This window comes from Callospermophilus lateralis, unplaced genomic scaffold (genome assembly GCF_048772815.1).
Source record: "Callospermophilus lateralis isolate mCalLat2 unplaced genomic scaffold, mCalLat2.hap1 Scaffold_63, whole genome shotgun sequence".
NCBI lineage: Eukaryota > Metazoa > Chordata > Mammalia > Rodentia > Sciuridae > Callospermophilus > Callospermophilus lateralis.
This window is the reverse complement of record NW_027514713.1, coordinates 3,433,397-3,557,500: the sequence shown is the minus strand read 5'-3', so window position 1 is coordinate 3,557,500 and position 124,104 is coordinate 3,433,397. Positions and strand designations below refer to the sequence as shown.

Sequence of the window (124,104 nt, the reverse complement as noted above, 5' to 3'; positions counted from 1 at the left end):
CCTTCCATTGCTTTTCAAAACTATCTTTGGGGCACATTTAATCTTCATCTTTTACAATACTTATTTTGTACAGTTACTTATCAAATGAAATCTAGGAAATCAGGACTTCCCTGAGGATCATGCTGGTTCAACATTCAGATAACTCTTCACCTATTTGTCCAAGGGTGTCTTCTGTGGCTGGGGACACTGTGAGTGGTGGAGGTTGCTTCCAGTACAGTGGTCAGGGCAGAGTTTCAGAGCAGCAAGCCTAGAGCAGCAAGGGACTGGCTCATAGTCTGTGTGTGTACATAGCCTAGCTGCTCACTACCAAGAAATAACTTAAAATTTTTTTCTTTTAAATTGTTCAAATTCTTCCAAGCAGGGAGTAGACTCCCTTGTAAATCCTGTTGACATTTTAGTCTGTTCCATTTTATATTCATCTGAGCTGCTTTCTGGATTAATTGGAGTTATTTCACCAGTACTGTCTGCTCTTTTAAAATACCTTTAAAAATTTCCAGATTATCAAAAGTGAATATTTCCTGTTACCTCCTTCTTTTTACTCTGTTTTGCCTGATGCATTTAAAATATTTGTTGTGTATTTGCATTTTGGTTTACAATTTTTTTAAGTGACCTTCCTTGGGAACACTCAAAGTTTAAAGTTTTATTTTATTTCAAAACAGCATTTTCTCACTATTACCATTTGGGGTGGATAGTTCTTTGTTTTGGAGAACTGTCCTGTGTATTGTAGGATGTTTATTAACATCTCAGACCAGTTGTACACCCTCCCCCCAGTCATGAAAATCAAAGCTGTCTTTAGCCTTTGCCAAATGTCTCCTGGGGTGGGGGTGGGGCAAAATCACTTATTTGAGCTCTACGGGTCTAAAGAAAGGTCTTGTCTGTTTATTCTAATGTTATCACTGATTTTTAAATCAAATTCCTAGAAGAAAACTTGAAGGCAGAGAACAAACTGAAAGAGTAATAACTGCTTTGGCCTCACTTGGTATATGTGGGTTCATTTACCTGCTAATGGAATATTTAGATCATATTATTATTATTTTTAGATCATATTATTAAACCATGACTTGTGTGTACTTACAGAATTCAGCAAAGCCATTGATGACCTTTTAAGGTTTATTACAGAAAGACTGAATGGTTGATTATATAATATATTCTTATCAAAATAAGAAGAAATGTACTCATCTATACTCTGTCATGTTCAAGTAATGCCAGGAGGAAAAGTAAGCCTCTAGATTCCAAATGGAAAGAAATGGAAATATTTGATGTTTGCTCAGTTTTCATTAATGCACTTTGACTCCAAAAATGTAAATTTTAGTACTTGCATTTTCTTTCTCTCCTTTTCAGCAGAGATCTTTGATTTCTAATTAGAAAGGAATTATCCGTATTTAGTTTTTGTGGATGAAATTGCCCCAATATTACCAGTACAAGTCCCCCTATCAAAAGCCTGCTCTCCCTGAGTCGATCTTTATCTCTGAGAATCCAGCAGTCTAGCTACCCAGTGTAAAAGGTTGCTAAATTGGTTTTTTAAAATTATTTCTGTTAAGTAAAAACTTAACATATACCAGCTGCTAAGGGATTATAAAAACTTTGTTTTTTTCAATAATTGGAAACCTTGTTTACAGAGGACTCACAATATTCTCTAAATGCCTTTGTGTTTCCTATGAAAAAACTTGTGTTTATCTAGGCAATGATAATCTGACTATAAAGAAAACTCATTTAAGGATTATACATCCAGGCTCTCACTATGCAGCTGTCACTCCACTGTTCTTTCAAACTTTGCAAATGCTGGGAATTCTTCCTTAAAATTAAAAGAATGCATTGGGAAATAAACCAGGTAGTTTGGAAATATATATAATTCTAAAGCAGAGAGAAATATTTAAGAGATCCATAAATACCACCACTTCCAGGGAAATTTATTCAAAGTTCTCAGTTGCTAACATGTGTGTGTGTGTGTGTGTGTGTGTGTGTGTGTGTGTGTGTGTGTGTAAGCATGTGCTGTGATGGTGCTAAGGATCATACCCAGGCCTCACACATGCTAGGCAAGCACTCTACCCCTGAGCTATATCCCAACCCTGTCCTTAGCTAATGTATTGATGGAATTCAGATAATTTGAAAGAGATTTTAAGGTGTTCTATCGTGTCAAAGAGAAGTTAAAATCATTCAGATAATCAAATATTTAGCTAAACTGTGGATTTTGAGTAATAGCTCAACATTGATTAGTGTCTACTGGAGAAGCAATGTAGTGCCGGGGTTAAGGGTACCCTGTCTGGCTGGGCCTAGCCACTTACTACCTCTGTGGCCTCTAGCTAGCTATTTAGTGATTCTGTGTAAAAATAACAGCCCTCACTTACCTCATGGGGTTATTTGGAAACTTAAGAGACATTTCTTGGCAGAGTAGCCACTCAATCAATGTTGAACTATTACCACAGTGTTCCAAGTCTCAGAGTTTTTTACAGGCAATATCTCGTCTAATCTCTGAAACAGCCTTATTAAAATAGCACATTTGAAAATTGAAGAAAATGATCTGCAAAGAAGTTTAATAACCTACCCAGGGTTGCATAGCAGTTGGATTGATGCTGAGCAAGGACCTGCATCCACATTCTTTGCCTCATTCTGCAAACTTTTAATGTGCACCAACATCCTTTGCTCTATGAACACTCACTATCTGAATATTTGCTATAATGACTAAAAGTTCTAGCCAAAAAATCCTATCCAGGTTAAAAGACTGCTATACCAAGTTCTCATGTGTAAGAACTCATGGCAGCTTCTCAGATTTTAATGTGCATGCGATGCCCCTTTGATGTGCAGATTCAAGCTCCATGGTGATGTCAATGCAGCTAGTCGCCAGGTCACACTTTGAGCAGCAGGGCATGGGACTGTGAGGGTGGGATTCTTTTGTGGCTCAGTGTCCTCTAATTGGTCTTGAGTTTAAACATACTACACAATTTCTTTACCTTTCCCCTGAGGCATGAGTCCCCCAGCATTTGTTTAGACCAGGCACCTGAGGGCACTCCCAACTCAGGCCCAATTAGAGAGTAACTTTCTAATCTTGGGCATTATTATTTCATTGTTTGTTTTTATTATAGTACAGTGTCGAAGGATAATGAAACTCCCTTCTGTTTTGCTGCACACTGAACATAAGCATACATACTCATTACTCCACTAAGTATTAAATAATTAAGTAATCAGTCTTTAAATATTTTATACCATGCAAAAATCTATACGGTTAGATAGTTATTTATACATTTTAGTGATATTTATAAAATTGATTTTGGGATGCTCGAAAATGGTTATTTTTTTTTCTCTGTGAAGTCATGAAATATAGGGCTATTGTTTGAAACTCGGCTGCCCAACACATTTTGTAGGAATGTGTTAGGTTGAGATAATGAGTCTGCCTCTGCACACTCTGGGGCAGACATAAGGAGACATCCTGAGAACATAATGATGATGCAAAACAAAACTGATGTCTCAGAAAACTCACAGAAAGTGGGCATAATGGTGAGTGTCTGTAGTTCTGACCACTCAGAAGGCTGAAGTAGGAGGATCACTTGAGCCCAAGAGAACAAGGTCAACCTGGGCAACACAGAGACCTATTCTCAAAAACAAAACAAAACCTTATAAAATAGTTAGAGAAGAAACGGGCAATCATATATTTAAAAATCAGTGAGGTGATGTTTTCTAATGGAGACAGGTAAAAGCTATTCTGAGAACACAGGGAAGAATGGCACTGGCTCTTCCTTTGACACAAAGGGGATCTTTGCTGGATACCAGAAGCTGGTATTCATTGAACACCTCTGTGTTCCAGGCACTGTTGCAGAACATGCTATACTTAATTAACTATTACAACAACACAATGAGTTTTATTAACAGTCTGTTTTAAAGGTGAGGGAACTGAGAGAAGGAGAGAGGAAAATAGTAACCTGCTTAAAGACACGTAGATTGGGCATTAATACTAGGCAGTTTGAGTCCAGACCCTGCTCCTCAACCATCATGCCCTCTGCCCTTCTGAAAGATAATTCAGGACCTTAAAACAAGAACATATGAAAAGTGATGGGTGTATTGGCATGACTACACATATGAATTGCAGTTAATTCAGTTCAGCTGGGGTCTAGGATGGACCATGGGGCAGGGATGCCAGAGGTGGAAGCCGGGACATCTGTGTTGGATTCACATGCGTGGAACATACGTGTGGATTGTATGGACAGGATTGGAAAGGACCCAAATCATCCTAAGCAGTCATGGTGTTGGTAAATAACTTTATTTGAGATGTGACAATAAAGTCATGAAGTAGATCTTATTATAATATACAGAGTCACTCTTAAGTGTCCTCATTATATTGTACCAGGATCCCCCATCAGATATCAAAGTCCACATGCTCAAATCCCTTATATAAAATGGCATAGAATTGGCACATCTTCTGCAGACAGCCTCCCAAACACTTTAAATCATATCTACATTACTTATAGCACCTAATACTATGCCTACTTCTCTCTTCATTCACATGGACTCAGCATAGCACTTGGCATGCAGAAAATCCACGTTTTGCTTTTTGGGACTTTCTGGAATTTTTTCCCCAAAATATTCCAATTGGTTGAATCTGGGGATGAGTAACTCAAGGATATGGAAGGTCGACTGTGATACCTGAGCATGATACACTTCTGGCAGTCAGGTTGGAAAGCTTTCTTTTATTTCCACCAAATTCCCATTGTTCAGAGAGTATTAGGAATCGCTCTTGAAAATACCTCCAGAACAAGTCACAGTGAAAATTTTGTGAACCTGCCTTATTTTTGTGTCAAATGAATTCCTAATGTGATCATTCACCCCACTTATGGGAATGCCTCTGAATAACTTAGGCCTGTTTGCTGAAATAACATCCTTTATCAAACTCATTCTCAAAAACCAAATATATATATATTCTCTATATTAGTAATTCTGACTTTGTTATATGCTTTGAAATCATGTAGGGGGATCTGATTAAATAACATATCACATTTCCACCTTCAGCAGGCTCAGCTGGCCCAAAGTGGGGACCAAGAACCTGCAATGTTAAACAAGTATGCCAAAATTTCTGGTTGGAATGACCAGACAACTTTGAGAAGTGCAGCTGAAAGAATGTTCAAGAAAAGCAATAGTGCATTCAAGGCAATTCCAAGCATGATTTAACCAACAGGGACAATAAGGCATGTACTACCTGCTTTGATGCACTAGTTTCCTGTAGATGATGCTTTTTTAGAATAAAATGCTCAGTTACATTTTTAAAAAGAATAAGTCAGAGAGTCTTGCCCACATTCTGCGCCGACATTGGAAATAGGTTCCCCTTGGTGGAGTGGGCTGGCTATGGAATAAAAGCTAAGAAAAATAGAATGATGAAAAAAACCACAGGACATAGAAAATATTTTCAGAAAGCGGGGGCAGGAAAGGCTAGCTGATCATATGGATAGAGCTTCTATACCCTGGCAAAATGGAGCCAGCACTTGCTTTATTTATATTGGAACATCAAAGGCACAGAGAAGGTTTCAAGGGTGGAGTCTTGCTTGTGTTGTCTTGCAGTTAGTAAGTTGATTGACATCTCAGCAGCTCACACCCATCTCAGGTGCTATGTGGGTCACAGCAGAGCAGAAAAGAGATTCACATTGTCCTTGGGCAATTAACCAGAGGCATTGTCCACTGGCCATTCCCAGACACCAATGTCTCTATCCATGAGGCTTCCATGTGTGGTGAGCCATATACATTCCATGGGCGGTTCATAACAAGAGCGGGCACAATGGCACATGCCTGTAATCCCAGAGACTCCGAAGGCTGAAGCAGGAGTATTGCAGGTTTGAGGCCAGCCTCAGCAACTTAGTAAGACCCTCTCTCAAAATAAAAATAAAAAGGGCTGGGAGTGGTAAAATGCCCCTGGGTTCAATCCCCAGTACCAAAAGAAAAAAAAAAGTCAGCTTCCATTCTGCCTGATCATATCCTGTTTACTAGATGCCCTGTTCCTTAAGAAGGATCTATTCCATGTCTTTGCTCACTCAGGTAAACCTGGACTTGGTCTTTTTTTTTTTTTTTTTTGGTGAGGTTTGTCCCAGGAATTTAACTCAGTGGCACTCAACCACTGAGCCACATCCCCAGTCCAAAAATGGATATTTATATTTATAGACAGGGTCTCACTGACTTGCTTAGTGCCTCACTTTTGCTGAGGCTGGCTTTGAACACACAATCCTCCTGCCTTAGTTTCCTAAGCCCCTGGGATTACAGATGTACACCAGTGTGCCCAGCTGGACTTGGCCTTCCTTAAGGAGGGGTGTCCTCTGTGAACCAGAAAAATCATCTTAGGACAGCATTAGAGGATCTAGTAATTTTTCTGCACATTATTACTTTTCCCCTTTTTCTTAAAAAATGGGGGTTTGTCCCACTCCATGGAGTTGGCTCACTAATTTCCAAGAGCAGGCAGGCAGAGCTGACATCCATCAGTCTTATGAAATGGCTCAGCTCACCAAGGTGGCTCCAGCTGCTGTAATAGGATAGTCACAGGGGCCAGGAAGCTCCAGAATCAGCCTTTATTCATGTCATGATACACTACATTTATTGCACCTTCCTGAATCTGTCCTTTCCTAAGGTAGTCCTTAATTTTGTATCAAGTCACTGGATTTTAACAAACATGATTCTCAATGAGAATGTAAGAATTCTAGGTTGCCTGACTTCTTATCACACTGTCCTCAAGGTGAGTCTCTCACCCTCACTGAAGAGACTCCTACACACCCAGGAGCTGAAATTCAGTGCTAAGCTTCTTTCTTGTGTCTCCTTTTGGCTGCAAATGCTGGACACCCTGCACTCCCTGTAGCTTTCCTCCCTGCATCTGCAAGGTCGTCACTTCAGGAACAGTGACAGGGCTGAGCAGAGAGCCCTGAACCTAATGCTGTATATTTTTATGATTGATGAAAGAACTGAAAGCAATTTGTTGTCTTGTTAAAAGTCAATCAAATTCGACATTTGCTAATCACATACCTGCATGTCAGGAGTTAGTAGTAGGCTCTGTCTACCATGCTGTCTATGGGAAGTTAGATTAATTACTCCTTCCCTTTTGGAAAAATGAGAGGGTAGAGGAAGGGAGCAGAGTGAGGAGCTACCTCTGGATTTGGGGAATTTGTGTTTTGGCTTATCTAAGAAGATGGGAATAAAAATTATCTTTCTATAGAGGGAATCATTTAAAATTTTGGAATATTACCTCTCCAAAAATGGAGAGAGATTTTGCCATTATATATTGTCCATTTCCATCAGGTTTTCTAGTTCTAAATTGTTTCTGTGGCCAGGTGTAGTGGAGCATGCCTGTAATCCCAGAAACTCCCAAGGCTGAGGCAGGAGGATTTCAAATTCAAGGCCCGCCACAGCAACCTAGGAAGTTCCTAAGCTACTTAGAAAGACCCTGTTTCAAAACAAAATATATAAAAGGGCTGGAGATGTGGCTAGTGGTAAAGTACCCCTGGGTTCAATCCCCAGTACCAAATAAAAATGTTTCTGGGGCAGGCACATGGATGTTGCAATCACATATCAATCATAAAAATAAAAAAGAACTTTGAAAGCCAGTGGAATAATATAAATGTCAAACTCACATTAAAAAGCTTGCTAGTATGTAGAGTAATTCTACACATCATTTACAGAAAGGCCATCAGATAATACAGTGCCTTTGCACACACTTTGTGCTTCTGTTAATGATGTTAATTAAATCTTCCTTCATGAAGACATGAAGCAGGCTTCAAACCTTGAAGATTAGGAGTTATGAATGCCCCTCTTAGTTGAGTGCTTTTCAGGTATAAAATGCACAGAAGAGTGAACACATATTTAGAGATGTCTAGATGATTAGTTTAGTGCCAGCTAGGATTGTCCTTGGCAGAATTGTAATCATGGTCCTCAGAGCCTCACCTCCCCTTTTTGCTTCTCCTTGGTCTGTGGCATCCTCCTGCCTACTCAGATCCTCTGCATCCTTTGGAGGATGGAGGTAGATCAGGAAACTTCCCAGCACTTGAAATATCACCACTGTGCCTGTTTATGAGCCCTGCTGAGAAAACAGCCCATTTGATTGTAAGTGGAAATAACTGTAGACAAAATAGCTGTGAGGCCCATACTCAACTCCAATGAATAAACATAAACCTGCTGTCATATGTACAACCATCGATAAAAATCCAAAACTTAATGTGCTTCAACTACATTTCCAGTGTTCCTGGAGTTAGAGTAGAGCAAAAGCCAAACATGAGAATTCATGTCAATTTTTCACCAACTCCAACACTATAACATAGGAAAGTACCTATGAATGGGGATTACCCATATATGGGGTCAAAATTCAATATGATAACCCTATGACTAAAGCCGTGATCAAAATGTCTTTTCTGGAAGTTTGATATTTTTAAAGGTGTAAATCTTGTCCTCTGTATCCTGTACCTCTGGTGTCAAAGGAATTTCAGCTCATTAGCCATTTGTTAAAAAAAAAAATGAGAATGTTGGAATATTGATGTTATTTGGAAAGAGACCAAATTAAGCTTCTTTACTTTTTAATCCAGGTGAATTCCAGGTGAATTCCTTGTTTTTTTTTTTTTAATAAATGCATAATGAAATAAATGAAGTTTTATTCATGATAGAAACATTTGTTTTGCCTGTTAAGATGAAACCTTATAATATCTTTATAAATTCCTTAATATTAAGAAAACATCACTCTTTCCTCTGAAATATCTTTTATTGGTGATTACGTTTGGGAAGGAAATGAGTCTAATGAGTAGAGAAATGTAATAAATCTGGATCATTCTTACCCCCAAGATAGTGGAATGTGTTGATTAACTCCATAGCTTTGTGGATTTCTGATTTGGGGAATAAAATCTGTAACAAAATTACTTCTGGGACTCCCATTCTGTTTATTTGAATAGCATTTTCATCTAGCTGATTTGAATTCAAATACATTATTAATATTTTTCTTCTTTTTAATATAGGTGGAAAACAGACCAAAATATTATGGAAGAGAGTTTGTATCACACTATTCTTTGTTTTAATAATTTAATAAGTAGTCGCTTCATGTGTCTTTTAAATATTAAATATTAAAAATTCTCTAATATATGATCTTCATCACATGTCCATTGCACATGAGTTTCATAATAAGAATAAATGCAATCAGACTCCATAGCTTTGAATTGAATCTTCTTTATAACACTCAGGTACTTGGTTTCCATTAAGGTAGGAGGGAAAGCGTCTCACGCTGCCATTCTCTTCACAAAAGCAGCTTTCGAGTGCCTGGCGAGTACTTGAAATGTAAGGCAGCATTTTTCATAATTGAGGCTCTCTGTTAGGGTTTTATTCACTGTCTACCTGGATACAATATAAACATTTGGGGTGTCAAAGACCATACACTGCAGCTGAATTCTTTGCTTTCGTGTCCCTTATGAATGCAGTGGTCAGAAAAGGTACCCCATTTCCCTGCAGGCTCGTAAAAACCAAAGTAGTGATTGCTCCCCACTTGGATTTATTAACCAGATTGCTTCAACACCATCATTTTCTCCCTCCTTTTTTTCTTCCTTTTTTATTCTAACTCTTGTTTCACTTTCTCGAAAACAAATATGCAAACAAATTTGTAGAAGAAGCAAAGCCAGTATGCATGACCATAAAAATAATTTGCGATCTAGGACTGTGATGGGTCAAATACCTAATAGGGAGAGGGTGTTGGGGAGAAGAGATGCACAGGTTACTTTTCTTCCCATTTTCAACCTGGAGGCATGATACAGTGAGGTTTCTTTCAAGTTCACCTCCCAAGCTCTCGCAGCCCATCCAAGACCTTTCCCCTGTTATTCCCCCATCTATCAAAGCCTCATCTTCATGATTAATGACCCTATTAGTGACCCCAGCCCAATGTTCCTTCCTAATTGCCACAGCTGCATTTCAGTATTTTCCTTGCCAAACTTTGGGAATTAGGCCAGCCTCTCCCAAAATACCTGCTCAGGAACGCACATCCACCCCTAAATCCCTAACATCCAGTCTATGTTGTAGCATGACTATCTTTCTCAATATAGGGATTTGTGTTTTGCTTGAAAATAGAATAATTAATTTTAAGAAGGAGAAAATGAAACCCTACCATGCACAATTTTGCACATGAATTCCAAAAGGTAGTCAATTGGGAATTTTCTTTTTTGCATCAAAGTTTGGTTGAATAACCCTTTAGCTCTCATGTTCAAACCCAAGTACATTAAAATCTATAAAGAGAGGAGACCTAAGAACCATTTCCTTAACCATAAAAAGGAACGTTTTGTATTAGAGGAGAATTAACCTAAAACCTTCTTTGCTTGTTTTTTTTTTTCTCTTATCTTCCACTCAGAAATTAATAGATGCTGTATTCAGGAAATGCCTGTGCATATCTCTTGTGAATGAAATCACAAGAAATTCTTAACAATGGATACTTTTAGGGAAAGAGAATCCTCGATTCAGTCCTGTTATTTCTTTTGTACATTTTGACATTTGTGCCTTTCAACATTTGAATGTTTAATTTTTCCAATTATGCACAGGTATTACTTTTTTAAAAAAAATTAATACGTTAATATTTTGGAAAATTAAACAATAGGAAAATCTCAGATCTCTTTGCCCCTGTTCATGCCTCACCACAAGCTTTGCAGGGTCCAGTGTCCTTGTTCACAATCAAAGTCCCAAACACCTCTGCTCTGGGATCCCCTTTAATCTGACCTGCTAGCTCCATTTCCATCCATACTGTGCAGGGCCTGCCTAGATCCCCATGAGCTTGGCTCTGTAAAAACTTTCGCCTCTCCCTGCCTCAAAGACTAGGGACATTGGTCTCCTTTTGGGCAGGAGGGTCCCTCTTAATGTCACAGCACTTTTATTCTCACTTCAGAAAACACTGCTCCCAGACCTCCAGGCTCTGACTCTTGAGATTTAAAAGCAGAATTTAGGAAGCCAGTAAACCCCTTTCCCTCAAACTAACACTGCATTAGACATAAGAGCCACTTTGGGAACTTAGAGCCATAGCCTCCTCTGGCCTTGCTCCCCAGGACAAAGGTGTAAACTTAGAAGATCTACTTTGAAAGAATAGAGGCAATTAGGAAATGTATACTGTGGCAGGCATCCCCCTCACCAACACCAAAAAAAAAAAAAAGATGCTGTCCTACTACATTGTCCTGTTACTTGATCTTTGCATTTCTGGAGGAGTAGAAACAAAGCGCGTCTAGCTGACTTTCCCTTTCCCCTCTCCTTTACAAGAATGTATGGATGATTTTCTTGGTTCAGAAAATTCTTTCTCTGATTTATTCCTCAATTCTCCAAGATTAGTTAATCCTAGAAAGAGATGTTTGTCCCTCTCCCAGGAGCCTGGAGTCGCTGGGCCTTGTCCTTACCCCTCACTCCAGCCCACCTTCCTCTAAAACATAGATTGATCCGAGGAATAGGGGTGAACAGCTTTCTCTGCTTAAAGGCAGCAAGGAAAGGGTCCGGTACCTGAGCCTACCCCCACCTCACCCCCTCCCTCCCTGACTGCTGTCCATTCTCAGACAATAGCCTCCAAGATCCACACAGTCATTGACCAAGCCCCAAATCCTCCTGGATAACCCACATTTTCTACACGCGTTTTTATTATTTTTTTAAATGGTAGAAAAAGAAGATGAATGTTACCTTAAAAAAATTAAAAAGGTGCATTTTCCAAACACATCCCTAAGCGATTTACTCTCAAAATTCAAAGGACCAAAGGACTGGAAAGATGTTGATTATAGCCAGCACATCTTTCCAGAAAATAAGCCTCTAGAATTAGCAATGCCCAGCACCTGAAGCAAGCAGATTGCTTGCAATAAGTGTTCATTTGCAATCAGGATAACACATAGTTCTCTGTGTTTGAGCTGAGAGCTAAATTGGTAATTGCTCTTTTGTTATTCCCTATGGTTAAAAAGAGAGCTCTAACCTGGCTTTTTTGTTTCAACTTTTAGTTTCAGCTTATGATCAAAGAAAATAGCAGAAATCCAGGTGGACTGGCTGCCCTTCCTTGCTTGCCTCCTTGAATACTTATTACCTGTTTGAGGCAGGCTGGGGGGTGAGTCCTAGTGGGTCTTCCAGATGTGCACTAGCCACGCCCCTCTCCATCCAGTGGGAGTTGTAGATTCTGGGTGGCCTTCACATCTTTTTTAGCTTAACTCTGGGTCTGTACTTAGCACTTGGTGGTCTTGTTCCCCCAGGTTTCACAGGATCATCTCCTGGGAGCAGGCGGATGAGCTCCTCGAAGGCGTGGAGGGTGCCTACATCCTCCAAGAAAGCCAACGGCAGCCAGGATGCTACACGTTGGCTCCAAGGTGAGCTGTGCTTCACTCATTGTTCATGTGGTCTCATAAATGGTTTTACTTATGATTTTCCCATTTTTAAAAATTCTGGTAAAATATGCATGACATAGAATTGATCACTTGCCATTTTTACTTTTTATAAGACTACAGTTCAGTAGCATTAAGTACTTTCTCAACATTGTTCAACCAAATCCCCACCATCCACTTCCAGAATTTTTCTGTTATCCCAAGCAGAATTTCAGTTCCCATAGACAGTCATTCCCTCTCTACCATTTACTTTTTATTTTTACTTTGTTACAAAGCAACAGCGATATATCAAAGGAATTTGTGTAAATTTTCTTGGCCACAGGTGTCATCAAGTTATCAGGTATGAACACAGGGGCTCTGTTTATGGACACAGAGTACTCTAGAGAATTATCTGGAAAATTAGTGTTCCTACAGCTACTTCTACCTGAGTCATTGAGCTAGTTGACAGAGGAAGGTCTCAGTTCCCAGAAGCCCTTGTTTAACCATTTGCATGCCTGATAAGACCTGCTGGGTCTTGTTTGTACACAGTGCTCTCTCAGGGATCACCTTGACTCCAAAAGTCATCATGAGGCAGTCCCGAAACTGCATGCCAACACACCAGCAGAGCAGGGTTCTCCTGAGACTTTTACATTATTAGTATTGAAAGGCAACATTTATTTATTGCCTCTCCATAACTTGATCAAATATTTTATCCATTTAATCCTCACCACAATCCTGGTGAGTTTGGGGGAGGTGTCCAATTCCAGAATCATATTGTCTTCCATAAGTTCAACCTGAACTCTTTGGGATTGGAAGACCTTTCTCATAGAAGGAATAGGAGCAGTGGACATACATCCCAGGCCAGTCCACAAATGGGTGTGTATTCAGGGCACCACCTCAATATCGTGGAAAGAAACTATCCAAGTCACAACTGGACATGTCTGGAACACATCTGAAGTGAGGTAATGGTGAAGAGAACTTCAAAAGCTATCAGGTGCTCTAGGTATGCCATGTACTTTCCCATCTTCCAGCACCTGAGCAGCAAGAGCTGGCAGTCCCAGTGGGGAACCCAGCAGGAGCTGTGAGATGAAGGATTAGGTCCTTAAGTAACAGCCAGGGATAAAGGCAGGGGACCCCATGGGTGAGGTTGCTGGGATGCCAGTAATGGTTGTACTCTAAGCTCACCCTGGTATCTCTCTTCTCCTGCACTAACTGTGGGCGCTGTGCTGGTGGTGGTCAAAGATGTAATAATAAGTGAACATCAGGGTGAATGGTGATGGCATTCCTTGCGGAGGTAATTGTCAATTCCCATTAAAGTATTTTATAGGTAAGATATCTGTAAATTAGGTGCCACCCTTGACTTTTACAGATGAGAATGCTTTGACTTAATGGCCTTGTGACTTTTAGGAAAAATGACCCCAAATGACTATGTGGGGTTAAATCCAACCTCCACCTTACCCCAGACATGAAAGAAACCTCCAGCCAGTAACCCCAACTTTTTAGGCCTCAGTTACCTCTGCTGCCAAGTAGGGACAGAAACTGAACCCACCTGGAAGGGTCTCTGAGATCATTAAATGTGAAGTGCTTAGGCCTGTGCTGAGGCTGTTGTCACTGTTCCTCACTGTTCCTGTCCTCTCACTGCTGTGATTCCTTGTTCTCTTGGGGCAGGTTTGGAAACCAGACTTTAAAATACTGGCTCTTCGATGATGGGAAGCACTTTGTGGGTGAGAAAAAGTTTGAGTCCATTCATGACCTGGTGACAGATGGCCTGATAACACTGTACATAGAAACAAAAGCTGCCGAATACATTTCCAAGATGACCACAAATCCCATCTACAAACACATCGGGTATGCCACTCTACTCAGAGAAAAAGTGTCCAGAAGGCTGAGCAGGTCTAAAAATGAATCAAGAAAAACGAACGTCATGAAGGAAGAGCATACGCCAGTGGAAAAGGTGAGCTGTGTGTGAAAGAAGCAGCCTTTCTGTTCTTGGTTTGTGCTGAATAAGAAAGTGGTTCATGGTAGATGTGATTTGCCAAAATGTTGGAGGATACCCAGCTCCACCCAAAGACCTCTAGAATTCTTGCTCCAAAGGGACCTTAGACATCTTCCAGCTCAACCTCCTCATTTTCCAGGTGAGGAAACCAAGACCAAGAAATGTTAAATGATTTGCTCACACATACAGTCAGAGCCAGGACTTGGACACACAATTGTTTTTTAATTTATTTGGTGTTTGAAAGTAAAAAATAATGTTTAATGATGAACCATCAGGATGAAACATGTTTCTAGTTGCCATTTGAGATATCACTGGTTCCATCTCTAGCTCTGCCCAGCAAGCCAAATGCATAGTTGTGTTTGCCTCTCTTAGAACTGGATGACCATCCATGAGCCTTGAGTTAAGGGTGTAGCTCCGTGGTAGAGCATTTGACTAGCATGTGTGAGGTTCTGGATTCATTCCCTAAAACTGCAAAATGAAAAATGCCAACCAATCCTGGCCCATTAGCAGTTACAATAGCTCCCTGAGAGGCTTAGAAAGACAGGCTGTCCCCCACCACAGATGAGCATTATCATGCTCAGCTAGGGATTGTAAAAGCCCTGAGTGGATGACAGTGTGAACTGGGAGTGTCATACATAGCAGGACATGGTGGAGGTCTGACTTTCATCATCAGTAAGTTGCTATTTGAAAGCATCACCACAGTTTGCTTGCAGATTCTTGGGATGTACCCCTTTGGGGACCATCTGCTTTGACTGAATGAAAGTGTCAGCCAGCCACACCCTCACCCCCACTGAGTCTTTGCTGAGCCCTGCTTCTACAGCAAGGTAGGACTGGTACAGAGATAAATAAGCCAGGCAAAATGGTGAGCACTGCTACTTCTGGTGGTTGCTAATTGTTAATTAAAACAGAACTGGCCCCCTGTTGTCCAGGGTTGGTGGAAGGTAAAGAAACCTCAGGTTGACTGACTAGGCATCTGCATCATCCTTGGAGATTCACCAGAAAGCCCTGAGATGGAGAGGGCAGAGGGAGGCAGCAGTGGACCTGTTGGCAGAGAGGGATGATGTTAATTGATTTACTAATTGTGCTTCAGAAGAGAGCCTTCACCAGAATCACATCAGCTGAGCAGCTGGCCCATGAAAAAATAATTTGCCATTTTCTTTTTATAACCCCAGTGTCTCTGCAGCACCTGTGTATTCTTTAGTTTAAAAAAAAAAAGATCTGGGAAATTGTTTGCATTTAAACCAGAGAGGAGAAACTTGAGTCCCCAACTTTCTGAGTTTATTCTGGTACAGACAAGAGCCATTCCTTGGTCTGCTGCAAAATCTGTTCAAAAGTAATTTCGAATAGAAAATCTGGAAGCTGACCTTCCTGGCCATGACAAAGCAGAAGATGAATTATAAAATAAATCTCTGAAGTGGTGTTTGTATTTCTGATTCAGAGAGCAGTGCCACCAGGAAAAACAATCTATTACAAATGGCAGGTTGTGCAACAGAACTCATCAAGGAAAAGAGATGAGGAGAGAGGCCACCCCTTCCATGTTGGGGATGGAAGCTTAGATCCTGGATGTTGGAACTGATCCTTCTAGATCATTGTCCTACCCTGAGAGGAACGTTTGCTTCATAGAAGCTGATATTTCTGATACTGCTACTGTGAAATTAGTACCATGAAACATACTCTTTTCTATAGATATTTTGTCTTCATTTTTAAAAAGTGGAGGAGATGAATAATCAGATTCATAATCGTGTTGAATGAGTTACCCAGTATACTTTCATTTTGGGGGAAAATTCAGGCAAATAAAGAAAATATGGCAAGAAGAAGTTCAAATTCAGCAAGTGCTTTGATGGACAGGTGCCATCAGTGTAGATTTTCTTGGACACTAATGATATGATATCTGGCTTTCCTGGGGAATACTCTGGACACTGGGTCTGGTCACTTGCTGGCAGCCACTCATTTTGTTAGTAGTTTGTTAAGTAACTTGGTAGAAATCCCATCTGTTTCTCTCTGACTGGTACTGACAAGTGGAATTATTAAAAGTCCCAGTCTTGCCAGAAATTGTGTGTCCCTTAAGGGCAGGTCAATGGCTTGTTGCCGTGAAGGCAGGGACTAGAGAAGAGCTACTGGAAACTTGAATGGATTGACTGAGAGGAGCCTGGAGTACTTATCTGCTTCAGTGATGGTGCGTCTTGAAAGTTAATGAGTAAAATGGGTAGATTTCTCAATATTTCTTAAATGCAAAACACACCATTTCTGTTTCCAGATTCCTCAAATATTCCCCCATTTATTTTATTGACCATTTCCAAATGAATCCAGAGAGACTGTTATCGGTGAATCCAAGAACATTAACAGTGCTAATTGGCACAAAGATGTTACTTACTCCATCAGATTTGAGTGGTTTCCAGATTTATCTGCTGTCAAGAGTGTTAGCAGGGAACTTGATTTTAATAACTGTGGATGAGATGGGGACATGGGGAAGATGCGAAAAAAATTAGCAATGGTTAGCCAATCACAGTTGGTTTCCTTTCTGATTCTCTTTTTAATTGGTTTTTAAAACATTATGATGTGTAAAAACCACTATTTGGTGTATTTAATTAAAATGCTTGTGTCTGGTACAATTTCCTATATGCCAAGTATTTAGAATTTATTCTAAAGCTGGATTATCTACTGACCTTCAGAAATTGCTGTGAGCAATGTAAGAGTAACAACAGGATTTAACATTGGTTCAGACATTTATAGTTTATAAACAGATTTCATATATGTGAAATAATTACCCATTTTATCCTTGGAAATTCTTAGCTAGGTTCATAGGCGGGAAACACCAGCTCCATTTCATTAAAGTGTTCACAGAGGCAGGATGAGGAATCAAACCCAGGCTTTCTAATTCCAAGTTTGGAGCGTCTTAAATCTACTGAGCAGCTGGGTCTCATTCAGTCCTGATTGTCTTTATTGCGTTAAGTAAATATCCTTGGTTTTGGCCATCCTACATCCACCATGCTAAAAATCACTCAGTCTTTACATGATCTGTGTTTGAAAACACACTGCCATTTCCAGGCATATGAACTAACCTTTCTTTTTAAACTATCCTACTGAGCCAAACATGTGACAAATAATGTTTTCAACAGCACACTTATATTAATTAAATATGGTTTCCATATTAAAGTGCATTTATGTTTTACTGGGAAAAAATCTGTACCTTTGATATAATAAAATGCATTTAAAAATATATGAATTGAATATCCTTTATCCAAAATAGTATTTCAGATTTTGGAGCCTTTTAGATTTCAGAATCCTTACATAAACTATATCAATTGCCCAGCCACAATCTGAAAATCTGAAATCCAAAGGCAAGATGAGGAACCTGACCCACATTGGATTTTGAAGCATTTTGGATATCAGATTTTTGGATTAGGATTGCTCAATTTGTATCATATTGTATCCATTCACTTCACTATGTTTTACAGCAGCCAAAGTTAGAAAACAATCTAAATACCCATCAACTCAGGGCTCTTCAATGAATTATGGCACCTTCCAGTAACAGAATGCCTTGCAACACTTGGAAAAGAATGAGAATCCTGACATAGGCTGAAACAGAAAGGTCCCCTGGCCAGAAAATAAAAAAAAAGCAACTTGTGATATCATATGTATGTACAGTATGTATATTTTGTGTAAATTAGGAGAAAAATCTATTGTATATATGTCCTTTCCTGGAAGATCATAAAACTTCCTTTGAAGAACACAAGAATTAGGGTCATTGGTTGACTATATGAAGAGGCAGAGGGTATTTGAAAGGGGTAAGTGTGGAAAGGAAAATTTTCCCTGATCCTATTTGATACTTTTTGAATTTTGCATCATGATACCTGTAGTATCTACTCAAAAAATTAGAAAAGAAAAAAAGAATTTATTATATCTTAAATCAAATATGTTAAAGTAAACTTTTTGTCCCCTCTCTTCCCCCCACCACCCTAGATCAGTTTCAGCACTCTGCAACCAGGCTGGTTTTCCCATCCCTCTCAAATAGTTTGTGTTTAGAGACTTTTACTAAAGGTTAGGAGCTGGAAGAGGGTAATTATAGCACAGGGCGGAAATGGCCACATAAAAAAGAATGTGGCACAACTGTCCCTTGAGTTGTGTTGGCTGCGGCTGCCTCCCTGGAACTCCCACTGCCCACCCAGACTCCTCACTATGCTCCCCCAGGACACTCTCAGCCCACCTCCCACTTCCCCTCCCCTCCAGCATGCCCCAGCTGCTGTCTGACCAATACCCAGGTCCCTCTTGCTTTCTTATAGCAAGCAGCAAAGCCCTCTTAGGTTTCCACTCTTCTACTGCAAACCAAGGTGAGCTACCTTTTCTGGCTACAGAATCTTTCCAACTCTTCAGAGTGTCCTCCTTTACAGAGCAGTGACCTTTGTATCTAGAGTAATCCTTTCATTGCTTATTTCCCAGTTCCCACCATATGATCCAGTTGACCCATTCAGATATCTTTGTGTAGAGTGATACTACATTTTCCTGCACTGCCCTTGAACCGGTGGCAATGGCCATGCTCAGGAATGAATGCCCAGCCTGGTTGGTCAGTGGAATACTCAGATCATCCTGAGTTATATTCCCCAATCCCATGATGGAACTTAATGGCTCTTTGTTCAGGAGGTGACTCTTTGCTCAGGAGAGTGTTTCAGTGTTGTTTTAATCTTGGCAAAATGCTGATTTGCTTTGTCTACAGAACAAAGTTCAGAGTCCTCAGCATGATATTTTCAGCCTGTCTGAGTCTGGGTCCCTTGGAAAGTAGAGCATGAGAGTAGGGCCTGGCGTAGAAGTTAATGTGGGAAGGTATGCCCTAAGCAAGAGGGAAGGGTCAAGGTCAGGGTAAGTCAAACAGCTAAACTGAGAGGAGAGAATGATTGTGCATCAAGTTGTCAAGATGGTCTTCTTGTAAGGGGCCATGAAGAACAGGTCTTGGGAGGAACTGAAGGGGCGGTGCTTAGCTGTCACCTCTTTTCTGTATTGCTGAGAGGATGCCCTGTGCTGTCAAGCCCCTCCCATTTCCAGGGTGCACAGGGGAATCTGGAGAATCTAGTGGGCTCCCGCATCTATTCCTGGCAGAAAAAATGCTTCAAAAACAGGTTCCCCCAAGAGAATCCCAGAGCCTCAGGCCTGAGGTAGACAGATAGTGGTTAGGAGGTGGTGAGGGGCATCCCTTCTCAATTCAGCCCCATCTTTCCCAGCATTTCTCCTGCAGTTCTTCCCTTTCTGTCCCTTGCTTCCCCTCGCTCTGTGCCACCTGCCTGAAATGCATCCTCCTACTGTGATTTGTAGATACCGGTTTGCCCTTTGAAGGCCAGCACAGCTACTTCTCTCTTTAATACAATCTGTGGGGGCCCAGACCCATCTAACAAACACCCCACCCAACATTTAGCACATAATCTTTATGATCCTTTAGCATGTTTTGTCCAAGTAACTGTTTAAATCATTGGCTAAAGTGTTGGCCTCAGGGACCTTCAGCATGTGAGATGCTGGTTAGAAATGCACGTCTCAGATCCCATCCCGGAGCTACTGGATCAGGCCCCTGCCAGCCTGTGTTTTCACAAGCCTCAGGTGGTACTTTGCATGCAGTTTGAGAACCTGAGGTTTGGATATTTTTTCTCCTCCACTAGAGGTTGACCAATTACAGGCAGAGGCAACTGCTTAGAGGCAGCAGTTCAGCTCCATGTCTGCAAAGACCCCAGCACTCTGTTCTGATCCTAAAGAACTCAAAGGACTCGGGGAAGAGGGTTTGGACATTTTATTACTCATGTGCTCCGTGGTGGCAGACCAGGATAAATGGAGGGCTGAACTCATCTACAGGCAGGGAAAATATATAAAGATAGGTTGCATGCCAACTGCTCCTATGAGTTTCTTCAGATGTTTTATGAATATGTGATTTTACTTCACACTGCTGTCCTTCTGCTTTGATCTCCACCTAAAGACTGGAGGTGAGGGAAGTGGCCAGACCCCACCACACACACAAACACATTCTTGGGCATTTGTCTTGGTTCACCTTCAGAAACGATGGGCCTTCTAGACACTAATGTGTCTTTGCCTCAGCACCAGCACATCAAGAGTGCACCTGTAAATACTTTTTGGCTAATGAACCATGGAAAACTTAAAAATGTGATCAGTTGCTCCAAGTTCACCTTAGAGGACAGTGTATCTCAGATTCACCTGGAGGGTATGTCATTGTCTCCCACCCTTTCTCTTGGGGCAAGCTCTTTCCTCCACTGGCTGAAATCTGGCCAAGAATGCACTGTAGCATCATGGGAAGTCAGAGCCTGGAAGACAAAGGGAATCTTAAGATCCTCTTAAACAATCCCTTTTGTGTTATAGGACAATTGAGATATCTGGTTCAGTAGCATAAAAAATATTTCAAGGACATCTAGGAGGTTCAAATGGAAGGAAAAAAATTGTGACTGCAAACTCAGAAGTTATCTGAAAGATCTCTGAGCTTTCAAGTTATACCTGCATGACTCCTGTATGAATCACTGGGAAGTAAAAAATGAATTCAGACAGCAGTTTTCTGGAAGGTGTTCCAGCAGGAAATGCAAGGCACATTCAGCTGGGATTTTAAAGATTATTTGTTTAAGCTCTCAAGGGAGCTTCCCTAGGGGCCTGCACCATTAGAAGTGGCCACCACCCCTGTGTTTCAGGAAGAGGAAAGGCAAGAAGGTTATCAGAGTTTCAGGAAAGCTAGAGGAAGCCCTCCACAGTCCTGAACTCCTGCACCACCTTAGAGGGAAACCATCAGCCTGGCCCCTATTGAAGAGAAACTGACTTAATTTCTCTCCTCCTACCCTTTAATCTGCCTGTGCCTCCATTGGTCAATTTCAGCAGAAACCAGAGAGCTAAGGAGCTGGTGTGCAGTCTACAGGTGACAGCCTCCCTGTTCCAGAATGAAGGCAGGACAGAGAATGAATTTAAGAGGGCAGATGAAGCAGAGGATACTAGTGCAAGGTGTGGTTAGAACACAGCCTGGGTACCTATAAGTTGTCCTACTCTGTTAGCATTGCTCTCATCACCTATGTGAAGTTAACCAACTTTGAAAGCCAGATGGGTATTCTTTCACAATGATAGCGTAGCTCATTTTTTGGGGTGGATCCCACAACTATGTTGCTGTGGAGGGGACTGGGTCTTGGATAATGGAAGGGCTTTGTGTCTTCATTAAAATTCACACATGGTGCTGGCAAATGCCCTCTACCAGGCAGAGGTGCTGCATTCATTTCCCAAAGAAAGAGACTGAATTGTTAATGTAATTGAAGAGGTGAATAAGATACACTGATATTACAGGGTCTGGAAAACCTGTAGATTTTCTCTGCAGGAGGTCCTTTGGAAATAATATGTAACTGACATAACCAGTCTTTTCTCAGGAGTCAAGGATAAATGAAGATGAGCATAACTTAGCTAGTAAAAGTGACAAGTACAGTAATGACAGCAGCCATCCATCTTCCTACCCTCACATATACACAGTCATAAAATAGAATGGGATAGAACCCTGTAAGAATGGATTTGAACTTAGATTACATTTGCTCATGAAACCAGGTTTTGCCAAGCATTATTTTACATCCAAAACCTCTAATGATGTGGGATTTATCATCCAGGCTGAGCTGTAGCTGATTTGATTGTTGGTTGTTCTCAAACTGGCTGCAGGTTAGAATCACTTGGGAGCTTATGAAATAGACCCATGTCCAGCCCCTCCTGACCTAAGGCATCTAGGTCCCCACTGGTGAACTTCAAGTATCTGCATTTTTAAGGCTCGCCAGGTGATTTGATCAGGGTCTGTGGACCTGGGTTAGATTAAAAGTGAGATGAGGAGGTGAAGGTTATCAGACATTCAGGGGACATTGATTTCTTGCAGAGTGTAGCTCTCAACTTACCCATGCTTGTGATATTTCTGAGACTCTCATATACTAGCTTAGACTGGCACTAGGAGTGCCTCTTCATATGAGTTCAAACCCCTACATGAGAACATGTTTCAGATAGTAACTCTGGTGGTTATGGATATCTGAGTTCCTGCAGAACATGCTTGGCTCCTTTCCCCAAATTATTGGCTATTTTTTAAATGATGGGAAATAGTTAACTGGAGCAAGGATTTAGAGAATTCACTGAAGGAACAAGGAAAAGTCATTGTCCTTTCAACAGGGGCCAGGCTGGTGGTTTCTTAGTGACAAAGTTTATACGACTGTAACTCTTACTCTTGGCTGCACACTGGAATTCATGGAGGAGTTTAAAAAACAAATAGAAATCATTCCTGGGCCTGTGCTCAGAAAACTACTTGGTACAAGGCTTGGATATCTGGATTTTAGATGCTACTAGTGATTCCAATGTATAGTCAAAATTGAGACCACCCCCCCTACTCTATGAGAAAAACTATAAATATTAGTTAGGTCATCTGCCACAGTCTCTGGCTGGGCACAAATCACGAGTCTCCACACAGCTTGTAGATTCAAACAGCAATTCTTTATTCCCGAACTCACACCGGCCGTCTACAAACACGTTCTGGGGGAATCCACGTTCTCTGCCCAAATCCACTTCTCCCAAATCCACTCTCTGCCCAAATCCACTACTCCTGGGCTTCTCTCTCCCAAAATATACTGTCTGACCCTAAGAACTCAAGAGGAACTCAGCAGCAGGATACGCCCTATTCTAAAGGGGGAACACCCTAATCTCCTATTATGCTAAACTGCCCTATTCTAAAGGGGGAACACCCTAATCTCCTATTATGCTAAACCGCCCTGGTCCTTGAGCAAGGTCACCTTTCAGAAGTCCTTCCACTAGACAGCATGGGAGTAAGCTGGCAAGGAGATTGTCATACCTACTTGGCTGATGACTCCCAGCAGTCATCTTTTCCAGTAGATTACATTAGAAAGCAACTTTGTTCACCAATCTCTCACTATTAGTGTCCTCACCATTTTATGGGAACAAAAGGAAAGTTATTCTATTATGTTCAATGTGTGTTGATGTAAAATGGGCCAAACTCTCTTTATCCAAATCTACAGGAACAGCTAGCCCTGCTATTTTGTGTGCAACATTGCCATCTTGTGGCCTAGAGGAAAGTTACACACTGGTGATAGTCTCAAAGGACCAAATCTAACAGATGTGGGAATAATGAGTAAGAACAAATTTTCAGCAAAGAACTCATTGAATCGTCCCCATTTCCTCAGGTTTTATAGTACAGATTAGGCTATGCAATAGGTGGGGGGTGTCTGTTCTGGCATCTTGTGCTCATTCTCTGTGAAAAGTGAGCAATTCTGCAAGCCTGTGACACTTAAATGTTCCTCCCAAGACCTGTTCTTCATGGCCCCTTACAAGAAGACCATCTTGACAACTTGATGCACAATGTTCCTCTGACTCACTGGGACTCTAGTCCAGAGATGCTCAAATCTTCTCCTCAGGGCCACTTTATGCTCTTTAAACTTACTCAGGACCTCAAAGGGCTTTTGTTTATGTGAACTAAATCTATATTTGCCATATTAGAAAGCAAAGCTGATAAAATATTTATAAGTTCTTTAAAAAGGAGCAAGCCCATAACATGAGCAACAAATGACCATTGTGTGTTCAATAACATACTTTGTGGGAAAAAAAAACATGTTTTCAAAAATGAAAAAGCAGTCAGAATATTGGCATTGTTTTTACATTTTTCTGTAAATCTCCTTAGTCTCTGACTTAATAGGTGACAGCTGGATTCACACATCTGCTCCTATATTCAACCTATAATGATATATTGTTTGGTTGGAAGTGTGGGAAGTAGCTCTGGCCTTAGATATGGAATTGCAAAAGAGACGAATGTTTCTAGTCTATTTTGTTATACTATATTTTAAAAAATATAGTAGAACAAAATCTACAAGCAGAAGTTTCTTAAAAGATTAGTTTTCATTTCAATTACTAAAAAAAAGTCAACTAATAAAATTAGTTTGAACATCATGGTCTCTGTGAAGGTGTCTTGGGTTCCTCTGGACACTGGTGGGCCCTCACTTTGAGAACCACTGTTCCAGGCAGACTCAATGAAAGAAGAGCCCACCCTTTAGAGAACTCTGTGCATGTGCATCTCCAGGGCATGTTGGAGAAAAATAGCCCTGTCATTTTTATCACCTCTGACTGCAGGAGGCAAATGATGCTGAAATCTAGGACAGCTGCCCAGCTCTAGAGACTGGGTAGAGTGGGGAGTAAATTCTATTCTGGATCCAACTCTGAGGGTTTGCCCTGTGTATGACCTCAAAGTTCTTTTCAGTGGCTCTGGGCAGCAGGTAGGCAACAAAACTGAGCCTGGGCCTCTCATTTGAAAACAACTTGCCAGGTAATTCTGATGTATACAGTTTTCCTTTCGTATCCACACAGGATTGGATCCAGGACCCCCACAGATACCAAACTCTATGGATGTTCCCTTATATTAAGTGGTATGATATTTGCATATAACCTATACACACCCTACTGTGTACTTTAAATTATCACTAGGTTACTGGTGATACCTAATGCAATGTAAGTGCTTTGTAAATAGTTGCCACACTGTGGGGAAGAAATACTGTGTACATGTTCAGTACAGATGCAAGATTTTAAAATTATTTTTAGTTGTTGGATCTTATTTACTCATATGCGATGCTGAGAATCAAACCCAGTATCTCATGCATGCTAGGCAAGCGCTCTGCCACTGAGCCACAACCCCAGCCCCAGGTATTTTTTTCCTCATATTTTCAATCTTGGGTTGGCAGAATCCATGGATTCAGAACCCACCAACACAGAGGGCTGACTGCCCAAGGAAAAGCCACCAGACAGGTCTCACTTTCTTCCCTGTATATATGAGGAACAGGCCTAAAGCTCAGGGTGACATTAAACTTGGTAGATGAGACACCATTTTAATGACTCCTGGTATTTTCTTCCTTTACCTTAGCACATGTGCCACCCTCTTGCTGGTTCTGCAGCACTTCTTCTGCCACCATCTTTACTTATGTAATCAGGACACATTAGTCTTACCTCCACCCCACAGTGAATAGCTGTCATTTTTACCCCCCAGAGCCTAAGCACTGTTTTATGGAGATTGTACCTAGAGCCACTTCTCTCCCACTTACAGTTTAAGAACTTCTGGCAGAAGAAAATGTGCTGGGTTCATTGTGATTCAATGCTGGTTGGTTCAAGTCAGAGTGAATGAAACACTTTAGACTGTCATTGCCAGTTTCAGAAGACCTTTCACCCTCCCGCTGCTTGGCTGGACTTGACTGGAAGTACAGCCTGTGTTGCTGAAGCTTTCCTACCACCCTGTAGAGCCAGAAGATGGAAGCATGAGAGAGAAACTAAGTTCTGAGATCCAGAGCTAAGCCTCTACTAGAGCTGCTCCTGCAAGCCTGCGCCCTCTGCTGGATGTTTCAGGTCATTCCTGGTTCACCTTTGAGCTGGGCCAGGAAACGCTTGTGTTGCACTTGAGTTGACTGCACTGTCTTCCTAACCAGAACTGTGACTCATCTGTCAGCTCCCACCACCCTCTTCTGTCCTGTATATCCTGTTCACTTGATTTGAGAAATCTCAGGTATTCCAATTCATATTCATTTTTAGTTTAATCAAATAATCCACATTATCCTTCTTGAAAATGGTGCTATTAAATCAGACAAGGGGACATCTAGTGTTTACTGAAATAGGTAGGACAGACATGGAAATAATCCCAAAACAACATCTGGAATACCTCCTCCCTATTGTTTGCCTCCAGCTCTGTAGAATTATATTTGTAGACCTCTTAATAATTAAATGCTCTTAAATAAGATTAAGGCAAATAAGCTAAAGAGTCCTAGTCAACTCTGATGAACTGAATTCTTATCAACTTGTTATTTTCAGTAAATATTTTTTAAAATGCGAAGAAACGTGGCTCCATCTGCAGCAGAGGTCTCTGTTGGACATGGGACCTACCAGGTCATCAGTAGAAGAGATGATAGAAGCTAGAAACCTGCAGACCTCAAAGAAGGGCCAAAAGGCCAAAAGTCCCTCTGTAGCCTATGAATTAAAGGCTTGGCCTACAAGAATTTCTGGGAATTTTTTTTTTTTCAAATCAAATGTGGGGAAGAAGAGGGGTTTTGTTTCCTGAGTAATTTCCACAGACATTAACAGGAATGACACTATCAAGGCCACATTTGAGGCTATTTGTTTCCATTGCCTCAAACAGGTTGCAGAACTGATGTTACTCATTTTTCAATAATGACATGTCTGGCTGGGTTTTCCTGTGAGTTTAAATATGTGCTCATTGATTTTTGTCTCTCCTTATACATAATCACTTTGAAGTTTCTAGGGGGTTAATATTTCACTTTGTTCCAAGTTCCTATTTATGAACCTAATGAAGTCCAGCCATCAGAAGAATAAGTTAAAGTTTACACATGCAACTTTTATTGTTCTGGTATGAGTTAGAAAATTATCTAAGAAGTCCAGTCACCATCATTTGCAACAGATTCTTCTTTAATACTCAAGTTGTGAGTCAGAAATAAGACAGCATTCTAGGTTAAGTATGTCCCAGAATTAACAGAGTAAAGGCAGGCAGTTATGTTTTACCACAGTATATATATAAATTCCATTTTTTAAAAAAAATATGATATAAGATATTTCTGTTGTGTTTAACACCGAATAATTTTAGGAAACATATAATTATTCCCATGAAAAAAACTTTACATTTACCCAGTATCTCATAGTTTTTAATCCATTATAAACTACATTGTTTCATTCAGTCTCACAACAACCTTTAAATTTAGATTTTTCTCTTTACCAGTGAAGGAGTGAGAGAGATGAATCTTAGGGAAGCCTTGGGTCATGTAGCTAGTAACTGGCAAGTCATGCTGTCCTTTCTGTTACACCACATTGACAAAGGAAACTTATTGGGTTTTTTTGTTTCTCGTTTTAAAGCTTCTAAACAAAGCATTATATTGGGAATTATTTCCCTCCTCAAATATCAGCATTCATTGTCTCTGTGGCCTGATTCTAAGCTTCCATTCTTGACTAATTTGTTCTTATGAATGAATACATATGGCTAAGGGAATTCTTTAAGAAATGTTCAATCTGGAGAAAGATGCCTACCTCTGTGATTCCTAAAAGAATATCCCTGTGTGCATTTTTAGCCTTGAGCTATATGAATTTTAAAAGGGTTCAGCAATTTTGTAAAGCTCTTATACCTTCACCACATCCCAAAGTGACAAGTGTGAGATGCCTGTCTTACACAACAAGCATGCTCCTCACTTCTTCCAATCATGATGGAACAAATGGGGATGAGAAGACATTGCAGCCATACTAACACTGCTGAACGTTAGGCAGTAAGTCCTGATCCAGTTCTCCCTTTCCTTGGCTTTGAATCACCCGGTGAACTCTGGGACTGTACAATTATACACGAGGAGTTTTCAATTTACTGAATTTTTTTTTCCCCTCTGGTAAGTCAAATGTAAAAATTAACCAGGTCACAAGGAAAGGAAGAAACACTAATGTTCATTGGGTGTCTATCACATGCCAGGTTCAGTGGGGTAAGGTTTTTGGTTGGTTGTGCTCTCTGCCCTCCCATCAGCTCAGAGAGGGAGGAATCAGAGTGGCTGAAGTAATATGTTCATAACCACCCTGCTGGCAGGTGACTGGAACCCAAACCCCTGGCCATCCTTAGTCGAGAGCCTCTTCAGTAGCTCCCATCTGAGAATGAGCTCTCAGTGTGGCCCACAATGACCTTGTTCCTGTCACCCTGCACACACATGCACACTGATTCACTCTCATCTATAGTACTTCCCCTCCCCAACTGCATCCAAGAGGCCACATGTGACCAATGGAGGTTTTGTGAGCCTAGCCCTGGGGTTTGATGTCCCCTGACCCCCTCCCCCCCCCCCACACACAGCCTCCTCCAACTCATTGCAGTGCTCCTCCCCCACCTCTTACCCAGCCCCCTGTCCTCATTTGAGTAATTCCTACCTGTCATTGCAGACCAAACCCCAGCCATTCCCTCCCTCAAGTCTTCCCTAACCTGCCCAGGCCTTCCTTCAAGGTCCCATCCTTGGGCTGCCACCTGTGGCTTAAAGCTCTCCTTGCCCTTAGTACACTCTACCGGGAGGGTTTGCTCATGAATTCATTCATGCTTAATTATCAATAATAAATGGTAATAACAATTAACTATTTATTGAGCACCTAATCTGTGCCAAGTACTGTTCTCTGGAGATATAGGCCAACTGTACTTAGAGCAACCAGCTCAGGATGGGCCAGAGGCAGAACACAGTCAGCCAGCCCCTGGGTTTTTGCCTGGACTTGCCCAAGCATGGTGGGAGAGTGGCCATGTGGCCAAAACTTGTCCAGTCTGGCTGAGAACAAAGCCACAGGAGGAGGCAGGACCAAGAGCAGTTTCATCCTTGGTTTTATAGGCCAACCCATTTCGCTTTGTTTTTGACCCAGCACTAACTTGTGTGGAATTTCTGTTTCCTGTAGCCAGAGGAGCCCTAATGGGGTCCTTAAAGAAAGCAGACCATATCCTCAGAAAAGGCCCCTCTAGAGTAGGGAGTAGTGTGGATGAACCTGGGTGGTGGGCTGCTGAACGGAAGACCAGGCAGGCAAGAGCAAAGGCTGCTGAAATGGGTGAGCATGAGAAAGCCACAGAAAGCAAGCTGAAGTTGGAGTGGCAGAAGACTGGGCATGGTAGGGGGTAGAAGTAGTGATAAAATGAGACTTCTCCATGTTGTGTTTTAAAAGCCAGTAGCCATGGGCAGATTTTTAAATAATGACAGTATGACCAAAGCCAATCATCCTTTTCCATTTTTAAACCATAAGTGTATGCTAAAGTTTATTATCTCCTCATCATCCTAACTTTGAAGGCTTAAGTTTGCTGAATTGTTTTTCACAAGTTTTACTAGCTTTGGGTCGGGATGGGAGAGAACCCAATGCACGTGCTCTGCTCTTGTGGATGAACAGAGCCCCACAGAGCTGCCCTAGCTCAAAGGGCTCATCTGTTCTCTTTTCCAAAGCCACATCCCTCAGACCCAGACTCAAATAAGTGCTCATTAAATGAGTTAGTGTGTGCTCCTCCTTTTTCTACCTCCCACCTGCAAAGGAAAAATACAGCACATACCTTTCTTAGAAGAGCTGTGAGCTTTAAAATTATCTGTGTTGAATTTGGTAATGAAATAAAAAAAAAACTCATTAACCTGGGCTTCCCAAATCCTAACCTTTAATATCTATGAAAATGTTATTCACTAATTAAAATGGTTTAAATAATATTGAAATGAAACAGAACTTAAGAGTACAAAGGTTTTCCTTCAAGTTGATGAAAGTATACACTTAAAATGGAATAAAAAGAGGTCAGCAATCACTGCAGCTGATCAATCTTCCTTAGTCTGGTGGTTCTCACATTTTAGTGTACCTGACAAATCACCTGAAAGTCTTGTTAATATCCACATTTCCAGACCCTTCCCCACCATTGCTGCTACAGTAGTTCTGGGTGGTTTTTGAAACTACAGTCAGCTAATATGATTAAGTGTATATAGAAACTCTAGAACTAGGGCAAAAATAGTTGATGGTATGTAATATATAATTTTACATATGTGTATGTGTATGTTACGTGTGCTTCTATGTATGTGTGTGCATACATACATACATTTTAGCATTCTTTATGTTTACTTTCCTAGAATATAAGCCAACTGCATCATAAATGTTCCATAAATGTTTATTGTTTTCATATAGCATGAATCTTGCCAATGGCCACTGAAGAGCTTCTCCTTGCAGAGGTGATGTACAGGATGGCTAAGTGCAGGGTCCAGTGCCAGAGGCTGTGGGGCCCTTGATAGCCACTTGAACTCCCTGAGTGTCAGTTGCCTCATGTGATTATAATCAGACCTGTCTCCCTGGAGATTGCTGGTGACCAAGTTAAAGCAGATGAAGCTCCAGGACCAGTCTTGACCCATGATGGGCACTCTGTGAGTGTGGCTGTGGCCCCTACATCCTCACCCTGACTTCGAGGGATCCCGGTGACCCTACGGATTGTAACTCACTGTGTGCACCACAGTCAGAAATGGTTTCCACCCCCCTGCCCTTGCCCACACCCACCAGCCCCGCCAGCCCTGACAGAGAGAGATCCCAGGCTGCCTTGGCCCTCTGACACCCTAGGGTGCCAGCATGGAGCAAGCTGGCCACCACCAGAGGAGAAACTCCCAGCCCTTTCTGGAGCTGCCCTGGCTTTATCCTCCTTCCTTTGTGTTCCTGGGAGGCCTCACCTTTGCCTTCTTCCCAGCAGACCCCCTGCGGGAATCCTACTCTGCTGCTCTTCCCTGCTGGGTTCTCAGACACTCAGGGTCAAGGGCTGTGTCCTGCTCAATTCCACAGCAGTTCCTGCAGAAGAAAGACATACTTAGGAGATACTTAATGCTAATTGAAGGATGCAGGGAGGGAAGGAAGGAAGGAAAGAAGGGAAGGAGTCAGGCAGGGGAAAATTTTTACCTTGTATATTTTTTTGCCACTGTAAAAATAAAAGTTTAACAATTTCAATCTAGAGGAGCAAGTGGGCCCAACACCTTTTTCATATTTTCAGTGAAGGTCAAGGTGGGTGCTCTTCTCCCACATGTTACTGTTGTTCTGCCAGTCACTAGAGGGTGGGCAAAACCAGCCTGTGGAGGACCCACCGCAGAGTCCTCCCTGTTGGGGTTGGTTCAGATCTTCAGTGTGTTCAGGGGAGACTCCCCTTCGTGCATTTGGGCTGATTTACCACTTCTGAGGAGTGTCACCAGGGAAAAGGCTCCAGAAGGGAGTAAAATTCAAGGCAGAGCTGGTAAAGGTTGTGTACAAAGAGAAAGTTGAGGTATAAAATCATTGAGTTTCAAGTACTTCTGCTCCTGCCATGCTAACCCCACCAGAGAGAAGTGATAATTGGGGACAACCAAACTGCACCAACTTCAGCTCTAGTTCCTTATCTCCAAAGTGGAGGGTGACTTTCTTGAGCAGGAGCATTCAACCTCAGAGAAGGTGAGCTGACAATTAAGAATGGCTATTTGAGGAGAAAGCAGAAGGGAGCAGGACTCATCCATGTATATGCATAGAGCACACGTGTAAGTACATGTGAAGAAAGCTACATGCCTGTGAGCCTAAATTTCTTGGAGGTGCTGGCCCATTTTTGTAGGAAACCTCTCACCCTTGCCATGACCACGCAAAAAAGAAAAAAAAAGAAAGATATTGAAACATCAGTGTTCTGGTCTTTGTCTCAAAGGGAAATAGCTGAGGGACATAGGAAGCAGGCAGAACTATCAACTAAAATGTCACCAAATACCAAAACTTCAGTCACAGGTTTGGTGACTATAAACAGGTAAACTACCAAATGTGGGTCTGTGTTTTTATGTCACATATGAACATAAAATTTCCTATCATCATGCAAATCATGTAACATTGTCTTTTGCAATATAGTTTTCTCCAAATCAACAAGTATTAAAGGTCAGAGTTCATATAATATTTGTGTTCGTTTCCCAAGTGACAGATTTTTAAGTGACATTCTTGGGGAGGGGTCATACTCATCAGTTTTATTTTAAGTGTGATTTTATCATTTCTTTGGTATGAGAATAACATGAGGGTTTGGGATGGAACATTGCCGTTAAGAGCCGGGCTGAGAGTCACACTATCCAGGTTCCACCATACCTTCTGTCTTAGGGAACTGGGGTGCATCATTTGACCTCTCTCAGCCTGAGCAGCCCCTTGAGTGACACTATAGATGTAAAAGCATCCATGGCTGCAGAAGCTGGCCCCTGCCTGATGTGCTACACTTTCTAGCCACCAGTATACTACTTGTTTAGAAGACAGTTCTAGAATCTTAGTAGATAAAAAATCTCCAATTGACTCTGCCATTTCCTATATGGTTAAGGTCTAATTTTAAAAGCTATTTCCACATGTAATAGACAGCCCTTCTCTGGCTCTTGCTATAATGTGACTGACTCTTCATTGCTGGAAAAGTAGACTCAGCCAAGATTCTCCCCCCGAATCTCCATGGATTTAAAAACACGTTCCAAGAAGAGCGGGATACTCCACATCATTGCTATGTCTTCAAAAAGGAATATTCACTTAGAAAAGTAAAAACAAATCCGTGAGCTGCTTGTTGATATGCACAAGCCAAGCCCTTTGAAATCATGTAGCCTTTCCAGGAGTTGTCAAGGCCCTCACCTTGGTCCAGGAAATGTGCATTTCACAAAGCTACAGACCTTTTCAGGTCTTCTCAGTGGGCTAGCATACACCTGCAGTCTCCAAAAGGGGCTAGAGTATGAGTGGTTCCTGCCTTTATCTTTCCATGGAACCCTTTCCATGTCAAGCATCACTTGAAACTCGTATTCTGAAGTGGGATAAAAGCAAATGTAAAATAAAGGAAATGTTTCTACATGGAAGGGTCCATTTATTTAGTTATTTAACTAACTTATAATTTTATGGTTCCTTTTCCCATATTTGCCTTGGTGCTTCTGCTACCACCTTCAGGCTGCTCTAGGGCACATTCTTGACTTGGGCCATACACCACCTCAGCTATTCAAGAAGTATATGAATGTTACAGAAAAGATATTTGCTACTGAAATAGGGATACCAAGGAAATGCCTTAAGTTCCCAGAGTCATAGAATGTCAGCACCCTGCATGGAGGGGGCAGGAAAATACACTGGCATTTGTTATTTGGTAAATAACAACCCATGATGGCTATGCTGTGTGAAGTTGGTTAAAAATTATTGAGTTTCTCACTTGATAATCAGTGGGCATCGTGACGTGCTGCCCACCATCTGCTTTGTCCAAAGCTGACATCCAGTGGCTGGGATATAAAGAACAGTACCAAAGCTCAGTTCCTTTGCCTCAAATCAGGACAACTTTACAGGATCAGTCCTGCTTCCACAGGGGCCACCTGAGGCTCTTTGGAATCTGCCTCTCCATCTTCTCCTACCCATCTTTTTGCTTCTAGCACCTTCTGTGGGCCTGGGAGTCTACTTCTCAGAAAACCTAGTCTGCCACAATCCTGTGGGGAGTATGAAATCTCAGGCTAAAACTGGAAGTGGAAAGTAGCCACTCTACTTTCTTTTTAATTGAATTGAATTTGTTTCTCAGATTTTACTCTGACTAATAGTTGTATCTCTGTCAATTCTGAGGAAATCCAGTTAATTCAGGGATTTACCCTCCCTTATTTTCTCTGAAGTTTATCTCCTTTCTGTGGAACCTCAAGTGTTGTCAGATCTCAGTGCCAGCATCCATTCAGACACTATACCTGTATGCTCTCAGGTTTGTGGTCCACGCCCCATCTGCAGCTGGATCTTCTGGGGTGAACTGCTAGGTCTCTCAAGTGCCACAGCTTTGCCACTCAGCTGCATGGGAAGGGCCTTTCTGCTGCTTCCCACTGGCACCCGTGTTTCAGCCATCTTTTTTTTTTTTTTTTGTCATTGCGACTGAAAGACGTGACAAGAATAATGTAGAGAAGAAAAAGTTTATTTTGGCTCACAGATTCAGAGGGTCAGTCTATGGTCAGCCAACTCCATAGCTTTGGGCCCAAGATGAGGCAGAACATCATGGTATGAGGGTGTGACAGAAGAAAGTAGCTCGGGACATGACAACCCCCAAGCAGAAATAGAACTCCACTGACTAGGGACAAAAATAGAAACCCCAGAGATACACCCTACCAGCCTATAGTTACTGTCCAGTTAATCCTTATCAGTGGATTAATCCACTGATTATGTAAGGACTCTCATATCTAATCATTTAACCTCTGAAAACTCTTGCAGGGTCCCATACATGATCTTTTGGGGGACATCTCAGATCTAAATCATAACAATTAGGCTATTTTGGGACTGTGTGAAGCTATCTAACTTGCCACTTTGAAAATTACATTTATTGTACAAAATCCCACCATATAATTAAAATTATAGTTCTATTGATCAGCACTGAAAATTCTGCTCAAAATAAGCAATTTGGATTTGTATAGAATTTCCTGAAGAAATCATTTTTCTGCATCCCTGAGTGAGAATAAAAGCCATCATACATGTTCTGCTTCTGCAGAAATAGGTTTGAATTAATTCCATGCAATTTCACACATTGCTTTAACACGTTTATGGATAAACTTCCATTTGCCAGTATTTGTTTAAAATTGTTATTCTGTGGATCTGAAGTGTCTCCCCAAAGCTTCTGTGTTAATGCAGGAATGATCATGGGTGAAATGATTGCACTGTGAGAGCTGTAACTGAATCAGTTCATCCTAGTTTGAATGGACAGGGCGGTAACTGTAGGCAGTTACCTACCTGGCTGAAGGAGGTGAGTCACTGAAGGCATGTCCTGGAAGGGTGCATCTTCCCTGTGGCCCCTTCCCTGTGACACACCTGCAGCCTAGTTGCCACAAAGTGAGAAGATTTCCTCTGCCACACTGTACAGCCAGGATGCCCTGCTTCACGATGACTCTAGAGCCATGGAGTCAGCCTTCTGTGGACTGAAACCTCTGAAACTATGAGCCCCCAAATAAACTTCCCTTACTCTAAGTTGCTCTTGTCAGGTACTTTTGTCACAGTGGTGAAAAAAAAATCTATCTCCCTCTGTAGAATCTTCTTGATAGGAGTTTGGCACCTATAAAACTCGAACATCTTCAGCAGTCATTTCTATCTCAAGATCCACCAATACTTCATAGTTTTGTGAGACCACACATTCAGTGATCCTCCCCAGGGGACATCAACGTTACCTCAGGGGTTGGTGTTTTAACTGATGACTATAAGTAGTCAGCAACTAAACGTTCTCTACAAATTGTAATCTACAGGCCACATCTGGCTGACAGGCATGTTTTGACTAATTTATACATTTTTTAAAAAAATAGTTTCAATTTTGGAGATTTTGCAAACTTGGATTTCTAGCTCTTAAAACAAAACATTTCTGGTTGTCCAAGACTCACATAGCAACAGATATACTGAGAATGAACCTCCCACCCATGCCTGCAGATGGGGCAGATGCTTTATAACTCAACACAGTTTGCTTACCCAGCAGTTTTCCTCATCTACTTTGCCCACCTGGTCATTGGAGGCCTGTTCCTGGAGGATTTTACCTTTATGTTAACCAAGTTTGGCAAACCCAAATCCCAGGCTTATTATATTGGCTCCACATAATATTTTATTTACCTCATCATGCATTGGCATGGTTTCCCTCATCACTGAGAGGTTTGGTAATGATCACAGGAGACTCCTCACTATTGATTGTGATGTGGTGCACTGAATCACACCCCTTACAATGTTCTGCATGGTAAACATTAGTGGTGTTCATGAGATTTTGTTTATGCAATGATAGCATTATGATCTGGCCTATTTGTGGTATTAAATGACTCTTCTGACTATTGAAGTATAACCAGGAATGATGTGGTATCATTTTCAGCCCAGGGCACTATCCACCTGACCAAGACCCTCCATCCAGAGGCCTCTTCTCTTCCTGCTGAGGAATACCTTTGTTGATAGAAGTCACAACGTATATTCAGATACTGTAGCACACCCTAGTAGTTACATTGAGTGGTTCAGTCCATAAATGAGTCTTCTGTAAGTGTCCCAGGAACATTCTTCTCAGATATTGTTCTTCACTTATCTTATGGGTCCTAAGGATTCCCAGACTCACTAACAGAAGTGTAGGACCTTGTGATATTGAGTGGATGCTCTGTCTTTTCTTCTAGCTTAATATAATATTTTCTGCTTCTGATCTTACTGTAAACAGACTATTTTTTAAAAAGGATAATATTTCAAATTAAATAAATGATAACATTGGTATTGTTTACTTTCAAACACATGTATATGTCTCCTTTGAAAGAAATTAGTTTGTTCTGATGTAATAAATAAATAAATAAATAAATAAATAAATAAATAAATAAATAAATAAAAATCCCAAGAATCTGCAGGATGCATTTTTCAAGATCTGGACTTGAGTATGGTGGTTAGCTTTTGGAACTTTCTAGTGCATGTATTAAAGAGTAGATTATGAGAGAGGTTAATGGATTACAGGACTTCAAATTTTTAAGTAAAAATGTTGCTTTTAAGTAAATTATTTTACTTTTTCTGTGGCTCTTATCATAATAAACTCTTATGAATTTCTAGCTTAAGGCTGTCAGTGATGGATTAGAAATATTTATAAGGAAATATGTGGTTTGGGTTTCCTCTATTTGTTCATTTTAATCATGTAGGGGAAATTACTGGTACTTAGGGTAATTTGCCATTAGTGATCAGGGATAGGGAAATAAAAGCAAAGGCATTCTTGCTTAGGCAAGTGTCCTGGGACAGATACTTTCTCTCTGGACTCCCCTTGGATTCAGGAACCAAGACTACGTACATCCTGTGGCAGTGTCTTTCTCTAAAGCACTAGGTCTTTAATGAGGACGCTGGGAATTCTGAGACCATTTCTTACCATTTCCACACAAACCTCCCTTTTCCAGCTGTGTAACTGTGAATTTTTTTCATATTCTTTCACCAAAACCACATACCAGGTGGAATACAGAAGCAGATATAAGAACCTTTTTTTTCTATAAGTTAGGTATAAAGAGATTTCCAAAAATGTAAAACAAAGCCACTTTGTAACTTTTGTTTTTTTGTTTGGGCATACATGGTTAATTTTCATAAAAATATACTATTTGTATTAGCATATAGGGCTTATTATATTTTATTGTTTAAGAAATTAATATTCTAAAATTTTCTTTAAAAATAGCAATAGATTTAATAAGAAGAAACAAAAGTTTGGGAGGGTTAATAAATAAAGAGCATAAAGAGGCTCTGGGCCCCAATGTTGGAGATCCAGTGACATAGATGCCAGGAGATTTTTCCATTCAGCCAACAAAAGAGTCTGGAAGATCATGTCAGAGAGGTTTCCAAGGGCCAGCCTTGGAAGTATCATATGATTTCCACTCATATTTCATTAGCTGGAACTTGTGCACATGGCCACACCAAGCTTAGGGGAGGTGGGGAATATCACTGGCGATTGCTCAAGAAAAAATGGAAATTGGTGTGGAATCCATTTCACAGTCTTTTAAAAAAAATTTTATTATTAGTTGCTCAAAACATTACATAGTTCTTGACATATCATATTTCATACATTTGATTCAAGTGGGTTATGAACTGCCATTTTTCCCCCATATACAGATTGCAGAATCACATCGGTTACACATCCACTGTTTTACATAATGCCATACTAGTGTCTGTTGTATTCTGCTGCCTTTCCTATCCTCTACTATTCCCCCTCCCCTCCCCTCCCCTCCCATCTTCTCTTTCTACCCCATCTAATGTAATTCATTTCGCTCCCTTGTTTTTTCCCCCTTTCCCCTCACTTCCTCTTATATGTAATTTTGTATAACAATGAGGGTCTCCTTCCATTTCCATGCAATTTCCCTTCTCTCTCCCTTTCCCTCCCACCTCTCATCCCTGTTTAATGTTAATCTTCTTCTCATGCTCTTCCTCCCTGCTCTGTTCTTAGTTGTTCTCCTTATATCAATGAAGACATTTGGCATTTGTTTTTTAGGGATTGGCTAGCTTCACTTAGCATAATCAGCTTTAATGCCGTCCATTTCCCTGCAAATTCCATGATTTTGTCATTTTTTAGTGCAGAGTAATACTCCATTGTGTATAAATGACACGTTTTTTTATCCATTCATCTATTCAGGGGCATCTAGGTTGGTTCCAAGTCTAGCTATTGTGAATTGTGCTGCTATGAACATTGATGTAGCAGTATCCCTATAGTACGCTCTTTTAAGGTCTTTAGGGAATAGACTGAGAAGGGGAATAGCTGGATCAAATGGTGGTTCCATTCTCAGATTTCCAAGGAATCTCCATACTTCTTTCCAAATTGGCCGCACCAATTTGCAGTCCCACCAGCAATGTTCAAGAGTACCCTTTTCCCCACATCCTTGCCAGCACTTGTTGTTGTTTGACTTCATAATGGCTGCCAATCTTACTGGAGTGAGATGGTATCTTAGGGTGGTTTTGATTTGAATTTCTCTGACTGTTAGAGATGGTGAGCATTTTTTCATGTACTTGTTGATTGATTGTATGTCCTCCTCTGAGAAATAGTATGTCCTCCTATTTCAGTCTTTACCAGAGGTGACTATTGTTGTGGTTTCCTGAATCTTTCCTTTAGTATAGCTCATGTGTCTTGTTTAGTAATAATATTTGGCTAAATATACTCAGACAACTTAAAAAAATTCAGAATTATAACATGAACCCACTTCTTGCCTCAGCAGTTTGAGAGTTGCAGAGATTTATCTGCAATGGCTGTGCATGTAGCCCAAGAAGTAAAAGAGGAGCTACCCACCTCTTCAGAATCAGATGATTTAACAGTAGCAGTGAAATGTTCTGTACACATTTCTGATCCCCTTTGAAACTGACAGAGATGGCTGAAGCTAACCTCAGAGACACTTCTGTTTTGTCTTATTTAGTTGTTTTGTTTTGTCTGGTTTTACTTTGGTTTTAGTTTTGCTTGGACATACCACCAGGTAAAATCTGCTTCATAAGTTGAGAAATTGATGATCTTTGCAAGCTACATTGCTGGTCACCACCTTTCACTTGCAGGATAAAACACAAGTCACACAAACACACATGCAGACACTGGTACCTCAGGGTTCATTTGCCTTGAGTGTGTGTGTTATTTTGATAGTGCTAAGGGATTGGCAGCAAGACTTGGGTGGGTATTAGTGTAGACTCAGACAAAATTACATAAGATGAAAATTTTATTTTTAAATTTGTTGAGACTAGATTAATTTCAGATGTTTATATTGCTTATAAATTTTTATCTAACAGTATGATATGCTTTTGTGCTTTACATGGCTTTATTACATATGAAGAACCCTTGCATCATTAACATGTTGCGTAAAGATTCATAGCTGTGTCTTTGTTTTCACGTGTTGGTGTTATAATGGATCGAAGGTCTAAGACGTGGGTTAAAGAATGTAAGTACACTGAGCCTAGGAGAAAATAAATCCATTTTAGAATTCTCACCTTTCTGGAAGATGCTTTCACTGTGCTTTAAAAGAAGTTTTGCATAAGGATACAGTTAAATATGCTCTTAGTGTTCCAAGGTAGCAATTTTTTGTTGAGTAGCAGAGTCCAGCTAAGATTCAATCCTGGGACTTTGTTTCCTTAACAGAAAGACCAAGATGAGTGGCATTATAGTTTGGATCTGGAATGTCCCCCAAAGGCCAATGCAGCAATACTCAGAGGTGGGGCTTTGGGGTGGTGATTGGATAATGAGAGCTCTAACCTCTTTGGTGAATTCATCCATTTATTAATTCACAATTTGAAGGCATTATAAAGAGGTGATGGACACCGTAGGACGTCGCATCTAGTTGGAGGAAATGGTCACTAGTATCACACCCCAGAATGGTGTATCTTGTACCTGGCCTGTTCATTCCTCAAGTTCTCTCTCTTCTTCCTGCACACTCTTCTACTGTGATGTTCTTCCCTCCACAGACCCAGAAACAGTGGAACCAGCCAAACATGGACTGAAACCTCTGAGACCAGGAGCCCAAATAAATCTTTCCTCCTTTGAGTTGTTTTTCTCAGTTGTTTTGTCACAGTGGTTAAAAGCTGACTAACACAGTTGGCTTTAGGGGGTGTTGGGGCCAATGGCTTGATCAGGGACCCAGACTCATTTCATTGCCCTCTGCTAGCTTGACAATATGGCCTGTCCCTTGACTCATTTGAGAAATGCACAAGATTAAGAATAGCAGAGCAGAGGAAAGGGACTGGGGGAGAGGAGAGGGAAGGGGGAAGGGCTGGGGTCTGAAATAATTTTTAAATAAAATTTCACAATCTCACACTTTTACCAGGCCAATAGTGGTGAAGTGGGACTGCCAACTTTTGTTTGGGGCCAACTTAACAATGCCCAGCTTCCTCCAGGGCCTCTTTCCCTCAGCTCCTGCTCGCCCAGCTGCCTCCTTCTCAACCCTCCATTCAAGTTCCTTAACCTTCTAAATGATTCTGAAAGCCCGAATCTCAACAACTCCTAGACTGCCCTATTGCTGCTCACCCTATTTCTGGTCCATAGGCAATGCTTTGTATTTTGGCCCTGAGTTGGGTGGGATTGCTGCTCTTTCTCTGATGGAAACTTCTCATCCCATCCCGCAGGCCCACAGCTGTAGTACCTCACCCTGACATTGTTCAGGCTGCGTCAACATCCGTCTAACACCCCTCCATTTTTCTGCAGAATTTGGGGGTTTGGGGGCTCCAGCTGAGCTGATCAAAAGAATGTCCTCATGAGCCCTTTTTCAATGTTTGTAATCTTCCCTGTTCTAATCCTGAGGGCACGATTTGGGGTATAAGAGCTGTGAAATGGTTTTACCTGGTTCCTTTGACTCTGCTGTGAGCTTGTGGGAAATTCCACATCTATTCCTAAGCAGAAGCCCTCAGTTGACCCAGATGCATGAACTGTATGTTTTGCTAAATACTGTGGTGTCCCAAAAGGCACTTGGAGTTCCATAAGGCTGCAAAGTCCCTCACCAAATTGCCCTACACCTGTAAAGCTCTTCATCCTTTGCTGTTCTCTTCCTGATCTCATCACTGTACACACCTAACCAATTCATTGCCTCTAGTTCCCTGGTCAGGGCGATGCAGAAAGAAGTGAATTTTTTTGAAGTTGGCCAATTAAAATATCCTAACTCAGAAAGCTACATTTTACTTCCCTGTTCAGTCAAAAGTATGGTATACCTTTTCCCTTAGGGAGTGTCACCTCCTGCTTTTTTCTTTTTGCTCTGGATGGATGAAATTTTTGAACTCAGAGATATAATCATATGATACTTTACCCAAAATACAAACAGATCAGCAAGAATTTCACTAATCTCCTTGTATATTTAAACATGGAGTGGTGAAATCATCCTGCTTCCTTAATTGGGGAGTCCACCCAAGGGAATGGTGGGGCTATCTGTGTGAGTGTTGGGTATATGTATGTACCAGAAAGAACCAACATTATTAGTAAATACTTATGAAATTAGGATACATTGAAGTATACCTGTCAATCAACCAGACATATAATTCTTAAATATTTTTAAATGAAGAACAGAAGACAAAAAAAAAAAAAACATGAAATCATTTTATGATAGTCCCTGGAATAATTTGGATTTGCTATGCACCATGGGTAATCCTGGTTTATCTCCTGTTGTTGTTGCTGTTTTGTTCATAGACGGGTATTTTCAGCAGCTATCCTTGGCCTTTTGCAATATAATTATGTTTTTTTCTTGAGCTATAATTTGGCTGCTACAACCAGAAAAAGGTTTATGTGGAATCAGAGCTGACAAGTGGGAGGCTATACCTCTGACATTCCTCTGTTGGCTGACAGTTCTGTAACTCTGAGTGTATAAGAGGCATTCCAGAAAATAGTTACCAGAAAGAATCGCAACCCTTGTGCAGGTATAGTTTTTCCATCAGAGGAATCAGCTCTTACTGGCAGGCCATGCTTTATTTAGGGCTGTTTCTTCTTTTCACTTTTTAAGTCAGCAAATATTTATTATGTAGCTATAAAACTGTATGCATAGTTTGCTGTGTGCTGTGGGGGTGGATTTTTTTTAAACTACACTTGGCAAGAAGTCATATGTACACAAAGAAGTACCCAGGGTCGTAGTTCCCTTATGGTCTGTTGTGATATGGTCTAGAAACCCAAGAAGGATCTGTGGGGTGCCAAGGAAAGTCTTGCGAGTAAAATGAGATTTGAAAGATGTGTAGCATTGGGAAAAATGGGGCTAAAGGGAGTTGCAGGAACTGAAGTCACGGTGGAGGTGGGAAGTACCCGGCTGTTGACATTGTCCTGACCGTACATGATCATTCATATTGACGTGACTGTTTACTGTGTACAAACTTTTCAAGGGAAAGTGAGATATAATTTACAGGATGGAACAGAAAGTGTCCTGGACTAACCTGGATGTAGAGTTGCCTAATTTAGAAGGAGCCTTGATGCTCTACCAAACAAACCAAAAAAAGACCACATCAACTCAAACGGGAGAAAGGGGAGGAGGACCTGAGTGTGCAGCTACCTTGGCTCATTATTGAGAGCCTCCTCTCTTGTCCACCTTTTCTCTTTTTTTCAAATCCATGCTCATTTCCCTGGTAAAATGAAGAGATTCAGTAGCTAGAGCTTTGTATCTGAAAAGCCCCTCTACGTGCAATTTCACCTTTCCCTTGAAGTATCCTCCTGCTGTGCCTCCTGTCACCCAGCTAAATGCTAATAATGGTGTTCCAGTTATCTTGGATCAGCATCTCAGGGCTAGTGTCTGCAACCTACTTCCTCTGCCCTGGGAAACACAAAGGCCCTGTTATGGCAGCTGAGGCTAAGGCCACCATAACAGGTGCCCCGAACGGGGTGGTTTACAACAATAGGAATGCGTTGCTCTCAGTTCCAGAGGCTGGAAGACTGGAATCAAGGTGTTTTAAAGGCCATGCTCTGTCTGAGGCTCTAGGGGTGGATAATTCCTTGCCTCTTCCTAGTTCCTAGGAATTCTGCTTTTTGCCCCCATTGCCATATGTTGCCATTCTCCCATGTGTCTCCATGTCCAAATTTCTTGTGGAGATCGAACGTGCATTTTTTGTGGGTACAAAATTCAGCCTACAATAAGCCCAAGGCAAAGTCCTTGCCTTCAAGAAACTTTCCATTTACAGTATTTGGAAAATATAAAAACAGACCCTAAAGAAAGAATAAACAATAGATCATAGAAAATATATCCTTCCATGGTCCATCTGTCTGTCAATTTTTAAAAAGGGTCCAAAGGAGAGAAATCAAAATGAATGCTCTAGGAGAGAAAAGAGATTTCCAAAGGATGGTCTGGAGACCTACAGCACCCCCATTGCCTGGGAACCTGTTGGGAATGCAGATGCTTGGACCCCACTTCAGACCTACTGAGTCAGATACTTGGGATGGTGCCCAGCAACTAGTATTTCCAAAAGCCCTCCCTGATGCAGGCTGAAAGTTAAGAATCACTAGTTCCAAAATTCAAAAGGTACTTTCCTCAGTCTTGAATGGGAAAGACTTCCAGCAGCACCCAAGGATGTCAATAAGCTGAGAGAACATTCATGCATACTTCTTTACCTTCTGTACATCTTAAATACAGTCTTTCTTTCTTTTTTCTTTTTTTTTCTCATGATCTGCACCATAGTGAGGGTTGGCAGCTGGCTTGATTAATTCTAAGATAGAGTTCAGCAGTTCAGGATATTAAATGACGTAAGGAATGAAGTGGTCTTCTCTCACTAGTTCTGCTTGCTCTCAATAGGTAGCATCTATACTGCAAAAATAAATAGTGTGCCTGTCCAGCTCTGGAATAAGTCCTGAGTTGGACATCACGGGATACCTGGGAGGGGCCTGAACCTTCATACTCCACTGGTCCTGGTTGTGTCCTGAAAGGACAGATTCTGATTAAGCGGGTCTGAGATCTAAGATCTGCATCTCTAGCTCCCCTGGATGCTAGGTTGCTGATCCAGGAACTGCACTTTAAACAGTGAAACCAGGCAGCACGTCACAAACCCCAGTATTTATCCACACTTTTTAAAAAATGAGTGAATTAGCTTTCATATGCCTGTACTTATATCTGAATATTTTATTGCAATATTGAGTATGATACTTGAATATGGAACATTTGAATATTATGTTAAAAGATGTTAAGTTCTAACCACACAGCAAACATTGGTAAAGGTAGAGTTTTGACCTCAGAGTTTCACAGTGTCCCCAGCTTCGCTCTATGAAAGGCACCCTGAACCTGGTGTAAGAGGCAGTCCTATTTTGGACATTTGATAGTATTTGGTCTCAAATACCATCCCAAGAGATGTGCCTAGAAACACCCCCAAGGAAGTTCTGAATTCTCCAGAAAGGAGTTCTAAAGCACATTTGTCCCCCAAATTATTATATCCATATAAAACAACAAACTTCTAAGGCTTCTGACTCTCTTTTCAGTGGGCAGAGATGGGGGGTATTTGAATATTTCATTTCCAATCTGACACACAATAAAATAAGCTCCTATGTATTCGACTTTTAAAATGCATTCCCAGGGCTTCACACTTTTTAATCTCAAATAATTACAACTGTTTTTTTTTAAAAAAACTAAACTTTGATTTCAGGTATTTGCTTTTCAAAATAACTTGCAATAAATATAATGAAACTTACTCTTTAATCCAATTGTGACACATTATTATATGCTCATTGAATCATAAGAAGAAGATACAGGTAATCAAAAAAAATAATAAGGGTTTTTATGATCTACCCCACAGCTAGGATTTCCTTCCAATGTCTACATATATGTAAGCATGTATGTAAACATATTTAAATTAAATTTTAAGTATTTTTAGTGCCTTCTGTTTTTACAAAAATAATCTAAATATTATATCTTTATTGTAAGCAAATTAGAAAATTTAGTTTTAAAAAAAAAATATTTGTTAATCATTCATAACCTGGTATTGTAGAGATATCCATGGGGTGTATCTACCCAGCATTTAAGACATTTAAACACCATAACAGACCCCATGGCTTCTTTCTACTAAGGCCCTTAGCATAATTTCTCTCCTGATTGAGTAAACTTTGTTTATGGAAAAATAAACCTTCATCAATCATTTATAAAAGAGAAATCCTTCAGGGCATCTTCAGAAAAATAATGAGGTAAAATTAAAAGCTACCTTATTCAGTGAGAAAGCCAAGACCCTTAAGACCAAGGTGTCTAACATGCCATCATGAGGAAATGGCTAGGTGGAGCTATGACCAAGCTGCCTCTCCACATTTCATCCACCCTTGTGCCTTAGTCCTCAGGAGAATTGCAGCTCACACAGATTTTAGAGTGGATGGTGTGGGGAATGAAGGAGTAATGCTGATGTCTAACACTCACAGTTCTTGAAGGGGTGAGACCCAGAGCAGGGTGCAATTCTAGCAAAGGGAAGCAGATCCCCTGTAAATGTGTCCCACACCAACCCCAGTGCTCAGAAGTACCTGAGAGTTGTCGGGGTGTCTTACTCATTGAAATCAATACCATTCAGATTCAGGATACTCATTATTTTACTTAAACTGAACAATTAATCCTCCCTTGTCATTATCTGCAGACTCAAAGACTGCTTTTTCTCTCTTAGCAATTTATTATGAACATTATTCTAGACCACAAAATAATATTTAAAATTGTCATTTTTGATGGCTGCATAGCAATCCATTGGATGAATGACCTATAATTAACTGTCCCCTGTGTTTAAATGTTAATGCTCATTCATTTTTTTCCATATTATAAACAATATATTTCATATTAGAAACAGCTCTGCAAATGAGCATTCTTGTAGATGAATTTTTCAAAATGTGTTAAAGTATTTCAGGTACTTAGTTCACCTTTTTGCAACCACATTAAGATGGATAGCAAATATAACTATTTTCTTTACACTGTTTTGAAAGCCTTTTTCCTCTCTTCTTATGCTAGCCAAATTATGTAGTCTGTCCTTTTTTGTGGGGGTTGTTTTTGTTTTTATTTGGGGGGAAATATACCTTCATCTTTTGTATCTCCCCTTGGAACATTGTATTAGATGCCTATCACTGGTTGATTAAACAACCTTTGTTGGAAGTAATTCTAGAAACAGACAATTGTACATTGTGGAAGAAAATGTCTAGAACTATCCAAAATATTCCATTGAATTGGAACCCTCAAATGTTGGAGAGGAACAGAGAGTATTTTAGTATAATTGCATTTTTAAGTTGGTTCACTGACTGGTCTATTACCAGAGATGCCTATTGACCCCATGTCAGAGAGCTCATGGATGGGGCCCCTGCCTCATTCATCTAACATTAGTCATAAAAAATCTTATTTCTTGAAAGCCTGTCAGGCATATTCAAAGTTTTTTGCCTGTATTGAATTTCAGTGAACCAAAAGACTTCTCTACTAGCTGTACAGAAACCCCAGCAAGAAAGTCTTGGTGGTGACCTTGCCAATACACATGCGTAGTTGTCATTGGAACAGCATGCATTCATATGGAATGGTGGGTACTAAACAACATGCAGGTGGAAAACCACAATTCAAACAGACTTTTAACAGAAAACAAATTTTTTTCATCTTGGCCTTTCGGATCTTTAGGATTGGGATTTTTGCCTGGTATAAATTCACCAATGAAATCATCAGTCAATGAAATATTTGAACTAAACATCACTGGTGTGTATCTTTCTGTTCCTCAACTCTGCCGTGCCTCTTCCACCTTAGAATGGCTTTGCATATCATGTCTGGTTTTCTCTGCCTGGAGTCTTCTTCCCCATAAGTTTCCTATCCCTGCTCATTCTTGTCCTTCAGGTCTGGGCTCCAGTGTCACCTTTAAGAAGCTCTTTACCAGTGGATATTCACTCAGGCCTCTTTACTCACATCTCCTAAGTGACTCTTCACCATCTGACACCAACTTCTTCAGTGCTTGGCTTCTCGTTTATCTCCTGCTTCTGCTCAGTAAAGGAGCAGAGTTCTTGTGCCTCTTGGACACATTGGGACATTCCCTAATGTCTGGAATTGTGCCTGGGACATACTCAGAAGTATTTCTTAATTGAGTAAATGACTTAATTATAATGTAAAGAAATTAACCACTGCCGATGTGGAATTAAAGTCACACTAATAGTAACTCACATGTGTTTAGAACTTTATAAAGTGTATACATTGTCTCATTTGGTTCTCACAACTCTGGGGGGTGGATTTCATTTATCTTCTTCATTTTACAGATGGGGAAACTGAGGCTCAGAGAGGTTAATTAACTTTTTCAAGTTCTACCTAGAAATGGAAGGACTTGAACCAGACTTGAAGTTTGACTTTAAGCCACATGCTGGTGACATACCATAATGAAATTGCCATCTTTTAAAGAAAGCAAATGTTTAGGAATTTAAATCTTTTCTAAAAATTTAATGCAACTTCAAATTCTGAAAAGCAGCATTATTTATTGTAACCTAGTCTAATAAGGTTTATTTTTTTTCTTGGTTACACCATAAAATGGTGGTTTATCTGCACTAAGTGTGCTCCTTTGTTACTACAATGTGATATGTACCTAAAACCACAATCAGAAACATATATTCATATGATAAAAAGTATCTGCACAATTCAACTTTTATCCAATGGCAAAAAGCAAAGCTAAAAGTAAAATCAATGAAAACAGTAAATAGTATATTTCAGAGGGCTCAAATTAATACAAGATTATCATCACTGTAAGGAGGAGAAAAGCAGCTGGAAGAAATATGCCATGCAGAGACTACTCAGCTGCCTCCCAGGTGAGTCATCTCCAAACCCATCTTCAAAACCAAGAGAAAGTCCACACAACTGCGGCCACTTGATTTTTGACTAGAGTGCCAGAAGCATTCCATGAGAACAGAATGCTCTCAACAAATGGTGCTGGGACACCTGGATGCACTCACACAGAAGAATGAAGTTGAACTGCTTTACACCATGTACGAGAAGGAATTTTAAAAAGATCAGCAACCTAAATAGGAGCTAAAACCTTAGAGGTAAGCTTTTTTCTTAGAAGAAATACACATAAACTTTTATTACCTTGCATCTAGCAGCAGATTTATAGATAGGACTTGAACAACAAAGAAAAAAAAAACAGATAAATCTGACTTTCTCGGAATTCTGAAATTTTGCATATCAAAACATATCATCCATAAAGTAAAAGGAACGTCTGCAGAATAGAAGCAAATGCTTGCAAATCATATCCCTGATAAGGGTCTCATATCCAGAATATATAAAGCATTCTGGCAATTTAACAAAAAGTAAATCAATTTTAAAAAAATGGATAAGGGACCTGAAAAGATATTTCTCCAAATAAAATATACAAATAGCCAGTAAGCCCAGGGAAAGAAGCCCAACACCATTCGTTATTAAGGAGATACAATCAAAATCAAAATATAACCTCACACAATTTGGATGACTATAATTTTTTAAAAAGAATAATAAATGTAAATGAAGATGTAGAAATTAGAACTCTCATAGATTACTCATGGAAATGTAAAATGGTACAGCTTTTGTGGAAAACAGTTTAGTAGTGCCTTAAAAAAATTAAATAGAATTACCCTATGACCCAGCAATTCTACATCTAAGTGTATACCCTAAAGAATTGAAGACAGGTATTCAAACAATCACTGACACACAAATGTTCATAAGAGGACAATTCACAGTAGCCAAATGTAGGAAGTAACCCAAATGTCAATCAATAGATGAATTGATAAACAAATTATAGTGTATAATATACATACAATGGAATATTGTTCAACCATGAAAAGGAATGAAATTCTGAACACACTACAACATGATGACTCTTGAAAAATTGTATACTTTAAAATTGTTAAATCTTATGTTATGTGAATTTCACCTCAATTGCAATTTTTTAAGGGGGTTCTGGGAATTGAACTCAGAGGCACTCAACCACCATCAAAACCCCACCCCTGTTTTTGTATTTTATTCAGAGACAGGGTTTCACTGAGTTGCTTAGCACCTTGCCATTGCTGAGGTTGGCTTTGATCCTCCTGCCTCATTCTCCCATTTTTTTTTGAAAGGAAAGAAAAATCTCAGAAGCAAAAGCAGGGGCATTACATGTAACTCCCACTGAGTCCAATTTTCATGACTTTCATGAGCACATCTCAAGTTAGAATTACTTATAAAGTTATATTGGTATGTGTCGGAGGGAGGGTGGGTATGTACCAGCCAAATAGGATTATCCTGTTCTGTGCTGGGTTGATTACAACCAGATCTGTAAACTATGGATACCATGTGTTTGTTACAAAGGAGACTTGCCTCTGTTTAGCTATCCCTGCTTAGCAACATTTGAATGGCTCTTTCAGTTCCAACCTGTATATCAAAGAATAGTTGATAACTGAGCCATCCCATTGAGAGTTCAAAGGATTTATCTCCAATGCCCCACAACCCACAGCCAGTTCTTGCTGAGTACACAGCCTGGCCCTGTGGTTTCTGCTATTGAACTGTTTCATTTTTCCCAATGTAAGAGTGGCAGATGCATGTATTGTGTCTTTGTTCATCTGTAAATTTATCTTGGGCATGTATCCATACACATTCTCTTAGTTACTCCTGGAGTAAGCAGTGTTATCACTGATAGTACATACATACCAGATCATTTTAAAATAGCAAGATAATTTTTCAGCAATTAGGACCTAAATGCTTCACTACCTAAGTTTTTTCCCATTTTATTCCAGTTCTTATGATTCTCTCCAATGAATCCCCTGTTGCTTTCAATTTTTACTGAATTGCTAACTAAAATAAAGCTGAATGAAGTAGAGATTGTCCTGGCCATTTGATGTATAAATTAAGAAGTAATGAAGTAGGAAAATATAAACATATATACACATATATATTTATAGGCACATACATATACATACATGTGAGTTGACAATGTACAGCTGTATCCAACCCATGAAGTACATGTGAAAAATAGATCTTTATTGTCATGTAAGTCATAACAACAAAGTCAATCCTCTGTTGGTTCTGCATCAGCAGATCTAACCAACTTGGATGGAAAGTATCAAATTGCATCTGTACCGAATGTATGCAGTCTTTTTTCTTTTCTTGTTGCTAAATGATATATTATAGCAACCATTTGCAAATCTTATGCATTGTACTAGATAGATAAGCAACTGAGAGATGATTTAAAGTGCACGAGAGAATGTGACTAATTTATATGAAAATGCTGGGTGGGCCATTTGATATGGGGACTCAAGCATCCTAGGATTTTAGTGGGGAATGCTGGAATCAACCCCTTCTGAATTCTGGGGTTCCACTGTCAGGATAGGTGCTGTTACTCTGTAATTACAATCTGAAAGCCTCAGTGCCTTACAAGACAACAAAGATTTATTTCTCATATGTCCTTCCTGGGGTGGCAATAGCTCTACTTCATAGTGTCATCACTATCTCAAGACCCATGCTGAAGGAACAGCCCTTATCTGCAGTATGCTGGCCTTGGGAAGCAGGGAGGGAAGAGATAGGAAAGCCACACAAAGACTCTCACAGCTCCATCTCAGTAGGGGCCATTGTCACTTCCACTCATTTGATTGGTCCAAGCAAGTCATATCCATGTGAACAAATACCCTGCCTTGATGAGGGGCAGGAATCCTTAGTTCTCAGATAAGAGTTCCATAGGTTTTGCTTCAGTGAAGATGCACACACATGGGCTTTGTTTAAGAAGCAACTTTTTAAGCTTCCCGTATTTAAAATTGTGAAAGAAAACTATCATTATTATGCATTTTATTTGATGCTATAGGGGAAAATTTGTGAAACTTGATTTCTTATTAAAAACAAGTGGATTAACTGTAAATAGTTGAAGTCTATATACTTATGCATTTTGTAATGTCAGTTCAGAAAAAAGGCTTATTTCAGTCCTCTGTAGATAACATTGGTAAATTCTATTACCTGCTTGTTTCAGTTACCAACGGCTATATTATAAATTATCCCAAAAATGCAGTGCCTTAAAATACCAAGAAATATTTACTTATTGATGATTCTGCCTGTTGGTCAGGACTTTGGAAAGATGGTTTGCCTCTGGCCTCTGTTCCACATGACTGTCTGGGGCAGTTCCACTGGGTCTGGGAATCAGCAGTGACTTTGCTCACATAATTGGCATCTGAGCTGTTGTGGTTGGGATGGCTGGGGACTGGCCGGGCCCCTCTTCCTAATCCCCCAGGGTCTTGTGCCTTCTCTGTCTCTACCTAACTTCTCTTTCCAGCAAAGTAGTTCAACTTGTCTACAAAGTGGTTCAGGTCCTCTGAAGGCCTACAGCATCCCTTCTGCCATATCCTATTGGCCAATGCCTAAAGCTAGTCACAGGATCAGCCCAGATTAAGGCAGGGAAACTGGATTCCACCACTTCATGGAGGAGCAACTTGCACTTGAGGAGATGGAAGGAATTGTGAGTAGCCATCTGTGCAGACAATCTACTGCACTCCTTGGACAGTTGGCCCACTCACAACCTTAGACCAAAAAAAATTATGGTGCCACATCCATTTTGCACATTTCAGAGTTGTTCATTTCTAGGGAGTCACTCAAGGATCTGGGTACTTTCAAAGACTTTCAAAGACACTTTGAAAGGCTGCCCCAAACTCTCCCATGTTGTTCTGATGGCACCAGCTACTCTGGTTCATCATTTCCTTCCCACACTTTCCATGTTAGTTCAGTTAATATATTTGCAGTGCCAACCTCTGGAAAATTGTGAAATGAACTAAATCTGGCAACTAACATGCATTAATAATGTGTAAACTTTTATTACCATCATTTGAATTAATTACACATAATCCAGCTTTGTCGTTACTATGTTCTTAAAGCTTAGTGCTTTAAACTAACTGTGAATAAATTAAGCAATGAATGATAAACAGCCCTGTTGTAAGAACATTCAAGAACTATCTGGAATTTTTTTTTAAGTTTAGATATTTACCCTATTATTGGTTTTGTAGTTATTGTATTATAGTCACTGTGACAGTCAACCCAGGTTTGTATTATTGTTTTTAGGATTTAGGGGAGGTTTTTTTTTTTTTTACCCAAAGGCTAAATATTTATTGATCCCCAAGGAGTTAGATAGATAGAATGAAATTCTAGAGTTTTCCCCTTTATTTAAATAGATTGATCATCAAATGTGTGGGATGGATTTCAGTTCAATCATCATTGTAGTACCAAAGGCAAAGAAAATGTGGTCTTTGATTACAGAACCTTAATTATCTGCAAACTGTGGTCCAGTTTCAAACTGTCCAGTGCGCATTTAATTGGAGGCCCCAAGAGATGACACAGAAGAGGAGGACAGAAAAATATGCTAAGATATAGTGCCCAAAAGTTTTTCAAGTGTGTGTAACTATAAATCAAGAAATCTAAGAATCTCAACAAACCCCAGACTTTAAAACTACACTCAGGCACATCATAATCAGATTGCTCAAAACCAGTGGCAGGAGGGAGAGGTTACAAAGGAGCTCACGGAAACTTTCCAGAGTGTTGAACATATTTATTTTCTTGAATGTGGTGGTAGTTTTACAGGTGTGTGTGTGCATGTACACACATACTTAGGAAGTGATAAGTGAAAATGTTTCATTGTACACTTTAAATATGTGCAGTTGATTGTATGTCAATTACAGCCCAATAAACATGATCTACTAATAATTGTTCTCTCTGATAAGTAGATGCTAATCCATAACAGGGAGAGAGAAGGCATGGGGAAAATGGAGGACCTTTGATTGGGCAAAGGGGAGGGAGGGTAAGGAGGGTGCATGGGGGCAGGAAAGATGGTGGGATGAGATGGACATCATTACCCTAGGTACATGTGTGACTGCACGAATGGTAGGACGCTACATCGTGTACAACCATCACAATGTAAATTTGTACTGCAATGGTGGACAGGGACTCAAAATGCATTCTGCTGTCATATAACATAATTAGAATAAATAAATATATTTTTTAAAAAAGTAAAGTGAAAAAAAATGATCTACTTAAACAAAACAAGCAATCACCCAATTCTGGGTTTACATCAGGATCACCTGAGAGCTTTGGAAAAATGTTCTGATTCAGTAAGTCTACGATGAGATCCAAGGGTTCACAATTTTTAAAGCTTAGCAGACAATCCTTTTAGCTATGTTTTTTTTTTTGTTGTGGTGGTGGTAGTGGTTGTGGTTGTTGTGGTTGTTATTATTTGGGTTTTGTTTGTTTTCTAAGTATTACTGCAAAAGGAAAAAATGCAGAAACTTCCTACATTATCCTGATTAGTGGCGAATAACCTTTATTCAGAATGAGTAGCTTTGTATTTCAGGGATATGGTCCCTTCAAATACAATGTTAATATATGAGTTCTGAGTTTTTTGTGTCTAGTCTTTATTGTTAGGCATATAAGACCTTATTTTATTAAGGGATAAAATTCTGTTTTAATTTAAAACTTAGGATTTATACACCTGCCAAGTCATTTCCCTGCTGAAAGTCATCCTTCACCCGATCCCAAGCTTTTAGAAGAAATTCAGTCTCCATAACAGATCCTACCTCCCCACATGCCTGCCTCACTGAATCACCTCTCACTTCTTGGCCTCCATTTTCCAGCGATATCTAGCTTCTGTTTCTGCATTAGCTCCCTGCCCCCAGCTCTCCCCCAAAACCTTTGCAACTTCTGCTCTCTTTTTTTGAAACACCCTCCCAACTCCTCACTGCTTTCTCCTCCTCATCCTTCCAGTCTCAGAGGAGCTCTTCTTAGTATTGGGGGAGTCAGGGAAGGCTCTGTTCTCCCAGTGTCCCCTGGTGTTCCTCCACCTGAGCAGTTTTGCTCTGCATTATATCTTATATTACCCCCCACCTTGACTATTAATACCTCAAGGACAGAAACCTTCCCCAGGGTCCAGCCCCTGGCCTGGTCCACAGCAAATGCTTAGTGAATGTGGGCTGAACTGGACATCATGTGAAATGCTGCCCAGCACTTCACCAGATCTAGCATTTCTGATTTACGTATCACCAGTCCAGATCCAGCAAGTTAACACTGAAATTGAACCATTGGACCTTCAAAACAAAGACTTGGATAACTTTACAATTTTTTTTTCTTCTGGTAACTTAAGCTTTATACCATACTGTGTACCTAGAGGGAAAACCCTCCCCCAATTAAAGTTTTATTAGCATTCTATAAACCCAGGCAGTACCTGCAAAAATATTTCATGTCCCAGGACATCCAGTTTGAAGAGGTAATAATGTAAAGCAAAGCTGAAGTTGTCCTTAAATCAGTTGAAATACTTCAAATTCATGGGGTGGGGGAATAAATATCTGTCCTCCAATTCTAGTACAGGGGTAAATAAGCTTTGTTTTTGTAATAAACTTTTATTGGAACACAGCTATGCCCATTTATTTAAGTACAGACTATGGGTATTTTCATACTATAATGGCAGAGTTGATGGGATGAAGACCATGACCCTCAAATCCCAAAATTGTTTGCCCTCTACAACTGCAAATTCAACCAATCTCACACAGAAAATATTTGAAAAAATATACTTTGTCTGTACTGAACAATACATGCTTTTATTACTGTTATTCCCTAAAAAATAAAAGTTATTGAAAAGCTAATTCACCTATTTGAATAATGATAGAATGTGCCTGAATTTCTCCTTTTTGCTATTATTGATGAATAGAGACACACAAAACTTCAGTAAAGAGATACAAAAGTCACCAAAGCATCCTCTGGCTCCCTTTATGAACCAGTGAGCCTCGACAGTGAAAGTGGCACTTCTCTAAAAACATCTGTAATTGCTCACATTATATCAAAGAAGACATTTGGCATTTGTTTTTTAGGGATTGGCTAGCTTCACTTAGCATAATCTGCTCTAGTGCCATCCATTTTCCTGAAAATTCCATGATTTTGTCATTTTTTAGTGCTGTGTAATACTCCATCGTGTATAAATGCCACATTTTTTTATTCATTCATCTATTGAAGGGCATCTGGGTTGGTTCCAAGTCTAGATACTGTGAATTGTGCTGCTATGAACATCGATGTGGCAGTATCCCTGTAGTATTCTCTTTTAAGGTCTTTAGGGAATAGTCTGAGAAGGGCAATAGCTGGGTCAAATGCTGGTTCCATTCCCTGCTTTCCCAGGAATCTCCATACTTCTTTCCAAATTGGCCACACCAATTTGCAGTCCCACCAGCAATGTACAAGAGTACCCTTTTCCCCACATCCTCGCCAGCACTTGTTGCTGTTTGACTTCATAATGGCTGCCAATCTTACTGGAGTGAGATGGTATCTTAGGGTGGTTTTGATTTGCATTTCTCTGACTGCTAGAGATGGTGAGCATTTTTTCATGTACTTGTTAATTGATTGTATGACCTCCTCTGAGAAGTGTCTGTTCAGGTCCTTGGCCCATTTGTTGATTGGGTTATTTGTTATCTTATTGTTTAATTTTTTGAGTTCTTTGTATACTCTGGATTTTAGGGCTCTATCTGAAGTGTGAGGAGTAAAAATTTGTTCCCAGGATGTAGGTTCCCTATTTAACTCTCTTATTGTTTCTCTTGCTGAGAAAATACTTTTTAGTTTAAGTAAGTCCCATTTGTTGATTCTAGTTATTAACTCTTGTGCTATGGGTGTCCTATTGAGGAATTTGGAACCCGACCCAACAATATGTAGATCGAAGCCAACTTTTTCTTCTATCAGACGCAGAGTCTCTGATTTGATATCAAGCTCCTTGATCCATTTTGAGTTAACTTTTGTGCATGGCGAGAGAAAGGGATTCAGTTTCATTTGGTTGCATATGGATTTCCAGTTTTCCCAGCACCATTTGTTGAAGATGATATCCTTCCTCCATTGCATGGTTTTAGCCCCTTTATCAAATATAAGATAGTTGTAACTTTGTGGATTAGTCTCTGTGTCCTCTATTCTGTATCATTGTTCCATCGGCCTGTTTTGGTACCAGTACCATGCTGTTTTTGTTACTATTGCTCTGTAGTATAGTTTGAAGTCTGGTATCGCTATACCTCCTGATTCACACTTCCTGCTTAGAATTGCTTTTGCTATTCTGGGTCTTTTATTTTTCCATATGAATTTCATGATTGCTTTATCTATTTCTACAAGAAATGCCGTTGGGATTTTGATTGATATTGCATTATACCTATAGAGAACTTTGGGTAATATCATCATTTTGATGATGTTAGTTCTGCCTATCCATGAACAGGGTATATAAATTTAAAGCTAGACAGGGCCTTGGAGATCATCTAGTCACTTAAAAGTTGAGGAAGCCCAGAAACATAAAACCTATGCCCAAAGTCACCCAGCTACCCCTGAGTTGGCAGCACTAGAACCAGAACCCATTTTCCCTGCTTTTCTACTTAATGTCAGTGTGTGGTTTTCCCCACGACTGCAGGAACTGTGAAGTTCACGTTTTTTTAATCACACCACTGTTCCCATCCCACTTTCTGATATTCATCTTACAAGCATTGTTTTGCAAAGTTCAAAACATTCAGTTAAACAGTACCTGTGGTGACCAAGGGGTGGGAGCTGGGCTGGGCTGGGGTGCCAGGTGTTATTGAATCCAAACATTACATTTCACCCTGGAGGGAACAGAGGAGAACCTGACACCTCCCTAAGGATGGTGGGTCACCCCAACCCATGGAAGCCCATTTTCCTGGGTCGCTGGGTTGGCCAGGTAGTGCTCCAGACTTTCACTGCCCACACTCAAATCACCCCACATTAGAAGAGGAGCAGAAACAGCCATGTGCTCAGAGCCCATCAGCAAGCATTTTCCAATCTCCACTCAACTTTGGGGTATCTGAGAATAGTCCTCAGGAGATGGAGTCCATTCCACAGGTCTGAGGATAGAGTTTAAAAACCCGTAACTCTGTCATAATAATACTACTGGGGGCCAACTCAGACTTGTCCCCAAATATGTTTCAAACTTGTGTGACTTGGTTGTCTAATGCTTTTTCCTTCTTTCTCAACACAACAAACATCCTTGCTCTTCTTTCAATGCCCATATCAAGGTCACTTCTTTAAAAATTGATTACCTTCCATTGGCCTCTCTGAATTTATTGCTTCTTCTTTTCTGCTCCCAGAACACTCTGCACCAGCCTTTACCATGCCCAGAGCACAGAGTATTTTGTGATTAATTGTTCAGATGTCTATCTCCTCAACTAAGGCAAATATTTGCTCCTTGAAGTGAGGGCCCATGTATTAGTCACCCTTAGTTTTCTGCACCCACCACAGTGCCTAGTTTTTTTTTTTCATGTGGCCTGGGTAGGCAGGAAGGGGACAGAGAAAGATACAGGGAGAGAGAAAGGACCATTTTATATTTACAGTGAAGTCTAGGAGAAGTGAAGTTCCCCTGAGTCTGTTCATGCCCTGAGTGACCAAATGACTGTAAGCTCCAGGGTAAAATAAGCCTCAAGCTTACTGAGCATGGAGATCACCAGATTTTTAAACAAATATCTCCCTATTTATTTAAATATGGAGAGTCCTGCCTCCCCTCCCCCTCCCATCATTTTGATTTCTACGCCTATGACAGGATGCACAAACCTGTTTTCACAGGTGCTCCACCTGATATTCTAACCCAGGTGGTCTGCAAGATCCTTTTAAGAATCCCTGGCCCCCTGGTTCCAAGCACGCTTCAGGTACAGGGCCCAAGGGGAAGGCACAGACTCCAGGCTCACGCCATTCCCCACATAGGCCACAAAGGGCACTCTGCAGCTGCCTGATTCTCCACAAGGCACTAGAAGCTAGGAGACCCTGGGAGCATCAACCTCATCTCAATACATAGGGCCCAGACCCCCTCCCAGCTCACCCCAGCTACAGGCAAACAGAAGCATAGCAGTATACCTCTTTCTCCAGAATTTTACTTGATAGATTTTTACTGGTCAGTTAGTTGTTTACTGTGGGCTGTGGAGTAACCACACAGTCCCAGCTCTGGTGATGGCCTGTGACTCAGAAACACAGAATGTGGTCCTGGGCTCAGAAATCTCTAGCAAATGTGGTAACCAGGGCCAGAGCCACTGTCGGAACAGTTCCCAGCTAAACTTAGGCCTCCTCTAGATTGCTCACCTTGCACCGGCCTCACCAATAACCTCACTATGTCTTTTAGTCAGGTCACATACTCCCCCAAAGCTGCCATATGAACAGCATAGTCACCTGTGTCCTCCTAGCTGAAGAAGAAGAACAGGATCATGACCTACTTTGAAAGGGTCTGTTCTGGCCTTGTTCTCATTCTCTGGGGCTTCTCCACAAGCCCCATACAGTGACACTCAGAACTAAATTCTAGAACCAACCTGGCTCGTGTGAACAGTGTCTGTCATACTCACTCACATAACAAAGTACATTTGCTTCCCAGAAGATGATCATTTTCTATTCCTGTTCATTCCATTACTATAATTATACTCACATGGGGTCTAATTGATTTTATTTTCACTCTGAGGTTGCTCCAGGTTACAATGGTGAGTCTCTAGCCTTAGAGAACTCCTCCTTTTTTTTAGCATTTAAATGAGTATCCAGAGGGCAACAGGAGAAGTAATTATGGGGAGAAATCCAGTGTGGAAAAGGGGCAGGTTCTGAAGGGCTTGGGCATCCTGACCCTGCCATGCTTGATTCCAATTCAATACAAAGGAAGTAAGAGAGGTCCCTGGGGAGCAAGGTGCACTGGCATTGAGGAATTGTGCAGCTCTACAGGGACCAAGCCTTTTGCTTAGTGATGAAGCTATTTCAATGTAATGCTTGCCCATGACTCTGTAGCCTTTGTGATTTAGCATTTGTTTTTCAAGTCTTACTCATTACTCTACTTGAAGTTTACAAATAAATGGCAGTTACATTACAATTTCAATTGCCCACTCCTTTTTAAAACACTTTCAGTATGTTATTATCTTGGGTTTTAACTTTGTCCTATTACACTTTTTTTTCATTCCTACTTTGTTTCAAACTGTCTCCCTGGAATGTAAATCCAGACAGCTGTTTTCCTTGTGACTTGGGGGTATATACTGTGTCATTGAGCATAGATCTCTGTTTATTTACAAGTGGTGAAGATTCTAGAAAAAGTGGCATATACTGATGCCATTTGAATCTCTAAACCATGAGGCAAGTTTCCCAATAGTTGATTTTTCTAAAAGAGTATGACAGTATCCACATAACAAGTTGGTGTGTGCACATGCACACACACCCATCACAGGTATAGACTGCCCCACTCTGTTCTCCCATGGCTCTCATATAATATATAATTATCTGGTTGTCTCGGTCCTGCCCTGACTTTGTACTTCTCAAGGGCATCTGTATCTTCAGTACAGCAGCTAGCAATTGCTGGACGTTTGAAAATGCAAAGCCGTCTCCCTAAGCCTTCATCTTGGGAGTGAGGAAATGGAGGCCCAAATACATCAAATTCTATAACCAAGATCACAATGATGGGGCCAATTGCATGTGTCACAAAAGACTTTACAGTCAAATCAATGTATTTATCAAATGTCCCCCCTCAAACTTCTCAGTATCTCACAATAATCTGGCTGCATGAAAGGGTTTTTTTGGGGGGTGGTACTGAGAATTGAACTCAGGAGCACTCAGCCACTGAGCCACATCTCCAGCCCTATTTTGTTTTTGTAGTTGTTGTTGTTGTTTTGTTTTGTTTTACACACAGGGACTCATTGAGTTGCTCAAATTCTTGCTTTTTTGCTGAGGCTGGCTTTGTGAACTCAGGATCCTCTTCTCTCAGCCTCCTGAGTCTCTGGGATTACAGGCGTGCACCACCACGCCCAGCAAGATGGGGCTTTTAATATGGCAAATACAGAGCAGGAGATAAGACAGTTGGCTTGGCTTTGCCCTGTGCCTATCTCATCTGCAAAGCTCTTTTTGTATCTATCCAGTAATGAGGCTAAATATCAGAATTCAGGAACAGACAGACGCAATTCCAAGATGAAACTCAACCAGTCAAGAATGCTTGTTGTCTTGAATTTGAACCTTGATTTTTTTTTCACAAAGAAATCTCCCTACTTTTTAATTAAGTTACACTGAACTGGAAGGCACTGGTTCCTGGTTCCCTTTTATATAGTTTCAGGTTTTCTCAGGAATTCCTTGGTACTCTGTTTCTAGCAATGCCCCTTGCTAGGAGCACAGTAGGTCAGGGGTCAGATGCCCCACTTCTGAAGGTTTAGATCTGCACAGCTTAATTTTTTTAATGTTATTCTCAAATGTCTTTTCAAAGACTTGTAGGTTTGGGGAAGAATCATCATGTCTCTCTGTCCTGTGTTCTCAGGTTTCACCTGCCACTGATTCTTTCTCTCGCTGTCCTTTCCCCTCCTCTGGTTTCCCATGTCATTTGGTATTTTCTTTCTGCATTGAAAGGGACATGCAGCCCTAGAGAAATCAGGGGAAGTCGGTGCTCTCTATAACTTTGAAACTTTCCCAACTCATCTCCCCTGCAGGTTGGTGAGGTGAGATCTCCATGAACCCATGGATACAGGCCCCAAGTGTCACAAGACATAACATGTGGTAATTGTGCATGGTGAAAGTAACATAAAATTCCTTTCTGAGGTCCATCAGCAATTTCAGGGAATCAACCATCCCCCAGAGCAGCACACAGCATTGGAAACTCTGCTGGGAGAGCTACATACACTCAGGCCAACTGGGACATCAGCCGTAGCAAAGCAGGGCACCATGTCCCCCTCCACCCCCCATATGCTAGGCTCAGAGAAGCAGAAATGAACATCCATTAGACCTACAAGTGGTAAGAGAAGCCTCTAGAAACCTATATATTCTTAGAAGACACAGAGGAGGAGAGGAAATAGCAGCAGGAGAGGGAGTCATCAGAACAATAGAATACACTGGGCAAGTCACATGTTAGCCATTGTCTTCCCACCTCCTCCCCCTCTGTCATGAAGGCAAATCGGGCACAGCTGCCCTTTCCCAGGCCAGCAGCCACAATTTCACTGCGATCCTTACTGTTCTACTTGAATATATTTCCCTTAGCACATATGCATTGGAATAGCCTGAGTATCTTTTTTAAAATATTGATGCCAAGCTTCTGCCCACAGATATTCTTATTTATTGATTTGGGGTGCCAAGTATATTGCTGGACTTTTAAAGCTTCCTGGGTGATTCTAATGTGCAGCAAAATTTTCCAACTACCTCATTATGGCGAGGTAATTCCCAGAGTTCATGCCGTAACCACCCTCAACAGAGATCTTGTCTCTTCCTAGGGGTCCCTGGACCCATCAGACCCATCACACTTTTGTAACAATAGAAATTTGGGGACGAATTCAAATGTATCAAGTATTTATTGAGCACTGACTGCATGCTGTGCCCCATGCTGGCACCTTTCTGTGAGTTCCTAGCTTGGCTCAGCAGGGGTTCTTGGAACACATTCTAAATGCAAATGCTATCTTCTGATTTAAGTGCAAGCAGTCTGGTTATGTTCTATAGCTTTCTGCTTCTAAGATTCTCCTCAGATAAAAGGTGTTTCACAGGTGCCCAGAGAAGATGGTTTTAAAAAGCCAGGTTCACAAAGGCTGTGGGAGAAGGCAAGGATCTGAGGGGCTCGTCCCATCTACATTGAACTAAAACAGTGTCTTAAAAACTTTGTAGCTGCTTTTTTTAAAAAAAAAATGAATAGTGCAAAAAGCATATAAAGGTTAAAGATAGAGGCTCATAAGTCAATCAAATCTTGGTCTCAAAACTAGCTGTGTTCCTTATTAACAGTGGGACTGGGCACATTATTTATCCTCTTGAACCTCAGTTTCCCCTTCTCCAATACATATTCCGTGGAATATTCTGAGGATAAAATGAGGTGATACATGTAATAAGCAAAGCACAGTGTTCTGATCACTGTGGGGTGTTTTCTGAGGTGTTGGGTGTTGAAAACCAAGGATCTGCCACATGTAAGGCAAGTACTCTGCTACTGCGCTGTATCCCCAGCTCCACGGTGACCTTTGTTTTAATAATCATCTTATTATCATTGTAGTCTTTAGCTCCATCATTAGTACTATGGCTGACAGCTTAAGGATAATGTTGAAAATGGTTCTCAGCTTTTCAGCCTTATGCATAAGATCCATTTATGCCTTTCCTCTAATCCCTGTGTGTTCCTCTTCCACAGCTCAGAAGGTTAGTTTTGTCTAATGAGTTGTAACAATTCTTTTAATTATGAAGTTTTTTTTTTCTACAAGGAAAACAGCTTTGCTCTGGCTTGGCCCTGCCCAGCCACACTTAAGATTTGTGCTGAGCAGTGTGCCTCCTGTGGGGAGCACTGGAGATGTTAACTTGGACCACAGCATCTCAAACTGTCAGGTCTGTGAGATGCTTTTGCTATGCTCTCTTCATGTTTGCAGGTCTGTGGGTGACAATCTGAAGCTCTGGGCAGAGAGCCTGTAGTTCCAAACGTCACAGTTTGATTCTTTTTTTTTGAGGTCAATAATGATTTGCTCAAAATCATCTTAGCTGCAGGACATTTTGTTAGAGTATTCATAATTCTCAGATTCTGAAATCCTCCTGGGAAGGACATCCTGAGTCAGGGTGGACCTGACCATGTAGCAAATGGCTACAAATGGCAGGAGCAGGGCAAAATCCTGTCTGGGCAGCAAAGACATGACAAAGCAGAAGGAACTCAGGGTTGGGATTCTAAAAGCCTTTCTTCAGGGCACTACTTTGCTTCCAACATGCTTGGGGACCTCGGACAAACTACGCAGCTTCTCAGGGCTCAGTTTCCTTACCTGTGAGATGAGAGGGTGCAGAGACAGCTACTTGCCTAAAACAGTAACTGGTCTCATCCTGTGGTGTTATTCCATTTTACAGCAGTCATTGACTTTACTTTGCACTGTTGAGTAAACGATTAGCATTTGATTCTGTTCTCATGTCAGAAACTAAATCCATGTTACTCCCTCTATAATCCTAGCCAAAGTTACAAATTTCAAAAGAAAAAAAATTAAAGCAGCCTATCAAATATATGTATTTCCCACCATTCAGCCCCTAGTTTATTCATTTATCTACTTATGTATACAAAGATATTGTTGCTGTGTAGCAACCTGTCAGGCAGTGTGCGAAAAGACAGGGATGTAGTGACAAGTAAGAAAGACACAGCCACATAGAACTTAGAGTTAACTGCATGAAGACTGCCAGTCAGCCAGTCAGGCACAAGGGAAAGCTTTAGGGAGAAAGTAGTTGGGGCCCCTTGGCAGGGGAGTGGGGGAGGATGGAAAGATGACCAGGAGTGAGTCACATGAACAAAGAAGAGAGAAGATGAGATGAAGTATATTCTGAGGAGTTCCTAGTTCACAGTTGCTGTGTTAGTCAGCTTTACGTAACTGTGATCAAAAACTCCCTTGATGGGAGGTAGGTAAAGAGTTTTACAGTCATTTTTAAAAATCCTCACCCTTAAGGGTTGAAAACTGAAGCCTATAATTCCTATGGAGGGCAAACTTATCTTAATTAATTTCATCCCCCTTTGGGCCTCATTTTCATTGATGTTTATCATTCACATTTGGTGAGAAAGCAGATCTCTAGCCTCCCCATCATGGCTGGAATGTGCTGGAAACATGGTGGCAAGAAAACTCTTACCTCCTTTCCTGAATTCAGTACTTGTCATGGATCATGTCAATTTTGAGAAGGGAACCCTTGGCACTTTTTGGACCAGTGGCAGGGAACCTTCCTAGTGTTCTGAACATTGACAGAACCCAGGTTCTGTTCAGGGCAAAGCAAGTGGGCACAGAATAACAGGCCACATCTGGTTAAGCATACCCCAAACTGTAACCTGCACCCAACTTCTGTCTCCCCCACAGCACTCTTCCTTCTTAGGATCTTGTCCATTGGCCTTTCTGCTTCATGAGAATGCAATAGTTTTCTGGAAAGACTCAAGAGCCAGGGAGAAAGCAACAGTTTCCTGTGCATTCATATTGTTTGAGACAGGTTGTTGAATTTCCTGTGAGAGATTCTTTTTAGCCTCATCAGGAGTCTTTAGAAAATAAGGTGGGTGGGTGCCAGGACTTTGGCTCAGGGTTCAGAGATCTTGGGACTTGAGACTCACTGGCACTGGGACTTGAAGAGGTAAATGTGGCATACAGGCCCGAGTATCCTGTAAGCTGTCAACTGTGGCCAGTAATCCTGTGCTTACCTGGATTCATGTCACCTTGTCCATTGGCCCCAAATGAATTGTCATGTAAGAGAAAAAGGATGTGACAACCATCTCCACTCACATAGGGTCACTCAGGAGCAGCTGGCAGATCCAGTTTAGTCTTCTTTTGTGTTTGTTGCTCAGGATATAGCAGGACATTTAGCTAAGCTTCATTCTAATCACTCTTCCTTTATTGAGCCCCAATTATGTTTTTCAAATTAGAAACTACGGGCATTCTCTGTTTTAATCAACATAACAATCCTGAACTTAAGTATCAAGTATCCCAAACACAAGTACTGCTAAATATTCATTGGATCTACATGGTGACAGATAAGTTTGGAAAATGCTGATAGTCTAAACAGTGATACAAATGGTGATTCTCCAAAAAAGGAATCTATGTAGAATTTTCCAACCTTACTTAGTCATAGAGCAACCTGGAGTAACTGGTATTTTAAGGAACATAAATTTGAAGCTTGAGCAGATGGTATAGGAGAGAATCAACAGAAAATACGGTGAACTATGAGGAGTGGTCTAAGAAGCATTTGGACATAGGTAGAGTTTAAGCCATCATGGTTGAACTTTGCCATTGTCTTTGAAAATGGACACTCATAATATACTCGGAATGACCATTGACTCCTGAAGGTAATTATGGCTTATTCTTAGAAGTGTGGCATTTATATTAAAACTCTTCGAAGAAATCATAGGAGCAAGAAGCATCATCTGTTTTTCACTTCCAGAATGTGGAAGGCTCTTTCCATGCAGCAGCACATGGATCCCAGGACCAAAGCCACTAGGTATATTGACATCCCAGGACCCATTCAAACTGCAACCTAACCCTCACTCTGGTTTTCCTTTTCTCCTTCTGATATCATCAAAATATTTCAATCTGTTTTTTCAGCATTGATACATTGGTTTTAGCAGCATTCATACATCTTTAATACAACTTCCTATTCATCCACCAATGCCTTTAAAGAACTCCCATTTCACATCTTCTTAACTCTCTAGTGATTCAGATCAGATTAAAATCACCATGTGTTTAGGAATTCTGACAGGTCAGTAAGGAAATTTCATAACATATAAAGCAAAGGTAGCCTTAGTTAAACTCAATACTTTCTAAAACCAGGCCTTATTTTGAAAATGATGTAATCAGGAAAGTTAGTTAATTCATTAAATTATATATGCATGAACATTTGCGGGATGGTGGCAAACACAAGTCTAGAGTAACATCTGACTTATAACTTAAGTTGGACCTTTAGTCCACCCTGAGGGGCCTACTGCTGCCCACATTTCACATTTGTAAGAATGAGGCACAAGGAGGTTAAAGTAGGAATTTTAGCTCAGAAACCCTGGTGGCCAGAGTCTTCAGTGTTAAGGAATTCCCAACAAACAAAATGTGTTACCATTGTTAGAGATCGATTGCATTTCTATGACCATGGGCTTGATAAGCACACAGCAGTTTCAACTAAAATAGTACATAACCTACTATAAGGCTGCCTTCTTACCAACTCTTCAGAAGATCCTTGGAAACATTTTGCTAAGGACAAATATTATTATTTACTTTATTTTTTTTCAGTTGTTGATTGACCTTTATTTATTTACTCCTATGTGGTGCTAGAATTGAAACCCAGTGCCTCACATATGCTAGGCAAGCACTCTACCAATGAGCCATGACCCTAGCCCTGGACAAAAATACTTAATGGAGCCATGTTATTATGAGACTAAAATTTTTTTAAATGAAGTATAAAACTTGAAGTTATTTAAAATGCTTCCAACCCAAGTCATTATTGAAATGCTACAAAAACTAAAATTCTCTTAACTATATTTTACAGATCAACAGCAATTTTCTGGATAAATTTAATTGGAGAAAATCTATGTTATAATCTATGATATAGAAAATCTATGTTATAAAATCTATGTTATAATAATACTCATTCTTTTATCTCCTGTTACAATTAACATATGGTTAAAACACCATGACAGAGTGTTTTTATTTTAAAACTTTTTTGGTTTGGGGCTCAAGAGGAAAAAGGGCAAACTATTAAAATGACCCAAGGGATATGATTTTTTTTAAAGGCATCAATTTCTGACCACCAAAGGGAAGGGCAAGAAGAAGTTGCCAGAGCAGCTCTGGGAGTCCCAGAGTGCAGAGATGAAGGGACTGAAGGTGCACCAAGCCTCTTGCCCTAACCTGAGCATTTCTTACTTTTTGTGTGCACTTCACTTTACAAAATTCAAAGATAAGAGCAATTCCTCATGGGTGCACTATGTTTTCATGTAAGTAGCATCCCTGACATTTCTTAGCTCCTCTCCCCAAATCTCACAAGTTCTCTCTCCATGACTTTTAGCTTTAACTACGAGGAGCTTTGGGGTGGGCAGGCTGCATGGCATGTAGTGGAGCACCCAGCCACTGCTTCAGGCAGGCCTGCCCCTGCCCATTGGCCCACCTCTCCCTTCCCTGCATATGGGTTTATGGAGATGAAGCCATTGGACACTCTGGAGTCTTCAGTGCTTTGCCAGAGTGTCTTCAACAGCTGCAATCCAGCCTCCCCACACACTTCATGGAGGGGCCTGAAGGCCAGAAAAAAGATTCCTCTGGCCAAGGAGACCAGCTCAAAGTGAATCAAGTCTACGCTGGCTCAAGGGAAGAAACTCCATCTACCCTAGGTCAAGAAGAGCAAGTCTCCATTTACATTGATTCACGACAAGTGAATTCTCATCTACACTGGCTCAAGGTGAGGGAGTATCCACAGGAATTGGGAAAGGAGGGCACAGTGGTCCAGGCCTTGGAGAGGATGGTGGCTGGGCTCTGACCTTTGCCCTGAGACCTCCTACTTAAAAACAAAAAAACACTGCCATTTTTTAATCTTTTAAACAGCAATTCTATTATACAATTTGTGAAAAACAGAAATTGAAAACAATTTCTCCCAAAGCATGGGAGAAAGGACAAAGAGAGGGGCAGGAGAAGTGTCCCAGGGAAGAGTCTCTATGAGATGTCTTCACAGGTGGGGGCAGAGGAGACTCCTGGTGGATACAGAGGCTCCTGCCTGGAATCCAAGGGGAGAAGTCTGAGCCAGTCGGTGCTCCTCAGGGTCTGCTGGCTGTCCCTTGGTTCTGTGGGCCTTGGCTCAGCATTTCCACTGGAGTCACTCTGTCCCTCACTGCTGACCCAACAAAGCAGGGTACACAGCAGAGCTGACGAAGGCAGGTGGTGATCTTCCTCCTCATCCTCTTGCCACCCCTGATGTGGTCCTGGGATTGCCCTGTGGAGGTACCTCAGGAGGATGAGTTGCTGTCTTCTGCAACCCTTATGGGGTCTGGCCTGCTGGATACAGGGTCATGCTGGGAGATTAGCCTGGGAGGGGGTGGGTCCACATGGAAAAAGTGGAGACAAATGGCAGGCACGCTGGCACTGCCACCACGCTTCTGCTGGGTCTTCTTGGCCTCCTCAGGCTGCTGCTGCTCACAGGGCAAGGGAAGGGCAGGCTCACTGGAACACTTCTTGGGGTGGACCCTGGGAGGATCCACAGAGCACAGGGGAGGCCCAACCACCCTATGATGCATCAGCAAATTCATGACAACTATAAAACCTAGTGCTGCTGTTGTTTTCTCCAGATGAGAGAACAATGTATCAAAATACCCCAATTTAATTATATTGTATTGAGTAAATAATGTATACAACATGTTACATCAGTAATTGACGAGGTGGGGTTGGAGCAACTGCATTTGTACATTATTGAAATCATATTGCTATAGATTTGCATCAGAGAGGCATTTCTTTCTCATGTTGAATGGAACCCCCATGGGAACTTCAAAGAAATACCCAATATGAGAGGTAAGGGAATTAAATGTTTCACTACAACCATGAACTAAATAGTAGGGAAGATAATCATGTAATGAAGCAAGTCACACGGAATCAAAGCTTGTGTTGCCCTTTTTATAGGCACACAAACCACACTGGATCATGGGCCCTGCCCTGATCTCCATATAAGGACACAATGCACGCTGAACCAAGGTTTCTAACTTGATCTTTCTATAAGGACATAAAATGCACTAAACCATGAGCTTACCCTAGTATTTTATGACACCACCTCAAGTAATTACACCATAATAATTCCATTTCTGAAAAAAAAAGGTATTAATTATATGTGTGCAGTTATAACCTAAATATATCTTTGGGGTGATAGGATTTAATCTATAGTATTCCCTATGCCTATTGTTGTGAGAGTTTTTATCAATAGGTGTTGAATTTGTCATGTGATTTTTCTCCATTAATCCATATAATCATATGACTTCCTTGGGTTATCAATAAAGTACATTATATAGGGATATTTATGGCTATATTCTTGATTCATTTTGGTCTGAAAATTTTAGCTTTCTTTTGGCACCATCTTTTTGGTTTAATTATCTATTTTCATATTAGAAACATTATTTCTTTAATGGTCCTTGAACATCTAAATGGTTATGGTCTTGTGGTAGTCCATGCTTTTCCAGAAATTGGTCATTTTCATCTACATTGTAGAGTTTATACATTGTCATTGATTTTACTCCTTATCTTTTTTTCCTTGTGCTAGTTTTAGGTTTATTTCAATCATCATTTTTAATTTCTGTAAGTGGAAATTTAGATTATTAAGAACTTTCTTCTTAGCTAATAAGTATTTAATGCTATAAATCTGTCTCTAAGCATATTTTTGTTGCATCCACAAATTTTGATATGTTGTATTTTCATTTTTGTTTAGTTCTAGATATATTTTATCAACTTTTTTTTTCAATAGCCACAATGTATCAGAAAGAACTCCAAAAGAGAAAAATATCCTCTTAATTTACCCATATAGTTGGTATTTTCTTGCTTTCTATGTATCCCTAATACCCAATTTTCCTTCCAGTATCATTTTCTTTCTATCTGAAGGACCAGCAATTCTTTTTTTGAACATGTATGCTGGCTCCTGGCTTTTCTTTATATGAAAATATATTTTGCTTTTCTTCCTGAAGAATTTTTTTCTAATTATAAAATCTTGCTTTTACTATGCTTTTTCTTCATTCACTTTAAAAATATTATTTCACTTCCTTCTTATTAAAATATTCAGTGATCTAAAAAAAGATCTAAAAATGTATTAAAGGATAAAAGGCCATTTTGATGAAAAAATAGAAATATTTAAAAGAAACCAATCAGAGTTCCTGGAAATGAAAGACACAATGAGAAATTTAAAATTCCCTTGAAAGCATCACCAACAGATTAGATTGCCTAGAAAATAGAACATCAGCCCTTGAAAAAAGAACTTTAGGGCTGGAAGACAGGGCACACAAACCGACTACACAGTTTTCAATAGTGAGAAAAACTAATAAAGCATAATCAAAAAACACAAGAACTCTGGGACAAAATTGTGAGTCATTGGTATAGAAGAGAATATGGAGATACAGACTAAAGGCATTAAGAACAATTTCACTCTGATAGTAAGAGAAAACTTTCCCTCTATCAGAAATGAGATAGACATTCACATGCAGGATGCATACAAGACCCCAAACAGATCAGAAAAGAAGTTCTCCAAGACACAGTACAATCAAAATGCCTAACATAGTAAATAAGGAAAGAATATTAAAAGTGAGAAGCATCATGTCTCACATAGAGGCAACCAGTAAGTCTCACCTATGACCTCTAAACTCAGATCAAGGAGGACCTGAAATGAAATACTCTAAGCTCTAAAAGAAAACAATTGCCAAACAAGATTGCTATACCCAGCAAAACTCTCTTTCAATTTAATGGAGAAATAAAAATTTTCCATGACAAGAAAAAACTAAAAGAATTCATGACCATCAATCCAGACTACAAAGAATATTCATAGATAAACTGCACACAGAGGAACTCAAAGACAAATCTCAAAGCTCCAAAATAGATGAAGATCAATAGAAGAGTAATCAACCAAATGAGAATCAAGACAGAATTAAGTGTAATGAAAAATAAAAATGGCAGGAAACCACAATCCCATATTCATAATAGTGCTGAATATAAATGGTCTCTCCAATTAAAATATATAGACTCGCAGAGTGAATCGGAAAAGATCCAACTATAAGTTGTTTGCAAGACACTCACAGGCTGAAGGTAAAGGAATAGAAAAAAAAATTTATGAAATGGAGTCTGAAAACAAGCAGGGTAACTATTCTCATATCTGACAAAGCATATTTCAAGCAAAAATTAATCAGAAGAGACAAAGAAGGTCACTACATCCTGGTAAAGGGGATATACACCACAATGTCAGTGTACCTATTCATTAAAAAAATTCCTTGATATTAAAACTCAGATACATACCAATACAATAATACTGGGTGATTTCAACAAACTCTTATCAACAATAGACAAGTCATAAAAGCAAAAAATCAATAAAGATATTTCCAACCTTACCAGAAATGATGGCATACACATACCTTAATCCCAGTGGCTCAGGTGGCTGAGGCAGGAGGATTGTGAGTTCAGAGCCAGTCTCAGCAACTTAATCCCCTAGAAACTGAGCAAGACCCTTTTCTAAATAAAATATTTAAAAGGATAGAGATATGGCTCAGTGGTAAAGTACCCCTGGGTTCATTCCCTGGTATAAAAAAAAAAGATATTTTCAATCTAAATAACACTATAAATCAAATGGACCTAACAGACACCTACAAGTAGACCATATTCTAGGTCATAATGTAAGTCTTAGCAAATACAAAAAATTGATATAATCCCATGTCCTATCAGATCAAAAGGAAATGAAACTAGAAAACAACATCAAGAAACATGATAGAAATCACATATATGCATGGAGATTAAAAAATACTCTTAAATGAAGAATGTATCATAGGAAAAATGAGAGAAGAAATCAAGAAATTCTTAGAACCAGGTAAGAACAACGACTCAACATATCAAAATCCTTGGGACAGTATGAAAGCAGTTCTAAAAGGAAAATTTATAGCATTGAGTACCCACATTAAAAAAAGATCCCAAAGAAATAAGCATATACTTCATGTCAAGGCCTTAGAAAACTAAGAGAAAACTAAGTGCCAAATCAGGAAAAGGCAGAAAATAATAAAGATCAGAATAAAAATTAATGAATTAGAGAATAAAAAATTACATAAGATCAATACAACACAAAGTTGGTTTTTCAAAAGATAACTAAGATTGATAAACACTTAACTAAACTAACCAAAAGAGAGAGCAAGAAGATACAAATCAACAAAATTAGAGATTAAAAAAAGAGATAGAGCCACAGGTATTTCTGAAATACAATCATTAGAAACTAATTTGAAAACTTATAGTCCAATAAATTAGAAAATCTAGAAGACATGGACAAATTTCTAGACATATATGACCTGCCAAAATTGAACCAGGAAGAAAACCTAAACAGAACAATATCAAATAATGAAACTGAAACAGCAATTAAAAGCCTTCCAACAACAACAACAAAAACCCCAGAACTAGTTGGATTTTCAGCAGAGTTATATCAAACCTTTAAAGAAGAGTTAACACCAGTCTTTCACAATTTTATTCCATAAAATTGAAAGGGAGAAAACACTCTCAAATACATTCTATGAAGCAAGTATAAATATGATAGAAAACCAAAGATTAAATATCAAGGAAAGAAAACTATAGACTAATATCCTGATGAATATATGAATATATATATATATATATATATATATATATATATATATATATATATATATAAAATCCTTAATAAATTATTAGCAAACCACATTCAAAACTACATCAAGAAGATAATATACCACAATCAAGTGGGCTTCATCTCAATGATGCAAGGTTGTTTCAACATATGCAAATCAATAAATGTAATTCACCGCTTAAACAGAATTAAGGACAAGAATCATATGATCATTTCAATACATACAGAAAAGGCCTTTGATAAAATCAAACCCCCATTCATAATAAAAGCATCAGAGAAATCAGGGATAGAAGGAACTTTCCTCAACATTATAAGGCTAAGTATGAAAAACCCAAACTCCATATAATACTGCATGGAGAAAAACTGAAAGCATTTCCTCTAAAGTCAGGAATGAGATGAGAATGTCCACTCTCACCACTTCTATTCAATATAGTTCTCAAAACTCTAGCCAGTGGAATCAATAAGAGAAGGAAAACAAAGGGATGCAAATAGGAAAAGAAGAGGTCAAACTCTCTCTGCTGTTGACATGTCCCTATAAGTTCCAAAAACTCCATCAGAAGACTTCTAGAGCTGACAAATGAATTCAGTAAAACAGCATGAAGCAAGATCAACACTCATAAATCAATAGCTTCCCTATACTCTAACAGTGATTCTGCTGAGAAAGAAATCAGAAAACCCATTCCTTTTACAATACCCTCAAATAAATAAATACTTGGAAATTAATTTAACCAAGGAGGTGAAAGAGCTCTACAAGGAAAATTATAGAAAACTAAGGAAAGAAATTGAAGAAGACCTTAGAAGATGGCAAAATCCCGCATGCTTTTGAATAGGTGGAATTAATATTGTCAACATGGCCATATTACTAAAAGCAATATATGGATTCAATGCAATCCCAACAAAAATACTAATGACATTCTTCACAGAACTAGAAAAAAAAAACAGTTGTAAAATTCACTTGGAAGAATAAGAGATCCAAAATAGTCAAAACAATTCTGAGCAAGAAGAGTGATGCTGGGGACATCACAATACCCAATCTCAAATCATAGTACAGAGAGCTACAGTAACAAAAGCTGCATGACATTGCATCAAAATAGACATGAAGAACAATGGCATAGAAGAAAGAGACAAACCCACATGCTTACAGCCATCTGATACTTGACAAAGGTGCCAAAAATAAATGTGGAGAAAAGATAGCCTTTTAAACAAATGGTGCAGGGAAAACTGGATATCTAATGTAGAAGAATGAAATTAGATCCTCATCTCTCACCCTGCACAGAAGTCAAATCAAAATGGATCAAAGACTTGGGAATTAGACCCGAAATCTTGCAATGGCTAGAAGAAAACATAAAGTCAACACTCCATCATATAGGTGCAGGCCCTCAACCAGACCCCTAAAGCTCAAGATATAAAACCAAGAATCAACAAGTAGGATGCCACAAAATTAAAAAGCTTCTGAACAGGAAAGGAAACTTTTAGGAATGTAGAGAGAGAACCCACAGAATGGGGGAAAATCTTTGCCTACTGCCTCTTTGACAGGGAATTAATATCCAGAATATAAGAACTCAAACAACTCACCCCTCAAAAAAACCCACAAATATTCCAATCAATAAATGGCCAAAAACTAAACAGACATTTCTCAAAAGAACAATCACAAATTGCTAACAAATACATGAAAAAATGTTCAACATCTCTAGAAATCAGGGAAATGCAAATCAAACCAACACTAAGCTTTCATCTCATTTAGGCATGAGGCAGGTCAACCATTTATATGTGATGATTAGATGAGCTCAAATAAAACCAGAATGGCAATTATCAAGATTACAAATAATAATAAATGCTGAAGAGGATGTGGGGAAAAGGTACACTCATACATTGTTGGTGGGATTGTAAATTAGGGCAACCAATCTGGAAAGCAGTATGGAGATCCCTTTTAAAAATAGGAATGAAGCCACCCTATGACCCAGCTATCCTACTCCATTGTGTTTATCCAAAAGAACTAAAATCAGCATACTATAGCAATAGAGCCACTTCCATGTTTATAGCAACATAATTCACAACAGTCAAATTATGGATCCAGCCCAGTTGCCTAATGGATCAAGAAAATATTACACAGACACACACACACACACACACACACACACACACACACACATACACAATGGAGTTTTACTCAGCCATAAAGAAGAATGAAATTATGGTGTTTGCTCGCAAATGAATGGCAGTGGAGAATATAATAATCAGAATAAGCCAGACTCAGAAAATTAAGGCTCTAATGTTTTATATGTAGATACTAGAACAAAATAAAGGAGAAAAGGTAGTGGATAGGTACTAAATAAATTCATAGGGAAGATCAGTGGAGTAGGTGGCAAATGAGAAGGAGAGAGGAAGGATGGGAAAGGGGAGGAAATATGGAAAAATTAACAAAATCATGTTTATGGATACATAAATGTTGCAAAGGGAAATTCACCTTTACGTATATATAGAAAGTACCTATCAAAAATAAATAAATATAGAAGCAAAAGGAAGATCAATAGAGTAAGGAAGGAGAATAGGGGAGGGAGGAGGAGAGGGCAAGGGGGCATGGGGATTGAAATCAAATTCCATGTATGTATGAACCCAACTTAAGTATAACTATAGTACTCTCATTAAAAAAAAAAAAGAAAATTAGCTAAGACTTTTAAAATTCTCATTTAAGGAAATGAATCACTGCAGGCTGATGCGAAACTTTGATACAACAATAGCACACAAAAACCAAACAACAACAACAACAAAAAAAAAAACCAGCAACTGCATGTTGAAGTGTGTGCGACATCTAATGCAACCTCATGTTTTGTCTTCCCTGTGGTCTTTTTTCTACTTTTACACAGCCTGTGAGGAACATCAGTAGTTAGTCAAAGTGATGACATCAGTCTCAGCAAGACAGCTGGAGAAATTATATGGTAAGATGGGAATGACACCATCATGCCATCAATTGACCCAAGTAACATCAGATTATTTACCTGCTCCAAACAAGGTACCTTATCTACCTTGAGGCCACCCAGGCCCTGCCACCTGGAGTCAATGCTGGCTGCTTTGAATGAAGTGAGGCAAGTTCTGGGTGGGCCAGTTCACACAAACACCAACAGATTAGAGATCTCCCCTCCTGACCTACCTTGGTACTTTTGAATCCCTCATCCTGAGGATGGCCATCTGTCCTTGAACAGCAATCAGGCAGCAGCTGGGCATGTCCAACCATTGAAGACAAAGTCCTCTTTACTTCAGACCAGAGTGTACCAAGTTTAGAGGTCAGCAACTGTTTTAGGCATGAGGCAGGTCAATCATTTATATGTGATGTTTAGATGAGCTCAAATAAAACCACAATTATACTTCTCTAACTAGCACAGGGGCAGGAAAGATAGCAGGTCCCCACCCTGGCCTTTCCTGTTTCTTCAGAAGTCATGGGAATGAGTTTGCAATTGAGTCATATGTCTTTGTTGGCCTACTCCTCTTTCAGGCCCTAAAACCACAAGCAAAGGAGAGAGGAGACACTCACAGGGTAGTTCTCAGGGAGAAGGAAAAAGATTTACCTGGTAGTAAGAGAAAGTGTTCAGCACACACGGAATCAATCAGGCTGGGTTCAGTGGGTCTGAGGTAGAACTTGAGCATTTTGGGGAAGGTCTTTTTTCTCCAGGTGATGCTCTGCTCAGGAAACTGTGCATCCACAGGTGCAGTAGAAAGCATAAAACAGGGGTCCTCCAAGACACCCCAGGACCAGCAACATCAGCATCATTGGGAATGCATTAGAAATGCACAGGCCTGGCCTCACAGAGACAGAAGCAGGAATTCTGGGGTGAGTTGCAGCAACCCAGCCCTCCAGGAGACTCCAAAGCCTGCCCAAGTGTGAGGAGAATTAGAGGACCTCAGGCAGGAGCTCTGGGTCTGGATCTGCCTCTGGATCCAGTTATTCAATAGCTCTGTGATGAGGGGCAAATCATCAAACTCCTCTGGCCCTCATTAGCTTCTCCCATAAAAAGAAGAGGAAAGATTCAATGAACTCAAAACTGACTTAGGACATTAAAATTTCATCATCTAAGAAAGTTTTTATAGTATACTTCAAAAGCATTTTTATATAACAGAACTAGAACATAATCACTATAGCAAACTCCAAAAATATAGAAAAAATATATACAAGAAAATAGAGGTCAATGAAGATTTCTCCACCCAGAGTTAATTCTATTACCATTTGAAATTATTTAAATCATCTGGATTATTGTTTACCTGATAACTTTTCATGTTTATGCCATAATTTATGTGGCCTTTCCCCTATATTGAATGTTTTGGCTTTTTCTCACTTCTTGATATTGTTTTGATTAACATTACCATTTTCTCTGCATTTGTATATTTAAATTCTTACCTCAAGACATACTTAAGAAAATCCTAGAAATAGAATCATTGGATTATTACACATGAATGTTTTTGAATCTGGGATTTTTGTTATTGTTGTTGCTGTTGTCACAGTGCTGGGGACTGGATCCCAGAGTCTCATGCACCCAGGCAAGCACAATACCATGGACCTACATCTTCAGCCATTCTTTTTTTTTTTTTTTTACTTTTTAAAATTTTGTACATGATGTGGAGTTTCACTGGTCATGTATTCATATATGGACATAGGAAATTCTATCTGATTCATTCTACTGTCTTTCCTATTCCCATCCCCCCTTCCCATCATTCCCCTTTGTCTAATCCAATGAACTTCTTTTCCCCACCTTTATTGTGTGTTAGCATCCGCATATCAGAGAGAACATTCAGACTTTGGGTTTTTGCATTGCCAGCCCTTTTAAAAATTTTTATTTTGAAACAGGGTCTCACTAAGTTTCCCAGGGTAGCCTTGAACTTGCAATTCTCCTGTCTCAGCCTCCCAAGTAGCTGGAATTACAGGTGTGAGCCAAGAGTGTTTTGATACATCACCAACTTTATTTTTTCCCCCAAACACAACCCAATTCACACAAACACCAACAGATTAGGGACCTCCACTCCAGACCCCCCTCTCTAGCATGAGTGTTATTGATTTTCATTTCATATGCTGGTAAGAGTCAGAAGCCTCAGTAGCAGGGTGGTGGTTGTCGTCAGGAAAATAGCTGGGGTTGTCAACTCCTAAGAGAGATTTAGACTCAAGACAGAGCCATGTATTGGGCCTGGGAGCCCAAAGACTGGTTAGAGTAGTAAGAGAGACTGTCCAGGGACTGAGGATTGCATTTTCAATAAGCTCTCCTTAAAATGTAGCATGGGTATGTCCTTGGGATCTATGGAAGAACCGTAGACTGGTGGTCTATCGTCTTCTCTAGATCTTGATACTAAGAAGGCAGATGGTTTGACCCCTGAAGGACCAGAGCTGGGCCTGTCTTAAGGTAGGTGGGGAGAAACCGGGAAGTAGATGAACTCCTAAGGTCCCCTGTGGCTTAGGATGCTAGGTTAATTTAGTCAGAGCTGGGGGACGAGGGAGTCCTCCTCCTCCTGCCATCCCAGGTACACAGGCACCCAACAGGACTTCTCATCCGGGATCTTCTTGCCCATTGACCTTTCCTTCTTGTCTTTGTCTGACAACCTTTCATTTCCTTCTTGTTACCTGGTTCCTTCCTGGACCCAGGATCATAAAGAAAAAGGAGAATAGTGACTAGAATCCTGACCTTTATTTATATGTGGGGGTGGGGAGAAGGAAAGGGAAGTGGTGACCTTATTTTATCATTTATTTATAGCCTCCCCTGTTTCCCACAAGGGTATGGGGAAGATCCCCTTTTTGGAAATCAGTTCACAAAGCAGCAGCCCTGCTAGTTATCAGGCCAGCAGTAGGAGAAAGAATCATTCTGGCATTTGTCTGTTGCATATTTTTAAATGTGAGCATTATTGGGATGAGAGACAGTTTTAGACTGGTGGACAAAGGCATAGCTTTATGGTTAACCCAAAAGAATTGAAAATAAGTGCTCAATAAAACTTGTACCATAGTGTTATTAGCTGCACTATCCATAATAGCCACAAAGTGAAAACAATCCAAATGCCTATCAACAGATGAATAGATCAACAAACTGTGGTATACCTATAGTGGGCAGTTATTTGTTGCAATAAAGAGGAATGAGGTCCTGATGTATGCTAGAACATGAAAGATCCTGGAAAATATTATGCAGAGGGAAAGAAGGCAGACAGAAGGCGCTAGATTGTATGATTTCCTTTATGTGAGATTTTTGGAAAATAAAATTTACAGAGAGAGAAAGCCCATAGGTGGATGCCCAGGGATGCAGGGAGGAGGACTGGGGGAGTGACTGCTGATGAGCACAGGGTTCATTTTGGAGTGATGAAAAGTTCTGGAACTAGATAGTAGTCATGTTGCAGAAAATTGTGAATAGACTGAATGCCACTGAATTATACTCTTTAACATGGTTAAAATGATAAACTATGGTATTAGTATCTTACCACCACAAAAATTTAAAGACAATTTTTTTCTCAGGGGTGGGGGACGTAGACATTGTTGTTCCTATGTTCTATCATGTGCCAACTGTGTGACCTTAGACAAGTTACTTAAACTCTCAGTTCTTTTTTCCTCATCTGTAAAATGGAGATGATTATAACAGTACCTACCTCGTAGGGTTATAAATTTTCAGTGAGTTGAAATAGGCAAAGAGCACAGTGCCTCTAGTAAACATGCTGTAGAGACTTGTATTTGGCAATGTCTGCAGACCTTCCACTGTGATCACAGCAGGGATTGAGGGTGGGACAGTTGTACTGGCATCTAGTGAGTAGTGGCAAGGGCTGCCACTGAACACCTCAGGATGCACAAGGCAGCCCTCACAACAAAGAATTGCCCAGACCCAAATGTCAGCAGTTTCAAGGAGAATCCCTGATTTAAACATGTCATGTAGGGAGATGTGCTTCGTCTCATGAATGTATAGATGAAAATAGGTCAGATGGAAAATTCTGTTAGGAAAAAACTGTCATCAAAAGTACTCACTGTCTACTGTGTCTAGAGAATGCATTCAACAACGTAGAAGATGTAAAGGGAGCCAAGGAGCCTTCCTCGGGTACCTAGATAAAGAAGGGCTCTGTGTAAGCATGCTCTCCAAGAAGGAAGTTTTCAACAAGAGGCTGTTGTTATAATTTTCCTTTAGTAAGAGGGTGACCTGAGGCCATCCACACTATTCACAATCATGCTTGTTCCAATGGAACACTCCAGTCCCTTAGAGAAGGATCTTAAGGGAGCAGTGTGTGGTTCCTTCACATGTCTGAATGGTCTTGTGTGTGAGTCAATCCCATTGAACAAATATCTGAAAAAGAACTCACTGTCACAAATATGAATAAAAATTATTCATTATAAATAAAGACATGAACATAAAATAAATGTTAAAATTTGTATTCAACCATCCATATGCCAAAAGAAGATGGAGTCCCTGTCTGCTCAGTTTTCAAAGACCTACAGTTTATCAGATTCTGAAACTGTATATTCATGAGATTAGCCTAGTTGAGATTGCAGAATTTGTTCCTACCCAACATGGTTGGCTGGCCAGCCATCCAAAGGTTTCTCTCTTGGTTTGCTAGCAGTGAAGGTTTGGAAAAGAGTCCTTATTTCTTGTCTCCAGCTTTTTACCATTAGGCCAAGCATTAAAAAACTTGCAAATGTATGTCAAGCCTCTGTCAGAGCCAGTTGTTATTGGGGAGTGGACACTGGGAAAGAGGAAAAAGGGGTCTGTTGGAGCCCGTCGGGAAGGCAGACCCCTGGAGGTTCAGGACCTTAGAAGCTGAGGCACGGGGAGGCCAAGATGGTGGGTGGGACACCCCATGCCATCAGACGCCTTGGTCTGCCATCCTCCACAGCTCTGGCTTCTTGGATGCATAAGGGTTTTCCAGCACCTTATATTTATCCAGTGTCTGCCATGGCAAGGGCTTTTATTTGACATTGTTGCCTAATCAGGGGAAACAAAGGCAGATGAGGCACAGGCATGACACAAAGGGCTCTCAGTGTGACAAGGGAAAAGACCAGTTATAAATCACTGCCACATGAGACATGGACAGCACAATCAGAAAAAAAAAATGGATACATTTTTTTCTCTAACTATGGGATTTCAAAGGACCATTTTTCCTCCAGTGGAGGAATTTGGAAAAGTCCCTTTGGAGAAGAAGGCATTTGAATTAGAATGTGAATATTGGTGAAAATGTAGACATGTTGAAATGATCCTGGAATATTCTAAAGGACAGAGCAAGCTTCCAGGGTAAGAAGTTGAGCATATCAGAAAAGAGATTTTGTTGGAATTGTGTAAGGAAATAAGATGAGCTAGATATATTGGAACCAGATCATGAAAACCCTGCAATGCAGGATGCCTTTAATCCACAGAGAAGCCCTGGAATTTTGTGAGCAGATGGGGAGGGCTGAGTGGATTCAGTGGTGCTGTGCAGCTGTGTGTTAGGTGGACTGGAATTATAACCAGGGTCTGAGTTATTATGGTGTAAGAAAGGTAAAAGGGAGGTAGACGTGACCGCTATTTTACATGAAGCCTCTGGCAGGGTGTGGTGACAGGACGTGGCAGGCAGCACATCGCTAAGCTCAGGCAGCCAGGCACAGTGTTTAGGAGCTTGGATGCTGGATACAAATGCCTGGTCTTCTAGTCCTGGCTCTGTCATTGCATATCTTTGACAGATTACTTTTTTATTTTTACCTCTCAATGCCTCAATCTCTTCATTCATCAAATGGGGATAAAAATCTTACTCCTCATATCCATGTGCCAAAGATTAAATGAGTAAGTATGTGTAATACATTGTAAGCATCATCTGGCACAGCCGGAGTTATCATGCTCAATATAAAAAAGTGGCTCTTATTATTATTGAAGGTAACAGAATGGGAGAATGAACTTCTGAACCCAGTAAAAATGATGGTGAAATATGGAAGTAGAGAATTACACAAGGAAAGGATCACTGTTTTGTGCTCCTTCCACAAGGCTACTTGGGGAACTCTGCTGAAACATGGGATCACGTCTCATTAGAGGGCAGGATGAAATTTGTGGACTGTCCATCTCCATAATGATTCAGACATCTGCATTCTTCTGACTTTCTAAGTTTCCAAAGTTCTGATTTTGCTGTCTGGCATGAGCAGGGTTAAAGTTCACCAATCGATCAGGAATACACTCAAGACATGACAATTTCCTCACTTCTAGTAACAATGAGCCCCAGAACCAACAACTATGGTCTCACAGGAGGCCATCAAATAGATTATCCTTTTAAGAGCATACAGGGATTTTGGAGAGACTGTGACACCAACAGACTGAGCATTGAGGTTGTTTTATTCAAAAGAAAAACAACTGTGATGTTTTGGTTTTAGTTAAGGAATATTTTCATATCTGTGTGTGTTTGGAGGAGGTTGTGGGAAGGAGGATAGAGGAGAAATAAGGGGGCATCCTACAAGCAACACATCTTGCCTCTTATTTTTTTTTTAACTTTGATTATAGAACTCAGAGCTGAAATGCTCTGCTCTTCTTCCATATTCCAGTCAGTGCTCAGATTGTTCCAATTTAATGCATGCATAAGAATAAAGATGAAGCTCTCAAGTGCTGGGGTAGATTTGGCAAAAAGAGATGAGGCTTTATCCCTGTAAGATTAAACAATCATCAGGGTTAAATGTTTAATCTGCTGGAGTTCAGCCCAGGATGGGAGTTCAGAGAACCAGAATAATGGATACAGCCTCAGACTTTGAACATCAGAGCTAGTTGGGGTGATGTGTGTGTGAGAGAGAGAGCGAGGGGGTGGGGGGTGGGGGGATGTGCTATTAAGTAGGAGAGGTCTCTCTTTTGCAATGTGCTGGGGCAGGAGGAGTAAAGCCGCCTGCCCCTGCCTCCTGGATCCTCAGTGCTAACTGGATGCCACTTCTGGCGGTTGCTGTACATGTGAATGTGTGCTATTGTTCCAGGCACATGCTGGCCTTAAGACATAGCACAAAAAAGGCCTGTCCTTAATCAGAAGCAGAGCCCCCTCCATCACTCAAACTGGCCCTTCCAGGTCACATGCCGGAGGCCTCTGCAGACAGGATGCAGCTGCCTCAAATCTGCTGCCTAACATTAGCCACAGTTGTAAGACCCTGACAGCACAGAGCTTCCCAGGCTCTGCAGGAGAAACTAGAAAGATCTGAGATCCAGGCACTATGTTCTCTCAGGAACTGTGGCTGGAAAATGAGAAAAAGTGCACTGTGGTTCGGAAGTCTAAGCAAGGCAGGAAGCGCCAAGAGCTGCTGGCCGTGGCATTGGGGTGATGGTGGAAGTCAAAGGTGGCTGGCTTTGGCCCCCTCTCAAACTCTTTGCATGTTCACAGATCTCCTCCCTGGTTCGAAGGGCTGTCCTCACACACAACGACAACCACTTCAACTATGATAAGACACACAAATTCAAGGTAAGATGCTGCATCCTTCCTTTGTCACACCTGAGCAGGTAGGGAGGGTCCGTTTGTGGTTTCCATCTGGTCCGGGGTGGTCCTGTCAGGAGACAGAAAATTCCTTTGTTTCTCACTTTGAGCTTCCTACTTAATACTGTTGCCTTGTATTGAATCCAACCAGAGGCCCCAGAAAGCAGCTTGCTGGGTGCTTCTGCCTAGAAACACCTATCTGTGTATTGACTTAGTTCCTGATAATCAGATCCATTTCCCTTCCCGTGTCCAGTGAAAGAAAAACAGAGCATGCCCACTCTGTGCTTAGAGATGTTCTCGTGGAAGCTGACCTGTACTTTTCCACTCTGAGTAGCGGTAAAAAAACTTGCTGTCTCTGAGCAAGTGAAAACAGTTGCCATTTCACATTTTGGGTTTTGTCCTTTGTTTTCAGCAGTGCTACCTCCCTCTGTTTCTGTGTAGCCAGCTGTGAAAGGAAATGATGAGGAGAGATATCAGCCAGTTGCTTTGTGTATGCTCTGGGTGCAGGGCTACCCTCCTCGCCTAGCCAAGCTGGGTCCTGCTGCCCAGACCAAACAAAGATAGGGAAGCCTCTGAAGTGGACTTTCCCACATGTATTTATAAAACAAGAATGACTGTCATCTCCATTTTAGATCAGCACTTGTACCTATGACCTGCCATCAGAAAATTATGGCCTATTTCTTTTACTGTGTTGTCCCAAAAGGGCAGGTAGGGAATCTGATACCACATTGTCTGGCTTGACATGCTTCTGAGAGACAAGAGAGAATTAGAAATTTACCCCAGCAGATAGGCTGACAACCGAGAAGACTGGAGAGATTGGAGAGGAAGCATTCAGGTAGAAGAGAACAGGAACGAGAAAGAAAATATGAATTGCTTTCTTTTTTAAACTCAGTTCCTTTAGGGTCGGTAAACCCTAGTGACTGTTGGGACTAGATAACCCTTGGTCAGAGGTGACGGGGAAACAGATTTTCTGCTCTTGCTTGCCAATCCTCCACCAGAACCAACATGCGTCTATGAGATAATAGACATTCGTGTGAGTTTGGTGTGTCTCCCTGCTTCTGTTTTTAGAAGTCAAATGGCTCAGGCATTTGTATGCTATCATTCAACTGAGGAATGGAATTATTCAGCCCTACATATCTAGCATTAGGGTGAAGAATTGCATTATATAGGTTTTGTTCCATGCCGAGGCTCTTACTAGTTCCCCAACACTAAACAGTGACAGATCTAATTTGGAGCATAGAAAGTCTATGGTTTGTTTTTTTCTCCTTCCTGTTTTCTATTTTAACCTTCATTATTTTTCGGCCTTCAGAACGTGTTTTTCTGACTTTTGGCAGAAATCCCTGGCTTGGGGTATCCTGTGGATATACTACCGTGGAAGAAAGAGTGGATCTTCTTGGACTTATAAATACTTTTTCTTCCTCTCAAAAATTCCAATTATATTGGCTTTAAGATACTATTGGAATTATGTGCCCTCCCATAATGTCTTTATGGACTAGCTTCTCCATGTATATACTATGTCTGAGCTAATGTTAAAAATAAAAAAATTAGATTAAAAAAACATACACACGTGTATTTAGTTGATTGATAGGCTTCAAAGCAACGTCAGTCAGTCTTTTCAATCTTAGGACTCTGAATGGAAATTTACTATTCAGACATTTTAAAACAAAAAGACAGTGCATTTTATTTCTTAAATAGTACTGTTGCTACCTGAAATGTTCAATATCAGTGAAAAACACCAGTTTCAAAAATGTTCACTTAAAAACTCAGAATCTATTCTGTGTGGCCTCTTCTAATTTTCAGCTATTGAGACAAAGAAAGGCAGAGAAGAGACAATATGTTGAGAGGGGTACAAAAGCCAGACAGGAGCCTTCTCTCATGTGTTTTAAATAGACATCTTTGAAACTTAACAGACCCCAGACTAGTGGCAGCAGTTGATTGTGGCTTTCAATAGTACTGTTCGTGCCACTGACCCTAAGAGTGAGTGACCAGGGCTGGAGGAGGCATTCCCTCTGTCCTTCCTTGCCCCTTGCCCTCCTGGCATCCCCAAAGAAGTGTAAGTGGAAACTTTGCATGGACTTTGGAAGAACATTCCAAAATCGGTTCTGTGCTATAAATACAACAGTGGGCTTTTAGTAAAAAGCCACTAACTGAGAAAGAAATTTCTTATCAAAGTCTCCACTCTCTGCTTGGAATTTCTGTTTTAAACCTTAATATTACACTAGCTGTTTCTTTATGTTGACTTCTAATAGATTTTATTCTGAAACTTTCTTGATTTATAATTTACGTTCTTATTTGAGGATATTGGGTACAGGGCATAGAGTAAGTGTTCAATAAAAATAATAAATAATCACATTTTCATGTTTATTGATCCTTTCTGGACTCCTCTGAGATTTGCAACTGCCAGTAGAATTGATTCCTCACCCCATAACAAGACTTTTTTGCCCCTGTCAGGCCTGTTCCATATAAATTCCTCTTTCTTACTCTATCCAGGAACTTTGTCAAGAGGAATGAAAAGAAGCCCCAACAAACTGGGAATCTGTGCTCCATCCTATCAGAAAGCTCCCAGCCACTGTCCCTGACTACACACACATATCTACTGTGCCTGTTTTCAAGCAAACAGAAAAACCCAGAATAGAGTCAGAACTAAAACTTTTGGAATCAAATTACAGTGATGCCTCACATCATGCAATGATTATGTACTTTTTCAACCTTGTAGGCTGATGCAATTCTTGCTCATTTAAAGCTGGAATTTTCTAATGTTATTCACACCTATTTGGCATGAAGAGGTATTTATTTAAACAATGGCAAAAATAACAGACTCCACCCTAAAATGAAAATTATTTATCAAGAGAAAATCACTGTAATTTAACTCAGTTTATGTTTTTAATTAAATGTAACTTTTAAAATTCTATTTCTTATTGATGCATTATAATTATACACAATAGTGGGATTCATTAAGCCCTATTCATACAAGCACATAACATCATTTGCTCAGTCATTTCCAAGTACCTTCCCTTTTCCTCTTCCTCCCTGCCCCTTATCTTCTTGCTGTACTCTACCTATCCCCCTTCTATTATTATTATTATTATTATTATTATTATTATTATTATTATTATTATAATTTTTATTATTATTATTATTATTACTTTTATTATTATTGTGGTACTAGGAACTGAACCTAGGGGTGCTTAACCACTTAACCATATCTGCATCCCCTTTTAAATTTAGAGAGAGGGTCTTGCAGAGTTGCTTAGGTTTGCTAAGGCTGGCTTTGAACTTATCCTCCTGCCTCAGCCTCCCAAGCCGCTGGGATGACAGGCATGTGCCACTGCACCTGGTCTATTATTTTGTTTAAATTAGTGTGTTATAATTATATAAGCACAGCATATTTGTATGGACTTAGCTCATTTTATGTTATGTAGTTGACTGGAAGAGGCACTCACATGTAACTGGCATAATCTTTTTTTTTTTTTTTTTTTTGTGATGCTGGGGATCAAACCCAGGCCCTCACATATGCTTGACAAGTGCTCTACCACTGAACCACACCCCCAGCACTCCAGAATAGTTTCTCCAATAACACTTTGTGGCTGAATTCTAAAACTCAAACCCCAGAACCCCCAGTATCTGGATGGCCATCCTTCCCTCCCATATTTAAAACGTGGCGAGGTTGTCATAGGTGGCTTTAGCACTCCTGGCCACAATATGATCTTTGGCAAAGAACTTGGTTCCCTTGACCTCAACTTCCTCATCTGTGAAATGGGAATGTTGTGAGGTTTAAGGAATACCTCTAAAGAACTTTTGATCTCCTGGTCCTTGTAGTAAGTATTCATTTGTTGTTAACCTCTATCATTATTTTATTATTCTTCTATTTGTGTCTCTCAATTGTGCCTTTTGTTTAGTTTTTCCTGTCTCTGTATTTCTCACTCTTTACCCTCATACCCCTCTTTATTCATCATCTCTTTCTTCCTTTCTTGCAAAAAGATGTAATAGAAAATGAAATAAACTCTGATGATTTCTTTGAATGTATTTTATCATATACCAGTCCTGGTTTATGTTCCTCATTTATTTATAAAGTAGACAAATGATCTAGATTTTTTAGATTTAGATTTCATGCATACTTTTCCTCAGTTCTTAAAAAGTCTTTTTATCTCTGAGGACTCTTAATTTTTTAGCACTTTTATAATAAATGACCAGAATCTCAGTGGCTTAAAAACCTCAAAAATTTATTTTCTCACAGTTTTGGAGAAACCAAGGCATGGGCTGGGCTGGTCCCTTCTGGAGACTCTGAGACAATCTCCTGCCTCTTTCCTACCTTGCGGTTGTTGGGGGGACTTGCAGGTCCTTTGGCTTCTAGGTATGTCCCTGCAGTCTCTCTCTCTCTCACACCATCTTTTTCTCATCTAGTTCTCTGTACCTCTGCAGGTCTGACTATTATAAGATCATTGAATTTAGTGCCTACCCCAATCCAGCATGACCTCATCTTAATTGTATCTTCAATTGCCCTGTTTCCAAAGGCCACATTCACAGTGACCCATGGTTAAGACTTGACCGTACCTTTCTGGAGGATGCAAGCCATTCATTATAAACTATTATTTTCAGGAACCTTCAATAAGAGGGATATCTAGCTTCATCCAAAGGTGAAGCATCATTGGTGCTATAAGTAAAAATTCAAAATTTCATTGAGAGTTTTCATGTCCACTAGAAAAATTCTTTAGATGCAATTTAATTGCTATTAAATGTCAACTCCTTGGTCTAGGTGCCTCTACTAATTTCTGTGACCTGGGGAAGTTTTCATTGATTTTTCTTATCCATGCTTTAACGCTCTGACAGAAAGTGATAAAAGTTTAGTCATTCCTGATCTCTTAACTTTACTAAGCATTTCTTCATGAAAAGGATTATGGTAAGGGCATAAAAATCTTTAAAATAACTTGTGACTTTTCCTAGACTGTGGTAAATTGTAAGTGTCAATTTACTGTAACTGATTCATATTCAGAGTATATATTTCATAATCAAAGCTATGATTAGCTATTGCTTCACGTTAATATTTGTGGTTAGAGAGGACTGGCTACATAATTAGTGGGGCCCAGTTCAAAATGAAATTGTTGGTCCCATGTTAAAATATTATTAGGAATTTCAAGACAGTGACAACAGAGCATTTGACCAAGTCTGGGCCCTTCTCAGTGCAGGGTCCTGTCCAGCTACTCAGAGTACACTCCTGAGACTTCAGTCCTGCAGTTACATGTGGAGAACAGGAGTCGCAGAAATCAGTTTCCAGGAGAATTCAAAGAGTGGGATGCTCCATGTTGCAGGATCCTGTGGAGGGAACAGGGCAATTGCTTTTCCATCCTTAACCAAGCAGGCTCCTGGAGGAAGTGGGAAGTCAGCACCACCCTGAATTAAAAAAAAAAAAAAAAAAAAAAAAAACCTTGAGTTACACAGAAGGAATAAAGAACATTATGGGCAGTGCAAACAACATGAGTGAAAACCTGGAGTCAGAAATGAGCCAGGAGTGAGCCAGGTAGGAGACCCAGAGACAAAGGGGCCCCTGCACAGTTCGTTTATCAGTCCGGCAGAAGCTGAGGACTCCGCAGGTGCCCTCAGAGACCTCAGAGCTGGTCCCTCCCCCACCCAGCCTGTCCCCAGGATCTGCATCTCTCTGCTTTACTCTCTCCTTCCACCCAGGGACATCCAGGACACTCCTCTCTCCTCCCCACATAGAATAGGGATGAAGAGTGGAAAGTTCTCAAGGTCAAGAGGAACCTCCCTACACTCACCTCACCTGTGTTCCCTTCCCCCGTTAGTCCCTCTCCCCTCACCACCAACTCCACTTTTTCTTACTTTTCTCCACAGCACTGGTCACTGGCTGATGTACACATTTACTTGTTGTCCTGCCTTCCCCTGGTCAGATGGAAACTCCCCCAGAGAGAGGGATTTCTGTCTGGTTCCTGACTGCAGAAGCTCCTATGAAGATCAGGGCCCAGCCTCAGCAGACTGGCTCCACATAGGCAAAGCTCATGACCCTGTCTACACAAAAGTGCAGCTTTAGAGACTCCTTCCTCACTCCCACCCCAATGAGCACTTATTTGTGGCTTGTGTGTTGCATGTACTTGTGTTTATTGCACTTGTAGGTAGCAGGCCCTTGCCAGGGTCATCAGACTGGGCTGTAGGCAGACAGACGCCATTAGGAAGGGCTAGGCCAACTGTTGCCCCCCCCCCCCATTTGGCTAAGGACATTAGTGTACAGTGCTACCCAGTATTTTATAGTGAAGGCCATGTGCCCTAGTTTACTCCTGTTGCCCCCGTGTCCTGTGTGGTGACTCTCAGAAGTGTCTTCATCAGGACATAAGTGAAATAGTTTCCTTACTCACCCTTTCCTGTCCCCGACTCTGCTGGCAGCATCCTTCTCCCCTGGGACACACCCTATCTTGTGTGCTGTCATAGCATACTCCCCCTGATGGCCACCTTTCCATAATATTCCTGGAGGCCAGACTAGAAGTTCAAGATGCTGAGAATGTGTCACAGTGTGCTGCTAGATCTAACTAGATCTAGCTAGATCCCTCTAACTAGATCCCACCAACTCCCAATAGCACCATCACAGGGACCCAAGTCTTTAACACATGAGCTTCTGGGGGATATTTAAGATCCAAACCCATGACAATGCATGTTTAGCTTAAAAAGAGTGTGTTCATGAAAATGACAGCTTAATTCATCTGTTTTAAATCTGTTGGGTTCAGCAGAATGCCTGTATCCAGGAACTGCATTGACAGCAGGGATTTCAAGCATGTGCAGAAAGGGTTTTTGGAGAAGGGTCTCACATAGGCAGTGGTGTGCTCTGCCTCTCAGGGCCTGACTCAGAGCTTCTCTTTGACCTCCTTGGTTTGTCTGTACATACATGTTAGGACACTGTCATCACTATCCTTGTAAACTCTTTTACAAATCAGCAGAGCCCAGTGGAAGAGAAAAGGCTTTGTTGTAAGCCCTGCTGGTATGCCTGGCTTAGGCTACACACATCAGGGACATGACTCGGCCAAGCCACTCACAAATGCTAATCATCTTCTAAAGAGTCTGACTCTTATCAAGTACTCGGCTCTTATTAATTTTGTATAGAGTTTGTTTTGATCCAAAGAACACATAATTCAAAGGTACTAGTCTAAATGAGTAAATGCATGTTTCTGGAATTTTCAGCCCAGAGAAATATGGGTTTATGTTTTGCTGGGGGTGTGGGTGAGGGTGGGGCAAGTACCAGTGGTCACTGTACACATCAGTCAGGTCTTTTGGCAGGTTCTCAGGAAAGGAAACTATTTCATCATTCATTCCTGTACTCAATACAGACTTCAAGCTGATATGTACCATGTGCAAGAAAGACAGTGATGATGAAAGAATAGGACTCTCACAGACAAGGATCATACCCACCCCATTCACCCCGGAACATTTGCAATGTCTGGAGACATTTGTTTTATTCTCACACTGAGGGTGTACCAGTGGCAACCAGGAGAGGCTGGGGATACAGCTAAACATCCCATAATGCCCAGGACAGCCCCCACCACAAAGAGTTAGTTAGTCCCACATCAATAGCACTGAGGTTGAGAAGCCCTGCCACACCCAATGGGGAGCCACAGAAGGTTTCTGAACAAGGCTGTCTCAAAAGAATGTGGGTGCCAATATCCTCATGAACTTGAGAGGAAATTAGATAACGAGAATATCTCACTTTATGCATGAGGAGAGTCCCAAAAAGCTTTGCAGCAATTGTTGTTTGAGAAATTTGATCCCATTTTTTTAATTTTGATGAAGCTTTTTTGTTATAATTGATTTGACCCATTCATGCATCTTTACCAGCAGCTAGGACACCACCCGTTTTGTATTTTCTATGTCAATTACTGGAGCACTGCACCTTTAGACTAATTTGCTGAGCGCTTTGTTAAGGAGCTCCAGAAAGGTTGTCCTGACCTGGGACCATGACTCTTCAGTCTCCCAGAGACCACAACTGGGCTGATGAGCTTGTAGCTGGGAAACTTCTTACAGAGTTGGTCCAAAGTAGTTTTGTCAAACAAGATGAGGTTATTGAGCTCATCACAAACTTGCCTTTGGACCACATCCTGAATCCTATTTTTAATGCACTGTAGTAGCTGCTGACAGATGAATCTAGGGATCTGTGGTGCTGGGGTTGAGAACCTCACCTCAGAACCCAGGCTCCCCTGCAGCATCTGCTCAGTGGGCCTCAAGAGGGGATTGCAGATTTCTCTGTGGCACTCTCTGTTGCTGTGTTCTTCCATCTGAAAAGGTTCACTTCAAGGTCAGTCTTTCAAGAGGGGAAAGTCCAGAGTTTAATTTAATTTCTCACATGAGTTAAATGTCACATGATTACAGGCACTACAGTAAATTATATATATATATATATATATATATATATATATATATATATATATATATATATATATATCTCCTTGGACGAAATCTAGAGACTTTCAAATCTCTAGATTTGACTGAGAATAAGCTACTAATGCTCCCTGCCCTCACTTAACACTGGGCAAAAGCTGGACTAGACCCTCAGATCTACCCTGAGGCTCCTCATTTACACAGAAAGAAAACAGGAAAAACTTGCCTTTGGTCCAAAGAGCCTTTTTTGAAGCAAAGCAAAATAATCAAGTTCTTATTTTTTTTCCCTCCAGGTACTGGGGATTGAACCCACAGGTGCTTTCCCATTGAGCTACACCCCCAACCCATTTTATTATTGTCTCAATAAACATACACACACACACACACACACACACACACACACACACACACACACACACATTTTGAGACAGAGTTTTGCTAAGGATCCTCAAACTTTGAATCCTTCCTGTCTCAGTCTCCCTAGGTATAATCATGCCCAACTTATGTTCCCCTTATTAATTTAAATAATAAAAATGCAAACTGCCCTGCTTAGTTCCCATTTTTAATAAAAATGATACCAATGACAGTACGGTTCTATTCTATACCAGTGAATATCAATCAAGGTTACTATGTCACCCCCAGGGGACATTTGGCAATGTCTGCAGATATTTGTGGTTTGTCCCCACTGAGGTTTGCTACTGGTATCTAGCGAGTAAGGGTCAGGGATGCTGCACAACATCCCACAATGCACAAGATAGCTGCCCACGCCCCAACAAAGAATTTTCAAGCCCCAAATGGTAATAAAGTTGATAAACCCCAATATAGACTGATGAGAAAAAGCAAATCTTCTCAACTGCAGGCACATGATAAATACCACTCTCTTACAACTAGATCCTGAGCCAAGCTAATTGTACATTTGAGAGATGTTTACACCAGTCCACTAAAACATATTTGTTATAAAATCACTAGAGAATACTGTCTTCCAGATTGAGCAGATGTGAGACAAATAACATCCTGTTCATTTAGTAAGGGCCAAGCCAGGGGCTACTTGCTACACACGCCTGGGATTTTTCTTGACAGTTCTGCTGGCTCTGTTTTTATTAAGTGGCAATTCCTGGGTCATTTATAAAACATGCCTTATCTCCTGTAATGCCATCTTTTTGTTTGGTGTGGTTTTTGAATTCCAGGCAAACCATGCCCAGTAAGTCTTGGACAGACATTCTTCCTGTCTGGGGTATTTTCTTCCTGTCTAGGGTATTTTAGTTACTGCCCTAAAGTTTGCAAAATGTTCTTTTTCCAAAAAGATATTATTGAAAATCAATAAACTGCTGAGTAATGGAAAATGCCAATTAGTGACTTTTAAGATACAAGGCGTTTTTACTAAGAGAGTAGCCAAATAAGTCAACCCCAAATAAAATGGACTCTGAGGTGGCCCTTAACATTCACATGTGATCTATGTTGTAGAGATTGTCTAAAAGAAAAGTGATCAATATATCAGCCATGAAAATAAACAGTAGCCCATCCCAAAAAAAGGAAATTAGGCAGTGAGCCTAAAATAATGTTTAGCTAACTTCACAATTCTTCTCTGTTACCATTCCATTTTATTTCTGTAGGACTGAGAGGGACATTGGAGTTATTTGTGAGTCTGCAATGTCTACCTGCATCTGTTTGGCTGGAGAAATGAGATCAAAGGCAGTAAGGATGTCTGCTGGAAAAGCATGTGGGTAAAGATGAGCAGGGTGAATAAGCATTGATTTTGATGTTCTCTATTTATTTTTAAAAATTTTTACAAAAAGGCCAATTATAGAAAATTTGTGATTAATATATCTGACATTTCCCAAAGCAGTTAGTAGGTCAGCTTCTGTTTTATCAACGTACATTTTTGTGTGCAGTGAATATTGCAGCTACCCTCCTAATTTCTAAATTTCTAAATATTTTATTTCCATTTTTTCCTCCAAGGCATGGGGATATTTCCCATGAGGGTACCTTATCCACTGCAGATGTTTCAGAGAAGAGCATTGTATCATCCCTCTTTTGAACCACCTATAAAAAAGAGTGCCTTTCACCCAAAACAAAGCCCACTGTCATTGGGTCTTGATTATGCTATTTCCTCATCTTAGAATGTTGTCCCCAAGTCATCTGCTCCCCAGTTAACTCTGTGGCTTCCCTGCCAGCTCATCGTTCCCAGTCTGGTAAACTATCCATCCTTCAAAACCCAGTTCAATACCACTTTCCCTAACTTTCTCAGAATAATTTACGTTCTCTCCATTCTTCTACCACAGGATCTCCAACATGCTCTATTGTCACTGACATAATTGTTCAAGTTGCCTCTTTATTCTTGTAGATAATGAGATCCTTAAGTGCAGGGAGTTCTTGCTCCTCTGATCTCTTTCAACTTCACCTGGTTGAAAGAGACCTAGTAATAGGGCCCTCGTCAATAAGCATCAGCATGTGAGTATCAACTAAATGAGGGACTAATGAGGCCATGGAAAGGTGCCTAGTGAAAGAAATAGGAAATAATTCATCTATCTGACATCCTTCCCCCACTAATTTAAAAGCTCTTTCTGAGACATATCAAGTTTCCATTTATGAGTGACTTGGTCTCATGTACCACTGGTACTAAATGTATTATACCAAACATGCTGGAGTTGGGCAACCTATTATTATGTATTTGTTAATATACAGTAATATAGTGTCAATGTTTTTGTATATATTGAAGCTTGACTTGTAGTCAGCTTATGTAAATGTTCCATGTGTTCTTAAAGAGTGTGTATTCTTTGGTTACCTATGAAGTCTCTTTCCTATTCGATTTTGGATTTGTCAGTTTCTCCTTGTAATTCAATCTTTGTTTTATGTTTTTTGAGATCATGTTGCCACATCCATATGAATTAAGTTAATATATCTTTCTGACTTAAAAATCTCACTATGGGGCCGGAACCAGGCGGCGGCCGGAGGAGGAGGAACCAGGCGGCAGCCGGAACCAGGCAGCGGCCGGAGGAGGAGGAACCAGGCGGCGGCCGGAGGAGGAGGAACCAGGCGGCGGCCGGAGGAGGAGGAACCAGGCGGCGGCCGGAGGAGGAGGAACCAGGCGGCCGCCGGAGGAGGAGGAACCAGGCGGCGGCCGGAGGAGGAGGAACCAGGCGGCGGCCGGAGGAGGAGGAACCAGGCGGCGGCCGGAGGAGGAGGAACCAGGCGGCGGCAGGAAGGTGGCGGCCGCCTGAGGAGGAACCAGGCGGCGGCCGGAACCAGGCGGCGGCCGGAACCAGGCGGCGGCCGGAACCAGGCGGCGGCCGGAGGAGGAGGAACCAGGCGGCGGCCGGAATCAGGCGGCCGCCTGAGGAGGAGGAACCAGGCGGCGGGAGGAAGGCGGCGGCCTGAACCAGGCGGCGGCCTGAGGAGGAGGAACCAGGCGGCGGCAGGAAGGCGGCGGCCGCCTGAGGAGGAGGAAGAACCAGGCGGCGGCCGGAACCAGGCAGCGGCCGCCTGAGGAGGAAGAGGAACCAGGCGGCGACCGGAACCAGGCGGCGGCGGGAACCAGGCAGTGGCGGGAACCAGGCGGCCGCCTGAGGAGGAGGAACCAGGCGGCGGCCGGAACCAGGCGGCGGCCGGAACAGGAGGAACCAGGCGGCGGCCGCCTGAGGAGGAGGAGGAACCAGGCGGCGGCCGGAACCAGGCGGCGGCCAGAACCAGGCGGCGGCCTGAGGAGGAGGAACCAGGCGGCGGCAGGAAGGTGGCAGCCGCCTGAGGAGGAGGAGGAGCCAGGCGGCGGCCGGAACAGGAGGAACCAGGCGGCGGCCGGAACAGGAGGAACCAGGCACCAGGCGGCGGCCGGAACAGGAGGAACCAGGCGGCGGCCGGAACAGGAGGAACCAGGCGGCGGCCGGAACAGGAGGAACCAGGCGGCCGCCTGAGGAGGAGGAAGAACTAGGCGGCGGCCGCCTGAGGAGGAGGAGGTACCAGGCAGCGGCCAGAACCAGGCGGCGGCCGGAGGAGGAGGAACCAGGCGGCGGCCGCCGGAGGAGGAGGAACCACCAGGCGGCGGCCGCCGGAGGAGGAGGAACCACCAGGCGGCGGCCGTCGGAGGAGGAGGAAGAACCAGGCGGCGGCCGCCGGAGGAGGAGGAAGAACCAGGCAGCGGCCGCCTGAGGAGGAGGAAGAACTAGGCGGCGGCCGCCTGAGGAGGAGGAGGTACCAGGCAGCGGCCAGAACCAGGCGGCGGCCGGAGGAGGAGGAACCAGGCGGCGGCAGGAACCAGGCGGCCGCCTGAGGAGGAGGAACCAGGCGGCGGCCGGAGGAGGAGGAGGAACCAGGCGGCGGCCGCCTGAGGAGGAGGAACCAGGCGGCGGCCGCCTGAGGAGGAGGAACCAGGCGGCGGCCGCCTGAGGTGGAGGAACCAGGCGGCGGCCGCCTGAGGTGGAGGAACCAGGCGGCGGCAGGAATGAGGCGGCCACCTGAGGAGGAGGAACCAGGCGGCCACCTGAGGAGGAGGAGGAATGAGGCGGCGGCAGGAACCAACCAGGCTGACTTTGCCGGCGCCGACCTCCGCGCCCCCATTGCCTTATCTCCTGGCAAGAAGGAAGCAGAGGCTTCCACCACCCACAGAAGCCCAGACCCGCTGCCTTCCTCGAGGCGGAACAAAGCTGCTGCCCTTGCTGCCGACCTTGCAGACCCCAGCCCTGCTTCCTTACCTCGCCGGGTGAGTAGTTTTGCTTGTGTATAACTACCCCACAATAGACTTTTGTCATTTAAGAGGGCTGCAGGAAATCTTTGCCTGTTATATTTAGGAATACAATGACAAGGAAAGTGTGAGTTTCTGCATGGGTGTACTCATAGCTATGTGAATTGAGCGCTTGACCCACCACATTCATTCACTGACTGCAGAACCATGTCCTGTGCACCTGACAGAAAATATGTGCAATATGTATCTCAGCAAAGCTAAAACCATCACCCATCACAGACTACTCCAACTTCTGAGAAAGTGTGGGAATCAGTAATCTTTATATTCTAAGGGTCTCCCTATCACATGTAACCATATAAATATATATGTGATATCATTAATTCTAACATGTGCCTTTTATCATCTCTAGAATCAAAATGTACCATCCAATAAATGATGTTTTCAATCACTCTTAGACAGGCAGCAATTGTGATGCAATTATCACTGCTTGGGACTGCATGAACTTGTCCATTGCTCTTTATATTGTGATGTACGATAAAAATCCAAGAACAAAAAAAAAAAAAAATCTCACTATGATTCATCCTTATCACTAATAGTGATATATATGATCTATTTTGGGTTTCTATTGGCTAGCATTTACTAGGTATGTCTTTTTACTTCCTACATTTCTCTCATATTAATTTTGAGTGTGTTTCTTACAAAGATTTTTTAAAGGATCCAAAAATGTATCTTTGATAAATTTGAGTCATTTATATTTATTGTGACTAGAAAACTATAAGGATTTTAAAAATACTTTCACTCTGCTTTTTTATTGCTTCTTTTTCCTTATTTCCTGCTTTTAATTGGCTTGGTCAAATCTAGTATTTTTCCCTTATGTGTTTTTTTTTAATTTATGCATTCTATTTCACTCTTTTTTTGGGTATACTAAATTTTTTTAAATATGCATAAATTATTTAAAATATCCTTTGGTTTACTAGTAGTTCTTCTAACATCCCCAGTTGTAAGGACCTTGGAAGCTTTAACTTCCCTCATCCTCTTTAATCTTCACATCATTTTTCATTGTTTATAAGTCCCCTAAAATTAGTCATTGTTATTGTTTTATGCAGGATTAGACTAACCAGTAGTCACTTTTTTTTTTCTTTTTTGCTCACCATTGCTCCGGCTCCTTCTTGGGTTGCATTTGCTCTTCATGGAGCATATCCTAGTATGTCTTTGTATGAGGATCCGTGGGAGGATATTCTTGCCATTTGTCTGAAAATAGCTTTATTTTCCCTTTCTCTTGGATGATAATAATCTGGATGTAAAGGTTGGACTGCCAAACGAGCTTTAGTGAGGCATGTTTATAATCCCAGCCCCTTAGGAGGCAGAGGCAGGAGGATCTGAAATTTGAGGCCAATCTTGACAACACGGCAAAATCCTGTCTCAAAATAAATAAATAAAAAGTTTGTTGGGCAATATTCTTATCTGGGCACTTTGATGAAGTGTTTCCAAAATCATTAACCTTTTCTTGCTGAGGAAAAGTCTGCATTCACCCTAATTACTGTCCTTTCTCAGGTTTTCCTTGTTTTTTTAGTATTCTGCAGTGTCACCACAATCTATGTCGATTATTTTTCTTTGTCTTATTTGAGACTCATTTAGCTTTTTTCAATCTTCAGGTTCTATGTGTTTTACTAACTCTGGAAAATCTTAACTATTTTTCCCTTTGAATATTGTTTCCCTATCTACCCCAAATTCCACCCTCTCTCAACTTCCCAGGATCATCATTTCTTGGCTTATCTTTTTTCTGCATCTCCAGCATCTTCTACCTCTTATGGTAACTCCCTTGATATATTAACATGCTCTAACGTCTTTCACCTAAAAATAAAATATAAAATAAAATATTCCCTTGACGGCAGAACTCTCCTGAGCAGTCTTTTCTCTTTGCTGGAAGTCATGGACGGACTTCTTGATGAATTTGGCTCGACTTCTTTCCAATTCCTTATTGCCCAGTTACTCTTCATTTCCCTTGAATCTGGCTTTTGTCCTCACCAGCCCAAAGACACTGTCATTGCAAAGGTTGGTGATGACTTCATGTAACCGAATCAACATTGAGTGCTTATCTGATTGGACCTCTTTCCAGTATTTAACAAGGTGGCCCATTCTGTTCCTAAAGCACTCTTCATTTCTTGACTTCTAAAATACTTTACGTTCTTGGTTTTCATTAAATGTGGAGCACTGAGGATATGGAGTTAAACTTTCTTTTCTTTGTTTTATGCTCCCTATTCCTAATATCTTTTATCCTTTAACATAATTTAAATACCATCTATATGTCAGGGATAGCCAAAAGTATATCTTTAGGCCTCAGCCCTCCTCTAAGTCATCAAAGCTGTGTGAAATCCTTCTTAACATTAACAATTGGGTATCATGGGAGTCTTTAACCTTAACCTATCTAAAGCTGATTCCTTACTTTCTCTCCAAAGATTGTCTTCCCCATCTCGGCAAAGGGTATTACTGTCCAACTAGTTCCAAGGCTAGAAACTAGGAGTCATTCCTGATTCCTCTCTTCCTCAAAGACCATACGCATTCTATGATAAGGCTGTGGAAATTACTTCAAAATATCTCGTCTCTACTGCCAGCCTCCCGATCTCTGCCTCTGCTTTTCTCAGCTAGACTACTACATAGTATCCAAATCTATTCCACCATTAATATCCTCCATTTTCAAGGCAGTGATCAAAATAATCTTTTTAAAAAAATCATCTTTATACTGACATCCTATAATAATTTCTTATTGTACCTGGATTAAAACCAAATCCTTGCTCATGAATAAAGTCTTCAAGATCCTGTGTGACTTTCTATTCCTGCCTTCAACTTCATCTCAGTTCCTCTCCCTCTCATTCCTCATGTTCTAGCCATCCTGGCTGTCCACTGGACAATCACACCAAGCTGTTTTGTTCCTGAAAGGCCTCCATACATTCCTTCTGCCTAGAATGGTCCCTGTTCTTCTCCCCACAAAACTAGCTCTTCTCTTCTTCCAGGTTACCTTCCAAGTGAGGCCTCCCTGCCCATCCCAGGTAATACTGGGCCCTTTTTTGCCTCTCTGGCAGTAGCCACGTCTTTTTCCCCCCACAATCATTTATGTACAATTTTTTTTGTTATATTTCTATTATATTTATTTGATCTTGCAATCTCAGCAATTTATTTATAACCAACTTTGCCGCCAACTTTCAACAAGACATTTTTACTGGTGGGTGCTTTTAGTACCAGGTTCAATCTCTGTGGGTCTCTGAGTGAATCATGGCATTTGACCTATGTGAAATGCTCCCGGGATGAGTTCCCCACATTCCTACAAGGAGTACTCTGTCATACCTTTGTAGAACATGCCTCCATTTAAATGACATACAACTTTGAGAGATTTTTTTCACATTTTTCAGAAAGAAAACAGTATAAACCAATTTATATGTGATTAGCTTAACTACCAAAAGATAACTATAATTTAATTTTATTGCATAGAAACCATGATCATAAGTTGTTTTATTAAAATTTATTATCTATTTTCTTTGCTGCTTTTACTTCTCTGTGAGTTCCATTAGGAGGGAACCAGGTTTGTTTTCCTCACCACTTTATGTACACCCTAGTATGTATATCTAGTATGTATGAATGAATGAAGAAGTCATAGGGGTGCTGTTTTATCTTAAGCTGTGCTCTGATGAACATCTTCCCAAATTGTGACCATACTTGTAGTCCTGATTTTTTTTCATTAAAAGCTGTATATAGATCTCCCAGTCTATTAAAAATTAATGTCTTCATTTCTTTTATTTGTTAATTAAGGTTTAAAATTTCCAAAGGCCTAAAAAAAATCAGAACCTTTTCATATAAATTTGTATACCTCCAATACACTGCAGTGGTTCTTGGCTTACCATGGCCACATCATTTGCTCTGCTCTGAAGTTCTTTAGTGCCAGAGAACAACTATTTATTTTATTTTGTTTGGTTTTTGTTTTAACTCATGGCTTAATATATGATCCTGTTACAGGAGGACCTGTACCTGATTAGTCAGAGATAAGACCATCCTTACTTTGTGATATGTGGAATATTTAACAACTGGTTGAGCACCAAGCAATGAGAACAGCACTTTGGTCAACCAGGAGGGACTTTCAGCTTACCCTCCTGGAAGGCACAGCAAGCCCTGATGAGTATAGACCTCTGGGGGATGTAATTCCATGGATACTATTGGTAGCCTGTATTTTCAGCCAACTCCTTTACTTTCTTTTTAATGCCTTTATTTGTAAGTGGCTCAAAGCCTTGGAAACTTTTAATTATCCCATAATCATGTCTTATTTATACCTGACTGAATACTCTACTGATGGTTGGAACAACTTCAGTCAAAAGGGCACAGTAATTGAGTTCTGCCTTCCGGAACTTGCTGAGCTAAATGCAGGTTGTAGCCACTGACTCAGGCTAATTTGGGCTCTACACACAGTGCCTTGTTCTGGGTGATGGCATGGCTCTGTAATCTCACTGTTTCTCCACATTCCTTTCTGATTGGGGCATGGTGGATTAGTGGAGGGTTTCAAAAATCAAAGCCTATCTCTACTTTCTCCAGATCCATTTGCAACTGTTCCTCACTAGAAAAAAAAATGGCAGTGGGGATGGCTCCTGCTGAGACCGCTGTTTCTTAATTTCACCCATGCATTTAACACAGGAGACTACCGCCTCCAGATACCTGAATTTGTTGACACTTTTCTTCTCTTTGGAACACAGGTCCACACATTCTGAGGCCCACACTGGTGTGAATACTGTGCAAATTTCATGTGCGGGCTCATCGCCCAAGGAGTCCGGTGCTCAGGTAGACATGGAACTTTCTTTCTCCATTTTCCATCATGGAAATGTGCAGCCATGTTGAGTTAGCAGCTCTTCAGAGCTAGAGACTCTGCCTAGATGAACTAAAAAAGTCTAGCTTCCTGGAGGGTTCAAGGCCTCTCTGTACTCAATGGGGAGAATGTTCTTAAGGGTTTGCAAAAATGAAAAGGAATATCTCATGTTTATGCAATAAAGGGAAAAAAAAACCCTGACAAGTATACTTCCTTAAGACTTAGGTAGACCTCCCCAATAGAGAGTAGTCCTTAAAAGAAAAAAAAAAATTCAATGAATTTTTATAAATAGAAAAGCAATACTTGTTTCCCATCCCATCTTACTATAAAAGGCAAGACATAAAAAATATAAAAATACTAGTAAGTATTTGCTACAGGCACAGGTTAAACATTTTCTATTTATGATGTCATTTAGCCTCACCAACAAACCCTAGGGAAGATGCAATTATCTACCATTAAATGAAAAAGAAAATGGAGTCTTAGAGCTCATTCTTAATTGCCTCTGGCCACATGGTGAGTGGTGGAACATTGATTCAAAGCAGCCAGATTCCAAAGCCCAGGTTCAGTATTTTTCTGTCATCAGATCAATAGTGAAACCACTTACCTTAATTTGATATTTCATATTTTCAAAGTAGTTTGAAACCTGGCTGTTTTTCCACTTGGAATTGGAGGCTGACAGGGTACCACACACCTTATTAAGATACATTGAACAAAATGGCATAAGGTTGCCAAATTAATGTGTGAACTGGACTTCCTAATTCATCCTACCATGATTTTTCTGACTATGGGGTTTCCGCTAACTTCTTGACTGATTTCCTTCTCTCTAGGGTATGATTTTTTAAATAATTCATATGTGATATTTAAAAGCAAATCAACTAACGACACTAGACTAAAGTGATCTTCTTTCCTATATTTCCTATTTTGGTTCTGAGGGTCAGGCAACCACAGTTTTCCCCTTTACCTGGAAAAGGACTTCTCAGCTCCTGGTTTGTAGGTACAGCAGTCATCCCTGTAGACAGCGGGAGGGTTCAAGTGGTTCACATGTATGTTGGAGAATTATGTGGACCCATAGCAGATCCCTTAGGCAGGTGGCAAACCAGAGGTGGCCTCTCCAGAATTGTTCAGATACCTGGATTAACACCAAAAATTGCCTTGCCAGGAGTCACGACATAGCTCATGGTTGAACCGCTGAGCCTGGTGGTAGAATATCTGAATTACTCATTAATTCAGCTTATCCAGCTGATAGTTATGAAAAAAATGCCCTTCATTGCTGGTATTATCCAATTGAGCAGGAAATTGGTCCAAAGTCAATATTATGAAAATGAAACTCTGAACTTCACATTAGCTGTGATCAGCAGCTTTTTTTTTAGTTTTAGTTTCAGATGGACACAATATCTTTATTTTATATATACGTGGTGCTGAGGATCGAACCCAGTGCCTCGTGTATGCTACATAAGCTCTCTACCACTTAGCCACATCCCCAGCCCGATTAGCAGCTTTTGGGGGGATAAAATTATTTATTTTTATTTTTTTTCTTAATAAAAACACAGTCTCAAACTATATTGTTAGCTCTCTCCATTGGCTATTTTCTCACCTTTTATGTCCCCTGAGAATTAGGAAGGCTGAAAACAGCATTAAAGTCTAAAAACAGCCATCACGCCCTCAGTTCTCCTTATTTTAAATATTTTTATTTGTGTACAACCAGAAAAAATGAAAAATTGTGCCCCATTTGTGTACTATGAACTGAAATGCATTCTACTGTCCTGTGCAACCAATTAGAATGAATAAATAAAACAAAATAAAATAAATAAATATTTTTAATTTCCTGGGCCTTATTTGCAGCACATGAAAATTCTGCTAGTTTATAAAAGCTAAATATTTTAATATTTCTTATAAAATATCTTCATTTTAATAAAATATTAGTATTAAACTCTACATAGAGATGAAATTGCTTCAAATCTTAAGATGAAGTTTATATGAAAATTAGAATTACTCTATGATCCTGCAATTCCACACCTTGACTAATACCCAAAACTACTGACAGCTGGATCTTCAACAGATGTTTGCACATTCATATTTGCAGTAGGGGATGATAGAAGCCACCTAGGTGTCCATTGATGGGTGGATGGATAAACAAAAGGTGACATGGACATACAAGAAATGGAATTGCATTCATTCTTAAAAAGGAAGGCAATCCCAACACTCATGGACCCTGAGGGCAAAGGCTAAAGAGACCCAGATGTTGTTGTCTTCAAGGTTGGTAGGACTCTTATCTCTCCCTGTTGTGAGTGAATCAGGGTATATCTTCAAAAAAAAGAAGAAACTCCTGATGCACTCTACATACAGCATGATGTGTTTAGAGGACAACATGCTAGATGAAATAAGGCAATTGTGAAATTATAAATACAGTATGATTCTATTCACATCAGGCTCCTGGAGTAGTCAAGTTTATAGAGTGAGCAAGTGGAATGGTGGCTGCCAAGGACTGCGAAGGGGCACAGGATATTGTTTGGGAGGCATAGAGTTTTGGTTTTGCAAGATGAAAAGGGCCTGGAGACTGATGGCAGTAATGGTAGTACAGTAAAATACACTTAGAAATGGTTAAAATGGTAAATTTCATGTAATGCATTTTTTACCATAATCTAACAAGAAATTTTAAATGAATTGTAAGACACAGTGAAAATTACTAATGAGTAGCTAGATAGGTCGTATATTTTCTATTACTATAAACACTATTTATTTTATTTGACTTGATATTTACATAATACATACAATGGTCATACTTAAAGTGTTCAGACAATATGCTGAGCACATTCTAGTAATTTAATTGATGCTTTTGATCACCTTAAGAGGCAGATGCGGTTATGATCCCTATTTTCTGAAAGTGGATCCCAACAAGAAAACCAGACTGTTCTATTTAATCCAGGTAGCCAAAATTTACATTCACTAAATAGATCTATCAAAATATTATTGAATTTTGTTTAAGCTTTGCTGAATTTCTCATGTTAATAAAACTAAGATGGATTCAAACTGGTGACCATAGACAGAGGTCTCAGCAAGAAAACATTACTGAAAAATTACTTAGAAGTTATTACTGATGATTTCAGAGAAGTTAGAGCCTCTGAAATCCTGGATATGGTTAAGTGTTTTTTTATAAAACACGTGACTATAATATTTATTACTCTGGGGCATGGTGGATTAGTGGAGGACTTCAAAAATCAAAGCCTATCTCTACTTTCTCCAGAAAGTATGTGTATATGTGTGTGTGTGTGTGTGTGTGTGTGTGTGTGTGTGTGTGTTGTATATAAAAATGTTATTCTTTATAATAGGAAAAACAAGACTTTGATTTGACCACAAGTCACCTGTGAACAACTTTAGCATTAAATTTTTATTTTCCAGAAAGTAGTCTATGTGCCTCTTTACTGTCAGAGAACTTCTGTCAGTGGATACTAACTGCTAACAAGACTTTTAATGTGTTTATTGAATTTAAAAGCAGCTTGGGATCTTGATAGGAGCTTTATAAATAATTACTCTAATCATCACATTTCATGGTATTGTTATAAACGCTCAGGTAGTGCCCCTGGTGTGCAGTTAGACACTGTTTCCACACATAGGTGTCAAAATAAGGCAGGTAGAAGGGGAAGTGGCCTCCCCAACTTGCCCAGCAGGTAGGAAGGGATTGGGAGGGAACTCTGGGCAAAGATCCAGGAAAGGCAAAGAAAGTTTCAATGGTAATGGGTGCCCCAAACCAAAGACAGTAACTCTGTCTTCCACAAAATGAGCATCCAGGAATTAAGGAAACAACCCAGCATAAGTCCTAGTGCCCTTTATGAGCCATTACCAGCTTTGAAAACCCAAAACTCAAAAGCCTAATGTGAACCCAAAGAGTCCAAGTCCAGAGAGGAAAAATGTACGTAAGCGGCCTAATTACCTAAACTATCTCAGCAAGGTGTCTGTCTCTTCTTATGGTCCAGCAACAGAGAAATCTTAATGACAAAAATGCGGAGTTTTCATCAGAGTTTTGTGAGTTAAGATGAATCTCCTACTTCCTCTTCTAGTAGAAACTCTCACTTCTGAATGAGATGGATGTTGCAGAGGAATACATCAAACCGTTGGGTGTGGATGTTACTATTTGGGGCAGCGTATAATTTGTGTTGGGCATTGACAAGAGGACCAACCAAGACTAATGTGGCTCCTTTGTTTTTAGACTGTGGATTGAATGTGCACAAGCAGTGTTCCAAGCATGTGCCCAATGACTGCCAACCCGATCTCAAGAGGATCAAGAAAGTGTACTGTTGTGACCTCACCACACTCGTAAAGGCTCACGACACACAGAGGGCTATGGTGGTTGACATATTCATTCGGGAAAATGAAGCAAGAGGTTTGAAAAATACTTTTTGTTGATAATACATTGATTATATTTTTGCAGTTTATTTTCCTGTTGTCAGGGAAACAGACTCACTCTACTATCATTTTTGAGAAAATGAACTAACTGCACACATACAGAAACACATTCACATAGAGGATAAAATAATTCCTACCAACTCTCTCAATTTCCGTTTCCTCAAGCCATGCATGTATGCCTTCAACAAATGTTTACTAAGCATCTACTATGTGCTAGAGATTAAGGATCTGAAAGTCTCCATTCTTGACTTCAAGAAATTCATATTGCAGTGTGGAGAATCAGAAGGGCAAATACCTATTGTGGGTGTCCATATTTAAAGCACCATGGGGGTCACAAAGGATGAGGTTTTCATCATATTTGAGGATAATTAAGAAAGGTTATGGCAGGGAGAGTTTTGAAATAGATCTTAAAGCTGGGCATCATGGCATATGCCTGTAATCCCAGCAGTTAGGAGGCTGAGGATCACAAGTTCCTGGATCACAAATTCAAAGCCAGCCTCAGCAACTTAGTGAAACACTGTCTCAAAATAAAAAAATAAATAAAAAGGACTGGGGATGTAGCTCAGTGGTAAAGCACCCTCAGTTCAATCCCTAGTACCAAATAAAAAGAAAAGATGAAAGGAAGGAAGAAAAGGAGGGAGGGAGGGAAGGATAGGAAAAGGAGGGAGAGATCTTAAAATGTTCTTCTATTAAGTAGTACAGAAATTATCGATCAATACATACATGTACTACCATATAAAATTCACTTCTAATATTGATTCTGTTTATTTCAAAGAAAAGATTTCAAAGATTATAAAGATCTATGTAATGAAAAATCAAGTTGACAAGAAAAACAGTAACATCCCCCCCCCCCGCAAAAAATTTCTTTATATTTATGCTAGAGTGATCTTTCCTTTATTTTTGCTTCCTTTGGCCACTATTCAGTATCAAATATTCAGGACATAATGGACCAGGTCTGATTGGGGAGAATTTGTGTTGCTGAATATAATTTGCATAATTGACCAGTGATTGTATTATATTCCGCTACATTGGTATCCATTATTGTGTCCAAATTGCCTTAATATATTCTACAGGTTTCTATTCATTGGACAATGAGTCAATTCTTTCCAAAACAAAGCAGGACATTGTAGCTTGTTATCTCAAGCCTTTTAAAGATAGGAAATGATCCTGCTTCTCCTAAGGATGAAAGCTATAGTCGTTCTGAAAACTGGCTCACTTAATCTCAGATTGTGAGAAATGCCTCCTTCCTTTTCACCACTGTGGCTGTTAGAATTCAATTAATGCTTTGGGATCTGGTGAAGGTGTCCCTTGCAAGGGCTGACTAGCCCAAGAGAGGAGAGGCACCCCAACACTGGCAGAGACAAGTGGCCCTGGGTCCTGCTGTATGAAAGGCACTGCAAATTTAGGGTCAGAGCCTGCAGTCAGGGCAAAGGACAGGAACTTGGCTTCATTGGAGAAGCTGGAATCCTGCTACTTTTCTGAGTAACTTTAGGTATCCAAAGTTCCTATCATGACTGACTTTCAGGGGAGAAAGACCGTGGGGAGAATAGCACTAAGCCTACCCAGTACAATAGAAAGAGTGGCCCAGATTGGAAATTTATTCCAAGAAACTACAAAGGGATTGGAGCTGCAGATGATAGAAGCCTTCAGGTACAAGCTGAATCCAGCAGTCATCTAGAAGAAATTCACATGACACCTTCCCACCTGCATGACCACCACTACCCACATGAACCTGAGCAAGCCACTTGCCCATTTGAATGTCTGTTTCCTTATCTATAAATTAAGTAGAATCAATTACACTTTATAAGGTGGTTGTGAGGATTATATGAGTTGATACATATAACAGATTTAGTACAGTGCCCAACATACAGGACCTGTGTTACTTCTTGTCACCTTCTCCCAGAATGACCAACCTCTAACTCCACCTCCCAGTCTGCCTGTCTGACCCTATTAGCCCAGGTGTTTCGGTGCTGTCAAGAGATCCTGAATAATAGCGTCTTCAACAAGACAGACATCTGTTTACTTCTCCAGGAACAATCCAGGCCGTGGTCTAGGGCTAGTCAGACAGCTCCCTGGGGGCTGCAACCCAGGCCCTGCACCTGCTGCTCTGTCCTGCTTGGGCATTGCCCTTGTCTTCTCCCCCTAGTTGGCTGCAGTGTCTCATCTGCATTCTAACCAACAGGAAGGGGGAAAGGACAATCTCTTTCCCTTTAAGGTTACAATGCAGAGGCTGTACGAATCGCTTCTGCTCTCTCTGCATTGGCCAGAAATGCATTGGACATTGCAGTGAATATTAAAAAAAAAGATTCCATGAAAACTGAGAGATGGGAGAACAAATATGAAAAGGACAGCTGGCAGCCTCTGCCATTCTGACAAACTCCAACCCATCCTTCACGACTTCCTTCAAAGATGAGCTCCTCAGTGAGGCCTGCCCAGATTCCTCTCCTGTCAACCTGCAGGATCAGTTGCCCAGCTCTGAGGCAGCACCTGTTCCAACATTATTGAGATAAGTTTTCCTGTGCCATCTAGAACAGGATGGCACCCCGGTTTCTTTCATCTTGTGGGTTAACTCCAGTTGATGAGCAGTGGCAACTGTTACTGAAACAAAAGAGCTGGGATTAACTGAGAACATATGTCAAGGCTGCAGGAGAGGAGAAGGGCCGGAATTTATGCTACATAGTGTTTTTTGTTTCTGATGCAAAGCTAATACAGATTCTTTCATATGGTGTATAGAATATAAAAAGTGTTTACCAAATTAACAAAAACAGGAGCCTATATGTTAGTAATCAAGAGTCTGACAGCCAGGCACAGTGGCACATGACTGTAATCCCAGCAGTTTGGGAGGCTGAGGCAGGAGGATGACAAATTCAAAGCCAGCCTCTGTAACTTAGTGAGGCCCTAAGCAACTCAGCAAGATCCTGTCTCTAAATAAAATATAAAAAATGGCTGTGTATGTGGCTCAGTGGTTAAGTACTCCTGGCTTCAATCCCTATTACCAAAAAAAAAAAAAGTGTCTGACAAAGGTATATTGCAAGAAGTATACTGCAATGGAAGCTATTTGTTTGCTTATTTTTTCCTATAGTTATAGTTTTGACAGCAGTTAACTTTTGGCATATGAATTCTGAAACCTGGACATACATTTATTTATTTATTTATTTATTTATTTTAAGATACTGGGGATTGAACTCAGGTTCATTAGACCACTGAGCCACATCCTGAACCCTATTTTGTATTTTATTAGAAACAGGGTCTCACTGAGTTGCTTAGGGTCTCATTAAGGTGCTGAGGCTGGCTTTGACTCGCGATTCTCCTACCTCAGCCTTCCAAATCACTGGGATTATAGGTGTGCGCAACTGTGCCTGGCTCTGGTCCTCTATTCTTTCTGATACTTTTGATCTGATACATCACCCACTGTGTATATACAAACAGCCTGCATTTTAGAAACTATCTTAACAAATCAATAAACTTGAGGAGTGGAAACCAAGTCTCTTTGACCTAAATACTCAGTGATAACGTTTCCAAAACCAGTAAATGGAATTTTATTTTCCTACATCTGTTTGTATGATCAGTTACCTGAAGGCATAATAATGAAATCAATCATGCTTAGTTATTTAACATATCATCTTACAATTACACATAAAAAATCCATAAAATTTTAATATCTCCAATAGAATCAGAATAATATGCATTACACACACATAAGTGTGTATATGTATCCAGCACAGTGCCACATACAGCATAACCCATGGAAGAGGTCAGGCTTTCGGCCCGGTTGCTTCCCTTGGTGAAATGGGTGTCCAGCAAAATGATGAACAAAGGAAGTAGGAGACTATGGTTAATGAGAACCTTAAATTTGGGGGTTGCTTTGTAAAGCCAGGCAGGAAGAAGGCCAGATCTCCATTGAGATCCCCAAGCAAAGGGACACAGACTTACATGGAAATGGGACTGGCAAGTCCAAGTTTTGACTCAACAGTTTGTGCCATAGAAGATCACTAATAATATTTGTTCATTTACTCATATTACATAGTGTACATTTAAAATTAGTCTTTTTTTAAGATATTTTGAGACACTGAGATTAAAGTGTGTGTGTCTCCTTCCCTCCCTTTCCCTCCCTCAACCTCCCTCACCCTCCCTTCCCTCCCTCTATCCCTCCCTCTGTCCCTCTCTCCCTGCACTCTACAGGATTAAAGTCAGAAGGCCTTTACAGAGTGTCTGGGTTCACTGAACACATTGAAGATGTCAAGATGGCCTTTGACAGAGGTGAGTTTGTGCTCTCCTGAATGCCATTTTACTTATGCTTAGCACTCTTCTGATGGAACCAGACTCATTCAGAGTAGGAACTGAGCTTCAGAACTACTGAGTATTACTCTTCAGGAAGCTGAGCAATGATGCTTTACAAATCTCCCAGTTCTCTCTCTCTCTCTGGGGGAAGTGTGGACAGGTGACCACATGAGGAGGAAGTAAGTTTAACCATTTGAAAGCCAGCCAGTCCACATGGCCCTGGAGCACTCCTCTGCAGGCCCATCTCAGGATTTTTTTCTCTTCTCTCAAAACTCCACAAAAGGGAGCATAGGAATGAGAGTCACCAGCGCTGAAAGAGGGAAGCCAGGGGACGTTTAGGAGGTACCTCCTCTGTTATTTATGATTACAGCATACAGTTCCCAGTGCCTATCATCTCTTAGGTCAGACATAGGCCAACCTGGAGAACTTGTTAAAAATGCAGACCACCAGGGCCCACCTTGAGGACTCATGCTGAAATCTGGATGAGCCCAAGTATCTAGATTTCTAATAAACAATCCACATAATCCTGGTACAGTGAGTCCGGGCCTGGGGTGCCTACTGGATAGAGTGTGGTCCACAAGGTCTTCCATGATGTGGCCTCCCTATCTGCTGCTCAGGCCAATTTCCGTTCTTCCTCCATATTGGACCTTACATGCCAGCCTCCCTGAAGGACACTTTACATGCCATTACGGAGAAGCACCCAAGCTCACATGTTCTATCCATCTGGAATGTGTGCACGTTTGTCTGGCAAACACCTGTGAATCATGAGTCAAGTCTTCTGTTGTTCACGAAGCCTCTCTGGCCACCCCACGCTGACCTGAGAGCTCTGTTTCCGTCCCCTGCATCACTGTGTGCTCAGGTCTCCAGGAAGCATCCCTTCTTCTTGTAACTGACAAGCTATGAGTTCTCTCTAGCTGGAACTATTTGAAGGGAGCATCTCTTTTCTACTTTGATTCACCAGAGCCTAACTGTGTTTGCCCCATGCTAGATTCTCAATAAATGTTTGCTAAATATGTAAATGATGGGATCAATATGGTATATATGGCAGGAAGAAGGTTTTACTATTGTCTCTACATCCAAGAGCTGTTTTGTTTCCAAATTTGCTGAAGCATTTGTTCATTTCATTTTCCACACAAAAGATGTTAATAGTACCATGTGATCGAAACATTTTTTCATGTCTTTATACATGAATTTTTTTGCATTACAATTCATATTACACATATATACCACAATTTTTTATATCTCTTTATATAAAGTAGGTTGACACCCAATTCGTGGCTTCATACATGTACTTTGGATAATGATGTCCATCACATTCCACCATTCGTGCTAATCCCCTGCCTCCTCCCTTCCCCCCCCAACCCCTCTTCCCTATCTATAATTTCAAAACTTTTTTTTAATCCAAAAAATTTCATAGTCAGTGATAGTTAAAATGGACTGGTATTTACTAATGGTAGAATAAAAAGTAAATATATAAATATGTGTGTGTGTGTGTGTGTGTGTGTGTGTGTGTGTATACTGAGAATGATTGTAAAAAGTGCTAAGAAATACAACCTCACCTATACATGAGGTGAGGTTAAAGTTTCCCAGATTGAAGTCCAAGGGGCTAAGTGAGCCTGAAAGAGACAGAAGTAACTGAAGGAATTCAACAATTAGTTCATGTACATGACCTTCAAATCCAAGTTCAAAGAATACTGATGGAGATGTAGTAGAACTGTTCATTGTTGTATCTTTCTTTTATTTTCTTTCTTTGTTTCCTTCCTTCCTTTTATCTCTTTCTTTCTCTCCCTCTCCTCCCTCCCCCCTTCTCTCTTTCTCTCTCTCCCTCCTTTCTGTGCATGCCTTCACTTGGTGAAATACGGTCCTCATCAGGACTTGGATTGCTGGCTGTTTTTCAGATGGGGAAAAGGCAGACATTTCTGCCAACATCTATCCAGACATAAACATCATCACTGGAGCCCTTAAATTGTACTTCAGAGAATTACCCATCCCTGTCATCACGTATGACACCTATTCCAAATTTATAGAAGCAGCTAGTGAGTATTGAGAACTAATTTTTTATTTGTACCAGACTTTCAGTACATTGCTTTCACCCTCAAGAAAATTAAAACTCAGAACTGTTGAAATTATCGCCTGAGCATTTTGCCAAGTGGGCACAACAGTACAGTTGATAGAAAACCAGGCATAGCTCACCAGCTGAGCTGGACCAGCACTAAGCCAAGTCTGTGGGGCAGAAGCCGGGTGCCAGGCAGTTCCGTCTCTCCTAGTCACTCCCTGTATGCTGAGAGCCAGCACAGTCAGGCCCATTCTATTGTTGAAAACCTCAATAGTTTTGTAGTAAAAAAAAAAATCAGATGTTCTCCAAGGAGAGCCGTATTGATGAGCTCCTTGCATCCTCTAAGCAGAATCACATTGAGAACAGATTAGAGTCACATCCAAGTTTTGCCCATTAATGGTCTTCAAAATTAATAGAAGGCCAAGAATAAACTATGCCAAGTATCATGCTATGACCTTTCACCCATTGGCACTCATCCTTCCTCAGCCACCGTGGCTCATTCCCTGCTTCCCACCAGACCCACTGCCCTCAGGAGAGAGTGGAATGAAAGCAGAGGGAATGTCAGGGGAGTGGCTATGTTTTCCTAGGAACAAGTAATAATGAGAAAAAGGAGAGACATGACACAGAAGTTAAGCCCACTTTGAGGAACATTTTTTTGGTTCGCCCTTTTTTTTTTTTTAATCTTTAATGGTTGAAAAGTACAGTTTTGTGCTTTTAAATATACTAATGAAATACCTGATAGGAAGAGACAAGGGCAGATTGAGATTCACGCAAGCTGTACTTTCCAGATGAGTTATTGCCCTGCTCCCTCTTAAGACTGTTCCTTCCTGGATTCTGGTGGTCTTAGGCAGGGAAGGCTGGGTACCTTCTACCCCAGGAGGAATGGCAGGAAACCTTTCTTTGACTGTCTGCCAATACTGTTGGAGACCCAGACTCCAGAAGCATGTCCTCTTCCTGGCATGTGCCCAGTATCTACATCCTAACCTGGGCTGTACAACAAAGTAGACCCTGCGAACAGTTTAGTGATAAGTGCCATTAATGCAGGCTGGGTTGGCTGGCCCACCTGCCAATCTACTTGCATTGAAAATGTATTTAGTGGGCTGGGATTGTGGCTCAGTGGTAGAGCGCTCACCTCGCACATGTGAGACCCTGGGTTTGATCCTCAGCACCACATAAAAATAAAAAAGTGAAATAAAGTAGTTGTGTCCAACTACAACTAAAATATAGAATATTTTTAAAAAAGAAAGAAAATGTATTTAGTGATTGAAGCCTGCCAGGGAGAGACTTACTAGATAATTTCAAGGGCAAAACACCAGAAGTGATATAGTTTAGAGTTTGTGTTAGTGAGATCCCCGACAAATCTAGTGTTCAGAAGGGCAACATAGTCTGCACGTGTTCCGCCAGATTATAAGCATTCTCCTGGAATCTGCTCCTGAAGAAGGAGGACAGAATCCACCATCTGGACCACCCACATCATGAATGTTCAACAAGCCTGTGGTACTCAGCCCAGACTTTCTGTAATGAGGCAGGACACAAACTGACTCATTTAAGTGAAATAGTATCTGAAATTACATGACTTTGTTAGACTCTCCCCATTTCTGGATAAAACAAACAAAAGACTTCTTGTTAGCTCTCTGAAAACTTTAATGGTACAATGTAACTCTGCATCATATGGGTTCTATTTGATCTTCACAGAAATCTCCAATGCAGACGTAAGGCTGGAAACTGTCCATGAAGTGCTGATGCTACTGCCTCCTGCTCACTATGAGACCCTGCGGTACCTAATGATCCAACTCAAAAAGTAAGCAGATGCCTCCTCTTACTGATCTGCTCCTGGGGCAGTTAGTGCCTCCCTGATGCACAAAATGAGCAGGTGCTTCTTGAGAGTGGATTGTGCTGCCTCCTGGGGCTAGCCCCACACATGGCCACGAGGGCCTTTGCTCTGGGTCAAGAGCTGTTTCATGTACTTTCCAGGTGTCATTCCTGGGAGGTGGGTACTGCTGGGAGCATTCACTGTCAGAGGCCATGGATGAATTATGGGTTTGTTTGAGCCATCTCAAGGCAGAGGGGTTGCTCTTCTGAGAACTCTCAGTTAAAACCCCCTGATTCAAGACCACTCAGTTTATGCTGACACCCTGCTCATTGGCTCAGAGAGTCATGGGTTCAAAGAAAGCTGCCCGGAAGTAGAGGCAGTGGGCATAACCTGCTAAGCCCCAACCAGGTTGTTTTTGTCGCCTCATCCAGTTTTCCTCAGGAAGTTCTTTACACTGGATCCCATTGGTTCCTACCCATTTAAATAAAGTGTGGGCTCCATTTTGTAGTGAGATCCAGTCTCCATTAGAGCTGGATCATCTAACCATGCCCCCATTTTTCATTTATTTCCATGTCTTGCTTTATTTCTTAAATTTCTCATAACTTTAATATTTCTAATCTGACTCCACCCTCATTCGGGGAAACTGAGTAACATCAGTACACATTGGATTCAACAATGGATTACACAGTGGAAGACATATCAGATTTCTGAATCTTAGAGAAGTTAAGTGGCTAATCCGCAGACGTGAACCCAGGTTTGAAATCCAGGAAGAACAAACCAGAGCCTACTCTCTGTCTTAACTACTTGTCTACCCTGCCTCCATAGCTGCATCTTGCTCCAACACAAGTCTTGTACATACTTCATCTCATCTTCCACCAACTGCCCACCCTAACCCCTGATGCCTGAACCAGTCTGTCTTCTTTCAGAGCACATTTCCAACATGATCTCTTGTTTTTGTTTTTCTGTGTGTCTCCAAGTAAAAAAATGTCCCCAAAACTTAGTGGCTTGAAACCATAAAATTAATTATCTCATAGTCTCTATGGGCCAGGGATCTGGATATGGTTGAGCTAGGTGCATCTGGTTCAAGGTTCTTAATGAGTTTGCATTTGAACTGTGAGTCAGGCTGCAGTATCATATATGAAGGCTTGATGAGATGAACAGTCACTTCCAAGTCACTCAGCACATTGTTGGCAGGACTCAGTTTCTCAGAGGATTTTAGGCTGAAGGCTCACTTCCTCACTGGATTTTGCTGGAGGTCACCCTCATTTCCTTACCATGTGGGTTTCTCCATAGGCAGCTCACAAAATGCCAACTGACTTCCTTCCAAGCAAGCAAGCAAGCAAGGGCACCCACGGTCTTTTTGTCTTTTTAGAAGTGACATCCCATTGCATTTGCTATATTGTGTTTGTTAGAAGCAAGTGACTAAGTCAAGCCCATACTTCCAGGAGGCAGGGACTCTTGGGGGCTATCTCAGACAGGATCTACCACACACTAAGCTATGTATGTGGAAGCCTTCAGGTGGAGATGTTTGGATGTTTACAGGATATTATAGCCTTTAGTTCCAGACTCTTCCCCTTAAATCTCTCTTTCCTTCCTTGTACATTTATTATGAGATTAACAAGTTGATCTTTGAATATTGGAGGGATCAGTGTGCTTCTATGTGTCTCTCCCTGTTTGTTGAAGATATATGTCAGCTGCCCTTTCTTAGATACAATGAACCAAAAAGTGTATACAGAGTCCAAATTACAGATCCACTCGGTAAGTGAAAAGAAGCAAGTGGAGAATATTGTATAAATTTTTCTGCCTTATAAGACTTTTGCTCAGATCCAAGGTGATCAGAGACAGTAACATAAAGTTCAGAAGATTGCCGGGGGGGGGGGGGGGCGACGAACTACTTGTGTAGATTGATGCAGCAGGAATGGAAGCCGTTTATTCTAGAATAAGAGCGGTATTTATACATTTTACACAGCCTATCTAATTAGCATAAAATAGATACAGCAGTCAACCAATAAGGAATCTCCACACTTAATGGCTCGCTTTTGTTACTCCCCAAACCACTCCCTCTGGCTTTTGGCCAGGCGCCATCCAGACTTGTTTACAGACTCTAACATTTCTCTGGCAAAATAACAGGTGCCAATCTGACTTGTTTACAGACCTTAACAGAAGATTCCTATTTTGATGAGTTTACTGAATGTAAGAGTATAAATAATTTTTGGATATGTAATAGATTATGAGTGCCACATCTGACTTTTAGCTGCAACTTGTTTCTTTCATTTCAATTAATATCATAATTAATTATATGATAATAACACTTTGTAAAGCAAAATGTCTCTATCAGGAAGAATGCTAGCATCTCCCAGCTGAACTGTAAATGTCAATAATTTCAGGGTTTTATTGTGATGGGTTTGCTAAACATTTTATTTGATCAGGTATAGTACTTAACCTCATAGGGCGATGTGAGTATTTTGATCCTCTAGCATGTCCTCATTCCTACTTTCTTCTTAGCTTTGCTGCATGAAAATGATCCAAACTGGGTTGACTTCCTAAAATAATATTAAGTGGCTAATCCTAATGATCTCTCAGGGAATAGTCAGAAAGGGATACCCTCCAGTACAAAACCTAAACACATTTTAATTATCATTTGCTCTGCCTTGAAGAACCTTCTTTTTAGATATATGATGAACAGTCTAAAGCCTAAATTCCTGAAAGCAAGAATCTGGGAGATAGTGATTCTATTGCATTACGAAGGAAGGAAGCCAACTTTGGCATTTGAATTTCATTCCTAAAGGCTCTGCTATTTTTATTTGTATGTCAAATGATGATTTTCAATTCCAACGATAATTAGTGCTCCAGACCTCATTCTGTTGGAACTAGAAATAATGCCCACCACCTTCCAGCTTGGCCACCTCCCAGGAGTTCCACTGTCCCATGATAATGGCCTGGCTACATTCTGCAAGCAAGCATTCTCCTGTGGCACCAGCCCTCCCAGAAGACAGGAACTGCACTTAGCTTCCCATTCTGCAGCTTACAGGCCAATAGGAAGCAACAAGGAAAAAGACTTCCATAGATGACCCATAGGCCAGTTGGTAATCCTCTGCCCCTCCAAACCAATATTTCTTAAATGACAGTTTCATATTTATTTAGTGAGAAGGGCTGATTTTCCAATTTTTAAAATTGTGTCTATACTAGATTCATATGTCATTCACTTCCACTGGCCGAAGGCAATATCAACAATTTAAAATAAAAACAAATTGGAAAATTGCCTATTGAAAAATGCCTTTCTGCCATTCTGATTCACAATTTGCTTTTGCAATTTCCTGAGCCAGAGATAGTCTTGGGATTTAAGTATGTAATAGTATGGAAATTCATCCGCATGTCTACACGACGTCTCTGTGTGTATTTGTTTTGCAGGGTTACTATGAATGAAAAAGACAATTACATGAAAGCAGAAAATCTGGAGATCATGTTTGGGCCCACCCTGATGTGGCCCCCTGAGGACAGCACTCTCACCACCCTCCATGACATGCAGTACCAAAAGCTGATTGTGCAAATTTTAATAGAAAACGAACATGTTTTGTTCTAATCCATCAGGGACATGAGCTGAATGGTCCCAGCCCTATCCAAGCTGATAGAGCTAAATAAATAAACATTTCTCACACTTGATTTTCTTTTCAAACAAGTGACAGAGTTTCCTGGACCGCAGTGGATTGCAGAGTCTAGTACTGTGTCTCATAGACACGTCCTCCTCCACATGAGAACAAGGGTGAGGGCGAGAAAAACCCCTGGCCTTGGGTCAATTGCCATGCCTTGTATGTATGTCTGTTTTGCTGGAAGAGTGATTAATAAATCTTTCTTTAACTTATTAAAAAATGTAACTTTTAAGCTTCAGTCTTATCAGTAACAAAAGGGAACTTAATTCATAAAGGTACTTGATACAGTTATACATTTTCCACTTACAAAAAAGAAGACAATTCTATATGTTAAATGTTAAATGAAACCTATATTGTAAGATGTATTTTTATTTTAGCTGCAAGAATGTTATTTTATTTTAGCAAACAGAACTCAATGCAGTACATTGATTATTACCCTGTGTTTCTTGTGTTCTTGCTGTGATACCCGGAAGAAGTTGACCGCAAATGCAGTATTACCTTGACATACCTCTGTCCTTATCAATGCTTTTCAGTGAAATTTCACCTGCCACATGTGTTCATGCTTTTGATAGTTTTTGCTCTTAAGCACTGGCATTCTGCTATCGTGTAGTGTAGGTTTATAGCAATTATAGGATGGCCTGAAGCATCCCCAGATTTTCTTCCCATAAAAAAATTGTGAATTCCCAAAGTATGTTTTGAAATTGGTCATGGTCATTTCATATTATGTGTGTATAGCCTCGAACATGCAGAATGTGGCTGTTTCACATAAAACAATTTGAGGACACAGGATGTTATCTGGACCATGTAAACAGTTAGCCCTTGGCTTCTTTCCTCTTTGGCCAAGCTTTTAGTACTCATACCTTAATAAAAATTTGAAATTTTTTTGTCACATTTTGGTATTGATGCAAAGTGAACCTGAAGAATAACCGTCAATTATTTGTATTTTTGTTTTATAAACAAAACTATTTTTAAAGTAAGAATAAATAGGTTGGTTTTTGCCAGCTATATCTTCCTCCTTGAGAAAAGTAACCCTGTTGGGAAAAATTTCATATGATTTTATTTCTATAGTTCCATCCTATTGGTTATATGGATCTTTAGCATGAGCCTTTCCCACCAAGATTTCTATATTTTGTAACATAGGTGAAATATTTAAAACATCAAAAACTGTAAATCTAGATTTGTTTTTTAAATCCAACTGCCATGTATTTCCCTCTGATTGTCTGAGGTGATTCATGTAATTATTCACAAGTCTCCTTTTGGAGTGGCCAGAAGAGAATCACTGTGTGTTATGTGGCGTGAAAGGAGGAGCAGAGTGTGTTGTCCTGGGGAGTCCTCAGGGCCCTGCTGATGGACAGATGGGCTCTATTTGCACCTAGGGGTCAATATAGCTTGGCCTGGTCCCTGCTATTGGTGTTCCTCTCAACTGTACAGATTTGTTTGTTGTAGCTTATGTACTTCTTGATACTGTCAAAAAGTTATATGGAAATGGTTTTATTTTGTAAAGTGAACAATACTTTGTAATTTATGATAGTGTAAATGGAAGGACAAAGCATTACATGTATTAAATTCTTCTATCATTCTGGTGTATTTTCAGGGACATGGTATCTGGGAGAGGCTGGGGGAAATTTTTCAAAACCTTGTTCTCATATATTTGGTGATAGATTTTTTCTATCATTAACAACCCATGGGAGAAAGCAGAAGTGGCTCATAGAGTCCCCACCTGGCTGACCCACTCCTTCCCAGCTTCCTTTTTCTCACCCGCTTCCAGGTTCAGATCCCACTGCTCCACATTCCTTTTCTAGAAGGCTGTGTTGCACTTCTGCCCTGCAAAGAGAGGTAGAGTTTAGAGAGAACTGCCCTACATCATTTAGGAGAGAAGAACAAGAATTTTGAAATCAGAAAGGCCCTCGCTGGAATTCTTGATCTTCCTGTTACCAGCTGCAGATGATCTTGGAAATGAGTTTGCTCATCTGACAAATTGGGGATAACATTGTGATCCTCACATATTATCAGTAATAGTTATTCCTCATTATTATTTTAAGAGTCATGACTTAGAATGGGGAAGAATATAACATGGGGGCAGGCATGAAAGAAGCACAAGAAGAAAAGGATTTGTCCAAGGTTAAATCCAAGTCTAAGGGATATTACAATATGCTCTATAAAATACAGTGAGGCTCACTCTATCCGGTGTGCTTCCAACACTTGATCCCTCTGCTTCTCTTTAGTATGAAGCCTGCTTACCCACACCTGCCTCCCCACAATCTTGACATGGCTCACTTTACTTGGTCTGAAATTCCTGCTATTATAATATCTTTGATAGTTAGACGGTAAAGGAGGCAGCACCGTTCCCAGGAATCCACTTTGGAACTGTCCACCACTGAGTTTTGGGGGTCAGGGGGGATGGAGGAGACCATTATTTTCTCCTGTTAACACAAACTGATATTTCAGATTTCCTGGTCATGACAGGGGTGCTGTAAAAGAGGATAGTCTACAACAAAGAATGAAATTATGGCATTTGCCAGTAAATGGATGGAAATGAAGACTATCAAGCTAATAAGCCAGTCCCCAAAAAACAAAGGCCAGATATTCTCTATGTGGATGATAACACACAATAAATATGGGGTGAGAGGGAAAAATAGAAGTTCATTGGAGCCAGCCATGGTGGCGCAAGTCTGTAATCCCAGCAGCTCGAGAGACTGAGACAGGAGGATCGTGAGTTCAAAGCCAACCTCAGCAATGGCAAGGCACTAAGCAACTCAGTGAGACTCTGTCTCTAAATAAAATATAAAATAGGGCTGGGGATGTGGCTCAGTGGTCGAGGGCCCCTGAGTTTAATCCCCAATACAGAAGAAGAAGAAGGAGAAGGAGGAAGGAGGAGGAGGAAGAGAAAGAGGAAGGAGGAGGAGAAGGAAAAGTTGTTCATTGGATTAGACAACGGAGAATGAAGGGAAGTGGGATGGGAAAAGGAAAGTCAGTAGAATGAACTGGACATTACTTTCTATGTTCATATATGAATACACAACCAGTGTAACTCCACATCATGTAGAACCACAAGAGTGGGATCTTAGATTATGCTCCATGTATAAACAATATGTCAAAATACACTCTACTGTCACATATATCTAAAAAAAACAAAATTTTTTTTTTTAAAAAATGGGGGCTGGTAAAGGATTCAAGGAGAGCAGCCTAGAAGGGCAAATGAAGGTGAAGAAGAGACAGTGTAAAGGGCATTGGAAAGAAACACCATGGAAGTGAAGGGCTGCTGGGCTGTCTTGACCCCACTGACAACCAAATCCATGGCTTATACATGCCCAGCTTTCATCAAGTCCCAGAGTATAGTCTTTCATTTTTAAAATACAGCATTTGTTCATTTTCAACAAATATTTGTAAAACATTTATTAATGGGCCAGGAACTGAATACTTAGAGTCAAGGAAAAGGCTTATCTTATGGGAAGAATTAAAAAATAAGTTTGATCTGGCTAGAGAGTGGAAACTGGTCATGTTAAAGGTTTTTAACTCTAACATAAGGGGAATGGGAGCTCCTAAGGTTTTTTTTTTAAATAAACTTTCAGTTATGGAATGGGTTTATATTTAGTTCTTATGTAGCCCCTTAACAAAATTCCCTTGTTATGGTTTGGATGTGAGATGTTCCCCAGAAGCTCACATTTGAGACAACACAAGAAGGTTCAAAGGAGAAATTATTGGGTTGTGAGAGTCTTAACCCATCAGTGAATTAATCCCCTGATAGGGATTAAGTGAATGGTAACTGAAATGGTGGGGTGTGGTTGGAGGAGGTGGGAATTGAGGACATAGGTATTGGGTATATATTTGTATCTGGCAAATGGAGACCTCTTTCTCTGCCTCTGATCACCATGTGAGCTGCTTCCCTCTGCCACACTCTTCTGCCATGATGTTCTGCCTCACCTCAAGCCCCGAGGAATGGAGCCACCTTTCTATGGACTAAGACCTCCAAAACTACGAGCCCTCAAATAAACTTTTCCTCCTTTAAAAGTGGTCTGGTCAGATCTTTTAGTCACAGCAGCACAAAAGCTGAATAAAATCCTACACGGCCTCAGTATATCTACCAAGACTAAGAAAACAGCTGGCACACTACCACTTGCTAAAGCCCAGACTTTGTTCAAATTCCATGGGTATTTCTGTTAATGTCTTTTTTGTGTTCCAGGACACAACCCAGGCCACCACATTGCACTTAGCACTAATGGGTGATATGGGACAGATGATACAACCTGAGCTACACTGTTAAAACATGACTTACTTGATGTGTAAGCAGGTAGGGAGCGGTGAGGGCAGATGCAGGGGGTCACACATTCATTGGGATGGAGAAAAGAACTTGATATTAAAGTGATTTTAGAGGTAATCAGAATTTACTGATTTACTGATAAAAACCTATGAAATTTTTATGGGTCAGCAGGCTCACAATTTTGGAATGGTCAAGGTGACCCCTCCCCACCTCATGAAAAAATCCCAATGTGGCAAGTTCAATATATGCTAATATCTCATGTAGATTCTACTTCTTAAGCTCAATTATTGACTTTTAATAATGGGACAATCATTAACCTTATAAGAATCAGTAGGCCTATCAGAAAAGTTTTGCTGCACATAAAATAAAACTCTAATCTAAAAGACTTAAGCAATGAGGACATTTATTATCTCAACAAGAATTCCAAATGTAGTGGCCAGGAGTGGTGGTGAATGCCTATAATCCCAGCTACTCAGGAGGCTAAGGCAGGAGGATTGCAAGTGTAAGACCAGCCCAGGAAACTTAGTGAGAACCTATCTCAAAATTTAAAAATGTTTAAGAAGAGCTGTGACAGAGAAATGGAGATATAGCTCAGTGGTAGAGCACTTGCTTAAGCATTTGCAAGGTCCTGGGTTTGATCTGTAGCACCACCCAAAAGAAAAAAAGATGGAAAAAGAGGCTGGGTATTGTAGGTCAGTGGCACAGCACACATTCTGGGTTCAATACCCAGTACTATAAAAGGGGGGAGGGGAGAGGGAGGGGGAGAGGGAAAGCTATAGAGTTGGTATAACCAGAGCATAAAGTGTGAGGGTACAGGAAGTAGAATGAGATTAAATGATCAGTACTAGGTGAGAGAATAAGGAACCCATGTACAAAGCAAAAGGATAGACTTTGAACAGACTTAAAAAGATCTATCACATGGCACCTGAAGGGAGAGAGGGAGAGAGAGAGAGGTGGGGAGGTGGAAAGAGATAGGGGGGAGATATCTCCACTTGCCAAATACAAATATATACCCAAAAGCCATGCCCCCAATGCTCCATTTCCTTCAGCCACACCCCACCTGCCTCCAGTTACTGCTCAATTAAACCCATCAGATGCTTAATTCACTGATGGGTTGAGACTTTTCACAACCCAATCCTATTTCCTCTAAACTTTCTTGTATTGTCTCACACCTAAGCTTTAGGGGAGACACCTCACATCTAAACCATAACATTCTGCCCCTGGCCCCCAAAAGCTTAGGACAATCTCACAATGCAAAATTCATTTTGTCCATTTCCAAGAGTCCCCATAGTTTCAACAATTCCACAATTGGTCAAAAGTTCAAGACCAAGCTTCGGAAGCTTGCACCAAGAGTTCTTGTAAAAATCAAAAGCAATTTACAAGTATCCAATATATAAAGATACAGAGTAAATATTTACTTTTACAAAAAATCGGGGCATAGAAAGCACGGATGTGACCAAAGCAAGACTGAAACCCAGCATAGCAAACAAGGCTTATAGCTCCAAGTCCAGCACTGCGTGTACATGGCATGGTGATGGTCTGTCCAAAGGTCTGTGTAGCTCCATGCCTATGGACTTGTTGGTTGCAACACAAGTGGCCATTCTGATTGCTTGTCTCTACTCAATTCCTGCAGGTTTTCTAGGACAATGTTCCTGTTAACTAGCATTTTTAATCTTGGGTCTCTCTACTGCAGCTTCAGCTTCCTCCTCACATCTCCACACAGCACCCCCTCAGGGATTCCATTCCTGCTGCACCTTGCCCTCTCAGGCCTTCCTTTGAAATCTTGGTGTCTCCATGACTCCCTCGCTCCAGTATCCTGCATTCCTACAGAACCAGCACCACATGGTTGATGCCAAGGTCTGCTGTCATCTGGAGCAACAGTCAAGCCTTCAGGGCACCCTGCTGCAGCTACCTCTGAGTATCTCTGTAGCTGATCATGTTGAAAAACCCTCCTAGGCCCCCTGTGCAAGAAGGATTATCCACTGGTCTCTTCTCAAGAGAATTTTTATTTTACTTCCTTGAGCCTGAGATGGATATGGTCTTGCCAGTCCTGAGATGGCCTCAAGCAATCTTTCTTATTGTCTCTAGGCAAAAGTCTTCAGGATTTCTTTAGTGGCAGTAATGTCTTTAACAACTGCAACTTCCTTAGCCCCAGTTTTACTCCTGCCTTTCAAGTCCAAATCTTTCAAATCTTTCTGCTCTGCTTTGTGCTCCTGAATATCATGATAAACTTGGCTAAAAGCCACCAGAAACACACATGCCACACTTCCTGAGTGTTATGCTGCCTAAACATTTCTTCTGCCAGATTAAAAACAAAATCCAGTGCTTTTAAAATCAGCCTCACAAAAAGTTTCAGGACACGGACATAATGCAGACTACTTCTCAGACAGATCATAACACAAAGAGCTACACAAGCCCTTTGGACAGACCGTCACCATGCCATGTTATGCCAATAGAGTGCTCCTTCTCTAAACCCCCTTGAGCTCTGTTTTCACTGTCAACAGTCCTATTGGCATTCTGGTCTTCTGAGCTCCCACCAGAATCAGCCATTAAGCTCCACTTACAACAATCTAAAGCATTTTCATTTGTTCTGCCATACATATCAAAATTCTTCCAAAAAGTCTCAAAAAGTTCCAAATGCTTATGAACCACATGGTCAGGTTAATCATAGCAATAACCCCTCTCCCGGTACCAATTTCTGTATTGGTCAGCTTTTTCACTGCTGTGACTAAAAATTCTGACCAGAACAATTATAAGAGAGGAAGAGTTTGTTTGAGGGCTCACAGTTTCAGAGGTCTTAATCCATCAATGCCAACTTCATTCCTCATGGCAGAAGAATGTGGCAGAGGGAAGCAGCTCACATGGCTATCAGAAGGCAGACAGAGGTCTCCACTTGTCAGATACAAATATATACCCTGTATCTATGCCCCCAATTTCCACCTCCTCTAACCACACCCCATCATTTCAGTTACCACTCAGTTAATCCCTATCAGGGGATTAATTCACTGATTGGGCTAAGACTCTCACAATCCAATCTCCTTTAAACCTTTTTGCATTGTCTCATATGTGAGTTTCTGGGGGATAGCTCACATCCAAACCATAACATCCATTTAGAGAATATAAAGACCCAATTTTCTAGTTTGATCACAGTTTACACAGAAAATGGTAGTGAAAAACCAGCCTCTATCTCAGAGCAAAGCCTGTCTAAGGAAGGGACATGACCTTAGTCCTTGGAAAGACCCACAGAGCACTCCTAAGCACATTCCCACCCTGCTGAGTTGTTTATCTACAAATAACAGGAGAGATCTGCTGCACCAGGTATCCCTGACTCAGTCAGGCTAGGTGAGGATCCATAGCAGCCCCCTAGCAGCCACCAATCAGCATGAGAAAGGGAAATACCTGGGATGCCAGATAACCCTACCAGTGGTTTATGGTGGTTGATAACGAGTTGGGAAACCATGTAGTTCAGCACGTACACGCCTCTTGGCTTAAACCAATCAGTTCAAAAGAATACCCCTTTTGTACTGACCAATCACCCCTACCCAACTTGTTCCTGGCAGTGAATGTGCTAATCATGTTTTAGAGTTGTTATTTGATTTTCCCGTGGCTTGGGATGATTTGCTAAGAGATGCTATGATGTATGTGAAGTCCCTGCCCTCTCCAAAGAATGTATAAAACTGCTGCAAACCCTGGGCTCGGGGCCTCTCAGCGTCACCAGTTGCTGTGTGTATGCACAGAGGACCGAGCTAGCTTGCAATAAACACCTCTTTGCTGCTTGCATGGATCTTGGGTCTCTGGTGGTCTTTGGAGGTCCCGAATTCGAGCATAACAGTAGCCTGATTTGGTTAGAATTTGGTGCAATGTAGACAGGAGAAGGTCAGTGCTAGGTCTTGTTTA

The 124,104-nt window shown here is 40.8% G+C and overlaps 1 pseudogene; it reads left to right on the top strand.

Annotated features, from left to right (window-relative positions):
• The first annotated feature begins 14,115 nt into the window (after positions 1–14,115).
• LOC143389532 (beta-chimaerin-like) lies at positions 14,116–115,879 on the top strand (annotated as a pseudogene).
• The last annotated feature ends 8,225 nt before the right edge of the window (positions 115,880–124,104 follow it).